Source organism: Pseudophryne corroboree, chromosome 8 (genome assembly GCF_028390025.1).
Source record: "Pseudophryne corroboree isolate aPseCor3 chromosome 8, aPseCor3.hap2, whole genome shotgun sequence".
NCBI classification, from domain to species: Eukaryota; Metazoa; Chordata; class Amphibia; order Anura; family Myobatrachidae; genus Pseudophryne; species Pseudophryne corroboree.
This window is the reverse complement of record NC_086451.1, coordinates 152,423,803-152,567,981: the sequence shown is the minus strand read 5'-3', so window position 1 is coordinate 152,567,981 and position 144,179 is coordinate 152,423,803.

Sequence of the window (144,179 nt, the reverse complement as noted above, 5' to 3'; positions counted from 1 at the left end):
GCAAACAATTTATCAGAAATTTAAGTGAATAAGCTACAGTGTCCAAGGTACTAAACATAATATATTCTATGAGGTGTCATAAGCAAGTCATTAGAATACTTTTCTACTGAATTTATAAGACATAAGCATTCAATATTTGAGTAAACAAAGAGAAAATAAAGCTATCTATTGGGTTTCACTAAAAAGTCCATTGGAAGACTTGACTATTGTTGTTAAAAGACATAGGCATTCATATTATAGAGCCACAAACCACACTAGTAAAATAAAAACAGGATAACATGGGATTCGAACCAATGACAGTCTTAATTTGATAGTGCAAAACCAACACCTTACTAACTGTGCTAACCAAATTGTGCATACCAGGCAAACAATTTATCAGAAATTTAAGTGAATAAGCTACAGTGTCCAAGGTACTAAACATAATATATTCTATGAGGTGTCATAAGCAAGTCATTAGAATGCTTTTCTACTGAATTTATAAGACATAAGCATTCAATATTTGAGTAAACAAAGAGAAAATAAAGCTATCTATTGGGTTTCACTAAAAAGTCCATTGGAAGACTTGACTATTGTTGTTAAAAGACATAGGCATTCATATTATAGAGCCACAAACCACACTAGTAAAATAAAAACATGATAACATGGGATTCAAAGCAATGACAGTCTTAATTTGATAGAGCAAACCCAACACCTTACTAACTGTGCTAACCAGACTGTGCATACCAGACGCACAATTTATCAGAGATTTAAGTGAATAAGCTACAGTGTCCAAGGTACTAAACATAATATATTCTATGGGGTGTCATAAGCAAGTCATTAGAATACTTTCCTACTAAATTTATAAGACATAAGCATTCAATATTTGAGTAAACAGAGAGAAAATAAAGCTATCTATTGGGTTTAACTAAAAAGTCCATTAGATTACTTGACTATTGTTGTTAAAAGACATAGGCATTCATACTATAGAGCCACAAACCACACTAGTAAAATAAAAACATGATAACATTGGATTTGAACCAATGACAGTCTTAATTTGATAGTGCAAACCAAACACCACACTAACAGTGCTAACCAGAGTGTGCATACCAGACACACAATTTATTAGAGATTTAAGTGAATAAGCTACAGTGTCCAAGGTACTAAACATAATATATTCTATGGGGTGTCATAAGCAAGTCATTAGAATGCTTTCCTACTAAATTTAAAAGACATAAGCATTCAATATTTGAGTAAACAAAGAGAAAATATAGCTATCTATTGGGTTTCACTAAAAAGTCCATTGGAATACTTGACTATTGTTGTTAAAAGACATAGGCATTCATATTATAGAGCCACAAACCACACTAGTAAAATAAAAACATTGGATTCAAACCAATGACAGTCTTAATTTGATAGAGCAAACCCAACACCTTACTAACTGTGCTAACCAGACTGTGCATACCAGACGCACAATTTATCAGAGATTTAAGTGAATAAGCTACAGTGTCCAAGGTACTAAACATAATATATTCTATGGGGTGTCATAAGCAAGTCATTAGAATACTTTCCTACTAAATTTATAAGACATAAGCATTCAATTTTTGAGTAAACAGAGAGAAAATAAAGCTATCTATTGGGTTTAACTAAAAAGTCCATTAGAATACTTGACTATTGTTGTTAAAAGACATAGGCATTCATACTATAGAGCCACAAACCACACTAGTAAAATAAAAACATGATAACATTGGATTTGAACCAATGACAGTCTTAATTTGATAGTGCAAACCAAACACCACACTAACAGTGCTAACCAGAGTGTGCATACCAGACACACAATTTATTAGAGATTTAAGTGAATAAGCTACAGTGTCCAAGGTACTAAACATAATATATTCTATGAGGTGTCATAAGCTAGTCATTAGAATACTTTCCTACTAAATTTATAAGACATAAGCATTCAGTATTTGAGTAAACAAAGAGAAAATAAAGCTATCTATTGGGTTTCACTAAAAAGTCCATTGGAAGACTTGACTATTGTTGTTAAAAGACATAGGCATTCATATTATAGAGCCACAAACCACACTAGTAAAATAAAAACATGATAACATGGGACTCGAACCAATGACAGTCTTAATTTGATAATGCAAACCCAACACCTTACTAACTGTGCTAACCAGACTGTGCATAGCAGGCATCCAATTTATCAGAGATTTAAGTGAATAAGCTACAGTGTCCAAGGTATTAATCATAATATATTATACGGGGTGTCATAAGCAAGTCATTAGAATACTTTCCTACTAAATTTATAAGACATAAGCATTCAGTATTTGAGTAAACAAAGAGAAAGTAAAGCTATCTATTGGGTTTCACTAAAAAGTCCATTGGAAGACTTGACTATTGTTGTTAAAAGACATAGGCATTCATATTATAGAGCCACAAACCACACTAGTAAAATAAAAACATGATAACATGGGATTCAAAGCAATGACAGTCTTAATTTGATAGAGCAAACCCAACACCTTACTAACTGTGCTAACCAGACTGTGCATACCAGACGCACAATTTATCAGAGATTTAAGTGAATAAGCTACAGTGTCCAAGGTACTAAACATAATATATTCTATGGGGTGTCATAAGCAAGTCATTAGAATGCTTTCCTACTAAATTTAAAAGACATAAGCATTCAATATTTGAGTAAACAAAGAGAAAATATAGCTATCTATTGGGTTTCACTAAAAAGTCCATTGGAATACTTGACTATTGTTGTTAAAAGACATAGGCATTCATATTATAGAGCCACAAACCACACTAGTAAAATAAAAACATTGGATTCAAACCAATGACAGTCTTAATTTGATAGTGCAAACCCAACACCACACTAACAGTGCTAACCAGAGTGTGCATACCAGACACACAATTTATTAGAGATTTAAGTGAATAAGCTACAGTGTCCAAGGTACTAAACATAATATATTCTATGAGGTGTCATAAGCTAGTCATTAGAATACTTTCCTACTAAATTTATAAGACATAAGCATTCAGTATTTGAGTAAACAAAGAGAAAATAAAGCTATCTATTGGGTTTCACTAAAAAGTCCATTGGAAGACTTGACTATTGTTGTTAAAAGACATAGGCATTCATATTATAGAGCCACAAACCACACTAGTAAAATAAAAACATGATAACATGGGACTCGAACCAATGACAGTCTTAATTTGATAATGCAAACCCAACACCTTACCAACTGTGCTAACCAGACTGTGCATAGCAGGCATCCAATTTATCAGAGATTTAAGTGAATAAGCTACAGTGTCCAAGGTATTAATCATAATATATTATATGGGGTGTCATAAGCAAGTCATTAGAATACTTTCCAACTGAATTTATTAGACATAAGCATTCAATATTTGAGTAAACAAAGAGAAAATAAAGCTATCTATTGGGTTTCACTAAAAAGTCCATTGGAAGACTTGACTATTGTTGTTAAAAGACATAGGCATTCATATTATAGAGCCACAAACCACACTAGTAAAATAAAAACATGATAACATGGGATTCAAACCAATGACAGTCTTAATTTGAGAGTGCAAACCCAACACCTTACTAACTGTGCTAACCAGACAGTGCATACCAGACACACAATTTATCAGAGATTTAAGTGAATAAGCTACAATGTCCAAGGTACTAAACATAATATATTTTATGGGGTGTCATAAGCAAAGTCATTAGAATACTTTCCTACTAAATTTATAAGACATAAGCATTCAATATTTGAGTAAACAAAGAGAAAATAAAGCTATCTATTTGGTTTCACTAAAAAGTCCATTGGAAGACTTGACTATTGTTGTTAAAAGACATAGGCATTCATATTATAGAGCCACAAACCACACTACTAAAATAAAAACAGGATAACATGGGATTCGAACCAATGACAGTCTTAATTTGATAGTGCAAAACCAACACCTTACTAACTGTGCTAACCAAATTGTGCATACCAGACAAACAATTTATCAGAAATTTAAGTGAATAAGCTACAGTGTCCAAGGTACTAAACATAATATATTCTACGAGGTGTCATAAGCAAGTCATTAGAATACTTTTCTACTGAATTTATAAGACATAAGCATTCAATATTTGAGTAAACAAAGAGAAAATAAAGCTATCTATTGGGTTTCACTAAAAAGTCCATTGGAAGACTTGACTATTGTTGTTAAAAGACATAGGCATTCATATTATAGAGCCACAAACCACACTAGTAAAATAAAAACATTGGATTCAAACCAATGACAGTCTTAATTTGATAGTGCAAACCCAACACCACACTAACAGTGCTAACCAGCGTGTGCATACCAGACACACCATTTATTAGAGATTTAAGTGAATAAGCTACAGTGTCCAAGGTACTAAACATAATATATTCTATGAGGTGTCATAAGCTAGTCATTAGAATACTTTCCTACTAAATTTATAAGACATAAGCATTCAGTATTTGAGTAAACAAAGAGAAAATAAAGCTATCTATTGGGTTTCACTAAAAAGTCCATTGGAAGACTTGACTATTGTTGTTAAAAGACATAGGCATTCATATTATAGAGCCACAAACCACACTAGTAAAATAAAAACATGATAACATGGGATTCGAACCAATGACAGTCTTAATTTGATAATGCAAACCCAACACCTTACTAACTGTGCTAACCAGACTGTGCATAGCAGGCATTCAATTTATCAGAGATTTAAGTGAATAAGCTACAGTGTCCAAGGTATTAATCATAATATATTATATGGGGTGTCATAAGCAAGTCATTAGAATACTTTCCTACTGAATTTATTAGACATAAGCATTCAATATTTGAGTAAACAAAGAGAAAATAAAGCTATCTATTGGGTTTCACTAAAAAGTCCATTGGAAGACTTGACTATTGTTGTTAAAAGACATAGGCATTCACATTATAGAGCCACAAACCACACTAGTAAAATAAAGACATGATAACATTGGATTCGAACCAATGACAGTCTTAATTTGATAGTGCAAACCCAACTCCACACTAACAGTGCTAACCAGAGTGTGCATACCAGACACACAATTTATTAGAGATTTAAGTGAATAAGCTACAGTGTCCAAGGTACTAAACATAATATATTCTATGGGGTGTCATAAGCAAGTCATTAGAATGCTTTCCTACTAAATTTAAAAGACATAAGCATTCAATATTTGAGTAAACAAAGAGAAAATATAGCTATCTATTAAGTTTCACTAAAAAGTCCATTGGAATACTTGACTATTGTTGTTAAAAGACATAGGCATTCATATTATAGAGCCACAAACCACACTAGTAAAATAAAGACATGATAACATTGGATTCGAACCAATGACAGTCTTAATTTGATAGTGCAAACCCAACTCCACACTAACAGTGCTAACCAGAGTGTGCATACCAGACACACAATTTATTAGAGATTTAAGTGAATAAGCTACAGTGTCCAAGGTACTAAACATAATATATTCTATGGGGTGTCATAAGCAAGTCATTAGAATACTTTCCTACTAAATTTATAAGACATAAGCATTCAATATTTGAGTAAACAGAGAGAAAATAAAGCTATCTATTGGGTTTCACTAAAAAGTCCTTTGGAATACTTGACTATTGTTGTTAAAAGACATAGGCATTCATACTATAGAGCCACAAACCACACTAGTAAAATAAAGACATGATAACATTGGATTTGAACCAATGACAGTCTTAATTTGATAGTGCAAACCCAACTCCACACTAACAGTGCTAACCAGAGTGTGCATACCAGACACACAATTTATTAGAGATTTAAGTGAATAAGCTACAGTGTCCAAGGTACTAAACATAAAATATTCTATGAGGTGTCATAAGCTAGTCATTAGAATACTTTCCTACTAAATTTATAAGACATAAGCATTCAGTATTTGAGTAAACAAAGAGAAAATAAAGCTATCTATTGGGTTTCACTAAAAAGTCCATTGGAAGACTTGACTATTGTTGTTAAAAGACATAGGCATTCATATTATAGAGCCACAAACCACACTAGTAAAATAAAAACATGATAACATGGGATTCGAACCAATGACAGTCTTAATTTGATAATGCAAACCCAACACCTTACTAACTGTGCTAACCAGACTGTGCATAGCAGGCATTCAATTTATCAGAGATTTAAGTGAATAAGCTACAGTGTCCAAGGTATTAATCATAATATATTATATGGGGTGTCATAAGCAAGTCATTAGAATACTTTCCTACTGAATTTATTAGACATAAGCATTCAATATTTGAGTAAACAAAGAGAAAATAAAGCTATCTATTGGGTTTCACTAAAAAGTCCATTGGAAGACTTGACTATTGTTGTTAAAAGACATAGGCATTCATATTATAGAGCCACAAACCACACTATTAAAATAAAAACATGATAACATGGGATTCAAACCAATGACAATCTTAATTTGAGAGTGCAAACCCAACACCTTACTAACTGTGCTAACCAGACAGTGCATACCAGACTCACAATTTATCAGAGATTTAAGTGAATAAGCTACAATGTCCAAGGTACTAAACATAATATATTCTATGGGGTGTCATAAGCAAGTCATTAGAATACTTTCCTACTAAATTTATAAGACATAAGCATTCAATATTTGAGTAAACAAAGAGAAAATAAAGCTATCTATTGGGTTTCACTAAAAAGTCCATTGGAAGACTTGACTATTGTTGTTAAAAGACATAGGCATTCATATTATAGAGCCACAAACCACACTACTAAAATAAAAACAGGATAACATGGGATTCGAACCAATGACAGTCTTAATTTGATAGTGCAAAACCAACACCTTACTAACTGTGCTAACCAAATTGTGCATACCAGGCAAACAATTTATCAGAAATTTAAGTGAATAAGCTACAGTGTCCAAGGTACTAAACATAATATATTCTATGAGGTGTCATAAGCAAGTCATTAGAATACTTTTCTACTGAATTTATAAGACATAAGCATTCAATATTTGAGTAAACAAAGAGAAAATAAAGCTATCTATTGGGTTTCACTAAAAAGTCCATTGGAAGACTTGACTATTGTTGTTAAAAGACATAGGCATTCATATTATAGAGCCACAAACCACACTAGTAAAATAAAAACAGGATAACATGGGATTCGAACCAATGACAGTCTTAATTTGATAGTGCAAAACCAACACCTTACTAACTGTGCTAACCAAATTGTGCATACCAGGCAAACAATTTATCAGAAATTTAAGTGAATAAGCTACAGTGTCCAAGGTACTAAACATAATATATTCTATGAGGTGTCATAAGCAAGTCATTAGAATACTTTTCTACTGAATTTATAAGACATAAGCATTCAATATTTGAGTAAACAAAGAGAAAATAAAGCTATCTATTGGGTTTCACTAAAAAGTCCATTGGAAGACTTGACTATTGTTGTTAAAAGACATAGGCATTCATATTATAGAGCCACAAACCACACTAGTAAAATAAAAACATGATAACATGGGATTCAAAGCAATGACAGTCTTAATTTGATAGAGCAAACCCAACACCTTACTAACTGTGCTAACCAGACTGTGCATACCAGACGCACAATTTATCAGAGATTTAAGTGAATAAGCTACAGTGTCCAAGGTACTAAACATAATATATTCTATGGGGTGTCATAAGCAAGTCATTAGAATACTTTCCTACTAAATTTATAAGACATAAGCATTCAACATTTGAGTAAACAGAGAGAAAATAAAGCTATCTATTGGGTTTAACTAAAAAGTCCATTAGAATACTTGACTATTGTTGTTAAAAGACATAGGCATTCATACTATAGAGCCACAAACCACACTAGTAAAATAAAAACATGATAACATTGGATTTGAACCAATGACAGTCTTAATTTGATAGTGCAAACCAAACACCACACTAACAGTGCTAACCAGAGTGTGCATACCAGACACACAATTTATTAGAGATTTAAGTGAATAAGCTACAGTGTCCAAGGTACTAAACATAATATATTCTATGGGGTGTCATAAGCAAGTCATTAGAATGCTTTCCTACTAAATTTAAAAGACATAAGCATTCAATATTTGAGTAAACAAAGAGAAAATATAGCTATCTATTGGGTTTCACTAAAAAGTCCATTGGAATACTTGACTATTGTTGTTAAAAGACATAGGCATTCATATTATAGAGCCACAAACCACACTAGTAAAATAAAAACATTGGATTCAAACCAATGACAGTCTTAATTTGATAGAGCAAACCCAACACCTTACTAACTGTGCTAACCAGACTGTGCATACCAGACGCACAATTTATCAGAGATTTAAGTGAATAAGCTACAGTGTCCAAGGTACTAAACATAATATATTCTATGGGGTGTCATAAGCAAGTCATTAGAATACTTTCCTACTAAATTTATAAGACATAAGCATTCAATATTTGAGTAAACAGAGAGAAAATAAAGCTATCTATTGGGTTTAACTAAAAAGTCCATTAGAATACTTGACTATTGTTGTTAAAAGACATAGGCATTCATACTATAGAGCCACAAACCACACTAGTAAAATAAAAACATGATAACATTGGATTTGAACCAATGACAGTCTTAATTTGATAGTGCAAACCAAACACCACACTAACAGTGCTAACCAGAGTGTGCATACCAGACACACAATTTATTAGAGATTTAAGTGAATAAGCTACAGTGTCCAAGGTACTAAACATAATATATTCTATGAGGTGTCATAAGCTAGTCATTAGAATACTTTCCTACTAAATTTATAAGACATAAGCATTCAGTATTTGAGTAAACAAAGAGAAAATAAAGCTATCTATTGGGTTTCACTAAAAAGTCCATTGGAAGACTTGACTATTGTTGTTAAAAGACATAGGCATTCATATTATAGAGCCACAAACCACACTAGTAAAATAAAAACATGATAACATGGGACTCGAACCAATGACAGTCTTAATTTGATAATGCAAACCCAACACCTTACTAACTGTGCTAACCAGACTGTGCATAGCAGGCATCCAATTTATCAGAGATTTAAGTGAATAAGCTACAGTGTCCAAGGTATTAATCATAATATATTATATGGGGTGTCATAAGCAAGTCATTAGAATACTTTCCTACTGAATTTATTAGACATAAGCATTCAATATTTGAGTAAACAAAGAGAAAATAAAGCTATCTATTTGGTTTCACTAAAAAGTCCATTGGAAGACTTGACTATTGTTGTTAAAAGACATAGGCATTCATATTATAGAGCCACAAACCACACTAGTAAAATAAAAACATGATAACATGGGATTCAAACCAATGACAGTCTTAATTTGAGAGTGCAAACCCAACACCTTACTAACTGTGCTAACCAGACAGTGCATACCAGACACACAATTTATCAGAGATTTAAGTGAATAAGCTACAATGTCCAAGGTACTAAACATAATATATTCTATGGGGTGTCATAAGCAAGTCATTAGAATACTTTCCTACTAAATTTATAAGACATAAGCATTCAATATTTGAGTAAACAAAGAGAAAATAAAGCTATCTATTTGGTTTCACTAAAAAGTCCATTGGAAGACTTGACTATTGTTGTTAAAAGACATAGGCATTCATATTATAGAGCCACAAACCACACTACTAAAATAAAAACAGGATAATATGGGATTCGAACCAATGACAGTCTTAATTTGATAGTGCAAAACCAACACCTTACTAACTGTGCTAACCAAATTGTGCATACCAGACAAACAATTTATCAGAAATTTAAGTGAATAAGCTACAGTGTCCAAGGTACTAAACATAATATATTCTACGAGGTGTCATAAGCAAGTCATTAGAATACTTTTCTACTGAATTTATAAGACATAAGCATTCAATATTTGAGTAAACAAAGAGAAAATAAAGCTATCTATTGGGTTTCACTAAAAAGTCCATTGGAAGACTTGACTATTGTTGTTAAAAGACATAGGCATTCATATTATAGAGCCACAAACCACACTAGTAAAATAAAAACAGGATAACATGGGATTCGAACCAATGACAGTCTTAATTTGATAGTGCAAAACCAACACCTTACTAACTGTGCTAACCAAATTGTGCATACCAGGCACATAATTTTTCAGAGATTTAAGTGAATAAGCTACAGTGTCCAAGGTACTAAACATAATATATTATATGGGGTGTCATAAGCAAGTCATTAGAATACTTTCCTACTAAATTTATAAGACATAAGCATTCAGTATTTGAGTAAACAAAGAGAAAATAAAGCTATCTATTGGGTTTCACTAAAAAGTCCATTGGAAGACTTAACTATTGTTGTTAAAAGACATAGGCATTCATATTATAGAGCCACAAACCACACTAGTAAAATAAAAACATGATAACATGGGATTCAAAGCAATGACAGTCTTAATTTGATAGAGCAAACCCAACACCTTACTAACTGTGCTAACCAGACTGTGCATACCAAACGCACAATTTATTAGAGATTTAAGTGAATAAGCTACAGTGTCCAAGGTACTAAACATAATATATTCTATGGGGTGTCATAAGCAAGTCATTAGAATACTTTCCTACTAAATTTATAAGACATAAGCATTCAATATTTGAGTAAACAGAGAGAAAATAAAGCTATCTATTGGGTTTCACTAAAAGTCCATTGGAATACTTGACTATTGTTGTTAAAAGACATAGGCATTCATACTATAGAGCCACAAACCACACTAGTAAAATAAAAACATGATAACATTGGATTTGAACCAATGACAGTCTTAATTTGATAGTGCAAACCAAACACCACACTAACAGTGCTAACCAGAGTGTGCATACCAGACACACAATTTATTAGAGATTTAAGTGAATAAGCTACAGTGTCCAAGGTACTAAACATAATATATTCTATGGGGTGTCATAAGCAAGTCATTAGAATGCTTTCCTACTAAATTGAAAAGACATAAGCATTCAATATTTGAGTAAACAAAGAGAAAATATAGCTATCTATTGGGTTTCACTAAAAAGTCCTTTGGAATACTTGACTATTGTTGTTAAAAGACATAGGCATTTATATTATAGAGCCACAAACCACACTAGTAAAATAAAAACATTGGATTCAAACCAATGACAGTCTTAATTTGATAGTGCAAACCCAACACCACACTAACAGTGCTAACCAGAGTGTGCATACCAGACACACAATTTATTAGAGATTTAAGTGAATAAGCTACAGTGTCCAAGGTACTAAACATAATATATTCTATGAGGTGTCATAAGCTAGTCATTAGAATACTTTCCTACTAAATTTATAAGACATAAGCATTCAGTATTTGAGTAAACAAAGAGAAAATAAAGCTATCTATTGGGTTTTAGTAAAAAGTCCTTTGGAAGACTTGACTATTGTTGTTAAAAGACATAGGCATTCATATTATAGAGCCACAAACCACACTAGTAAAATAAAAACAGGATAACATGGGATTCGAACCAATGACAGTCTTAATTTGATAGTGCAAAACAAACACCTTACTAGCTGTGCTAACCAAATTGTGCATACCAGGCACATAATTTTTCAGAGATTTAAGTGAATAAGCTACAGTGTCCAAGGTACTAAACATAATATATTATATGGGGTGTCATAAGCAAGTCATTAGAATACTTTCCTACTAAATTTATAAGACATAAGCATTCAATATTTGAGTAAACAAAGAGAAAATAAAGCTATCTATTGGGTTTCACTAAAAAGTCCATTGGAAGACTTGACTATTGTTGTTAAAAGACATAGGCATTCACATTATAGAGCCACAAACCACACTAGTAAAATAAAAACATGAAAACATCGGATTCGAACCAATGACAGTCTTAATTTGATAGTGCAATCCCAACACCACACTAACTGTGCTAACCAGACTGTGCATACCAGACTCACAATTTATTAGAGATTTAAGTGAATAAGCTATAGTGTCCAAGGTACTAAACATAATATATTCTATGGGGTGTCATAAGCAAGTCATTAGAATACTTTCCTACTAAATTTATAAGACATAAGCATTCAATATTTGAGTAAACAAAGAGAAAATAAAGCTATCTATTGGGTTTCACTAAAAAGTCCATTGGAATACTTGACTATTGTTGTTAAAAGACATAGGCATTCATATTATAGAGCCACAAACCACACTAGTAAAATAAAAACATGATAACATGGGATTCAAACCAATGACAGTCTTAATTTGAGAGTGCAAACCCAACACCTTACTAACTGTGCTAACCAGACAGTGCATACCAGACACACAATTTATCAGAGATTTAAGTGAATAAGCTACAATGTCCAAGGTACTAAACATAATATATTATATGGGGTGTCATAAGCAAGTCATTAGAATACTTTCCTACTAAATTTATAAGACATAAGCATTCAGTATTTGAGTAAACAAAGAGAAAATATAGCTATCTATTGGGTTTCACTAAAAAGTCCATTGGAATACTTGACTATTGTTGTTAAAAGACATAGGCATTCGTATTATAGAGCCACAAACCACACTAGTAAAATAAAAACATTGGATTCAAACCAATGACAGTCTTAATTTGATAGTGCAAACCCAACACCACACTAACAGTGCTAACCAGAGTGTGCATACCAGACACACCATTTATTAGAGATTTAAGTGAATAAGCTACAGTGTCCAAGGTACTAAACATAATATATTCTATGAGGTGTCATAAGCTAGTCATTAGAATACTTTCCTACTAAATTTATAAGACATAAGCATTCAGTATTTGAGTAAACAAAGAGAAAATAAAGCTATCTATTGGGTTTCACTAAAAAGTCCATTGGAAGACTTGACTATTGTTGTTAAAAGACATAGGCATTCATATTATAGAGCCACAAACCACACTTGTTAAATAAAAACATGATAACATGGGAATCGAACCAATGACAGTCTTAATTTGATAATGCAAACCCAACACCTTACTAACTGTGCTAACCAGACTGTGCATAGCAGGCATTCAATTTATCAGAGATTTAAGTGAATAAGCTACAGTGTCCAAGGTATTAATCATAATATATTATATGGGGTGTCATAAGCAAGTCATTAGAATACTTTCCTACTGAATTTATTAGACATAAGCATTCAATATTTGAGTAAACAAAGAGAAAATAAAGCTATCTATTGGGTTTCACTAAAAAGTCCATTGGAAGACTTGACTATTGTTGTTAAAAGACATAGGCATTCACATTATAGAGCCACAAACCACACTAGTAAAATAAAAACATGAAAACATCGGATTCGAACCAATGACAGTCTTAATTTGATAGTGCAATCCCAACACCACACTAACTGTGCTAACCAGACTGTGCATACCAGACACACAATTTATCAGAGATTAAAGTGAATAAGCTATAGTGTCCAAGGTACTAAACATAATATATTCTATGGGGTGTCATAAGCAAGTCATTAGAATACTTTCCTACTAAATTTATAAGACATAAGCATTCAGTATTTGAGTAAACAAAGAGAAAATAAAGCTATCTATTGGGTTTCACTAAAAAGTCCATTGGAAGACTTGACTATTGTTGTTAAAAGACATAGGCATTCATATTATAGAGCCACAAACCACACTAGTAAAATAAAAACATGATAACATGGGATTCAAAGCAATGACAGTCTTAATTTGATAGAGCAAACCCAACACCTTACTAACTGTGCTAACCAGACTGTGCATACCAGACGCACAATTTATCAGAGATTTAAGTGAATAAGCTACAGTGTCCAAGGTACTAAACATAATATATTCTATGGGGTGTCATAAGCAAGTCATTAGAATACTTTCCTACTAAATTTATAAGACATAAGCATTCAATATTTGAGTAAACAGAGAGAAAATAAAGCTATCTATTGGGTTTCACTAAAAAGTCCATTGGAAGACTTGACTATTGTTGTTAAAAGACATAGGCATTCATATTATAGAGCCACAAACCACACTAGTAAAATAAAAACAGGATAACATGGGATTCGAACCAATGACAGTCTTAATTTGATAGTGCAAAACCAACACCTTACTAACTGTGCTAACCAAATTGTGCATACCAGGCACATAATTTTTCAGAGATTTAAGTGAATAAGCTACAGTGTCCAAGGTACTAAACATAATATATTCTATGGGGTGTCATAAGCAAGTCATTAGAATGCTTTCCTACTAAATTTAAAAGACATAAGCATTCAATATTTGAGTAAACAAAGAGAAAATATAGCTATCTATTGGGTTTCACTAAAAAGTCCATTGGAATACTTGACTATTGTTGTTAAAAGACATAGGCATTCATATTATAGAGCCACAAACCACACTAGTAAAATAAAAACATTGGATTCAAACCAATGACAGTCTTAATTTGATAGTGCAAACCCAACACCACACTAACAGTGCTAACCAGAGTGTGCATACCAGACACACAATTTATTAGAGATTTAAGTGAATAAGCTACAGTGTCCAAGGTACTAAACATAATATATTCTATGAGGTGTCATAAGCTAGTCATTAGAATACTTTCCTACTAAATTTATAAGACATAAGCATTCAGTATTTGAGTAAACAAAGAGAAAATAAAGCTATCTATTGGGTTTCACTAAAAAGTCCATTGGAAGACTTGACTATTGTTGTTAAAAGACATAGGCATTCATATTATAGAGCCACAAACCACACTAGTAAAATAAAAACATGATAACATGGGACTCGAACCAATGACAGTCTTAATTTGATAATGCAAACCCAACACCTTACCAACTGTGCTAACCAGACTGTGCATAGCAGGCATCCAATTTATCAGAGATTTAAGTGAATAAGCTACAGTGTCCAAGGTATTAATCATAATATATTATATGGGGTGTCATAAGCAAGTCATTAGAATACTTTCCAACTGAATTTATTAGACATAAGCATTCAATATTTGAGTAAACAAAGAGAAAATAAAGCTATCTATTGGGTTTCACTAAAAAGTCCATTGGAAGACTTGACTATTGTTGTTAAAAGACATAGGCATTCATATTATAGAGCCACAAACCACACTAGTAAAATAAAAACATGATAACATGGGATTCAAACCAATGACAGTCTTAATTTGAGAGTGCAAACCCAACACCTTACTAACTGTGCTAACCAGACAGTGCATACCAGACACACAATTTATCAGAGATTTAAGTGAATAAGCTACAATGTCCAAGGTACTAAACATAATATATTTTATGGGGTGTCATAAGCAAGTCATTAGAATACTTTCCTACTAAATTTATAAGACATAAGCATTCAATATTTGAGTAAACAAAGAGAAAATAAAGCTATCTATTTGGTTTCACTAAAAAGTCCATTGGAAGACTTGACTATTGTTGTTAAAAGACATAGGCATTCATATTATAGAGCCACAAACCACACTACTAAAATAAAAACAGGATAACATGGGATTCGAACCAATGACAGTCTTAATTTGATAGTGCAAAACCAACACCTTACTAACTGTGCTAACCAAATTGTGCATACCAGACAAACAATTTATCAGAAATTTAAGTGAATAAGCTACAGTGTCCAAGGTACTAAACATAATATATTCTACGAGGTGTCATAAGCAAGTCATTAGAATACTTTTCTACTGAATTTATAAGACATAAGCATTCAATATTTGAGTAAACAAAGAGAAAATAAAGCTATCTATTGGGTTTCACTAAAAAGTCCATTGGAAGACTTGACTATTGTTGTTAAAAGACATAGGCATTCATATTATAGAGCCACAAACCACACTAGTAAAAAAAAAACAGGATAACATGGGATTGGAACCAATGACAGTCTTAATTTGATAGTGCAAAACCAACACCTTACTAACTGTGCTAACCAAATTGTGCATACCAGGCACATAATTTTTCAGAGATTTAAGTGAATAAGCTACAGTGTCCAAGGTACTAAACATAATATATTATATGGGGTGTCATAAGCAAGTCATTAGAATACTTTCCTACTAAATTTATAAGACATAAGCATTCAGTATTTGAGTAAACAAAGAGAAAATAAAGCTATCTATTGGGTTTCAGTAAAAAGTCCTTTGGAAGACTTGACTATTGTTGTTAAAAGACATAGGCATTCATATTATAGAGCCACAAACCACACTAGTAAAATAAAAACATGATAACCTGGGATCCGAACTAATGACAGTCTTAATTTGATAGTGCAAAGCAAACACCTTACTAACTGTGCTAACCAGACTGTGCATACCAGGCACACAATTTATCAGAGATTTAAGTGAATAAGCTACAGTGTCCAAGGTACTAAACATAATATATTCTATGGGGTGTCATAAGCAAGTCATTAGAATACTTTCCTACTGAATTTATAAGACATAAGCATTCAATATTTGAGTAAACAAATAGAAAATAAAACTATCTATTGGGTTTCACTAAAAAGTCCATTGGAATACTTGACTATTGTTGTTAAAAGACATAGGCATTCATATTATAGAGCCACAAACCACACTAGTAAAATAAAAACATTGGATTCAAACCAATGACAGTCTTAATTTGATAGTGCAAACCCAACACCACACTAACAGTGCTAACCAGAGTGTGCATACCAGACACACAATATATTAGAGATTTAAGTGAATAAGCTACAGTGTCCAAGGTACTAAACATAATATATTCTATGAGGTGTCATAAGCTAGTCATTAGAATACTTTCCTACTAAATTTATAAGACATAAGCATTCAGTATTTGAGTAAACAAAGAGAAAATAAAGCTATCTATTGGGTTTCACTAAAAAGTCCATTGGAAGACTTGACTATTGTTGTTAAAAGACATAGGCATTCATATTATAGAGCCACAAACCACACTAGTAAAATAAAAACATGATAACATGGGATTCAAAGCAATGACAGTCTTAATTTGATAGAGCAAACCCAACACCTTACTAACTGTGCTAACCAGACTGTGCATACCAGACGCACAATTTATCAGAGATTTAAGTGAATAAGCTACAGTGTCCAAGGTACTAAACATAATATATTCTATGGGGTGTCATAAGCAAGTCATTAGAATACTTTCCTACTAAATTTATAAGACATAAGCATTCAATATTTGAGTAAACAGAGAGAAAATAAAGCTATCTATTGGGGTTCACTAAAAGTCCATTGGAATACTTGACTATTGTTGTTAAAAGACATAGGCATTCATACTATAGAGCCACAAACCACACTAGTAAAATAAAAACATGATAACATTGGATTTGAACCAATGACAGTCTTAATTTGATAGTGCAAACCAAACACCACACTAACAGTGCTAACCAGAGTGTGCATACCAGACACACAATTAATTAGAGATTTAAGTGAATAAGCTACAGTGTCCAAGGTACTAAACATAATATATTCTATGGGGTGTCATAAGCAAGTCATTAGAATGCTTTCCTACTAAATTGAAAAGACATAAGCATTCAATATTTGAGTAAACAAAGAGAAAATATAGCTATCTATTGGGTTTCACTAAAAAGTCCATTGGAATACTTGACTATTGTTGTTAAAAGGCATAGGCATTTATATTATAGAGCCACAAACCACACTAGTAAAATAAAAACATTGGATTCAAACCAATGACAGTCTTAATTTGATAGTGCAAACCCAACACCACACTAACAGTGCTAACCAGAGTGTGCATACCAGACACACAATTTATTAGAGATTTAAGTGAATAAGCTACAGTGTCCAAGGTACTAAACATAATATATTCTATGAGGTGTCATAAGCTAGTCATTAGAATACTTTCCTACTAAATTTATAAGACATAAGCATTCAGTATTTGAGTAAACAAAGAGAAAATAAAGCTATCTATTGGGTTTCAGTAAAAAGTCCTTTGGAAGACTTGACTATTGTTGTTAAAAGACATAGGAATTCATATTATAGAGCCACAAACTACACTAGTAAAATAAAAACATGATAACCTGGGATCCAAACTAATGACAGTCTTAATTTGATAGTGCAAAGCAAACACCTTACTAACTGTGCTAACCAGACTGTGCATACCAGGCACACAATAAGTCAGAGATTTAAGTGAATAAGCTACAGTGTCCAAGGTACTAAACATAATATATTCTATGGGGTGTCATAAGCAAGTCATTAGAATACTTTCTTACTAAATTTATAAGACATAAGCATTCAATATTTGAGTAAACAGAGAGAAAATAAAGCTATCTATTGGGTTTCACTAAAAAGTCCATTGGAATACTTGACTATTGTTGTTAAAAGACATAGGCATTCATACTATAGAGCCACAAACCACACTAGTAAAATAAAAACATGATAACATTTGATTTGAACCAATGACAGTCTTAATTTGATAGTGCAAACCAAACACCACACTAACAGTGCTAACCAGAGTGTGCATACCAGACACACAATTTATTAGAGATTTAAGTGAATAAGCTACAGTGTCCAAGGTACTAAACATAATATATTCTATGGGGTGTCATAAGCAAGTCATTAGAATGCTTTCCTACTAAATTGAAAAGACATAAGCATTCAATATTTGAGTAAACAAAGAGAAAATATAGCTATCTATTGGGTTTCACTAAAAAGTCCATTGGAATACTTGACTATTGTTGTTAAAAGGCATAGGCATTTATATTATAGAGCCACAAACCACACTAGTAAAATAAAAACATTGGATTCAAACCAATGACAGTCTTAATTTGATAGTGCAAACCCAACACCACACTAACAGTGCTAACCAGAGTGTGCATACCAGACACACAATATATTAGAGATTTAAGTGAATAAGCTACAGTGTCCAAGGTACTAAACATAATATATTCTATGAGGTGTCATAAGCTAGTCATTAGAATACTTTCCTACTAAATTTATAAGACATAAGCATTCAGTATTTCAGTAAACAAAGAGAAAATAAAGCTATCTATTGGGTTTCAGTAAAAAGTCCTTTGGAAGACTTGACTATTGTTGTTAAAAGACATAGGAATTCATATTATAGAGCCACAAACCACACTAGTAAAATAAAAACATGATAACCTGGGATCCGAACTAATGACAGTCTTAATTTGATAGTGCAAAGCAAACACCTTACTAACTGTGCTAACCAGACTGTGCATACCAGGCACACAATTTATCAGAGATTTAAGTGAATAAGCTACAGTGTCCAAGGTACTAAACATAATATATTCTATGGGGTGTCATAAGCAAGTCATTAGAATACTTTCCTACTGAATTTATAAGACATAAGCATTCAATATTTGAGTAAACAAATAGAAAATAAAACTATCTATTGGGTTTCACTAAAAAGTCCATTGGAATACTTGACTATTGTTGTTAAAAGACATAGGCATTCATATTATAGAGCCACAAACCACACTAGTAAAATAAAAACATTGGATTCAAACCAATGACAGTCTTAATTTGATAGTGCAAACCCAACACCACACTAACAGTGCTAACCAGAGTGTGCATACCAGACACACAATTTATTAGAGATTTAAGTGAATAAGCTACAGTGTCCAAGGTACTAAACATAATATATTCTATGGGGTGTCATAAGCAAGTCATTAGAATGCTTTCCTACTAAATTGAAAAGACATAAGCATTCAATATTTGAGTAAACAAAGAGAAAATATAGCTATCTATTGGGTTTCACTAAAAAGTCCATTGGAATACTTGACTATTGTTGTTAAAAGGCATAGGCATTTATATTATAGAGCCACAAACCACACTAGTAAAATAAAAACATTGGATTCAAACCAATGACAGTCTTAATTTGATAGTGCAAACCCAACACCACACTAACAGTGCTAACCAGAGTGTGCATACCAGACACACAATTTATTAGAGATTTAAGTGAATAAGCTACAGTGTCCAAGGTACTAAACATAATATATTCTATGAGGTGTCATAAGCTAGTCATTAGAATACTTTCCTACTAAATTTATAAGACATAAGCATTCAGTATTTGAGTAAACAAAGAGAAAATAAAGCTATCTATTGGGTTTCAGTAAAAAGTCCTTTGGAAGACTTGACTATTGTTGTTAAAAGACATAGGAATTCATATTATAGAGCCACAAACCACACTAGTAAAATAAAAACATGATAACCTGGGATCCGAACTAATGACAGTCTTAATTTGATAGTGCAAAGCAAACACCTTACTAACTGTGCTAACCAGACTGTGCATACCAGGCACACAATTTATCAGAGATTTAAGTGAATAAGCTACAGTGTCCAAGGTACTAAACATAATATATTCTATGGGGTGTCATAAGCAAGTCATTAGAATACTTTCCTACTGAATTTATAAGACATAAGCATTCAATATTTGAGTAAACAAATAGAAAATAAAACTATCTATTGGGTTTCACTAAAAAGTCCATTGGAATACTTGACTATTGTTGTTAAAAGACATAGGCATTCATATTATAGAGCCACAAACCACACTAGTAAAATAAAAACATTGGATTCAAACCAATGACAGTCTTAATTTGATAGTGCAAACCCAACACCACACTAACAGTGCTAACCAGAGTGTGCATACCAGACACACAATTTATTAGAGATTTAAGTGAATAAGCTACAGTGTCCAAGGTACTAAACATAATATATTCTATGAGGTGTCATAAGCTAGTCATTAGAATACTTTCCTTCTAAATTTATAAGACATAAGCATTCAGTATTTGAGTAAACAAAGAGAAAATAAAGCTATCTATTGGGTTTCACTAAAAAGTCCATTGGAAGACTTGACTATTGTTGTTAAAAGACATAGGCATTCATATTATAGAGCCACAAACCACACTAGTAAAATAAAAACAGGATAACCTGGGATCCGAACTAATGACAGTCTCAATTTGATAGTGCAAAGCAAACACCTTACTAACTGTGCTAACCAGACTGTGCATACCAGGCACACAATTTATCAGAGATTTAAGTGAATAAGCTACAGTGTCCAAGGTACTAAACATAATATATTCTATGGGGTGTCATAAGCAAGTCATTAGAATACTTTCCTACTGAATTTATAAGACATAAGCATTCAATATTTGAGTAAACAAATAGAAAATAAAACTATCTATTGGGTTTCACTAAAAAGTCCATTGGAATACTTGACTATTGTTGTTAAAAGACATAGGCATTCATATTATAGAGCCACAAACCACACTAGTAAAATAAAAACATTGGATTCAAACCAATGACAGTCTTAATTTGATAGTGCAAACCCAACACCACACTAACAGTGCTAACCAGAGTGTGCATACCAGACACACAATTTATTAGAGATTTAAGTGAATAAGCTACAGTGTCCAAGGTACTAAACATAATATATTCTATGAGGTGTCATAAGCTAGTCATTAGAATACTTTCCTACTAAATTTATAAGACATAAGCATTCAGTATTTGAGTAAACAAAGAGAAAATAAAGCTATCTATTGGGTTTCACTAAAAAGTCCATTGGAAGACTTGACTATTGTTGTTAAAAGACATAGGCATTCATATTATAGAGCCACAAACCACACTAGTAAAATAAAAACATGATAACATGGGATTCAAAGCAATGACAGTCTTAATTTGATAGTGCAAACCCAACACCACACTAACAGTGCTAACCAGAGTGTGCATACCAGACACACAATTTATTAGAGATTTAAGTGAATAAGCTACAGTGTCCAAGGTACTAAACATAATATATTCTATGAGGTGTCATAAGCTAGTCATTAGAATACTTTCCTACTAAATTTATAAGACATAAGCATTCAGTATTTGAGTAAACAAAGAGAAAATAAAGCTATCTATTGGGTTTCACTAAAAAGTCCATTGGAAGACTTGACTATTGTTGTTAAAAGACATAGGCATTCATATTATAGAGCCACAAACCACACTAGTAAAATAAAAACAGGATAACATGGGATTCGAACCAATGACAGTCTTAATTTGATAGTGCAAAACAAACACCTTACTAGCTGTGCTAACCAAATTGTGCATACCAGGCACATAATTTTTCAGAGATTTAAGTGAATAAGCTACAGTGTCCAAGGTACTAAACATAATATATTATATGGGGTGTCATAAGCAAGTCATTAGAATACTTTCCTACTAAATTTATAAGACATAAGCATTCAGTATTTGAGTAAACAAAGAGAAAATAAAGCTATCTATTGGGTTTCACTAAAAAGTCCATTGGAAGACTTGACTATTGTTGTTAAAAGACATAGGCATTCATATTATAGAGCCACAAACCACACTAGTAAAATAAAAACATGATAACATGGGATTCAAAGCAATGACAGTCTTAATTTGATAGAGCAAACCCAACACCTTACTAACTGTGCTAACCAGACTGTGCATACCAGACGCACAATTTATCAGAGATTTAAGTGAATAAGCTACAGTGTCCAAGGTACTAAACATAATATATTCTATGGGGTGTCATAAGCAAGTCATTAGAATACTTTCCTACTAAATTTACAAGACATAAGCATTCAATATTTGAGTAAACAGAGAGAAAATAAAGCTATCTATTGGGTTTCACTAAAAAGTCCATTGGAATACTTGACTATTGTTGTTAAAAGACATAGGCATTCATACTATAGAGCCACAAACCACACTAGTAAAATAAAAACATGATAACATTGGATTCGAACCAATGACAGTCTTAATTTGATAGTGCAAACCAAACACGACACTAACAGTGCTAACCAGAGTGTGCATACCAGACACACAATTTATTAGAGATTTAAGTGAATAAGCTACAGTGTCCAAGGTACTAAACATAATATATTCTATGGGGTGTCATAAGCAAGTCATTAGAATGCTTTCCTACTAAATTGAAAAGACATAAGCATTCAATATTTGAGTAAACAAAGAGAAAATATAGCTATCTATTGGGTTTCACTAAAAAGTCCATTGGAAGACTTGACTATTGTTGTTAAAAGACATAGGCATTCATATTATAGAGCCACAAACCACACTAGTAAAATAAAAACATGATAACCGAACTAATGACAGTCTTAATTTGATAGTGCAAAGCAAACACCTTACTAACTGTGCTAACCAGACTGTGCATACCAGGCACACAATTTATCAGAGATTTAAGTGAATAAGCTACAGTGTCCAAGGTACTAAACATAATATATTCTATGGGGTGTCATAAGCAAGTCATTAGAATACTTTCCTACTGAATTTATAAGACATAAGCATTCAATATTTGAGTAAACAAAGAGAAAATAAAGCTATCTATTGGGTTTCACTAAAAAGTCCATTGGAAGACTTGACTATTGTTGTTAAAAGACATAGGCATTCATATTATAGAGCCACAAACCACACTAGTAAAATAAATACATGATAACATGGGATTCGAACCAATGACAGTCTTAATTTGATAGTGCAAACCCAACACCACACTAACAGTGCTAACCAGAGTGTGCATACCAGACACACAATTTATTAGAGATTTAAGTGAATAAGCTACAGTGTGCAAGGTACTAAACATAATATATTCTATGAGGTGTCATAAGCTAGTCATTAGAATACTTTCCTACTAAATTTATAAGACATAAGCATTCAGTATTTGAGTAAACAAAGAGAAAATAAAGCTATCTATTGGGTTTCACTAAAAAGTCCATTGGAAGACTTGACTATTGTTGTTAAAAGACATAGGCATTCATATTATAGAGCCACAAACCACACTAGTAAAATAAAAACATGATAACCTGGGATCCGAACCAATGACAGTCTTAATTTGATAGTGCAAAGCAAACACCTTACTAACTGTGCTAACCAGAATGTGCATACCAGACACACAATTTATCAGAGATTTAAGTGAATAAGCTACAGTGTCCAAGGTACTAAACATAATATATTCTATGGGGTGTCATAAGCAAGTCATTAGAATACTTTCCTACTGAATTTATAAGACATAAGCATTCAATATTTGAGTAAACAAATAGAAAATAAAGCTATCTATTGGGTTTCACTAAAAAGTCCATTGGAAGACTTGACTATTGTTGTTAAAAGACATAGGCATTCATATTATAGAGCCACAAACCACACTAGTAAAATGATAACATGAGATTCGAACCGATGACAGTCTTAATTTGATAGTGCAAACTCAACACCACACTAATTGTGCTAACCAGACTGTGCATACCAGGCACACCATTTATCAGAGATTTAAGTGAATAAGCTACAGTGTCCAAGGTACTAAACATAATATATTATATTTGGTGTCATAAGCAAGTCATTAGAATACTTTCCTACTGAATTTATAAGACATAAGCATTCAATATTTGAGTAAACAAAGAGAAAATAAAGCTATCTATTGGGTTTCACTAAAAAGTCCATTGGAAGACTTGACTATTGTTGTTAAAAGACATAGGCATTCATATTATAGAGCCACAAACCACACTAGTAAAATAAATACATGATAACATGGGATTCGAACCAATGACAGTCTTAATTTTATAGTGCAAACCCAACACTACACTAACAGTGCTAACCAGAGTGTGCATACCAGACACACAATTTATTAGAGATTTAAGTGAATAAGCTACAGTGTCCAAGGTACTAAACATAATATATTCTATGAGGTGTCATAAGCTAGTCATTAGAATACTTTCCTACTAAATTTATAAGACATAAGCATTCAGTATTTGAGTAAACAAAGAGAAAATAAAGCTATCTATTGGGTTTCACTAAAAAGTCCATTGGAAGACTTGACTATTGTTGTTAAAAGACATAGGCATTCATATTATAGAGCCACAAACCACACTAGTAAAATAAAAACATGATAACCTGGGATCCGAACCAATGACAGTCTTAATTTGATAGTGCAAAGCAAACACCTTACTAACTGTGCTAACCAGACTGTGCATACCAGACACACAATTTATCAGAGATTTAAGTGAATAAGCTTCAGTGTCCAAGGTACTAAACATAATATATTCTATGGGGTGTCATAAGCAAGTCATTAGAATACTTTCCTACTGAATTTATAAGACATAAGCATTCAATATTTGAGTAAACAAATAGAAAATAAAGCTATCTATTGGGTTTCACTAAAAAGTCCATTGGAAGACTTGACTATTGTTGTTAAAAGACATAGGCATTCATATTATAGAGCCACAAACCACACTAGTAAAATGATAACATGAGATTCGAACCGATGACAGTCTTAATTTGATAGTGCAAACTCAACACCACACTAATTGTGCTAACCAGACTGTGCATACCAGGCACACCATTTATCAGAGATTTAAGTGAATAAGCTACAGTGTCCAAGATACTAAACATAATATATTATATTTGGTGTCATAAGCAAGTCATTAGAATACTTTCCTACTGAATTTATAAGACATAAGCATTCAATGTTTGAGTAAACAAAGAGAAAATAAAGCTATCTATTGGGTTTCACTAAAAAGTCCATTGGAAGACTTGACTATTGTTGTTAAAAGACATAGGCATTCATATTATAGAGCCACAAACCACACTAGTAAAATAAATACATGATAACATGGGATTCGAACCAATGACAGTCTTAATTTGATAGTGCAAACCCAACACCACACTAACAGTGCTAACCAGAGTGTGCATACCAGACACACAATTTATTAGAGATTTAAGTGAATAAGCTACAGTGTCCAAGGTACTAAACATAATATATTCTATGGGGTGTCATAAGCAAGTCATTAGAATGCTTTCCTACTAAATTGAAAAGACATAAGCATTCAATATTTGAGTAAACAAAGAGAAAATATAGCTTTCTATTGGGTTTCACTAAAAAGTCCATTGGAATACTTGACTATTGTTGTTAAAAGACATAGGCATTTATATTATAGAGCCACAAACCACACTAGTAAAATAAAAACATTGGATTCAAACAATGACAGTCTTAATTTGATAGTGCAAACCCAACACCACACTAACAGTGCTAACCAGAGTGTGCATACCAGACACACAATTTATTAGAGATTTAAGTGAATAAGCTACAGTGTCCAAGGTACTAAACATAATATATTCTATGAGGTGTCATAAGCTAGTCATTAGAATACTTTCCTACTAAATTTATAAGACATAAGCATTCAGTATTTGAGTAAACAAAGAGAAAATAAAGCTATCTATTGGGTTTCACTAAAAAGTCCATTGGAAGACTTGACTATTGTTGTTAAAAGACATAGGCATTCATATTATAGAGCCACAAACTACACCAGTAAAATAATAACATGATATTCGAACCAATGACAGTCTTAATTTGATAGTGCAAACCCAACACCTTACTAACTGTGCTAACTAGACTGTGCATAGCAGACAAGCAATTTATCAGAGATTTAAGTGAATAAGCTACAGTGTCCAAGGTACTAAACATAATATATTCTATGGGGTGTCATAAGCAAGTCATTAGAATACGTTCCTACTAAATTTATAAGACATAAGCATTCAGTATTTGAGTAAACAAAGAGAAAATATAGCTATCTATTGGGTTTCACTAAAAAGTTCATTGGAATAATTGACTATTGTTGTTAAAAGACATAGGCATTCATATTATAGAGCCACAAACCACACTAGTAAAATAAAAACATTGGATTCAAACCAATGACAGTCTTAATTTGATAGTGCAAACCCAGCACCACACTAACAGTGCTAACCAGAGTGTGCATACCAAACACACAATTTATTAGAGATTTAAGTGAATAAGCTACAGTGTCCAAGGTACTAAACATAATATATTCTATGAGGTGTCATAAGCTAGTCATTAGAATACTTTCCTACTAAATTTATAAGACATAAGCATTCAGTATTTGAGTAAACAAAGAGAAAATAAAGCTATCTATTGGGTTTCACTAAAAAGTCCATTGGAAGACTTGACTATTGTTGTTAAAAGACATAGGCATTCATATTATAGAGCCACAAACCACACTAGTAAAATAAAAACATGATAACATGGGATTCAAAGCAATGACAGTCTTAATTTGATAGAGCAAACCCAACACCTTACTAACTGTGCTAACCAGACTGTGCATACCAGACGCACAATTTATCAGAGATTTAAGTGAATAAGCTACAGTGTCCAAGGTTCTAAACATAATATATTCTATGGGGTGTCATAAGCAAGTCATTAGAATACTTTCCTACTAAATTTATAAGACATAAGCATTCAATATTTGAGTAAACAGAGAGAAAATAAAGCTATCTATTGGGTTTCACTAAAAAGTCCATTGGAATACTTGACTATTGTTGTTAAAAGACATAGGCATTCATACTATAGAGCCACAAACCACACTAGTAAAATAAAAACATGATAACATTGGATTCGAACCAATGACAGTCTTAATTTGATAGTGCAAACCAAACACCACACTAACAGTGCTAACCAGAGTGTGCATACCAGACACACAATTTATTAGAGATTTAAGTGAATAAGCTACAGTGTCCAAGGTACTAAACATAATATATTCTATGGGGTGTCATAAGCAAGTCATTAGAATGCTTTCCTACTAAATTGAAAAGACATAAGCATTCAATATTTGAGTAAACAAAGAGAAAATATAGCTATCTATTGGGTTTCACTAAAAAGTCCATTGGAAGACTTGACTATTGTTGTTAAAAGACATAGGCATTCATATTATAGAGCCACAAACCACACTAGTAAAATAAAAACATGATAACCGAACTAATGACAGTCTTAATTTGATAGTGCAAAGCAAACACCTTACTAACTGTGCTAACCAGACTGTGCATACCAGGCACACAATGTATCAGAGATTTAAGTGAATAAGCTACAGTGTCCAAGGTACTAAACATAATATATTTTATGGGGTGTCATAAGCAAGTCATTAGAATACTTTCCTACTGAATTTATAAGACATAAGCATTCAATATTTGAGTAAACAAAGAGAAAATAAAGCTATCTATTGGGTTTCACTAAAAAGTCCATTGGAAGACTTGACTATTGTTGTTAAAAGACATAGGCATTCATATTATAGAGCCATAAACCACACTAGTAAAATAAATACATGATAACATGGGATTCGAACCAATGACAGTCTTAATTTGATAGTGCAAACCCAACACCACACTAACAGTGCTAACCAGAGTGTGCATACCAGACACACAATTTATTAGAGATTTAAGTGAATAAGCTACAGTGTCCAAGGTACTAAACATAATATATTCTATGGGGTGTCATAAGCAAGTCATTAGAATGCTTTCCTACTAAATTGAAAAGACATAAGCATTCAATATTTGAGTAAACAAAGAGAAAATATAGCTTTCTATTGGGTTTCACTAAAAAGTCCATTGGAATACTTGACTATTGTTGTTAAAAGACATAGGCATTTATATTATAGAGCCACAAACCACACTAGTAAAATAAAAACATTGGATTCAAACAATGACAGTCTTAATTTGATAGTGCAAACCCAACACCACACTAACAGTGCTAACCAGAGTGTGCAGACCAGACACACAATTTATTAGAGATTTAAGTGAATAAGCTACAGTGTCCAAGGTACTAAACATAATATATTCTATGAGGTGTCATAAGCTAGTCATTAGAATACTTTCCTACTAAATTTATAAGACATAAGCATTCAGTATTTGAGTAAACAAAGAGAAAATAAAGCTATCTATTGGGTTTCACTAAAAAGTCCATTGGAAGACTTGACTATTGTTGTTAAAAGACATAGGCATTCATATTATAGAGCCACAAACTACACTAGTAAAATAATAACATGATATTCGAACCAATGACAGTCTTAATTTGATAGTGCAAACCCAACACCTTACTAACTGTGCTAACCAGACTGTGCATAGCAGACAAGCAATTTATCAGAGATTTAAGTGAATAAGCTACAGTGTCCAAGGTACTAAACATAATATATTCTATGGGGTGTCATAAGCAAGTCATTAGAATACGTTCCTACTAAATTTATAAGACATAAGCATTCAGTATTTGAGTAAACAAAGAGAAAATATAGCTATCTATTGGGTTTCACTAAAAAGTTCATTGGAATAATTGACTATTGTTGTTAAAAGACATAGGCATTCATATTATAGAGCCACAAACCACACTAGTAAAATAAAAACATTGGATTCAAACCAATGACAGTCTTAATTTGATAGTGCAAACCCAACACCACACTAACAGTGCTAACCAGAGTGTGCATACCAAACACACAATTTATTAGAGATTTAAGTGAATAAGCTACAGTGTCCAAGGTACTAAACATAATATATTCTATGAGGTGTCATAAGCTAGTCATTAGAATACTTTCCTACTAAATTTATAAGACATAAGCATTCAGTATTTGAGTAAACAAAGAGAAAATAAAGGTATCTATTCGGTTTCACTAAAAAGTCCATTGGAAGACTTGACTATTGTTGTTAAAAGACATAGGCATTCATATTATAGAGCCACAAACCACACTAGTAAAATAAAAACATGATAACATGGGATTTGAACCAATGACAGTCTTAATTTGATAATGCAAACCCAACACCTTACTAACTGTGCTAACCAGACTGTGCATAGCAGGCATTCAATTTATCAGAGATTTAAGTGAATAAGCTACAGTGTCCAAGGTATTAAACATAATATATTATATGGGGTGTCATAAGCAAGTCATTAGAATACTTTCCTACTGAATTTATAAGACATAAGCATTCAATATTTAAGTAAACAAAGAGAAAATAAAGCTATCTATTGGGTTTCACTAAAAAGTCCATTGGAAGACTTGACTATTGTTGTTAAAAGACATAGGCATTCATATTATAGAGCCACAAACCACACTAGTAAAATAAAAATTTGATAACATGGGATTCAAACCAATGACAGTCTTAATTTGATAGTGCAAACCCAACACCTTACTAACTGTGCTAACCAGACAGTGCATGCCAGACATTCAATTTATCAGAGATTTAAGTGAATAAGCTACAATGTCCAAGGTACTAAACATAATATATTCTATGGGGTGTCATAAGCAAGTCATTAGAATACTTTCCTACTAAATTTATAAGACATAAGCATTCAATATTTGAGTAAACAAATAGAAAATAAAGCTATCTATTGGGTTTCACTAAAAAGTCCATTGGAAGACTTGACTATTGTTGTTAAAAGACAAAGGCATTCATATTATAGAGCCACAAACCACACTAGTAAAATAAAAACATGATAACCTGGGATCCGAACCAATGACAGTCTTAATTTGATAGTGCAAAGCAAACACCTTACTAACTGTGCTAACCAGACTGTGCATACCAGACACACAATTTATCAGAGATTTAAGTGAATAAGCTACAGTGTCCAAGGTACTAAACATAATATATTCTATGGGGTGTCATAAGCAAGTCATTAGAATACTTTCCTACTGATTTTATTAGACATAAGCATTCAATATTTGAGTAAACAAATAGAAAATAAAGCTATCTATTGGGTTTCACTAAAAAGTCCATTGGAAGACTTGACTATTGTTGTTAAAAGACATAGGCATTCATATTATAGAGCCACAAACCACACTAGTAAAATGATAACATGAGATTCAAACCGATGACAGTCTTAATTTGATAGTGCAAACTCAACACCACACTAATTGTGCTAACCAGACTGTGCATACCAGGCACACCATTTATCAGAGATTTAAGTGAATAAGCTACAGTGTCCAAGGTACTAAACAATATATTCTATGGGGTGTCATAAGCAAGTCATTAGAATACTTTCCTACTAAATTTATAAGACATATGCATTCAATATTTGAGTAAACAGAGAGAAAATAAAGCTATCTATTGGGTTTCACTAAAAAGTCCATTGGAATACTTGACTAATGTTGTTAAAAGACATAGGCATTCATATTATAGAGCCACAAACCACACTAGTAAAATAATGACATGATAACATGGGATTCGAACCAATGACAGTCTTAATTTGATAGTGCAAACCCAACACCTTAAAAACTGTGCTAACCAGACTGTGCATAGCAGACACGCAATTTATCAGAGATTTAAGTGAATAAGCTACAGTGTCCAAGGTACTAAACATAATATATTATATTTGGTGTCATAAGCAAGTCATTAGAATACTTTCCTACTGAATTTATAAGACATAAGCATTCAATATTTGAGTAAACAAAGAGAAAATATAGCTATCTATTGGGTTTCACTAAAAAGTCCATTGGAAGACTTGACTATTGTTGTTAAAAGACATAGGCATTCATATTATAGAGCCACAAACCACACTTGTAAAATAAATACATGATAACATGGGATTCGAACCAATGACAGTCTTAATTTGATAGTGCAAACCCAACACCACACTAACAGTGCTAACCAGAGTGTGCATACCAGACACACAATTTATTAGAGATTTAAGTGAATAAGCTACAGTGTCCAAGGTACTAAACATAATATATTCTATGGGGTGTCATAAGCAAGTCACTAGAATGCTTTCCTACTAAATTGAAAAGACATAAGCATTCAATATTTGAGTAAACAAAGAGAAAATATAGCTTTCTATTGGGTTTCACTAAAAAGTCCATTGGAATACTTGACTATTGTTGTTAAAAGACATAGGCATTTATATTATAGAGCCACAAACCACACTAGTAAAATAAAAACATTGGATTCAAACAATGACAGTCTTAATTTGATAGTGCAAACCCAACACCACACTAACAGTGCTAACCAGAGTGTGCATACCAGACAAGCAATTTATCAGAGATTTAAGTGAATAAGCTACAGTGTCCAAGGTACTAAACATAATATATTCTATGGGGTGTCATAAGCTAGTCATTAGAATACGTTCCTACTAAATTTATAAGACATAAGCATTCAGTATTTGAGTAAACAAAGAGAAAATATAGCTATCTATTGGGTTTCACTAAAAAGTTCATTGGAATAATTGACTATTGTTGTTAAAAGACATAGGCATTCATATTATAGAGCCACAAACCACACTAGTAAAATAAAAACATTGGATTCAAACCAATGACAGTCTTAATTTGATAGTGCAAACCCAGCACCACACTAACAGTGCTAACCAGACTGTGCATACCAGACACACAATTTATCAGAGATTTAAGTGAATAAGCTACAGTGTCCAAGGTACTAAACATAATATATTCTATGGGGTGTCATAAGCAAGTCATTAGAATACTTTCCTACTAAATTTATAAGACATAAGCATTCAATATTTGAGTAAACAGAGAGAAAATAAAGCTATCTATTGGGTTTCACTAAAAAGTCCATTGGAATACTTGACTATTGTTGTTAAAAGACATAGGCATTCATACTATAGAGCCACAAACCACACTAGTAAAATAAAAACATGATAACATTGGATTCGAACCAATGACAGTCTTAATTTGATAGTGCAAACCAAACACCACACTAACAGTGCTAACCAGAGTGTGCATACCAGGCACACAATTTATTAGAGATTTCAGTGAATAAGCTACAGTGTCCAAGGTACTAAACATAATATATTCTATGGGGTGTCATAAGCAAGTCATTAGAATGCTTTCCTACTAAATTGAAAAGACATAAGCATTCAATATTTGAGTAAACAAAGAGAAAATATAGCTATCTATTGGGTTTCACTAAAAAGTCCATTGGAAGACTTGACTATTGTTGTTAAAAGACATAGACATTCATATTATAGAGCCACAAACCACACTAGTAAAATAAAAACATTGGATTCAAACCAATGACAGTCTTAATTTGATAGTGCAAACCCAACACCACACTAACAGTGCTAACCAGAGTGTGCATACCAAACACACAATTTATTAGAGATTTAAGTGAATAAGCTACAGTGTCCAAGGTACTAAACATAATATATTCTATGAGGTGTCATAAGCTAGTCATTAGAATACTTTCCTACTAAATTTATAAGACATAAGCATTCAGTATTTGAGTAAACAAAGAGAAAATAAAGCTATCTATTGGGTTTCACTAAAAAGTCCATTGGAAGACTTGACTATTGTTGTTAAAAGACATAGGCATTCATATTATAGAGCCACAAACCACACTAGTAAAATAAAAACAGGATAACATGGGATTCGAACCAATGACAGTCTTAATTTGATAGTGCAAAACCAACACCTTACTAACTGTGCTAACCAAATTGTGCATACCAGACACACAATTTATCAGAGATTTAAGTGAATAAGCTACAGTGTCCAAGGTACTAAACATAATATATTCTATGAGGTGTCATAAGCAAGTCATTAGAATACTTTTCTACTGAATTTATAAGACATAAGCATTCAATATTTGAGTAAACAAAGAGAAAATAAAGCTATCTATTGGGTTTCACTAAAAAGTCCATTGGAAGACTTAACTATTGTTGTTAAAAGACATAGGCATTCATATTATAGAGCCACAAACCACACTAGTAAAATAAAAACATGATAACATGGGATTCAAAGCAATGACAGTATTAATTTGATAGAGCAAACCCAACACCTTACTAACTGTGCTAACCAGACTGTGCATACCAGACACACAATTTATCAGAGATTTAAGTGAATAAGCTACAGTGTCCAAGGTACTAAACATAATATATTCTATGGTGTGTCATAAGCAAGTCATTAGAATACTTTCCTACTAAATTTATAAGACATAAGCATTCAATATTTGAGTAAACAGAGAGAAAATAAAGCTATCTATTGGGTTTCACTAAAAAGTCCATTGGAATACTTGACTATTGTTGTTAAAAGACATAGGCATTCATACTATAGAGCCACAAACCACACTAGTAAAATAAAAACATGATAACATGGGATTTGAACCAATGACAGTCTTAATTTGATAGTACAAACCCAACACCTTACTAACTGTGCTAACCAGACTGTGCATACCAGACACACAATTTATCAGAGATTTAAGTGAATAAGCTACAGTGTCCAAGGTACTAAACATAATATATTCTATGGGGTGTCATAAGCAAGTCATTAGAATACTTTCCTACTGAATTTATAAGACTTAAGCATTCAATATTTGAGTAAACAAATAGAAAATAAAGCTATCTATTGGGTTTCACTAAAAAGTCCATTGGAAGACTTGACTATTGTTGTTAAAAGACATAGGCATTCATATTATAGAGCCACAAACCACACTAGTAAAAAAATAACATGATAACATGGGATGCGAACCAATTACGGTCTTAATTTGATAGTGCAAACCCAACACCTTACTAACTGTGCTAACCAGACTGAGTACAGCAGACAAGCAATTTATCAGGGATTTAAGTGAATAAGCTACTGTGTCCAAGGTACTAAACATAATATATTATATGGGGTGTCATAAGCAAGTCATTAGAATACTTTCCTACTGAATTTATAAGACATAAGCATTCAATATTTGAGTAAACAAAGAGAAAATAAAGCTATCTATTGGGTTTCACTAAAAAGTCCATTGGAAGACTTGACTATTGTTGTTAAAAGACATAGGCATTCATATTATAGAGCCACAAACCACACTAGTAAAATAAAAACAGGATAACATGGGATTCGAACCAATGACAGTCTTAATTTGATAGTGCAAAACCAACACCTTACTAACTGTGCTAACCAAATTGTGCATACCAGACACACAATTTATCAGAGATTTAAGTGAATAAGCTACAGTGTCCAAGGTACTAAACATAATATATTCTATGGGGTGTCATAAGCAAGTCATTAGAATGCTTTCCTACTAAATTGAAAAGACATAAGCATTCAATATTTGAGTAAACAAAGAGAAAATATAGCTTTCTATTGGGTTTCACTAAAAAGTCCATTGGAATACTTGACTATTGTTGTTAAAAGACATAGGCATTTATATTATAGAGCCACAAACCACACTAGTAAAATAAAAACATTGGATTCAAACAATGACAGTCTTAATTTGATAGTGCAAACCCAACACCACACTAACAGTGCTAACCAGAGTGTGCATACCAGACACACAATTTATTAGAGATTTAAGTGAATAAGCTACAGTGTCCAAGGTACTAAACATAATATATTCTATGAGGTGTCATAAGCTAGTCATTAGAATACTTTCCTACTAAATTTATAAGACATAAGCATTCAGTATTTGAGTAAACAAAGAGAAAATAAAGCTATCTATTGGGTTTCACTAAAAAGTCCATTGGAAGACTTGACTATTGTTGTTAAAAGACATAGGCATTCATATTATAGAGCCACAAACTACACTAGTAAAATAATAACATGATATTCGAACCAATGACAGTCTTAATTTGATAGTGCAAACCCAACACCTTACTAACTGTGCTAACCAGACTGTGCATAGCAGACAAGCAATTTATCAGAGATTTAAGTGAATAAGCTACAGTGTCCAAGGTACTAAACATAATATATTCTATGGGGTGTCATAAGCAAGTCATTAGAATACGTTCCTACTAAATTTATAAGACATAAGCATTCAGTATTTGAGTAAACAAAGAGAAAATATAGCTATCTATTGGGTTTCACTAAAAAGTTCATTGGAATAATTGACTATTGTTGTTAAAAGACATAGGCATTCATATTATAGAGCCACAAACCACACTAGTAAAATAAAAACATTGCATTCAAACCAATGACAGTCTTAATTTGATAGTGCAAACCCAACACCACACTAACAGTGCTAACCAGAGTGTGCATACCAAACACACAATTTATTAGAGATTTAAGTGAATAAGCTACAGTGTCCAAGGTACTAAACATAATATATTCTATGAGGTGTCATAAGCTAGTCATTAGAATACTTTCCTACTAAATTTATAAGACATAAGCATTCAGTATTTGAGTAAACAAAGAGAAAATAAAGGTATCTATTCGGTTTCACTAAAAAGTCCATTGGAAGACTTGACTATTGTTGTTAAAAGACATAGGCATTCATATTATAGAGCCACAAACCACACTAGTAAAATAAAAACATGATAACATGGGATTCGAACCAATGACAGTCTTAATTTGATAATGCAAACCCAACACCTTACTAACTGTGCTAACCAGACTGTGCATAGCAGGCATTCAATTTATCAGAGATTTAAGTGAATAAGCTACAGTGTCCAAGGTATTAAACATAATATATTATATGGGGTGTCATAAGCAAGTCATTAGAATACTTTCCTACTGAATTTATAAGACATAAGCATTCAATATTTAAGTAAACAAAGAGAAAATAAAGCTATCTATTGGGTTTCACTAAAAAGTCCATTGGAAGACTTGACTATTGTTGTTAAAAGACATAGGCATTCATATTATAGAGCCACAAACCACACTAGTAAAATAAAAATGTGATAACACGGGATTCAAACCAATGACAGTCTTAATTTGATAGTGCAAACCCAACACCTTACTAACTGTGCTAACCAGACAGTGCATGCCAGACATTCAATTTATCAGAGATTTAAGTGAATAAGCTACAATGTCCAAGGTACTAAACATAATATATTCTATGGGGTGTCATAAGCAAGTCATTAGAATACTTTCCTACTAAATTTATAAGACATAAGCATTCAATATTTAAGTAAACAAATAGAAAATAAAGCTATCTATTGGGTTTCACTAAAAAGTCCATTGGAAGACTTGACTATTGTTGTTAAAAGACATAGGCATTCATATTATAGAGCCACAAACCACACTAGTAAAATAAAAACATGATAACCTGGGATCCGAACCAATGACAGTCTTAATTTGATAGTGCAAAGCAAACACCTTACTAACTGTGCTAACCAGACTGTGCATACCAGACACACAATTTATCAGAGATTTAAGTGAATAAGCTACAGTGTCCAAGGTACTAAACATAATATATTCTATGGGGTGTCATAAGCAAGTCATTAGAATACTTTCCTACTGATTTTATAAGACATAAGCATTCAATATTTGAGTAAACAAATAGAAAATAAAGCTATCTATTGGGTTTCACTAAAAAGTCCATTGGAAGACTTGACTATTGTTGTTAAAAGACATAGGCATTCATATTATAGAGCCACAAACCACACTAGTAAAATGATAACATGAGATTCAAACCGATGACAGTCTTAATTTGATAGTGCAAACTCAACACCACACTAATTGTGCTAACCAGACTGTGCATACCAGGCACACCATTTATCAGAGATTTAAGTGAATAAGCTACAGTGTCCAAGGTACTAAACAATATATTCTATGGGGTGTCATAAGCAAGTCATTAGAATACTTTCCTACTAAATTTATAAGACATATGCATTCAATATTTGAGTAAACAGAGAGAAAATAAAGCTATCTATTGGGTTTCACTAAAAAGTCCATTGGAATACTTGACTAATGTTGTTAAAAGACATAGGCATTCATATTATAGAGCCACAAACCACACTAGTAAAATAATGACATGATAACATGGGATTCGAACCAATGACAGTCTTAATTTGATAGTGCAAACCCAACACCTTAAAAACTGTGCTAACCAGACTGTGCATAGCAGACACGCAATTTATCAGAGATTTAAGTGAATAAGCTACAGTGTCCAAGGTACTAAACATAATATATTATATTTGGTGTCATAAGCAAGTCATTAGAATACTTTCCTACTGAATTTATAAGACATAAGCATTCAATATTTGAGTAAACAAAGAGAAAATAAAGCTATCTATTGGGTTTCACTAAAAAGTCCATTGGAAGACTTGACTATTGTTGTTAAAAGACATAGGCATTCATATTATAGAGCCACAAACCACACTAGTAAAATAAAAACATGATAACATGGGATTCGAACCAATGACAGTCTTAATTTGATAATGCAAACCCAACACCTTACTAACTGTGCTAACCAGACAGTGCATGCCAGACATTCAATTTATCAGAGATTTAAGTGAATAAGCTACAATGTCCAAGGTACTAAACATAATATATTCTATGGGGTGTCATAAGCAAATCATTAGAATACTTTCCTACTAAATTTATAAGACATAAGCATTCAATATTTGAGTAAACAAAGAGAAAATAAAGCTATCTATTGGGTTTCACTAAAAAGTCCATTGGAAGACTTGACTATTGTTGTTAAAAGACATAGGCATTCATATTATAGAGCCACAAACCACACTAGTAAAATAAAAACAGGATAACATGGGATTCGAACCAATGACAGTCTTAATTTGATAGTGCAAAACCAACACCTTACTAACTGTGCTAACCAAATTGTGCATACCAGACACACAATTTATCAGAGATTTAAGTGAATAAGCTACAGTGTCCAAGGTACTAAACATAATATATTCTATGAGGTGTCATAAGCAAGTCATTAGAATACTTTTCTACTGAATTTATAAGACATAAGCATTCAATATTTGAGTAAACAAAGAGAAAATAAAGCTATCTATTGGGTTTCACTAAAAAGTCCATTGGAAGACTTGACTATTGTTGTTAAAAGACATAGGCATTCATATTATAGAGCCACAAACCACACTAGTAAAATAAAAACATGATAACATGGGATTCAAAGCAATGACAGTATTAATTTGATAGAGCAAACCCAACACCTTACTAACTGTGCTAACCAGACTGTGCATACCAGACACACAATTTATCAGAGATTTAAGTGAATAAGCTACAGTGTCCAAGGTACTAAACATAATATATTCTATGGTGTGTCATAAGCAAGTCATTAGAATACTTTCCTACTAAATTTATAAGACATAAGCATTCAATATTTGAGTAAACAGAGATAAAATAAAGCTATCTATTGGGTTTCACTAAAAAGTCCATTGGAATACTTGACTATTGTTGTTAAAAGACATAGGCATTCATACTATAGAGCCACAAACCACACTAGTAAAATAAAAACATGATAACATGGGATTTGAACCAATGACAATCTTAATTTGATAGTGCAAACCCAACACCTTACTAACTGTGCTAACCAGACTGTGCATACCAGACACACAATTTATCAGAGATTTAAGTGAATAAGCTACAGTGTCCAAGGTACTAAACATAATATATTCTATGGGGTGTCATAAGCAAGTCATTAGAATACTTTCCTACTGAATTTATAAGACATAAGCATTCAATATTTGAGTAAACAAATAGAAAATAAAGCTATCTATTGGGTTTCACTAAAAAGTCCATTGGAAGACTTGACTATTGTTGTTAAAAGACATAGGCATTCATATTATAGAGCCACAAACCACACTAGTAAAAAAATAACATGATAACATGGGATGCGAACCAATTACGGTCTTAATTTGATAGTGCAAACCCAACACCTTACTAACTGTGCTAACCAGACTGAGTACAGCAGACAAGCAATTTATCAGGGATTTAAGTGAATAAGCTACTGTGTCCAAGGTACTAAACATAATATATTATATGGGGTGTCATAAGCAAGTCATTAGAATACTTTCCTACTGAATTTATAAGACATAAGCATTCAATATTTGAGTAAACAAAGAGAAAATAAAGCTATCTATTGGGTTTCACTAAAAAGTCCATTGGAAGACTTGACTATTGTTGTTAAAAGACATAGGCATTCATATTATAGAGCCACAAACCACACTAGTAAAATAAATACATGATAACATGGGATTCGAACCAATGACAGTCTTAATTTGATAGTGCAAACCCAACACCACACTAACAGTGCTAACCAGAGTGTGCATACCAGACACACAATTTATTAGAGATTTAAGTGAATAAGCTACAGTGTCCAAGGTACTAAACATAATATATTCTATGGGGTGTCATAAGCAAGTCACTAGAATGCTTTCCTACTAAATTGAAAAGACATAAGCATTCAATATTTGAGTAAACAAAGAGAAAATATAGCTTTCTATTGGGTTTCACTAAAAAGTCCATTGGAATACTTGACTATTGTTGTTAAAAGACATAGGCATTTATATTATAGAGCCACAAACCACACTAGTAAAATAAAAACATTGGATTCAAACAATGACAGTCTTAATTTGATAGTGCAAACCCAACACCACACTAACAGTGCTAACCAGAGTGTGCATACCAGACAAGCAATTTATCAGAGATTTAAGTGAATAAGCTACAGTGTCCAAGGTACTAAACATAATATATTCTATGGGGTGTCATAAGCTAGTCATTAGAATACGTTCCTACTAAATTTATAAGACATAAGCATTCAGTATTTGAGTAAACAAAGAGAAAATATAGCTATCTATTGGGTTTCACTAAAAAGTTCATTGGAATAATTGACTATTGTTGTTAAAAGACATAGGCATTCATATTATAGAGCCACAAACCACACTAGTAAAATAAAAACATTGGATTCAAACCAATGACAGTCTTAATTTGATAGTGCAAACCCAGCACCACACTAACAGTGCTAACCAGACTGTGCATACCAGACACACAATTTATCAGAGATTTAAGTGAATAAGCTACAGTGTCCAAGGTACTAAACATAATATATTCTATGGGGTGTCATAAGCAAGTCATTAGAATACTTTCCTACTAAATTTATAAGACATAAGCATTCAATATTTGAGTAAACAGAGAGAAAATAAAGCTATCTATTGGGTTTCACTAAAAAGTCCATTGGAATACTTGACTATTGTTGTTAAAAGACATAGGCATTCATACTATAGAGCCACAAACCACACTAGTAAAATAAAAACATGATAACATTGGATTCGAACCAATGACAGTCTTAATTTGATAGTGCAAACCAAACACCACACTAACAGTGCTAACCAGAGTGTGCATACCAGACACACAATTTATTAGAGATTTAAGTGAATAAGCTACAGTGTCCAAGGTACTAAACATAATATATTCTATGAGGTGTCATAAGCTAGTCATTAGAATGCTTTCCTACTAAATTGAAAAGACATAAGCATTCAATATTTGAGTAAACAAAGAGAAAATATAGCTATCTATTGGGTTTCACTAAAAAGTCCATTGGAAGACTTGACTATTGTTGTTAAAAGACATAGGCATTCATATTATAGAGCCACAAACCACACTAGTAAAATAAAAAACATTGGATTCAAACCAATGACAGTCTTAATTTGATAGTGCAAACCCAACACCACACTAACAGTGCTAACCAGAGTGTGCATACCAAACACACAATTTATTAGAGATTTAAGTGAATAAGCTACAGTGTCCAAGGTACTAAACATAATATATTCTATGAGGTGTCATAAGCTAGTCATTAGAATACTTTCCTACTAAATTTATAAGACATAAGCATTCAGTATTTGAGTAAACAAAGAGAAAATAAAGCTATCTATTGGGTTTCACTAAAAAGTCCATTGGAAGACTTGACTATTGTTGTTAAAAGACATAGGCATTCATATTATAGAGCCACAAACCACACTAGTAAAATAAAAACATGATAACATGGGATTCGAACCAATGACAGTCTTAATTTGATAATGCAAACCCAACACCTTACTAACTGTGCTAACCAGACAGTGCATGCCAGACATTCAATTTATCAGAGATTTAAGTGAATAAGCTACAATGTCCAAGGTACTAAACATAATATATTCTATGGGGTGTCATAAGCAAATCATTAGAATACTTTCCTACTAAATTTATAAGACATAAGCATTCAATATTTGAGTAAACAAAGAGAAAATAAAGCTATCTATTGGGTTTCACTAAAAAGTCCATTGGAAGACTTGACTATTGTTGTTAAAAGACATAGGCATTCATATTATAGAGCCACAAACCACACTAGTAAAATAAAAACAGGATAACATGGGATTCGAACCAATGACAGTCTTAATTTGATAGTGCAAAACCAACACCTTACTAACTGTGCTAACCAAATTGTGCATACCAGACACACAATTTATCAGAGATTTAAGTGAATAAGCTACAGTGTCCAAGGTACTAAACATAATATATTCTATGAGGTGTCATAAGCAAGTCATTAGAATACTTTTCTACTGAATTTATAAGACATAAGCATTCAATATTTGAGTAAACAAAGAGAAAATAAAGCTATCTATTGGGTTTCACTAAAAAGTCCATTGGAAGACTTGACTATTGTTGTTAAAAGACATAGGCATTCATATTATAGAGCCACAAACCACACTAGTAAAATAAAAACATGATAACATGGGATTCAAAGCAATGACAGTATTAATTTGATAGAGCAAACCCAACACCTTACTAACTGTGCTAACCAGACTGTGCATACCAGACACACAATTTATCAGAGATTTAAGTGAATAAGCTACAGTGTCCAAGGTACTAAACATAATATATTCTATGGTGTGTCATAAGCAAGTCATTAGAATACTTTCCTACTAAATTTATAAGACATAAGCATTCAATATTTGAGTAAACAGAGAGAAAATAAAGCTATCTATTGGGTTTCACTAAAAAGTCCATTGGAATACTTGACTATTGTTGTTAAAAGACATAGGCATTCATACTATAGAGCCACAAACCACACTAGTAAAATAAAAACATGATAACATGGGATTTGAACCAATGACAGTCTTAATTTGATAGTGCAAACCCAACACCTTACTAACTGTGCTAACCAGACTGTGCATACCAGACACACAATTTATCAGAGATTTAAGTGAATAAGCTACAGTGTCCAAGGTACTAAACATAATATATTCTATGGGGTGTCATAAGCAAGTCATTAGAATACTTTCCTACTGAATTTATAAGACATAAGCATTCAATATTTGAGTAAACAAATAGAAAATAAAGCTATCTATTGGGTTTCACTAAAAAGTCCATTGGAAGACTTGACTATTGTTGTTAAAAGACATAGGCATTCATATTATAGAGCCACAAACCACACTAGTAAAAAAATAACATGATAACATGGGATGCGAACCAATTACGGTCTTAATTTGATAGTGCAAACCCAACACCTTACTAACTGTGCTAACCAGACTGAGTACAGCAGACAAGCAATTTATCAGGGATTTAAGTGAATAAGCTACTGTGTCCAAGGTACTAAACATAATATATTATATGGGGTGTCATAAGCAAGTCATTAGAATACTTTCCTACTGAATTTATAAGACATAAGCATTCAATATTTGAGTAAACAAAGAGAAAATAAAGCTATCTATTGGGTTTCACTAAAAAGTCCATTGGAAGACTTGACTATTGTTGTTAAAAGACATAGGCATTCATATTATAGAGCCACAAACCACACTAGTAAAATAAAAACAGGATAACATGGGATTCGAACCAATGACAGTCTTAATTTGATAGTGCAAAACCAACACCTTACTAACTGTGCTAACCAAATTGTGCATACCAGACACACAATTTATCAGAGATTTAAGTGAATAAGCTACAGTGTCCAAGGTACTAAACATAATATATTCTATGGGGTGTCATAAGCAAGTCATTAGAATGCTTTCCTACTAAATTGAAAAGACATAAGCATTCAATATTTCAGTAAACAAAGAGAAAATATAGCTTTCTATTGGGTTTCACTAAAAAGTCCATTGGAATACTTGACTATTGTTGTTAAAAGACATAGGCATTTATATTATAGAGCCACAAACCACACTAGTAAAATAAAAACATTGGATTCAAACAATGACAGTCTTAATTTGATAGTGCAAACCCAACACCACACTAACAGTGCTAACCAGAGTGTGCATACCAGACACACAATTTATTAGAGATTTAAGTGAATAAGCTACAGTGTCCAAGGTACTAAACATAATATATTCTATGAGGTGTCATAAGCTAGTCATTAGAATACTTTCCTACTAAATTTATAAGACATAAGCATTCAGTATTTGAGTAAACAAAGAGAAAATAAAGCTATCTATTGGGTTTCACTAAAAAGTCCATTGGAAGACTTGACTATTGTTGTTAAAAGACATAGGCATTCATATTATAGAGCCACAAACTACACTAGTAAAATAATAACATGATATTCAAACCAATGACAGTCTTAATTTGATAGTGCAAACCCAACACCTTACTAACTGTGCTAACCAGACTGTGCATAGCAGACAAGCAATTTATCAGAGATTTAAGTGAATAAGCTACAGTGTCCAAGGTACTAAACATAATATATTCTATGGGGTGTCATAAGCAAGTCATTAGAATACGTTCCTACTAAATTTATAAGACATAAGCATTCAGTATTTGAGTAAACAAAGAGAAAATATAGCTATCTATTGGGTTTCACTAAAAAGTTCATTGGAATAATTGACTATTGTTGTTAAAAGACATAGGCATTCATATTATAGAGCCACAAACCACACTAGTAAAATAAAAACATTGGATTCAAACCAATGACAGTCTTAATTTGATAGTGCAAACCCAACACCACACTAACAGTGCTAACCAGAGTGTGCATACCAAACACTCAATTTATTAGAGATTTAAGTGAATAAGCTACAGTGTCCAAGGTATTAAACATAATATATTATATGGGGTGTCATAAGCAAGTCATTAGAATACTTTCCTACTGAATTTATAAGACATAACTATTCAATATTTAAGTAAACAAAGAGAAAATAAAGCTATCTATTGGGTTTCACTAAAAAGTCCATTGGAAGACTTGACTATTGTTGTTAAAAGACATAGGCATTCATATTATAGAGCCACAAACCACACTAGTAAAATAAATACATGATAACATGGGATTCGAACCAATGACAGTCTTAATTTGATAGTGCAAACCCAACACCACACTAACAGTGCTAACCAGAGTGTGCATACCAGACCCACAATTTATTAGAGATTTAAGTGAATAAGCTACAGTGTCCAAGGTACTAAACATAATATATTCTATGGGGTTTCATAAGCAAGTCATTAGAATGCTTTCCTACTAAATTGAAAAGACATAAGCATTCAATATTTGAGTAAACAAAGAGAAAATATAGCTTTCTATTGGGTTTCACTAAAAAGTCCATTGGAATACTTGACTATTGTTGTTAAAAGACATAGGCATTTATATTATAGAGCCACAAACCACACTAGTAAAATAAAAACATTGGATTCAAACAATGACAGTCTTAATTTGATAGTGCAAACCCAACACCACACTAACAGTGCTAACCAGAGTGTGCATACCAGACAAGCAATTTATCAGAGATTTAAGTGAATAAGCTACAGTGTCCAAGGTACTAAACATAATATATTCTATGGGGTGTCATAAGCTAGTCATTAGAATACGTTCCTACTAAATTTATAAGACATAAGCATTCAGTATTTGAGTAAACAAAGAGAAAATATAGCTATCTATTGGGTTTCACTAAAAAGTTCATTGGAATAATTGACTATTGTTGTTAAAAGACATAGGCATTCATATTATAGAGCCACAAACCACACTAGTAAAATAAAAACATTGGATTCAAACCAATGACAGTCTTAATTTGATAGTGCAAACCCAGCACCACACTAACAGTGCTAACCAGAGTGTGCATACCAAACACACAATTTATTAGAGATTTAAGTGAATAAGCTACAGTGTCCAAGGTACTAAACATAATATATTCTATGAGGTGTCATAAGCTAGTCATTAGAATACTTTCCTACTAAATTTATAAGACATAAGCATTCAGTATTTGAGTAAACAAAGAGAAAATAAAGCTATCTATTGGGTTTCACTAAAAAGTCCATTGGAAGACTTGACTATTGTTGTTAAAAGACATAGGCATTCATATTATAGAGCCACAAACCACACTAGTAAAAAAATAACATGGGATTCGAACCAATTACGGTCTTAATTTGATAGTGCAAAACCAACACCTTACTAACTGTGCTAACCAAATTGTGCATACCAGACACACAATTTATCAGAGATTTAAGTGAATAAGCTACAGTGTCCAAGGTACTAAACATAATATATTCTATGAGGTGTCATAAGCAAGTCATTAGAATACTTTTCTACTGAATTTATAAGACATAAGCATTCAATATTTGAGTAAACAAAGAGAAAATAAAGCTATCTATTGGGTTTCACTAAAAAGTCCATTGGAAGACTTGACTATTGTTGTTAAAAGACATAGGCATTCATATTATAGAGCCACAAACCACACTAGTAAAATAAAAACATGATAACATGGGATTCAAAGCAATGACAGTATTAATTTGATAGAGCAAACCCAACACCTTACTAACTGTGCTAACCAGACTGTGCATACCAGACACACAATTTATCAGAGATTTAAGTGAATAAGCTACAGTGTCCAAGGTACTAAACATAATATATTATATTTGGTGTCATAAGCAAGTCATTAGAATACTTTCCTACTGAATTTATAAGACATAAGCATTCAATATTTGAGTAAACAAAGAGAAAATAAAGCTATCTATTGGGTTTCACTAAAAAGTCCATTGGAAGACTTGACTATTGTTGTTAAAAGACATAGGCATTCATATTATAGAGCCACAAACCACACTAGTAAAATAAAAACATGATAACATGGGATTCGAACCAATGACAGTCTTAATTTGATAATGCAAACCCAACACCTTACTAACTGTGCTAACCAGACAGTGCATGCCAGACATTCAATTTATCAGAGATTTAAGTGAATAAGCTACAATGTCCAAGGTACTAAACATAATATATTCTATGGGGTGTCATAAGCAAATCATTAGAATACTTTCCTACTAAATTTATAAGACATAAGCATTCAATATTTGAGTAAACAAAGAGAAAATAAAGCTATCTATTGGGTTTCACTAAAAAGTCCATTGGAAGACTTGACTATTGTTGTTAAAAGACATAGGCATTCATATTATAGAGCCACAAACCACACTAGTAAAATAAAAACAGGATAACATGGGATTCGAACCAATGACAGTCTTAATTTGATAGTGCAAAACCAACACCTTACTAACTGTGCTAACCAAATTGTGCATACCAGACACACAATTTATCAGAGATTTAAGTGAATAAGCTACAGTGTCCAAGGTACTAAACATAATATATTCTATGAGGTGTCATAAGCAAGTCATTAGAATACTTTTCTACTGAATTTATAAGACATAAGCATTCAATATTTGAGTAAACAAAGAGAAAATAAAGCTATCTATTGGGTTTCACTAAAAAGTCCATTGGAAGACTTGACTATTGTTGTTAAAAGACATAGGCATTCATATTATAGAGCCACAAACCACACTAGTAAAATAAAAACATGATAACATGGGATTCAAAGCAATGACAGTATTAATTTGATAGAGCAAACCCAACACCTTACTAACTGTGCTAACCAGACTGTGCATACCAGACACACAATTTATCAGAGATTTAAGTGAATAAGCTACAGTGTCCAAGGTACTAAACATAATATATTCTATGGTGTGTCATAAGCAAGTCATTAGAATACTTTCCTACTAAATTTATAAGACATAAGCATTCAATATTTGAGTAAACAGAGATAAAATAAAGCTATCTATTGGGTTTCACTAAAAAGTCCATTGGAATACTTGACTATTGTTGTTAAAAGACATAGGCATTCATACTATAGAGCCACAAACCACACTAGTAAAATAAAAACATGATAACATGGGATTTGAACCAATGACAATCTTAATTTGATAGTGCAAACCCAACACCTTACTAACTGTGCTAACCAGACTGTGCATACCAGACACACAATTTATCAGAGATTTAAGTGAATAAGCTACAGTGTCCAAGGTACTAAACATAATATATTCTATGGGGTGTCATAAGCAAGTCATTAGAATACTTTCCTACTGAATTTATAAGACATAAGCATTCAATATTTGAGTAAACAAAGAGAAAATAAAGCTATCTATTGGGTTTCACTAAAAAGTCCATTGGAAGACTTGACTATTGTTGTTAAAAGACATAGGCATTCATATTATAGAGCCACAAACCACACTAGTAAAATAAATACATGATAACATGGGATTCGAACCAATGACAGTCTTAATTTGATAGTGCAAACCCAACACCACACTAACAGTGCTAACCAGAGTGTGCATACCAGACACACAATTTATTAGAGATTTAAGTGAATAAGCTACAGTGTCCAAGGTACTAAACATAATATATTCTATGGGGTGTCATAAGCAAGTCACTAGAATGCTTTCCTACTAAATTGAAAAGACATAAGCATTCAATATTTGAGTAAACAAAGAGAAAATAAAGCTATCTATTGGGTTTCACTAAAAAGTCCATTGGAATACTTGACTATTGTTGTTAAAAGACATAGGCATTTATATTATAGAGCCACAAACCACACTAGTAAAATAAAAACATTGGATTCAAACAATGACAGTCTTAATTTGATAGTGCAAACCCAACACCACACTAACAGTGCTAACCAGAGTGTGCATACCAGACAAGCAATTTATCAGAGATTTAAGTGAATAAGCTACAGTGTCCAAGGTACTAAACATAATATATTCTATGGGGTGTCATAAGCTAGTCATTAGAATACGTTCCTACTAAATTTATAAGACATAAGCATTCAGTATTTGAGTAAACAAAGAGAAAATATAGCTATCTATTGGGTTTCACTAAAAAGTTCATTGGAATAATTGACTATTGTTGTTAAAAGACATAGGCATTCATATTATAGAGCCACAAACCACACTAGTAAAATAAAAACATTGGATTCAAACCAATGACAGTCTTAATTTGATAGTGCAAACCCAGCACCACACTAACAGTGCTAACCAGACTGTGCATACCAGACACACAATTTATCAGAGATTTAAGTGAATAAGCTACAGTGTCCAAGGTACTAAACATAATATATTCTATGGGGTGTCATAAGCAAGTCATTAGAATACTTTCCTACTAAATTTATAAGACATAAGCATTCAATATTTGAGTAAACAGAGAGAAAATAAAGCTATCTATTGGGTTTCACTAAAAAGTCCATTGGAATACTTGACTATTGTTGTTAAAAGACATAGGCATTCATACTATAGAGCCACAAACCACACTAGTAAAATAAAAACATGATAACATTGGATTCGAACCAATGACAGTCTTAATTTGATAGTGCAAACCAAACACCACACTAACAGTGCTAACCAGAGTGTGCATACCAGACACACAATTTATTAGAGATTTAAGTGAATAAGCTACAGTGTCCAAGGTACTAAACATAATATATTCTATGAGGTGTCATAAGCTAGTCATTAGAATGCTTTCCTACTAAATTGAAAAGACATAAGCATTCAATATTTGAGTAAACAAAGAGAAAATATAGCTATCTATTGGGTTTCACTAAAAAGTCCATTGGAAGACTTGACTATTGTTGTTAAAAGACATAGGCATTCATATTATAGAGCCACAAACCACACTAGTAAAATAAAAAACATTGGATTCAAACCAATGACAGTCTTAATTTGATAGTGCAAACCCAACACCACACTAACAGTGCTAACCAGAGTGTGCATACCAAACACACAATTTATTAGAGATTTAAGTGAATAAGCTACAGTGTCCAAGGTACTAAACATAATATATTCTATGAGGTGTCATAAGCTAGTCATTAGAATACTTTTCTACTGAATTTATAAGACATAAGCATTCAATATTTGAGTAAACAAAGAGAAAATAAAGCTATCTATTGGGTTTCACTAAAAAGTCCATTGGAAGACTTGACTATTGTTGTTAAAAGACATAGGCATTCATATTATAGAGCCACAAACCACACTAGTAAAATAAAAACATGATAACATGGGATTCGAACCAATGACAGTCTTAATTTGATAATGCAAACCCAACACCTTACTAACTGTGCTAACCAGACAGTGCATGCCAGACATTCAATTTATCAGAGATTTAAGTGAATAAGCTACAATGTCCAAGGTACTAAACATAATATATTCTATGGGGTGTCATAAGCAAATCATTAGAATACTTTCCTACTAAATTTATAAGACATAAGCATTCAATATTTGAGTAAACAAAGAGAAAATAAAGCTATCTATTGGGTTTCACTAAAAAGTCCATTGGAAGACTTGACTATTGTTGTTAAAAGACATAGGCATTCATATTATAGAGCCACAAACCACACTAGTAAAATAAAAACAGGATAACATGGGATTCGAACCAATGACAGTCTTAATTTGATAGTGCAAAACCAACACCTTACTAACTGTGCTAACCAAATTGTGCATACCAGACACACAATTTATCAGAGATTTAAGTGAATAAGCTACAGTGTCCAAGGTACTAAACATAATATATTCTATGAGGTGTCATAAGCAAGTCATTAGAATACTTTTCTACTGAATTTATAAGACATAAGCATTCAATATTTGAGTAAACAAAGAGAAAATAAAGCTATCTATTGGGTTTCACTAAAAAGTCCATTGGAAGACTTGACTATTGTTGTTAAAAGACATAGGCATTCATATTATAGAGCCACAAACCACACTAGTAAAATAAAAACATGATAACATGGGATTCAAAGCAATGACAGTATTAATTTGATAGAGCAAACCCAACACCTTACTAACTGTGCTAACCAGACTGTGCATACCAGACACACAATTTATCAGAGATTTAAGTGAATAAGCTACAGTGTCCAAGGTACTAAACATAATATATTCTATGGTGTGTCATAAGCAAGTCATTAGAATACTTTCCTACTAAATTTATAAGACATAAGCATTCAATATTTGAGTAAACAGAGAGAAAATAAAGCTATCTATTGGGTTTCACTAAAAAGTCCATTGGAATACTTGACTATTGTTGTTAAAAGACATAGGCATTCATACTATAGAGCCACAAACCACACTAGTAAAATAAAAACATGATAACATGGGATTTGAACCAATGACAGTCTTAATTTGATAGTGCAAACCCAACACCTTACTAACTGTGCTAACCAGACTGTGCATACCAGACACACAATTTATCAGAGATTTAAGTGAATAAGCTACAGTGTCCAAGGTACTAAACATAATATATTCTATGGGGTGTCATAAGCAAGTCATTAGAATACTTTCCTACTGAATTTATAAGACATAAGCATTCAATATTTGAGTAAACAAATAGAAAATAAAGCTATCTATTGGGTTTCACTAAAAAGTCCATTGGAAGACTTGACTATTGTTGTTAAAAGACATAGGCATTCATATTATAGAGCCACAAACCACACTAGTAAAAAAATAACATGATAACATGGGATGCGAACCAATTACGGTCTTAATTTGATAGTGCAAACCCAACACCTTACTAACTGTGCTAACCAGACTGAGTACAGCAGACAAGCAATTTATCAGGGATTTAAGTGAATAAGCTACTGTGTCCAAGGTACTAAACATAATATATTATATGGGGTGTCATAAGCAAGTCATTAGAATACTTTCCTACTGAATTTATAAGACATAAGCATTCAATATTTGAGTAAACAAAGAGAAAATAAAGCTATCTATTGGGTTTCACTAAAAAGTCCATTGGAAGACTTGACTATTGTTGTTAAAAGACATAGGCATTCATATTATAGAGCCACAAACCACACTAGTAAAATAAAAACAGGATAACATGGGATTCGAACCAATGACAGTCTTAATTTGATAGTGCAAAACCAACACCTTACTAACTGTGCTAACCAAATTGTGCATACCAGACACACAATTTATCAGAGATTTAAGTGAATAAGCTACAGTGTCCAAGGTACTAAACATAATATATTCTATGGGGTGTCATAAGCAAGTCATTAGAATGCTTTCCTACTAAATTGAAAAGACATAAGCATTCAATATTTCAGTAAACAAAGAGAAAATATAGCTTTCTATTGGGTTTCACTAAAAAGTCCATTGGAATACTTGACTATTGTTGTTAAAAGACATAGGCATTTATATTATAGAGCCACAAACCACACTAGTAAAATAAAAACATTGGATTCAAACAATGACAGTCTTAATTTGATAGTGCAAACCCAACACCACACTAACAGTGCTAACCAGAGTGTGCATACCAGACACACAATTTATTAGAGATTTAAGTGAATAAGCTACAGTGTCCAAGGTACTAAACATAATATATTCTATGAGGTGTCATAAGCTAGTCATTAGAATACTTTCCTACTAAATTTATAAGACATAAGCATTCAGTATTTGAGTAAACAAAGAGAAAATAAAGCTATCTATTGGGTTTCACTAAAAAGTCCATTGGAAGACTTGACTATTGTTGTTAAAAGACATAGGCATTCATATTATAGAGCCACAAACTACACTAGTAAAATAATAACATGATATTCAAACCAATGACAGTCTTAATTTGATAGTGCAAACCCAACACCTTACTAACTGTGCTAACCAGACTGTGCATAGCAGACAAGCAATTTATCAGAGATTTAAGTGAATAAGCTACAGTGTCCAAGGTACTAAACATAATATATTCTATGGGGTGTCATAAGCAAGTCATTAGAATACGTTCCTACTAAATTTATAAGACATAAGCATTCAGTATTTGAGTAAACAAAGAGAAAATATAGCTATCTATTGGGTTTCACTAAAAAGTTCATTGGAATAATTGACTATTGTTGTTAAAAGACATAGGCATTCATATTATAGAGCCACAAACCACACTAGTAAAATAAAAACATTGGATTCAAACCAATGACAGTCTTAATTTGATAGTGCAAACCCAACACCACACTAACAGTGCTAACCAGAGTGTGCATACCAAACACTCAATTTATTAGAGATTTAAGTGAATAAGCTACAGTGTCCAAGGTATTAAACATAATATATTATATGGGGTGTCATAAGCAAGTCATTAGAATACTTTCCTACTGAATTTATAAGACATAACTATTCAATATTTAAGTAAACAAAGAGAAAATAAAGCTATCTATTGGGTTTCACTAAAAAGTCCATTGGAAGACTTGACTATTGTTGTTAAAAGACATAGGCATTCATATTATAGAGCCACAAACCACACTAGTAAAATAAATACATGATAACATGGGATTCGAACCAATGACAGTCTTAATTTGATAGTGCAAACCCAACACCACACTAACAGTGCTAACCAGAGTGTGCATACCAGACCCACAATTTATTAGAGATTTAAGTGAATAAGCTACAGTGTCCAAGGTACTAAACATAATATATTCTATGGGGTTTCATAAGCAAGTCATTAGAATGCTTTCCTACTAAATTGAAAAGACATAAGCATTCAATATTTGAGTAAACAAAGAGAAAATATAGCTTTCTATTGGGTTTCACTAAAAAGTCCATTGGAATACTTGACTATTGTTGTTAAAAGACATAGGCATTTATATTATAGAGCCACAAACCACACTAGTAAAATAAAAACATTGGATTCAAACAATGACAGTCTTAATTTGATAGTGCAAACCCAACACCACACTAACAGTGCTAACCAGAGTGTGCATACCAGACAAGCAATTTATCAGAGATTTAAGTGAATAAGCTACAGTGTCCAAGGTACTAAACATAATATATTCTATGGGGTGTCATAAGCTAGTCATTAGAATACGTTCCTACTAAATTTATAAGACATAAGCATTCAGTATTTGAGTAAACAAAGAGAAAATATAGCTATCTATTGGGTTTCACTAAAAAGTTCATTGGAATAATTGACTATTGTTGTTAAAAGACATAGGCATTCATATTATAGAGCCACAAACCACACTAGTAAAATAAAAACATTGGATTCAAACCAATGACAGTCTTAATTTGATAGTGCAAACCCAGCACCACACTAACAGTGCTAACCAGAGTGTGCATACCAAACACACAATTTATTAGAGATTTAAGTGAATAAGCTACAGTGTCCAAGGTACTAAACATAATATATTCTATGAGGTGTCATAAGCTAGTCATTAGAATACTTTCCTACTAAATTTATAAGACATAAGCATTCAGTATTTGAGTAAACAAAGAGAAAATAAAGCTATCTATTGGGTTTCACTAAAAAGTCCATTGGAAGACTTGACTATTGTTGTTAAAAGACATAGGCATTCATATTATAGAGCCACAAACCACACTAGTAAAAAAATAACATGGGATTCGAACCAATTACGGTCTTAATTTGATAGTGCAAAACCAACACCTTACTAACTGTGCTAACCAAATTGTGCATACCAGACACACAATTTATCAGAGATTTAAGTGAATAAGCTACAGTGTCCAAGGTACTAAACATAATATATTCTATGAGGTGTCATAAGCAAGTCATTAGAATACTTTTCTACTGAATTTATAAGACATAAGCATTCAATATTTGAGTAAACAAAGAGAAAATAAAGCTATCTATTGGGTTTCACTAAAAAGTCCATTGGAAGACTTGACTATTGTTGTTAAAAGACATAGGCATTCATATTATAGAGCCACAAACCACACTAGTAAAATAAAAACATGATAACATGGGATTCAAAGCAATGACAGTATTAATTTGATAGAGCAAACCCAACACCTTACTAACTGTGCTAACCAGACTGTGCATACCAGACACACAATTTATCAGAGATTTAAGTGAATAAGCTACAGTGTCCAAGGTACTAAACATAATATATTCTATGGTGTGTCATAAGCAAGTCATTAGAATACTTTCCTACTAAATGTATAAGACATAAGCATTCAATATTTGAGTAAACAGAGAGAAAATAAAGCTATCTATTGGGTTTCACTAAAAAGTCCATTGGAATACTTGACTATTGTTGTTAAAAGACATAGGCATTCATACTATAGAGCCACAAACCACACTAGTAAAATAAAAACATGATAACATGGGATTTGAACCAATGACAGTCTTAATTTGATAGTGCAAACCCAACACCTTACTAACTGTGCTAACCAGACTGTGCATACCAGACACACAATTTATCAGAGATTTAAGTGAATAAGCTACAGTGTCCAAGGTACTAAACATAATATATTCTATGGGGTGTCATAAGCAAGTCATTAGAATACTTTCCTACTGAATTTATAAGACATAAGCATTCAATATTTGAGTAAACAAATAGAAAATAAAGCTATCTATTGGGTTTCACTAAAAAGTCCATTGGAAGACTTGACTATTGTTGTTAAAAGACATAGGCATTCATATTATAGAGCCACAAACCACACTAGTAAAAAAATAACATGATAACATGGGATGCGAACCAATTACGGTCTTAATTTGATAGTGCAAACCCAACACCTTACTAACTGTGCTAACCAGACTGAGTACAGCAGACAAGCAATTTATCAGGGATTTAAGTGAATAAGCTACTGTGTCCAAGGTACTAAACATAATATATTATATGGGGTGTCATAAGCAAGTCATTAGAATACTTTCCTACTGAATTTATAAGACATAAGCATTCAATATTTGAGTAAACAAAGAGAAAATAAAGCTATCTATTGGGTTTCACTAAAAAGTCCATTGGAAGACTTGACTATTGTTGTTAAAAGACATAGGCATTCATATTATAGAGCCACAAACCACACTAGTAAAATAAAAACAGGATAACATGGGATTCGAACCAATGACAGTCTTAATTTGATAGTGCAAAACCAACACCTTACTAACTGTGCTAACCAAATTGTGCATACCAGACACACAATTTATCAGAGATTTAAGTGAATAAGCTACAGTGTCCAAGGTACTAAACATAATATATTCTATGGGGTGTCATAAGCAAGTCATTAGAATGCTTTCCTACTAAATTGAAAAGACATAAGCATTCAATATTTGAGTAAACAACGAGAAAATATAGCTTTCTATTGGGTTTCACTAAAAAGTCCATTGGAATACTTGACTATTGTTGTTAAAAGACATAGGCATTTATATTATAGAGCCACAAACCACACTAGTAAAATAAAAACATTGGATTCAAACAATGACAGTCTTAATTTGATAGTGCAAACCCAACACCACACTAACAGTGCTAACCAGAGTGTGCATACCAGACACACAATTTATTAGAGATTTAAGTGAATAAGCTACAGTGTCCAAGGTACTAAACATAATATATTCTATGGGGTGTCATAAGCTAGTCATTAGAATGCTTTCCTACTAAATTGAAAAGACATAAGCATTCAATATTTGAGTAAACAAAGAGAAAATATAGCTATCTATTGGGTTTCACTAAAAAGTCCATTGGAAGACTTGACTATTGTTGTTAAAAGACATAGGCATTCATATTATAGAGCCACAAACCACACTAGTAAAATAAAAACATGATAACCGAACTAATGACAGTCTTAATTTGATAGTGCAAAGCAAACACCTTACTAACTGTGCTAACCAGACTGTGCATACCAGGCACACAATTTATCAGAGATTTAAGTGAATAAGCTACAGTGTCCAAGGTACTAAACATAATATATTCTATGGGGTGTCATAAGCAAGTCATTAGAATACTTTCCTACTGAATTTATAAGACATAAGCATTCAATATTTGAGTAAACAAATAGAAAATAAAGCTATCTATTGGGTTTCACTAAAAAGTCCATTGGAAGACTTGACTATTGTTGTTAAAAGACATAGGCATTCATATTATAGAGCCACAAACCACACTAGTAAAAAAATAACATGATAACATGGGATGCGAACCAATTACGGTCTTAATTTGATAGTGCAAACCCAACACCTTACTAACTGTGCTAACCAGACTGAGTACAGCAGACAAGCAATTTATCAGGGATTTAAGTGAATAAGCTACTGTGTCCAAGGTACTAAACATAATATATTATATGGGGTGTCATAAGCAAGTCATTAGAATACTTTCCTACTGAATTTATAAGACATAAGCATTCAATATTTGAGTAAACAAAGAGAAAATAAAGCTATCTATTGGGTTTCACTAAAAAGTCCATTGGAAGACTTGACTATTGTTGTTAAAAGACATAGGCATTCATATTATAGAGCCACAAACCACACTAGTAAAATAAAAACAGGATAACATGGGATTCGAACCAATGACAGTCTTAATTTGATAGTGCAAAACCAACACCTTACTAACTGTGCTAACCAAATTGTGCATACCAGACACACAATTTATCAGAGATTTAAGTGAATAAGCTACAGTGTCCAAGGTACTAAACATAATATATTCTATGGGGTGTCATAAGCAAGTCATTAGAATGCTTTCCTACTAAATTGAAAAGACATAAGCATTCAATATTTCAGTAAACAAAGAGAAAATATAGCTTTCTATTGGGTTTCACTAAAAAGTCCATTGGAATACTTGACTATTGTTGTTAAAAGACATAGGCATTTATATTATAGAGCCACAAACCACACTAGTAAAATAAAAACATTGGATTCAAACAATGACAGTCTTAATTTGATAGTGCAAACCCAACACCACACTAACAGTGCTAACCAGAGTGTGCATACCAGACACACAATTTATTAGAGATTTAAGTGAATAAGCTACAGTGTCCAAGGTACTAAACATAATATATTCTATGAGGTGTCATAAGCTAGTCATTAGAATACTTTCCTACTAAATTTATAAGACATAAGCATTCAGTATTTGAGTAAACAAAGAGAAAATAAAGCTATCTATTGGGTTTCACTAAAAAGTCCATTGGAAGACTTGACTATTGTTGTTAAAAGACATAGGCATTCATATTATAGAGCCACAAACTACACTAGTAAAATAATAACATGATATTCAAACCAATGACAGTCTTAATTTGATAGTGCAAACCCAACACCTTACTAACTGTGCTAACCAGACTGTGCATAGCAGACAAGCAATTTATCAGAGATTTAAGTGAATAAGCTACAGTGTCCAAGGTACTAAACATAATATATTCTATGGGGTGTCATAAGCAAGTCATTAGAATACGTTCCTACTAAATTTATAAGACATAAGCATTCAGTATTTGAGTAAACAAAGAGAAAATATAGCTATCTATTGGGTTTCACTAAAAAGTTCATTGGAATAATTGACTATTGTTGTTAAAAGACATAGGCATTCATATTATAGAGCCACAAACCACACTAGTAAAATAAAAACATTGGATTCAAACCAATGACAGTCTTAATTTGATAGTGCAAACCCAACACCACACTAACAGTGCTAACCAGAGTGTGCATACCAAACACTCAATTTATTAGAGATTTAAGTGAATAAGCTACAGTGTCCAAGGTATTAAACATAATATATTATATGGGGTGTCATAAGCAAGTCATTAGAATACTTTCCTACTGAATTTATAAGACATAACTATTCAATATTTAAGTAAACAAAGAGAAAATAAAGCTATCTATTGGGTTTCACTAAAAAGTCCATTGGAAGACTTGACTATTGTTGTTAAAAGACATAGGCATTCATATTATAGAGCCACAAACCACACTAGTAAAATAAATACATGATAACATGGGATTCGAACCAATGACAGTCTTAATTTGATAGTGCAAACCCAACACCACACTAACAGTGCTAACCAGAGTGTGCATACCAGACCCACAATTTATTAGAGATTTAAGTGAATAAGCTACAGTGTCCAAGGTACTAAACATAATATATTCTATGGGGTTTCATAAGCAAGTCATTAGAATGCTTTCCTACTAAATTGAAAAGACATAAGCATTCAATATTTGAGTAAACAAAGAGAAAATATAGCTTTCTATTGGGTTTCACTAAAAAGTCTATTGGAATACTTGACTATTGTTGTTAAAAGACATAGGCATTTATATTATAGAGCCACAAACCACACTAGTAAAATAAAAACATTGGATTCAAACAATGACAGTCTTAATTTGATAGTGCAAACCCAACACCACACTAACAGTGCTAACCAGAGTGTGCATACCAGACAAGCAATTTATCAGAGATTTAAGTGAATAAGCTACAGTGTCCAAGGTACTAAACATAATATATTCTATGGGGTGTCATAAGCTAGTCATTAGAATACGTTCCTACTAAATTTATAAGACATAAGCATTCAGTATTTGAGTAAACAAAGAGAAAATATAGCTATCTATTGGGTTTCACTAAAAAGTTCATTGGAATAATTGACTATTGTTGTTAAAAGACATAGGCATTCATATTATAGAGCCACAAACCACACTAGTAAAATAAAAACATTGGATTCAAACCAATGACAGTCTTAATTTGATAGTGCAAAACCAGCACCACACTAACAGTGCTAACCAGAGTGTGCATACCAAACACACAATTTATTAGAGATTTAAGTGAATAAGCTACAGTGTCCAAGGTACTAAACATAATATATTCTATGAGGTGTCATAAGCTAGTCATTAGAATACTTTCCTACTAAATTTATAAGACATAAGCATTCAGTATTTGAGTAAACAAAGAGAAAATAAAGCTATCTATTGGGTTTCACTAAAAAGTCCATTGGAAGACTTGACTATTGTTGTTAAAAGACATAGGCATTCATATTATAGAGCCACAAACCACACTAGTAAAAAAATAACATGGGATTCGAACCAATTACGGTCTTAATTTGATAGTGCAAAACCAACACCTTACTAACTGTGCTAACCAAATTGTGCATACCAGACACACAATTTATCAGAGATTTAAGTGAATAAGCTACAGTGTCCAAGGTACTAAACATAATATATTCTATGAGGTGTCATAAGCAAGTCATTAGAATACTTTTCTACTGAATTTATAAGACATAAGCATTCAATATTTGAGTAAACAAAGAGAAAATAAAGCTATCTATTGGGTTTCACTAAAAAGTCCATTGGAAGACTTGACTATTGTTGTTAAAAGACATAGGCATTCATATTATAGAGCCACAAACCACACTAGTAAAATAAAAACATGATAACATGGGATTCAAAGCAATGACAGTATTAATTTGATAGAGCAAACCCAACACCTTACTAACTGTGCTAACCAGACTGTGCATACCAGACACACAATTTATCAGAGATTTAAGTGAATAAGCTACAGTGTCCAAGGTACTAAACATAATATATTCTTTGGTGTGTCATAAGCAAGTCATTAGAATACTTTCCTACTAAATGTATAAGACATAAGCATTCAATATTTGAGTAAACAGAGAGAAAATAAAGCTATCTATTGGGTTTCACTAAAAAGTCCATTGGAATACTTGACTATTGTTGTTAAAAGACATAGGCATTCATACTATAGAGCCACAAACCACACTAGTAAAATAAAAACATGATAACATGGGATTTGAACCAATGACAGTCTTAATTTGATAGTGCAAACCCAACACCTTACTAACTGTGCTAACCAGACTGTGCATACCAGACACACAATTTATCAGAGATTTAAGTGAATAAGCTACAGAGTCCAAGGTACTAAACATAATATATTCTATGGGGTGTCATAAGCAAGTCATTAGAATACTTTCCTACTGAATTTATAAGACATAAGCATTCAATATTTGAGTAAACAAATAGAAAATAAAGCTATCTATTGGGTTTCACTAAAAAGTCCATTGGAAGACTTGACTATTGTTGTTAAAAGACATAGGCATTCATATTATAGAGCCACAAACCACACTAGTAAAAAAATAACATGATAACATGGGATGCGAACCAATTACGGTCTTAATTTGATAGTACAAACCCAACACCTTACTAACTGTGCTAACCAGACTGAGTACAGCAGACAAGCAATTTATCAGGGATTTAAGTGAATAAGCTACTGTGTCCAAGGTACTAAACATAATATATTATATGGGGTGTCATAAGCAAGTCATTAGAATACTTTCCTACTGAATTTATAAGACATAAGCATTCAATATTTGAGTAAACAAAGAGAAAATAAAGCTATCTATTGGGTTTCACTAAAAAGTCCATTGGAAGACTTGACTATTGTTGTTAAAAGACATAGGCATTCATATTATAGAGCCACAAACCACACTAGTAAAATAAAAACAGGATAACATGGGATTCGAACCAATGACAGTCTTAATTTGATAGTGCAAAACCAACACCTTACTAACTGTGCTAACCAAATTGTGAATACCAGACACACAATTTATCAGAGATTTAAGTGAATAAGCTACAGTGTCCAAGGTACTAAACATAATATATTCTATGGGGTGTCATAAGCAAGTCATTAGAATGCTTTCCTACTAAATTGAAAAGACATAAGCATTCAATATTTGAGTAAACAACGAGAAAATATAGCTTTCTATTGGGTTTCACTAAAAAGTCCATTGGAATACTTGACTATTGTTGTTAAAAGACATAGGCATTTATATTATAGAGCCACAAACCACACTAGTAAAATAAAAACATTGGATTCAAACAATGACAGTCTTAATTTGATAGTGCAAACCCAACACCACACTAACAGTGCTAACCAGAGTGTGCATACCAGACACACAATTTATTAGAGATTTAAGTGAATAAGCTACAGTGTCCAAGGTACTAAACATAATATATTCTATGGGGTGTCATAAGCTAGTCATTAGAATGCTTTCCTACTAAATTGAAAAGACATAAGCATTCAATATTTGAGTAAACAAAGAGAAAATATAGCTATCTATTGGGTTTCACTAAAAAGTCCATTGGAAGACTTGACTATTGTTGTTAAAAGACATAGGCATTCATATTATAGAGCCACAAACCACACTAGTAAAATAAAAACATGATAACCGAACTAATGACAGTCTTAATTTGATAGTGCAAAGCAAACACCTTACTAACTGTGCTAACCAGACTGTGCATACCAGGCACACAATTTATCAGAGATTTAAGTGAATAAGCTACAGTGTCCAAGGTACTAAACATAATATATTCTATGGGGTGTCATAAGCAAGTCATTAGAATACTTTCCTACTGAATTTATAAGACATAAGCATTCAATATTTGAGTAAACAAATAGAAAATAAAACTATCTATTGGGTTTCACTAAAAAGTCCATTGGAAGACTTGACTATTGTTGTTAAAAGACATAGGCATTCATATTATAGAGCCACAAACCACACTAGTAAAATAAAAACATTGGATTCAAACCAATGGCAGTCTTAATTTGATAGTGCAAACCCAACACCACACTAACAGTGCTAACCAGAGTGTGCATACCAGACACACAATTTATTAGAGATTTAAGTGAATAAGCTACAGTGTCCAAGGTATTAAACATAATATATTCTATGAGGTGTCATAAGCTAGTCATTAGAATACTTTCCTACTAAATTTATAAGACATAAGCATTCAGTATTTGAGTAAACAAAGAGAAAATAAAGCTATCTATTGGGTTTCACTAAAAAGTCCATTGGAAGACTTGACTATTGTTGTTAAAAGACATAGGCATTCATATTATAGAGCCACAAACCACACTAGTAAAATAAAAACATGATAACCTGGGATCCGAACCAATGACAGTCTTAATTTGATAGTGCAAAGCAAACACCTTACTAACTGTGCTAACCAGACTGTGCATACCAGACACACAATTTATCAGAGATTTAAGTGAATAAGCTACAGTGTCCAAGGTACTAAACATAATATATTCTATGGGGTGTCATAAGCAAGTCATTAGAATACTTTCCTACTGAATTTATAAGACATAAGCATTCAATATTTGAGTAAACAAATAGAAAATAAAGCTATCTATTGGGTTTCACTAAAAAGTCCATTGGAAGACTTGACTATTGTTGTTAAAAGACATAGGCATTCATATTATAGAGCCACAAACCACACTAGTAAAATGATAACATGAGATTCGAACCGATGACAGTCTTAATTTGATAGTGCAAACTCAACACCACACTAATTGTGCTAACCAGACTGTGCATACCAGGTACACCATTTATCAGAGATTTAAGTGAATAAGCTACAGTGTCCAAGGTACTAAACATAATATATTATATTTGGTGTCATAAGCAAGTCATTAGAATACTTTCCTACTGAATTTATAAGACATAAGCATTCAATATTTGAGTAAACAAAGAGAAAATAAAGCTATCTATTGGGTTTCACTAAAAAGTCCATTGGAAGACTTGACTATTGTTGTTAAAAGACATAGGCATTCATATTATAGAGCCATAAACCACACTAGTAAAATAAATACATGATAACATGGGATTCGAACCAACGACAGTCTTAATTTGATAGTGCAAACCCAACACCACACTAACAGTGCTAACCAGAGTGTGCATACCAGACACACAATTTATTAGAGATTTAAGTGAATAAGCTACAGTGTCCAAGGTACTAAACATAATATATTCTATGGGGTGTCATAAGCAAGTCATTAGAATGCTTTCCTACTAAATTGAAAAGACATAAGCATTCAATATTTGAGTAAACAAAGAGAAAATATAGCTTTCTATTGGGTTTCACTAAAAAGTCCATTGTAATACTTGACTATTGTTGTTAAAAGACATAGGCATTTATATTATAGAGCCACAAACCACACTAGTAAAATAAAAACATTGGATTCAAACAATGACAGTCTTAATTTGATAGTGCAAACCCAACACCACACTAACAGTGCTAACCAGAGTGTGCATACCAGACACACAATTTATTAGAGATTTTAGTGAATAAGCTACAGTGTCCAAGGTACTAAACATAATATATTCTATGAGGTGTCATAAGCTAGTCATTAGAATACTTTCCTACTAAATTTATAAGACATAAGCATTCAGTATTTGAGTAAACAAAGAGAAAATAAAGCTATCTATTGGGTTTCACTAAAAAGTCCATTGGAAGACTTGACTATTGTTGTTAAAAGACATAGGCATTCATATTATAGAGCCACAAACTACACTAGTAAAATAATAACGTGATATTCGAACCAATGACAGTCTTAATTTGATAGTGCAAACCCAACACCTTACTAACTGTGCTAACCAGACTGTGCATAGCAGACAAGCAATTTATCAGAGATTTAAGTGAATAAGCTACAGTGTCCAAGGTACTAAACATAATATATTCTATGGGGTGTCATAAGCAAGTCATTAGAATACGTTCCTACTAAATTTATAAGACATAAGCATTCAGTATTTGAGTAAACAAAGAGAAAATAAAGCTATCTATTGGGTTTCACTAAAAAGTTCATTGGAATAATTGACTATTGTTGTTAAAAGACATAGGCATTCATATTATAGAGCCACAAACCACACTAGTAAAATAAAAACATTGGATTCAAACCAATGACAGTCTTAATTTGATAGTGCAAACCCAACACCACACTAACAGTGCTAACCAGAGTGTGCATACCAAACACACAATTTATTAGAGATTTAAGTGAATAAGCTACAGTGTGAAAGGTACTAAACATAATATATTCTATGAGGTGTCATAAGCTAGTCATTAGAATACTTTCCTACTAAATTTATAAGACATAAGCATTCAGTATTTGAGTAAACATAGAGAAAATAAAGCTATCTATTGGGTTTCACTAAAAAGTCCATTGGAAGACTTGACTATTGTTGTTAAAAGACATAGGCATTCATAGTATAGAGCCACAAACCACACTAGTAAAATAAAAACATGATAACATGTGATTCGAACCAATGACAATCTTAATTTGATAATGCAAACCCAACACCTTACTAACTGTGCTAACCAGACTGTGCATAGCAGGCATTCAATTTATCAGAGATTTAAGTGAATAAGCTACAGTGTCCAAGGTATTAAACATAATATATTATATGGGGTGTCATAAGCAAGTCATTAGAATACTTTCCTACTGAATTTATAAGACATAAGCATTCAATATTTAAGTAAACAAAGAGAAAATAAAGCTATCTATTGGGTTTCACTAAAAAGTCCATTGGAAGACTTGACTATTGTTGTTAAAAGACATAGGCATTCATATTATAGAGCCACAAACTACACTAGTAAAATAATAACGTGATATTCGAACCAATGACAGTCTTAATTTGATAGTGCAAACCCAACACCTTACTAACTGTGCTAACCAGACTGTGCATAGCAGACAAGCAATTTATCAGAGATTTAAGTGAATAAGCTACAGTGTCCAAGGTACTAAACATAATATATTCTATGGGGTGTCATAAGCAAGTCATTAGAATACGTTCCTACTAAATTTATAAGACATAAGCATTCAGTATTTGAGTAAACAAAGAGAAAATAAAGCTATCTATTGGGTTTCACTAAAAAGTTCATTGGAATAATTGACTATTGTTGTTAAAAGACATAGGCATTCATATTATAGAGCCACAAACCACACTAGTAAAATAAAAACATTGGATTCAAACCAATGACAGTCTTAATTTGATAGTGCAAACCCAACACCACACTAACAGTGCTAACCAGAGTGTGCATACCAAACACACAATTTATTAGAGATTTAAGTGAATAAGCTACAGTGTGAAAGGTACTAAACATAATATATTCTATGAGGTGTCATAAGCTAGTCATTAGAATACTTTCCTACTAAATTTATAAGACATAAGCATTCAGTATTTGAGTAAACATAGAGAAAATAAAGCTATCTATTGGGTTTCACTAAAAAGTCCATTGGAAGACTTGACTATTGTTGTTAAAAGACATAGGCATTCATAGTATAGAGCCACAAACCACACTAGTAAAATAAAAACATGATAACATGTGATTCGAACCAATGACAATCTTAATTTGATAATGCAAACCCAACACCTTACTAACTGTGCTAACCAGACTGTGCATAGCAGGCATTCAATTTATCAGAGATTTAAGTGAATAAGCTACAGTGTCCAAGGTATTAAACATAATATATTATATGGGGTGTCATAAGCAAGTCATTAGAATACTTTCCTACTGAATTTATAAGACATAAGCATTCAATATTTAAGTAAACAAAGAGAAAATAAAGCTATCTATTGGGTTTCACTAAAAAGTCCATTGGAAGACTTGACTATTGTTGTTAAAAGACATAGGCATTCATATTATAGAGCCACAAACCACACTAGTAAAATAAAAACGTGATAACATGGGATTCAAACCAATGACAGTCTTAATTTGATAGTGCAAACCCAACACCTTACTAACTGTGCTAACCAGACAGTGCATGCCAGACATTCAATTTATCAGAGATTTAAGTGAATAAGCTACAATGTCCAAGGTACTAAACATAATATATTCTATGGGGTGTCATAAGCAAGTCATTAGAATACTTTCCTACTAAATTTATAAGACATAAGCATTCAATATTTGAGTAAACAAAGAGAAAATAAAGCTATCTATTGGGTTTCACTAAAAAGTCCATTGGAAGACTTGACTATTGTTGTTAAAAGACATAGGCATTCATATTATAGAGCCACAAACCACACTAGTAAAATAATGACATGATAACATGGGATTCGAACCAATGACAGTCTTAATTTGATAGTGCAAACACAACACCTTAAAAACTGTGCTAACCAGACTGTGCATAGCAGACACGCAATTTATCAGAGATTTAAGTGAATAAGCTACAGTGTCCAAGGTACTAAACATAATATATTATATTTGGTGTCATAAGCAAGTCATTAGAATACTTTCCTACTGAATTTATAAGACATAAGCATTCAATATTTGAGTAAACAAAGAGAAATTAAAGCTATCTATTGGGTTTCACTAAAAAGTCCATTGGAAGACTTGACTATTGTTGTTAAAAGACATAGGCATTCATATTATAGAGCCACAAACCACACTAGTAAAATAAATACATGATAACATGGGATTCGAACCAATGACAGTCTTAATTTGATAGTGCAAACCCAACACCACACTAACAGTGCTAACCAGAGTGTGCATACCAGACACACAATTTATTAGAGATTTAAGTGAATAAGCTACAGTGTCCAAGGTACTAAACATAATATATTCTATGGGGTGTCATAAGCAAGTCATTAGAATGCTTTCCTACTAAATTGAAAAGACATAAGCATTCAATATTTGAGTAAACAAAGAGAAAATATAGCTTTCTATTGGGTTTCACTAAAAATTCCATTGGAATACTTAACTTTTGTTGTTAAAAGACATAGGCATTTATATTATAGAGCCACAAACCACACTAGTAAAATAAAAACATTGGATTCAAACAATGACAGTCTTAATTTGATAGTGCAAACCCAACACCACACTAACAGTGCTAACCAGAGTGTGCATACCAGACACACAATTTATTAGAGATTTAAGTGAATAAGCTACAGTGTCCAAGGTACTAATCATAATATATTCTATGAGGTGTCATAAGCTAGTCATTAGAATACTTTCCTACTAAATTTATAAGACATAAGCATTCAGTATTTGAGTAAACAAAGAGAAAATAAAGCTATCTATTGGGTTTCACTAAAAAGTCCATTGGAAGACTTGACTATTGTTGTTAAAAGACATAGGCATTCATATTATAGAGCCACAAACTACACTAGTAAAATAATAACATGATATTCGAACCAATGACAGTCTTAATTTGATAGTGCAAACCCAACACCTTACTAACTGTGCTAACCAGACTGTGCATAGCAGACAAGCAATTTATCAGAGATTTAAGTGAATAAGCTACAGTGTCCAAGGTACTAAACATAATATATTCTATGGGGTATCATAAGCAAGTCATTAGAATACGTTCCTACTAAATTTATAAGACATAAGCATTCAGTATTTGAGTAAACAAAGAGAAAATATAGCTATCTATTGGGTTTCACTAAAAAGTTCATTGGAATAATTGACTATTGTTGTTAAAAGACATAGGCATTCATATTATAGAGCCACAAACCACACTAGTAAAATAAAAACATTGGATTCAAACCAATGACAGTCTTAATTTGATAGTGCAAACCCAACACCACACTAACAGTGCTAACCAGAGTGTGCATACCAAACACACAATTTATTAGAGATTTAAGTGAATAAGCTACAGTGTCCAAGGTACTAAACATAATATATTCTATGAGGTGTCATAAGCTAGTCATTAGAATCATTTCCTACTAAATTTATAAGACATAAGCATTCAGTATTTGAGTAAACAAAGAGAAAATAAAGCTATCTATTGGGTTTCACTAAAAAGTCCATTGGAAGACTTGACTATTGTTGTTAAAAGACATAGGCATTCATATTATAGAGCCACAAACCACACTAGTAAAATAAAAACATGATACCATGGGATTCGAACCAATGACAGTCTTAATTTGATAATGCAAACCCAACACCTTACTAACTGTGCTAACCAGACAGTGCATGCCAGACATTCAATTTATCAGAGATTTAAGTGAATAAGCTACAATGTCCAAGGTACTAAACATAATATATTCTATGGGGTGTCATAAGCAAATCATTAGAATACTTTCCTACTAAATTTATAAGACATAAGCATTCAATATTTGAGTAAACAAAGAGAAAATAAAGCTATCTATTGGGTTTCACTAAAAAGTCCATTGGAAGACTTGACTATTGTTGTTAAAAGACATATGCATTCATATTATAGAGCAACAAACCACACTAGTAAAATAAAAACAGGATAACATGGGATTCGAACCAATGACAGTCTTAATTTGATAGTGCAAAACCAACACCTTACTAACTGTGCTAACCAAATTGTGCATACCAGACACACAATTTATCAAAGATTTAAGTGAATAAGCTACAGTGTCCAAGGTACTAAACATAATATATTCTATGAGGTGTCATAAGCAAGTCATTAGAATACTTTTCTACTGAATTTATAAGACATAAGCATTCAATATTTGAGTAAACAAAGAGAAAATAAAGCTATCTATTGGGTTTCACTAAAAAGTCCATTGGAAGACTTGACTATTGTTGTTAAAAGACATAGGCATTCATATTATAGAGCCACAAACCACACTAGTAAAATAAAAACATGATAACATGGGATTCAAAGCAATGACAGTATTAATTTGATAGAGCAAACCCAACACCTTACTAACTGTGCTAACCAGACTGTGCATACCAGACACACAATTTATCAGAGATTTAAGTGAATAAGCTACAGTGTCCAAGGTACTAAACATAATATATTCTATGGTGTGTCATAAGCAAGTCATTAGAATACTTTCCTACTAAATTTATAAGACATAAGCATTCAATATTTGAGTAAACAGAGAGAAAATAAAGCTATCTATTGGGTTTCACTAAAAAGTCCATTGGAATACTTGACTATTGTTGTTAAAAGACATAGGCATTCATACTATAGAGCCACAAACCACACTAGTAAAATAAAAACATGATAACATGGGATTTGAACCAATGACAGTCTTAATTTGATAGTGCAAACCCAACACCTTACTAACTGTGCTAACCAGACTGTGCATACCAGACACACAATTTATCAGAGATTTAAGTGAATAAGCTACAGTGTCCAAGGTACTAAACATAATATATTCTATGGGGTGTCATAAGCAAGTCATTAGAATACTTTCCTACTGAATTTATAAGACATAAGCATTCAATATTTGAGTAAACAAATAGAAAATAAAGCTATCTATTGAGTTTCACTAAAAAGTCCATTGGAAGACTTGACTATTGTTGTTAAAAGACATAGGCATTCATATTATAGAGCCACAAACCACACTAGTAAAAAAATAACATGATAACATGGGATTCGAACCAATTACGGTCTTAATTTGATAGTGCAAACCCAACACCTTACTAACTGTGCTAACCAGACTGAGTACAGCAGACAAGCAATTTATCAGGGATTTAAGTGAATAAGCTACTGTGTCCAAGGTACTAAACATAATATATTATATGGGGTGTCATAAGCAAGTCATTAGAATACTTTCCTACTGAATTTATAAGACATAAGCATTCAATATTTGAGTAAACAAAGAGAAAATAAAGCTATCTATTGGGTTTCACTAAAAAGTCCATTGGAAGACTTGACTATTGTTGTTAAAAGACATAGGCATTCATATTATAGAGCCACAAACCACACTAGTAAAATAAAAACAGGATAACATGGGATTCGAACCAATGACAGTCTTAATTTGATAGTGCAAAATTAACACCTTACTAACTGTGCTAACCAAATTGTGCATACCAGACACACAATTTATCAGAGATTTAAGTGAATAAGCTACAGTGTCCAAGGTACTAAACATAATATATTCTATGGGGTGTCATAAGCAAGTCATTAGAATGCTTTCCTACTAAATTTATAAGACATAAGCATTCAATATTTGAGTAAACAAAGAGAAAATATAGCTTTCTATTGGGTTTCACTAAAAATTCCATTGGAATACTTAACTTTTGTTGTTAAAAGACATAGGCATTTATATTATAGAGCCACAAACCACACTAGTAAAATAAAAACATTGGATTCAAACAATGACAGTCTTAATTTGATAGTGCAAACCCAACACCACACTAACAGTGCTAACCAGAGTGTGCATACCAGACACACAATTTATTAGAGATTTAAGTGAATAAGCTACAGTGTCCAAGGTACTAATCATAATATATTCTATGAGGTGTCATAAGCTAGTCATTAGAATACTTTCCTACTAAATTTATAAGACATAAGCATTCAGTATTTGAGTAAACAAAGAGAAAATAAAGCTATCTATTGGGTTTCACTAAAAAGTCCATTGGAAGACTTGACTATTGTTGTTAAAAGACATAGGCATTCATATTATAGAGCCACAAACTACACTAGTAAAATAATAACATGATATTCGAACCAATGACAGTCTTAATTTGATAGTGCAAACCCAACACCACACTAACAGTGCTAACCAGAGTGTGCATAGCAGACAAGCAATTTATCAGAGATTTAAGTGAATAAGCTACAGTGTCCAAGGTACTAAACATAATATATTCTATGGGGTATCATAAGCAAGTCATTAGAATACGTTCCTACTAAATTTATAAGACATAAGCATTCAGTATTTGAGTAAACAAAGAGAAAATATAGCTATCTATTGGGTTTCACTAAAAAGTTCATTGGAATAATTGACTATTGTTGTTAAAAGACATAGGCATTCATATTATAGAGCCACAAACCACACTAGTAAAATAAAAACATTGGATTCAAACCAATGACAGTCTTAATTTGATAGTGCAAACCCAACACCACACTAACAGTGCTAACCAGAGTGTGCATACCAAACACACAATTTATTAGAGATTTAAGTGAATAAGCTACAGTGTCCAAGGTACTAAACATAATATATTCTATGAGGTGTCATAAGCTAGTCATTAGAATCATTTCCTACTAAATTTATAAGACATAAGCATTCAGTATTTGAGTAAACAAAGAGAAAATAAAGCTATCTATTGGGTTTCACTAAAAAGTCCATTGGAAGACTTGACTATTGTTGTTAAAAGACATAGGCATTCATATTATAGAGCCACAAACCACACTAGTAAAATAAAAACATGATACCATGGGATTCGAACCAATGACAGTCTTAATTTGATAATGCAAACCCAACACCTTACTAACTGTGCTAACCAGACAGTGCATGCCAGACATTCAATTTATCAGAGATTTAAGTGAATAAGCTACAATGTCCAAGGTACTAAACATAATATATTCTATGGGGTGTCATAAGCAAATCATTAGAGTACTTTCCTACTAAATTTATAAGACATAAGCATTCAATATTTGAGTAAACAAAGAGAAAATAAAGCTATCTATTGGGTTTCACTAAAAAGTCCATTGGAAGACTTGACTATTGTTGTTAAAAGACATAGGCATTCATATTATAGAGCAACAAACCACACTAGTAAAATAAAAACAGGATAACATGGGATTCGAACCAATGACAGTCTTAATTTGATAGTGCAAAACCAACACCTTACTAACTGTGCTAACCAAATTGTGCATACCAGACACACAATTTATCAAAGATTTAAGTGAATAAGCTACAGTGTCCAAGGTACTAAACATAATATATTCTATGAGGTGTCATAAGCAAGTCATTAGAATACTTTTCTACTGAATTTATAAGACATAAGCATTCAATATTTGAGTAAACAAAGAGAAAATAAAGCTATCTATTGGGTTTCACTAAAAAGTCCATTGGAAGACTTGACTATTGTTGTTAAAAGACATAGGCATTCATATTATAGAGCCACAAACCACACTAGTAAAATAAAAACATGATAACATGGGATTCAAAGCAATGACAGTATTAATTTGATAGAGCAAACCCAACACCTTACTAACTGTGCTAACCAGACTGTGCATACCAGACACACAATTTATCAGAGATTTAAGTGAATAAGCTACAGTGTCCAAGGTACTAAACATAATATATTCTATGGTGTGTCATAAGCAAGTCATTAGAATACTTTCCTACTAAATTTATAAGACATAAGCATTCAATATTTGAGTAAACAGAGAGAAAATAAAGCTATCTATTGGGTTTCACTAAAAAGTCCATTGGAATACTTGACTATTGTTGTTAAAAGACATAGGCATTCATACTATAGAGCCACAAACCACACTAGTAAAATAAAAACATGATAACATGGGATTTGAACCAATGACAGTCTTAATTTGATAGTGCAAACCCAACACCTTACTAACTGTGCTAACCAGACTGTGCATACCAGACACACAATTTATCAGAGATTTAAGTGAATAAGCTACAGTGTCCAAGGTACTAAACATAATATATTCTATGGGGTGTCATAAGCAAGTCATTAGAATACTTTCCTACTGAATTTATAAGACATAAGCATTCAATATTTGAGTAAACAAATAGAAAATAAAGCTATCTATTGAGTTTCACTAAAAAGTCCATTGGAAGACTTGACTATTGTTGTTAAAAGACATAGGCATTCATATTATAGAGCCACAAACCACACTAGTAAAAAAATAACATGATAACATGGGATTCGAACCAATTACGGTCTTAATTTGATAGTGCAAACCCAACACCTTACTAACTGTGCTAACCAGACTGAGTACAGCAGACAAGCAATTTATCAGGGATTTAAGTGAATAAGCTACTGTGTCCAAGGTACTAAACATAATATATTATATGGGGTGTCATAAGCAAGTCATTAGAATACTTTCCTACTGAATTTATAAGACATAAGCATTCAATATTTGAGTAAACAAAGAGAAAATAAAGCTATCTATTGGGTTTCACTAAAAAGTCCATTGGAAGACTTGACTATTGTTGTTAAAAGACATAGGCATTCATATTATAGAGCCACAAACCACACTAGTAAAATAAAAACAGGATAACATGGGATTCGAACCAATGACAGTCTTAATTTGATAGTGCAAAACCAACACCTTACTAACTGTGCTAACCAAATTGTGCATACCAGACACACAATTTATCAGAGATTTAAGTGAATAAGCTACAGTGTCCAAGGTACTAAACATAATATATTCTATGGGGTGTCATAAGCAAGTCATTAGAATGCTTTCCTACTAAATTTATAAGACATAAGCATTCAATATTTGAGTAAACAAAGAGAAAATATGGCTTTCTATTGGGTTTCACTAAAAAGTCCATTGGAATACTTGACTATTGTTGTTAAAAGACATAGGCATTTATATTATAGAGCCACAAACCACACTAGTAAAATAAAAACATTGGATTCAAACAATGACAGTCTTAATTTGATAGTGCAAACCCAACACCACACTAACAGTGCTAACCAGAGTGTGCATACCAGGCACACAATTTATTAGAGATTTAAGTGAATAAGCTACAGTGTCCAAGGTACTAAACATAATATATTCTATGAGGTGTCATAAGCTAGTCATTAGAATACTTTCCTACTAATTTTATAAGACATAAGCATTCAGTATTTGAGTAAACAAAGAGAAAATAAAGCTATCTATTGGGTTTCACTAAAAAGTCCATTGGAAGACTTGACTATTGTTGTTAAAAGACATAGGCATTCATATTATAGAGCCACAAACTACACTAGTAAAATAATAACATGATATTCGAACCAATGACAGTCTTAATTTGATAGTACAAACCCAACACCTTACTAACTGTGCTAACCAGACTGTGCATAGCAGACAAGCAATTTATCAGAGATTTAAGTGAATAAGCTACAGTGTCCAAGGTACTAAACATAATATATTCTATGGGGTGTCATAAGCAAATCATTAGAATACTTTCCTACTAAATTTATAAGACATAAGCATTCAATATTTGAGTAAACAAAGAGAAAATAAAGCTATCTATTGGGTTTCACTAAAAAGTCTATTGGAAGACTTGACTATTGTTGTTAAAAGACATAGGCATTCATATTATAGAGCAACAAACCACACTACTAAATAAAAACAGGATAACATGGGATTCGAACCAATGACAGTCTTAATTTGATAGTGCAAAACCAACACCTTACTAACTGTGCTAACCAAATTGTGCATACCAGACACACAATTTATCAGAGATTTAAGTGAATAAGCTACAGTGTCCAAGGTACTAAAAATAATATATTCTATGAGGTGTCATAAGCAAGTCATTAGAATACTTTTCTACTGAATTTATAAGACATAAGCATTCAATATTTGAGTAAACAAAGAGAAAATAAAGCTATCTATTGGGTTTCACTAAAAAGTCCATTGGAAGACTTGACTATTGTTGTTAAAAGACATAGGCATTCATATTATAGAGCCACAAACCACACTAGTAAAATGATAACATGAGATTCAAACCGATGACAGTCTTAATTTGATAGTGCAAACTCAACACCACACTAATTGTGCTAACCAGACTGTGCATACCAGGCACACCATTTATCAGAGATTTAAGTGAATAAGCTACAGTGTCCAAGGTACTAAACATAATATATTCTATGGGGTGTCATAAGCAAGTCATTAGAATACTTTCCTACTAAATTTATAAGACATATGCATTCAATATTTGAGTAAACAGAGAGAAAATAAAGCTATCTATTGGGTTTCACTAAAAAGTCCATTGGAATACTTGACTAATGTTGTTAAAAGACATAGGCATTCATATTATAGAGCCACAAACCACACTAGTAAAATAATGACATGATAACATGGGATTCGAACCAATGACAGTCTTAATTTGATAGTGCAAACCCAACACCACACTAACAGTGCTAACCAGAGTGTGCATACCAGACACACAATTTATTAGAGATTTAAGTGAATAAGCTACAGTGTCCAAGGTACTAAACATAATATATTCTATGGGGTGTCATAAGCAAGTCATTAGAATGCTTTCCTACTAAATTGAAAAGACATAAGCATTCAATATTTGAGTAAACAAAGAGAAAATATAGCTTTCTATTGGGTTTCACTAAAAAGTCCATTGGAATACTTGACTATTGTTGTTAAAAGACATAGGCATTTATATTATAGAGCCACAAACCACACTAGTAAAATAAAAACATTGGATTCAAACAATGACAGTCTTAATTTGATAGTGCAAACCCAACACCACACTAACAGTGTTAACCAGAGTGTGCATACCAGACACACAATTTATTAGAGATTTAAGTGAATAAGCTACAGTGTCCAAGGTACTAAACATAATATATCCTATGAGGTGTCATAAGCTAGTCATTAGAATACTTTCCTACTAAATTTATAAGACATAAGCATTCAGTATTTGAGTAAACAAAGAGAAAATAAAGCTATCTATTGGGTTTCACTAAAAAGTCCATTGGAAGACTTGACTATTGTTGTTAAAAGACATAGGCATTCATATTATAGAGCCACAAACTACACTAGTAAAACAATAACATGATATTCGAACCAATGACAGTCTTAATTTGATAGTGCAAACCCAACACCTTACTAACTGTGCTAACCAGACTGTGCATAGCAGACAAGCAATTTATCAGAGATTTAAGTGAATAAGCTACAGTGTCCAAGGTACTAAACATAATATATTCTATGGGGTGTCATAAGCAAGTCATTAGAATACGTTCCTACTAAATTTATAAGACATAAGCATTCAGTATTTGAGTAAACAAAGAGAAAATATAGCTATCTATTGGGTTTCACTAAAAAGTTCATTGGAATAATTGACTATTGTTGTTAAAAGACATAGGCATTCATATTATAGAGCCACAAACCACACTAGTAAAATAAAAACATTGGATTCAAACCAATGACAGTCTTAATTTGATAGTGCAAACCCAACACCACACTAACAGTGCTATCCAGAGTGTGCATACCAAACACACAATTTATTAGAGATTTAAGTGAAAAAGCTACAGTGTCCAAGGTACTAAACATAATATATTCTATGGGGTGTCATAAGCAAGTCATTAGAATACTTTCCTACTAAATTTATAAGACATATGCATTCAATATTTGAGTTAGCAGAGAGAAAATAAAGCTATCTATTGGGTTTCACTAAAAAGTCCATTGGAATACTTGACTAATGTTGTTAAAAGACATAGGCATTCATATTATAGAGCCAAAAACCACACTAGTAAAATAATGACATGATAACATGGGATTCGAACCAATGACAGTCTTAATTTGATAGTGCAAACCCAACACCTTACTAACTGTGCTAACCAGACTGTGCATACCAGACACACAATTTATCAGAGATTTAAGTGAATAAGCTACAGTGTCCAAGGTACTTAACATAATATATTCTATGGGGTGTCATAAGCAAGTCAGAATACTTTCCTACTGAATTTATAAGACATAAGCATTCAATATTTGAGTAAACAAAGAGAAAATAAAGCTATCTATTGGGTTTCACTAAAAAGTCCATTGGAAGACTTGACTATTGTTGTTAAAAGACATAGGCATTCATATTATAGAGCCACAAACTACACTAGTAAAATAATAACATGATATTCGAACCAATGACAGTCTTAATTTGATAGTGCAAACCCAACACCTTACTAACTGTGCTAACCAGACTGTGCATAGCAGACAAGCAATTTATCAGAGATTTAAGTGAATAAGCTACAGTGTCCAAGGTACTAAACATAATATATTCTATGGGGTGTCAAAAGCAAGTCATTAGAATACGTTCCTACTAAATTTATAAGACATAAGCATTCAGTATTTGAGTAAACAAAGAGAAAATATAGCTATCTATTGGGTTTCACTAAAAAGTTCATTGGAATAATTGACTATTGTTGTTAAAAGACATAGGCATTCATATTATAGAGCCACAAACCACACTAGTAAAATAAAAACATTGGATTCAAACCAATGACAGTCTTAATTTGATAGTGCAAACCCAACACCACACTAACAGTGCTAACCAGAGTGTGCATACCAAACACACAATTTATTAGAGATTTAAGTGAATAAGCTACAGTGTCCAAGGTACTAAACATAATATATTCTATGGGGTGTCATAAGCAAGTCATTAGAATACTTTCCTACTAAATTTATAAGACATATGCATTCAATATTTGAGTAAACAAAGAGAAAATAAAGCTTTCTATTGGGTTTCACTAAAAAGTCCATTGGAAGACTTGACTATTGTTGTTAAAAGACATAGGCATTCATATTATAGAGCCACAAACCACACTAGTAAAATAAAAACATGATAACATGGGATAAGAACCAATGACAGTCTTAATTTGATAATGCAAACCCAACACCTTACTAACTGTGCTAACCAGACAGTGCATGCCAGACATTCAAATTATCAGAGATTTAAGTGAATAAGCTACAATGTCCAAGGTACTAAACATAATATATTCTATGGGGTGTCATAAGAAAATCATTAGAATACTTTCCTACTAAATTTATAAGACAAAAGCATTCAATATTTGAGTAAACAAAGAGAAAATAAAGCTATCTATTGGGTTTTACTAAAAAGTCCATTGGAAGACTTGACTATTTTTGTTAAAAGACATAGGCATTCATATTATAGAGCAACAAACCACACTAGTAAAATAAAAACAGGATAACATGGGATTCTAACCAATGACAGTCTTAATTTGATAGTGCAAAACCAACACCTTACTAACTGTGCTAACCAAATTGTGCATACCAGACACACAATTTATCAGAGATTTAAGTGAATAAGCTACAGTGTCCAAGGTACTAAACATAATATATTCTATGAGGTGTCATAAGCAAGTCATTAGAATACTTTTCTACTGAATTTATAAGACATAAGCATTCAATATTTGAGTAAACAAAGAGAAAATAAAGCTATCTATTGGGTTTCACTAAAAAGTCCATTGGAAGACTTGACTATTGTTGTTAAAAGACATAGGCATTCATATTATAGAGCCACAAACCACACTAGTAAAATAAAAACATGATAACATGGGATTCAAAGCAATGACAGTATTAATTTGATAGAGCAAACCCAACACCTTACTAACTGTGCTAACCAGACTGTGCATACCAGACACACAATTTATTAGAGATTTAAGTGAATAAGCTACAGTGTCCAAGGTACTAAACATAATATATTCTATGGTGTGTCATAAGCAAGTCATTAGAATACTTTCCTACTAAATTTATAAGACATAAGCATTCAATATTTGAGTAAACAGAGAGAAAATAAAGCTATCTATTGGGTTTCACTAAAAAGTCCATTGGAATACTTGACTATTGTTGTTAAAAGACATAGGCATTCATATTATAGAGCCACAAACCACACTAGTAAAATAAAAACATGATAACATGGGATTCAAAGCAATGACAGTATTAATTTGATAGAGCAAACCCAACACTTTACTAACTGTGCTAACCAGACTGTGCATACCAGACACACAATTTATCAGAGATTTAAGTGAATAAGCTACAGTGTCCAAGGTACTAAACATAATATATTCTATGGTGTGTCATAAGCAAGTAATTAGAATACTTTCCTACTAAATTTATAAGACATAAGCATTCAATATTTGATTAAACAGAGAGAAAATAAAGCTATCTATTGGGTTTCACTAAAAAGTCCATTGGAATACTTGACTATTGTTGTTAAAAGACATAGGCATTCATACTATAGAGCCACAAACCACACTAATAAAATAAAAACATGATAACATGGGATTTGAACCAATGACAGTCTTAATTTGATAGTGCAAACCCAACACCTTACTAACTGTGCTAACCAGACTGAGTACAGCAGACAAGCAATTTATCAGGGATTTAAGTGAATAAGCTACTGTGTCCAAGGTACTAAACATAATATATTATATGGGGTGTCATAAGCAAGTCATTAGAATACTTTCCTACTGAATTTATAAGACATAAGCATTCAATATTTGAGTAAACAAAGAGAAAATAAAGCTATCTATTGGGTTTCACTAAAAAGTCCATTGGAAGACTTGACTATTGTTGTTAAAAGACATAGGCATTCATATTATAGAGCCACAAACCACACTAGTAAAATAAAAACAGGATAACATGGGATTCGAACCAATGACAGTCTTAATTTGATAGTGCAAAACCAGCACCTTACTAACTGTGCTAACCAAATTGTGCATACCAGACACATAATTTATCAGAGATTTAAGTGAATAAGCTACAGTGTCCAAGGTACTAAACATAATATATTCTATGAGGTGTCATAAGCAAGTCATTAGAATGCTTTCCTACTAAATTGAAAAGACATAAGCATTCAATATTTGAGTAAACAAAGAGAAAATATAGCTTTCTATTGGGTTTCACTAAAAAGTCCATTGGAATACTTGACTATTGTTGTTAAAAGACATAGGCATTTATATTATAGAGCCACAAACCACACTAGTAAAATAAAAACATTGGATTCAAACCAATGACAGTCTTAATTTGATAGTGCAAACCCAACACCACACTAACAGTGCTAACCAGAGTGTGCATACCAGACACACAATTTATTAGAGATTTAAGTGAATAAGCTACAGTGTCCAAGGTACTAAACATAATATATTCTATGAGGTGTCATAAGCTAGTCATTAGAATACTTTCCTACTAAATTTATAAGACATAAGCATTCAGTATTTGAGTAAACAAAGAGAAAATAAAGCTATCTATTGGGTTTCACTAAAAAGTCCATTGGAAGACTTGACTATTGTTGTTAAAAGACATAGGCATTCATATTATAGAGCCACAAACTACACTAGTAAAATAATAACATGATATTCGAACCAATGACAGTCTTAATTTGATAGTGCAAACCCAACACCTTACTAACTGTGCTAACCAGACTGTGCATAGCAGGCAAGCAATTTATCAGAGATTTAAGTGAATAAGCTACAGTGTCCAAGGTACTAAACATAATATATTCTATGGGGTGTCATAAGCAAGTCATTAGAATACGTTCCTACTAAATTTATAAGACATAAGCATTCAGTATTTGAGTAAACAAAGAGAAAATATAGCTATCTATTGGGTTTCACTAAAAAGTTCATTGGAATAATTGACTATTGTTGTTAAAAGACATAGGCATTCATATTATAGAGCCACAAACCACACTAGTAAAATAAAAACATTGGATTCAAACCAATGACAGTCTTAATTTGATAGTGCAAACCCAACACCACACTAACAGTGCTAACCAGAGTGTGCATACCAGACACACAATTTATTAGAGATTTAAGTGAATAAGCTACAGTGTCCAAGGTACTAAACATAATATATTCTATGAGGTGTCATAAGCTAGTCATTAGAATACTTTCCTACTAAATTTATAAGACATAAGCATTCAGTATTTGAGTAAACAAAGAGAAAATAAAGCTATCTATTGGGTTTCACTAAAAAGTCCATTGGAAGACTTGACTATTGTTGTTAAAAGACATAGGCATTCATATTATAGAGCCACAAACTACACTAGTAAAATAATAACATGATATTCAAACCAATGACAGTCTTAATTTGATAGTGCAAACCCAACACCTTACTAACTGTGCTAACCAGACTGTGCATAGCAGACAAGCAATTTATCAGAGATTTAAGTGAATAAGCTACAGTGTCCAAGGTACTAAACATAATATATTCTATGGGGTGTCATAAGCAAGTCATTAGAATACGTTCCTACTAAATTTATAAGACATAAGCATTCAGTATTTGAGTAAACAAAGAGAAAATATAGCTATCTATTGGGTTTCACTAAAAAGTTCATTGGAATAATTGACTATTGTTGTTAAAAGACATAGGCATTCATATTATAGAGCCACAAACCACACTAGTAAAATAAAAATATTGGATTCAAACCAATGACAGTTTTAATTTGATAGTGCAAACCCAACACCACACTAACAGTGCTAACCAGAGTGTGCATACCAAACACACAATTTATTAGAGATTTAAGTGAATAAGCTACAGTGTCCAAGGTACTAAACATAATATATTCTATGAGGTGTCATAAGCTAGTCATTAGAATACTTTCCTACTAAATTTATAAGACATAAGCATTCAGTATTTGAGTAAACAAAGAGAAAATAAAGCTATCTATTGGGTTTCACTAAAAAGTCCATTGGAAGACTTGACTATTGTTGTTAAAAGACATAGGCATTCATATTATAGAGCCACAAACCACACTAGTAAAATAAAAACATGATAACATGGGATTCGAACCAATGACAGTCTTAATTTGATAATGCAAACCCAACACCTTACTAACTGTGCTAACCAGACTGTGCATAGCAGGTATTCAATTTATCAGAGATTTAAGTGAATAAGCTACAGTGTCCAAGGTATTAAACATAATATATTATATGGGGTGTCATAAGCAAGTCATTAGAATACTTTCCTACTGAATTTATAAGACATAAGCATTCAATATTTAAGTAAACAAAGAGAAAATAAAAGCTATCTATTGGGTTTCACTAAAAAGTCCATTGGAAGACTTGACTATTGTTGTTAAAAGACATAGGCATTCATACTATAGAGCCACAAACCACACTAGTAAAATAAAAACATGATAACATGGGATTTGAACCAATGACAGTCTTAATTTGATAGTGCAAACCCAATACCTTACTAACTGTGCTAACCAGACTGTGCTTACCAGACACACAATTTATCAGAGATTTAAGTGAATAAGCTACAGTGTCCAAGGTACTAAACATAATATATTCTATGGGGTGTCATAAGCAAGTCATTAGAATACTTTCCTACTGAATTTATAAGACATAAGCATTCAATATTCGAGTAAACAAATAGAAAATAAAGCTATCTATTGGGTTTCACTAAAAAGTCCATTGGAAGACTTGACTATTGTTGTTAAAAGACATAGGCATTCATATTATAGAGCCACAAACCACACTAGTAAAAAAATAACATGATAACATGGGATTCGAACCAATTACGGTCTTAATTTGATAGTGCAAACCCAACACCTTACTAACTGTGCTAACCAGACTGAGTATAGCAGACAAGCAATTTATCAGAGATTTAAGTGAATAAGCTACTGTGTCCAAGGTACTAAACATAATATATTATATGGGGTGTCATAAGCAAGTCATTAGAATACTTTCCTACTGAATTTATAAGACATAAGCATTCAATATTTGAGTAAACAAAGAGAAAATAAAGCTATCTATTGGGTTTCACTAAAAAGTCCATTGGAAGACTTGACTATTGTTGTTAAAAGACATAGGCATCCATATTATAGAGCCACAAACCACACTAGTAAAATAAAAACAGGATAACATGGGATTCGAACCAATGACAGTCTTAATTTGATAGTGCAAAACCAACACCTTATTAACTGTGCTAACCAAATTGTGCATACCAGACACACAATTTATCAGAGATTTAAGTGAATAAGCTACAGTGTCCAAGGTAGTAAACATAATATATTCTATGAGGTGTCATAAGCAAGTCATTAGAATACTTTTCTACTGAATTTATAAGACATAAGCATTCAATATTTGAGTAAACAAAGAGAAAATAAAGCTATCTATTGGGTTTCACTAAATAGTCCATTGGAAGACTTGACTATTGTTGTTAAAAGACATAGGCATTCATATTATAGAGCCACAAACCACACTAGTAAAATAAATACATGATAACATGGGATTCGAACCAATGACAGTCTTAATTTGATAGTGAAAACCCAACACCACACTAACAGTGCTAACCAGAGTGTGCATACCAGACACACAATTTATTAGAGATTTAAGTGAATAAGCTACAGTGTCCAAGGTACTATACATAATATATTCTATGGGGTGTCATAAGCAAGTCATTAGAATGCTTTCCTACTAAATTGAAAAGACATAAGCATTCAATATTTGAGTAAACAAAGAGAAAATATAGCTTTCTATTGGGTTTCACTAAAAAGTCCATTGGAATACTTGACTATTGTTGTTAAAAGACATAGGCATTTATATTATAGAGCCACAAACCACACTAGTAAAATAAAAACATTGGATTCAAACCAATGACAGTCTTAATTTGATAGTGCAAACCCAACACCACACTAACAGTGCTAACCAGAGTGTGCATACCAGACACACAATTTATTAGAGATTTAAGTGAATAAACTACAGTGTCCAAGGTACTAAACATAATATATTCTATGAGGTGTCATAAGCTAGTCATTAGAATACTTTCCTACTAAATTTATAAGACATAAGCATTCAGTATTTGAGTAAACAAAGAGAAAATAAAGCTATCTATTGGGTTTCACTAAAAAGTCCATTGGAAGACTTGACTATTGTTGTTAAAAGACATAGGCATTCATATTATAGAGCCACAAACCACGCTAGTAAAATAAAAACATGATAACATGGGATTCGAACCAATGACAGTCTTAATTTGATAATGCAAACCCAACACCTTACTAACTGTGCTAACCAGACTGTGCATAGCAGGTATTCAATTTATCAGAGATTTAAGTGAATAAGCTACAGTGTCCAAGGTATTAAACATAAGATATTATATGGGGTGTCATAAGCAAGTCATTAGAATACTTTCCTACTGAATTTATAAGACATAAGCATTCAATATTTAAGTAAACAAAGAGAAAATAAAGCTATCTATTGGGTTTCACTAAAAAGTCCATTGGAAGACTTGACTATTGTTGTTAAAAGACATAGGCATTCATATTATAGAGCCACAAACCACACTAGTAAAATAAAAACGTGATAACATGGGATTCAATTAATGACAGTCTTAATTTGATAGTGCAAACCCAACACCTTACTAACTGTGCTAACCAGACAGTGCATGCCAGATATTCAATTTATCAGAGATTTAAGTGAATAAGCTACAATGTCCAAGGTACTAAACATAATATATTCTATGGGGTGTCATAAGCAAGTCATTAGAATACTTTCCTACTAAATTTATAAGACATAAGCATTCAATATTTGAGTAAACAAAGAGAAAATAAAGCTATCTATTGGGTTTCACTAAAAAGTCCATTGGAAGACTTGACTATTGTTGTTAAAAGACATAGGCATTCATATTATAGAGCCACAAACCACACTAGTAAAATAAAAACAGGATAACATGGGATTCGAACCAATGACAGTCTTAATTTGATAGTGCAAAACCAACACCTTACTAACTGTGCTAACCAAATTGTGCATACCAGACACACAATTTATCAGAGATTTAAGTGAATAAGCTACAGTGTCCAAGGTACTAAACATAATATATTCTATGGTGTGTCATAAGCAAGTCATTAGAATACTTTCCTACTAAATTTATAAGACATAAGCATTCAATATTTGAGTAAACAAAGAGAAAATAAAGCTATCTATTGGGTTTCACTAAAAAGTCCATTGGAAGACTTGACTATTGTTGTTAAAAGACATAGGCATTCATATTATAGAGCCACAAACCACACTAGTAAAATAAATACATGATAACATGGGATTTGAACCAATGACAGACTTAATTTGATAGTGCAAACCCAACACCACACTAACAGTGCTAACCAGAGTGTGCATACCAGACACACAATTTATTAGAGATTTAAGTGAATAAGCTACAGTGTCCAAGGTACTAAACATAATATATTCTATGGGGTGTCATAAGCAAGTCATTAGAATGCTTTCCTACTAAATTGAAAAGACATAAGCATTCAATATTTGAGTAAACAAAGAGAAAATATAGCTTTCTATTGGGTTTCACTAAAAAGTCCATTGGAATACTTGACTATTGTTGTTAAAAGACATAGGCATTTATATTATAGAGCCACAAACCACACTAGTAAAATAAAAACATTGGATTCAAACCAATGACAGTCTTAATTTGATAGTGCAAACCCAACACCACACTAACAGTGCTAACCAGAGTGTGCATACCAGACACACAATTTATTAGAGATTTAAGTGAATAAGCTACAGTGTCCAAGGTACTAAACATAATATATTCTATGAGGTGTCATAAGCTAGTCATTAGAATACTTTCCTACTAAATTTATAAGACATAAGCATTCAGTATTTGAGTAAACAAAGAGAAAATAAAGCTATCTATTGGGTTTCACTAAAAAGTCCATTGGAAGACTTGACTATTGTTGTTAAAAGACATAGGCATTCATATTATAGAGCCACAAACTACACTAGTAAAATAATAACATGATATTCGAACCAATGACAGTCTTAATTTGATAGTGCAAACCCAACACCTTACTAACTGTGCTAACCAGACTGTGCATAGCAGACAAGCAATTTATCAGAGATTTAAGTGAATAAGCTACAGTGTCCAAGGTACTAAACATAATATATTTTATGGGGTGTCAAAAGCAAGTCATTAGAATACGTTCCTACTAAATTTATAAGACATAAGCATTCAGTATTTGAGTAAACAAAGAGAAAATATAGCTATCTATTGGGTTTCACTAAAAAGTTCATTGGAATAATTGACTATTGTTGTTAAAAGACATAGGCATTCATATTATAGAGCCACAAACCACACTAGTAAAATAAAAACATTGGATTCAAACCAATGACAGTCTTAATTTGATAGTGCAAACCCAACACCACACTAACAGTGCTAACCAGAGTGTGCATACCAAACACACAATTTATTAGAGATTTAAGTGAATAAGCTACAGTGTCCAAGGTACTAAACATAATATATTCTATGGGGTGTCATAAGCAAGTCATTAGAATACTTTCCTACTAAATTTATAAGACATATGCATTCAATATTTGAGTAAACAAAGAGAAAATAAAGCTTTCTATTGGGTTTCACTAAAAAGTCCATTGGAAGACTTGACTATTGTTGTTAAAAGACATAGGCATTCATATTATAGAGCCACAAACCACACTAGTAAAATAAAAACATGATAACATGGGATTCGAACCAATGACAGTCTTAATTTGATAATGCAAACCCAACACCTTACTAACTGTGCTAACCAGACAGTGCATGCCAGACATTCAAATTATCAGAGATTTAAGTGAATAAGCTACAATGTCCAAGGTACTAAACATAATATATTCTATGGGGTGTCATAAGCAAATCATTAGAATACTTTCCTACTAAATTTATAAGACAAAAGCATTCAATATTTGAGTAAACAAAGAGAAAATAAAGCTATCTATTGGGTTTTACTAAAAAGTCCATTGGAAGACTTGACTATTTTTGTTAAAAGACATAGGCATTCATATTATAGAGCAACAAACCACACTAGTAAAATAAAAACAGGATAACATGGGATTCGAACCAATGACAGTCTTAATTTGATAGTGCAAAACCAACACCTTACTAACTGTGCTAACCAAATTGTGCATACCAGACACACAATTTATCAGAGATTTAAGTGAATAAGCTACAGTGTCCAAGGTACTAAACATAATATATTCTATGAGGTGTCATAAGCAAGTCATTAGAATACTTTTCTACTGAATTTATAAGACATAAGCATTCAATATTTGAGTAAACAAAGAGAAAATAAAGCTATCTATTGGGTTTCACTAAAAAGTCCATTGGAAGACTTGACTATTGTTGTTAAAAGACATAGGCATTCATATTATAGAGCCACAAACCACACTAGTAAAATAAAAACATGATAACATGGGATTCAAAGCAATGACAGTATTAATTTGATAGAGCAAACCCAACACCTTACTAACTGTGCTAACCAGACTGTGCATACCAGACACACAATTTATCAGAGATTTAAGTGAATAAGCTACAGTGTCCAAGGTACTAAACATAATATATTCTATGGTGTGTCATAAGCAAGTCATTAGAATACTTTCCTACTAAATTTATAAGACATAAGCATTCAATATTTGAGTAAACAGAGAGAAAATAAAGCTATCTATTGGGTTTCACTAAAAAGTCCATTGGAATACTTGACTATTGTTGTTAAAAGACATAGGCATTCATATTATAGAGCCACAAACCACACTAGTAAAATAAAAACATGATAACATGGGATTCAAAGCAATGACAGTATTAATTTGATAGAGCAAACCCAACACTTTACTAACTGTGCTAACCAGACTGTGCATACCAGACACACAATTTATCAGAGATTTAAGTGAATAAGCTACAGTGTCCAAGGTACTAAACATAATATATTCTATGGTGTGTCATAAGCAAGTAATTAGAATACTTTCCTACTAAATTTATAAGACATAAGCATTCAATATTTGATTAAACAGAGAGAAAATAAAGCTATCTATTGGGTTTCACTAAAAAGTCCATTGGAATACTTGACTATTGTTGTTAAAAGACATAGGCATTCATACTATAGAGCCACAAACCACACTAGTAAAATAAAAACATGATAACATGGGATTTGAACCAATGACAGTCTTAATTTGATAGTGCAAACCCAACACCTTACTAACTGTGCTAACCAGACTGAGTACAGCAGACAAGCAATTTATCAGGGATTTAAGTGAATAAGCTACTGTGTCCAAGGTACTAAACATAATATATTATATGGGGTGTCATAAGCAAGTCATTAGAATACTTTCCTACTGAATTTATAAGACATAAGCATTCAATATTTGAGTAAACAAAGAGAAAATAAAGCTATCTATTGGGTTTCACTAAAAAGTCCATTGGAAGACTTGACTATTGTTGTTAAAAGACATAGGCATTCATATTATAGAGCCACAAACCACACTAGTAAAATAAAAACAGGATAACATGGGATTCGAACCAATGACAGTCTTAATTTGATAGTGCAAAACCAGCACCTTACTAACTGTGCTAACCAAATTGTGCATACCAGACACATAATTTATCAGAGATTTAAGTGAATAAGCTACAGTGTCCAAGGTACTAAACATAATATATTCTATGAGGTGTCATAAGCAAGTCATTAGAATACTTTTCTACTGAATTTATAAGACATAAGCATTCAATATTTGAGTAAACAAAGAGAAAATAAAGCTATCTATTGGGTTTCACTAAAAAGTCCATTGGAAGACTTGACTATTGTTGTTAAAAGACATAGGCATTCATATTATAGAGCCACAAACCACACTAGTAAAATAAAAACATGATAACATGGGATTCAAAGCAATGACAGTCTTAATTTGATAGAGCAAACCCAACACCTTACTAACTGTGCTAACCAGACTGTGCATACCAGACACACAATTTATCAGAGATTTAAGTGAATAAGCTACAGTGTCCAAGGTACTAAACATAATATATTCTATGGTGTGTCATAAGCAAGTCATTAGAATACTTTCCTACTAAATTTATAAGACATAAGCATTCAATATTTGAGTAAACAGAGAGAAAATAAAGCTATCTATTGGGTTTCACTAAAAAGTCCATTGGAATACTTGACTATTGTTGTTAAAAGACATAGGCATTCATACTATAGAGCCACAAACCACACTAGTAAAATAAAAACATGATAACATGGGATTTGAACCAATGACAGTCTCAATTTGATACTGCAAACCCAACACCTTACTAACTGTGCTAACCAGACTGTGCATACTAGACACACAATTTATCAGAGATTTAAGTGAATAAGCTACAGTGTCCAAGGTACTAAACATAATATATTCTATGGGGTGTCATAAGCAAGTCATTAGAATACTTTCCTACTGAATTTATAAGACATAAGCATTCAATATTTGAGTAAACAAATAGAAAATAAAGCTATCTATTGGGTTTCACTAAAAAGTCCATTGGAAGACTTGACTATTGTTGTTAAAAGACATAGGCATTCATATTATAGAGCCACAAACCACACTAGTAAAAAAATAACATGATAACATGGGATTCGAACCAATTACGGTCTTAATTTGATAGTGCAAACCCAACACCTTACTAACTGTGCTAACCAGACTGAGTACAGCAGACAAGCAATTTATCAGGGATTTAAGTGAATAAGCTACTGTGTCCAAGGTACTAAACATAATATATTATATGGGGTGTCATAAGCAAGTCATTAGAATACTTTCCTACTGAATTTATAAGACATAAGCATTCAATATTTGAGTAAACAAAGAGAAAATAAAGCTATCTATTGGGTTTCACTAAAAAGTCCATTGGAAGACATGACTATTGTTGTTAAAAGACATAGGCATTCATATTATAGGGCCACAAACCACACTAGTAAAATAAAAACAGGATAACATGGGATTCAAAGCAATGACAGTCTTAATTTGATAGAGCAAACCCAACACCTTACTAACCGTGCTAACCAGACTGTGCATACCAGACACACAATTTATCAGAGATTTAAGTGAATAAGCTACAGTGTCCAAGGTACTAAACATAATATATTCTATGGTGTGTCATAAGCAAGTCATTAGAATACTATCCTACTAAATTTATAAGACATAAGCATTCAATATTTGAGTAAACAGAGAGAAAATAAAGCTATCTATTGGGTTTCACTAAAAAGTCCATTGGAATACTTGACTATTGTTGTTAAAAGACATAGGCATTCATACTATAGAGCCACAAACCACACTAGTAAAATAAAAACATGATAACATGGGATTTGAACCAATGACAGTCTTAATTTGATAGTGCAAACCCAACACCTTACTAACTGTGCTAACCAGACTGTGCATACCAGACACACAATTTATCAGAGATTTAAGTGAATAAGCTACAGTGTCCAAGGTACTAAACATAATATATTCTATGGGGTGTCATAAGCAAGTCATTAGAATACTTTCCTACTGAATTTATAAGACATAAGCATTCAATATTTGAGTAAACAAAGAGAAAATAAAGCTATATATTGGGTTTCACTAAAAAGTCCATTGGAAGACTTGACTATTGTTGTTAAAAGACATAGGCATTCATATTATAGAGCCACAAACCACACTAGTAAAATAAAAACATGATAACATGGGATTCAAAGCAATGACAGTATTAATTTGATAGAGCAAACCCAACACCTTACTAACTGTGCTAACCAGACTTTGCATACCAGACACACAATTTATCAGAGATTTAAGTGAATAAGCTACAGTGTCCAAGGTACTAAACATAATATATTCTATAGTGTGTCATAAGCAAGTCATTAGAATACTTTCCTACTAAATTTATAAGACATAAGCATTCAATATTTGAGTAAACAAAGAGAAAATAAAGCTATCTATTGGGTTTCACTAAAAAGTCCATTGGAAGACTTGACTATTGTTGTTAAAAGACATAGGCATTCATATTATAGAGCCACAAACCACACTAGTAAAATAAATACATGATAACATGGGATTTGAACCAATGACAGACTTAATTTGATAGTGCAAACCCAACACCACACTAACAGTGCTAACCAGAGTGTGCATACCAGACACACAATTTATTAGAGATTTAAGTGAATAAGCTACAGTGTCCAAGGTACTAAACATAATATATTCTATGGGGTGTCATAAGCAAGTCATTAGAATGCTTTCCTACTAAATTGAAAAGACATAAGCATTCAATATTTGAGTAAACAAAGAGAAAATATAGCTTTCTATTGGGTTTCACTAAAAAGTCCATTGGAATACTTGACTATTGTTGTTAAAAGACATAGGCATTTATATTATAGAGCCACAAACCACACTAGTAAAATAAAAACATTGGATTCAAACCAATGACAGTCTTAATTTGATAGTGCAAACCCAACACCACACTAACAGTGCTAACCAGAGTGTGCATACCAGACACACAATTTATTAGAGATTTAAGTGAATAAGCTACAGTGTCCAAGGTACTAAACATAATATATTCTATGAGGTGTCATAAGCTAGTCATTAGAATACTTTCCTACTAAATTTATAAGACATAAGCATTCAGTATTTGAGTAAACAAAGAGAAAATAAAGCTATCTATTGGGTTTCACTAAAAAGTCCATTGGAAGACTTGACTATTGTTGTTAAAAGACATAGGCATTCATATTATAGAGCCACAAACTACACTAGTAAAATAATAACATGATATTCGAACCAATGACAGTCTTAATTTGATAGTGCAAACCCAACACCTTACTAACTGTGCTAACCAGACTGTGCATAGCAGGCAAGCAATTTATCAGAGATTTAAGTGAATAAGCTACAGTGTCCAAGGTACTAAACATAATATATTCTATGGGGTGTCATAAGCAAGTCATTAGAATACGTTCCTACTAAATTTATAAGACATAAGCATTCAGTATTTGAGTAAACAAAGAGAAAATATAGCTATCTATTGGGTTTCACTAAAAAGTTCATTGGAATAATTGACTATTGTTGTTAAAAGACATAGGCATTCATATTATAGAGCCACAAACCACACTAGTAAAATAAAAACATTGGATTCAAACCAATGACAGTCTTAATTTGATAGTGCAAACCCAACACCACACTAACAGTGCTAACCAGAGTGTGCATACCAGACACACAATTTATTAGAGATTTAAGTGAATAAGCTACAGTGTCCAAGGTACTAAACATAATATATTCTATGAGGTGTCATAAGCTAGTCATTAGAATACTTTCCTACTAAATTTATAAGACATAAGCATTCAGTATTTGAGTAAACAAAGAGAAAATAAAGCTATCTATTGGGTTTCACTAAAAAGTCCATTGGAAGACTTGACTATTGTTGTTAAAAGACATAGGCATTCATATTATAGAGCCACAAACTACACTAGTAAAATAATAACATGATATTCGAACCAATGACAGTCTTAATTTGATAGTGCAAACCCAACACCTTACTAACTGTGCTAACCAGACTGTGCATAGCAGACAAGCAATTTATCAGAGATTTAAGTGAATAAGCTACAGTGTCCAAGGTACTAAACATAATATATTCTATGGGGTGTCATAAGCAAGTCATTAGAATACGTTCCTACTAAATTTATAAGACATAAGCATTCAGTATTTGAGTAAACAAAGAGAAAATATAGCTATCTATTGGGTTTCACTAAAAAGTTCATTGGAATAATTGACTATTGTTGTTAAAAGACATAGGCATTCATATTATAGAGCCACAAACCACACTAGTAAAATAAAAACATTGGATTCAAACCAATGACAGTTTTAATTTGATAGTGCAAACCCAACACCACACTAACAGTGCTAACCAGAGTGTGCATACCAAACACACAATTTATTAGAGATTTAAGTGAATAAGCTACAGTGTCCAAGGTACTAAACATAATATATTCTATGAGGTGTCATAAGCTAGTCATTAGAATACTTTCCTACTAAATTTATAAGACATAAGCATTCAGTATTTGAGTAAACAAAGAGAAAATAAAGCTATCTATTGGGTTTCACTAAAAAGTCCATTGGAAGACTTGACTATTGTTGTTAAAAGACATAGGCATTCATATTATAGAGCCACAAACCACACTAGTAAAATAAAAACATGATAACATGGGATTCGAACCAATGACAGTCTTAATTTGATAATGCAAACCCAACACCTTACTAACTGTGCTAACCAGACTGTGCATAGCAGGTATTCAATTTATCAGAGATTTAAGTGAATAAGCTACAGTGTCCAAGGTATTAAACATAATATATTATATGGGGTGTCATAAGCAAGTCATTAGAATACTTTCCTACTGAATTTATAAGACATAAGCATTCAATATTTAAGTAAACAAAGAGAAAATAAAAGCTATCTATTGGGTTTCACTAAAAAGTCCATTGGAAGACTTGACTATTGTTGTTAAAAGACATAGGCATTCATACTATAGAGCCACAAACCACACTAGTAAAATAAAAACATGATAACATGGGATTTGAACCAATGACAGTCTTAATTTGATAGTGCAAACCCAATACCTTACTAACTGTGCTAACCAGACTGTGCTTACCAGACACACAATTTATCAGAGATTTAAGTGAATAAGCTACAGTGTCCAAGGTACTAAACATAATATATTCTATGGGGTGTCATAAGCAAGTCATTAGAATACTTTCCTACTGAATTTATAAGACATAAGCATTCAATATTCGAGTAAACAAATAGAAAATAAAGCTATCTATTGGGTTTCACTAAAAAGTCCATTGGAAGACTTGACTATTGTTGTTAAAAGACATAGGCATTCATATTATAGAGCCACAAACCACACTAGTAAAAAAATAACATGATAACATGGGATTCGAACCAATTACGGTCTTAATTTGATAGTGCAAACCCAACACCTTACTAACTGTGCTAACCAGACTGAGTATAGCAGACAAGCAATTTATCAGAGATTTAAGTGAATAAGCTACTGTGTCCAAGGTACTAAACATAATATATTATATGGGGTGTCATAAGCAAGTCATTAGAATACTTTCCTACTGAATTTATAAGACATAAGCATTCAATATTTGAGTAAACAAAGAGAAAATAAAGCTATCTATTGGGTTTCACTAAAAAGTCCATTGGAAGACTTGACTATTGTTGTTAAAAGACATAGGCATCCATATTATAGAGCCACAAACCACACTAGTAAAATAAAAACAGGATAACATGGGATTCGAACCAATGACAGTCTTAATTTGATAGTGCAAAACCAACACCTTATTAACTGTGCTAACCAAATTGTGCATACCAGACACACAATTTATCAGAGATTTAAGTGAATAAGCTACAGTGTCCAAGGTAGTAAACATAATATATTCTATGAGGTGTCATAAGCAAGTCATTAGAATACTTTTCTACTGAATTTATAAGACATAAGCATTCAATATTTGAGTAAACAAAGAGAAAATAAAGCTATCTATTGGGTTTCACTAAATAGTCCATTGGAAGACTTGACTATTGTTGTTAAAAGACATAGGCATTCATATTATAGAGCCACAAACCACACTAGTAAAATAAAAACATGATAACATGGGATTCAAAGCAATGACAGTCTTAATTTGATAGAGCAAACCCAACACCTTACTAACTGTGCTAACCAGACTGTGCATACCAGACACACAATTTATCAGAGATTTAAGTGCATAAGCTACAGTGTCCAAGGTACTAAACATAATATATTCTATGGGGTGTCATAAGCAAGTCATTAGAATACTTTCCTACTAAATTTATAAGACATAAGCATTCAATATTTGAGTAAACAAAGAGAAAATAAAGCTATCTATTGGGTTTCACTAAAAAGTCCATTGGAAGACTTGACTATTGTTGTTAAAAGACATAGGCATTCATATTATAGAGCCACAAACCACACTAGTAAAATAAATACATGATAACATGGGATTCGAACCAATGACAGTCTTAATTTGATAGTGAAAACCCAACACCACACTAACAGTGCTAACCAGAGTGTGCATACCAGACACACAATTTATTAGAGATTTAAGTGAATAAGCTACAGTGTCCAAGGTACTATACATAATATATTCTATGGGGTGTCATAAGCAAGTCATTAGAATGCTTTCCTACTAAATTGAAAAGACATAAGCATTCAATATTTGAGTAAACAAAGAGAAAATATAGCTTTCTATTGGGTTTCACTAAAAAGTCCATTGGAATACTTGACTATTGTTGTTAAAAGACATAGGCATTTATATTATAGAGCCACAAACCACACTAGTAAAATAAAAACATTGGATTCAAACCAATGACAGTCTTAATTTGATAGTGCAAACCCAACACCACACTAACAGTGCTAACCAGAGTGTGCATACCAGACACACAATTTATTAGAGATTTAAGTGAATAAGCTACAGTGTCCAAGGTACTAAACATAATATATTCTATGAGGTGTCATAAGCTAGTCATTAGAATACTTTCCTACTAAATTTATAAGACATAAGCATTCAGTATTTGAGTAAACAAAGAGAAAATAAAGCTATCTATTGGGTTTCACTAAAAAGTCCATTGGAAGACTTGACTATTGTTGTTAAAAGACATAGGCATTCATATTATAGAGCCACAAACCACGCTAGTAAAATAAAAACATGATAACATGGGATTCGAACCAATGACAGTCTTAATTTGATAATGCAAACCCAACACCTTACTAACTGTGCTAACCAGACTGTGCATAGCAGGTATTCAATTTATCAGAGATTTAAGTGAATAAGCTACAGTGTCCAAGGTATTAAACATAAGATATTATATGGGGTGTCATAAGCAAGTCATTAGAATACTTTCCTACTGAATTTATAAGACATAAGCATTCAATATTTAAGTAAACAAAGAGAAAATAAAGCTATCTATTGGGTTTCACTAAAAAGTCCATTGGAAGACTTGACTATTGTTGTTAAAAGACATAGGCATTCATATTATAGAGCCACAAACCACACTAGTAAAATAAAAACGTGATAACATGGGATTCAATTAATGACAGTCTTAATTTGATAGTGCAAACCTAACACCTTACTAACTGTGCTAACCAGACAGTGCATGCCAGATATTCAATTTATCAGAGATTTAAGTGAATAAGCTACAATGTCCAAGGTACTAAACATAATATATTCTATGGGGTGTCATAAGCAAGTCATTAGAATACTTTCCTACTAAATTTATAAGACATAAGCATTCAATATTTGAGTAAACAAAGAGAAAATAAAGCTATCTATTGGGTTTCACTAAAAAGTCCATTGGAAGACTTGACTATTGTTGTTAAAAGACATAGGCATTCATATTATAGAGCCACAAACCACACTAGTAAAATAAAAACAGGATAACATGGGATTCGAACCAATGACAGTCTTAATTTGATAGTGCAAAACCAACACCTTACTAACTGTGCTAACCAAATTGTGCATACCAGACACACAATTTATCAGAGATTTAAGTGAATAAGCTACAGTGTCCAAGGTACTAAACATAATATATTCTATGGTGTGTCATAAGCAAGTCATTAGAATACTTTCCTACTAAATTTATAAGACATAAGCATTCAATATTTGAGTAAACAAAGAGAAAATAAAGCTATCTATTGGGTTTCACTAAAAAGTCCATTGGAAGACTTGACTATTGTTGTTAAAAGACATAGGCATTCATATTATAGAGCCACAAACCACACTAGTAAAATAAATACATGATAACATGGGATTTGAACCAATGACAGACTTAATTTGATAGTGCAAACCCAACACCACACTAACAGTGCTAACCAGAGTGTGCATACCAGACACACAATTTATTAGAGATTTAAGTGAATAAGCTACAGTGTCCAAGGTACTAAACATAATATATTCTATGGGGTGTCATAAGCAAGTCATTAGAATGCTTTCCTACTAAATTGAAAAGACATAAGCATTCAATATTTGAGTAAACAAAGAGAAAATATAGCTTTCTATTGGGTTTCACTAAAAAGTCCATTGGAATACTTGACTATTGTTGTTAAAAGACATAGGCATTTATATTATAGAGCCACAAACCACACTAGTAAAATAAAAACATTGGATTCAAACCAATGACAGTCTTAATTTGATAGTGCAAACCCAACACCACACTAACAGTGCTAACCAGAGTGTGCATACCAGACACACAATTTATTAGAGATTTAAGTGAATAAGCTACAGTGTCCAAGGTACTAAACATAATATATTCTATGAGGTGTCATAAGCTAGTCATTAGAATACTTTCCTACTGAATTTATAAGACATAAGCATTCAATATTTGAGTAAACAAAGAGAAAATAAAGCTATCTATTGGGTTTCACTAAAAAGTCCATTGGAAGACTTGACTATTGTTGTTAAAAGACATAGGCATTCATATTATAGAGCCACAAACTACACTAGTAAAATAATAACATGATATTCGAACCAATGACAGTCTTAATTTGATAGTGCAAACCCAACACCTTACTAACTGTGCTAACCAGACTGTGCATAGCAGACAAGCAATTTATCAGAGATTTAAGTGAATAAGCTACAGTGTCCAAGGTACTAAACATAATATATTCTATGGGGTGTCATAAGCAAGTCATTAGAATACGTTCCTACTAAATTTATAAGACATAAGCATTCAGTATTTGAGTAAACAAAGAGAAAATATAGCTATCTATTGGGTTTCACTAAAAAGTTCATTGGAATAATTGACTATTGTTGTTAAAAGACATAGGCATTCATATTATAGAGCCACAAACCACACTAGTAAAATAAAAACATTGGATTCAAACCAATGACAGTCTTAATTTGATAGTGCAAACCCAACACCACACTAACAGTGCTAACCAGAGTGTGCATACCAGACACACAATTTATTAGAGATTTAAGTGAATAAGCTACAGTGTCCAAGGTACTAAACATAATATATTCTATGAGGTGTCATAAGCTAGTCATTAGAATACTTTCCTACTAAATTTATAAGACATAAGCATTCAGTATTTGAGTAAACAAAGAGAAAATAAAGCTATCTATTGGGTTTCACTAAAAAGTCCATTGGAAGACTTGACTATTGTTGTTAAAAGACATAGGCATTCATATTAAAGAGCCACAAACTACACTAGTAAAATAATAACATGATATTCGAACCAATGACAGTCTTAATTTGATAGTGCAAACCCAACACCTTACTAACTGTGCTAACCAGACTGTGCATAGCAGACATGCAATTTATCAGAGATTTAAGTGAATAAGCTACAGTGTCCAAGGTACTAAACATAATATATTCTATGGGGTGTCATAAGCAAGTCATTAGAATACGTTCCTACTAAATTTATAAGACATAAGCATTCAGTATTTGAGTAAACAAAGAGAAAATATAGCTATCTATTGGGTTTCACTAAAAAGTTCATTGGAATAATTGACTATTGTTGTTAAAAGACATAGGCATTCATATTATAGAGCCACAAACCACACTAGTAAAATAAAAACATTGGATTCAAACCAATGACAGTTTTAATTTGATAGTGCAAACCCAACACCACACTAACAGTGCTAACCAGAGTGTGCATACCAAACACACAATTTATTAGAGATTTAAGTGAATAAGCTACAGTGTCCAAGGTACTAAACATAATATATTCTATGAGGTGTCATAAGCTAGTCATTAGAATACTTTCCTACTAAATTTATAAGACATAAGCATTCAGTATTTGAGTAAACAAAGAGAAAATAAAGCTATCTATTGGGTTTCACTAAAAAGTCCATTGGAAGACTTGACTATTGTTGTTAAAAAACATAGGCATTCATATTATAGAGCCACAAACCACACTAGTAAAATAAAAACATGATAACATGGGATTCGAACCAATGACAGTCTTAATTTGATAATGCAAACCCAACACCTTACTAACTGTGCTAACCAGACTGTGCATAGCAGGTATTCAATTTATCAGAGATTTAAGTGAATAAGCTACAGTGTCCAAGGTACTAAACATAATATATTCTATGGGGTGTCATAAGCAAGTCATTAGAATACTTTCCTACTGAATTTATAAGACATAAGCATTCAATATTCGAGTAAACAAATAGAAAATAAAGCTATCTATTGGGTTTCACTAAAAAGTCCATTGGAAGACTTGACTATTGTTGTTAAAAGACATAGGCATTCATATTATAGAGCCACAAACCACACTAGTAAAAAAATAACATGATAACATGGGATTCGAACCAATTACGGTCTTAATTTGATAGTGCAAACCCAACACCTTACTAACTGTGCTAACCAGACTGAGTATAGCAGACAAGCAATTTATCAGAGATTTAAGTGAATAAGCTACTGTGTCCAAGGTACTAAACATAATATATTATATGGGGTGTCATAAGCAAGTCATTAGAATACTTTCCTACTGAATTTATAAGACATAAGCATTCAATATTTGAGTAAACAAAGAGAAAATAAAGCTATCTATTGGGTTTCACTAAAAAGTCCATTGGAAGACTTGACTATTGTTGTTAAAAGACATAGGCATCCATATTATAGAGCCACAAACCACACTAGTAAAATAAAAACAGGATAACATGGGATTCGAACCAATGACAGTCTTAATTTGATAGTGCAAAACCAACACCTTATTAACTGTGCTAACCAAATTGTGCATACCAGACACACAATTTATCAGAGATTTAAGTGAATAAGCTACAGTGTCCAAGGTAGTAAACATAATATATTCTATGAGGTGTCATAAGCAAGTCATTAGAATACTTTTCTACTGAATTTATAAGACATAAGCATTCAATATTTGAGTAAACAAAGAGAAAATAAAGCTATCTATTGGGTTTCACTAAATAGTCCATTGGAAGACTTGACTATTGTTGTTAAAAGACATAGGCATTCATATTATAGAGCCACAAACCACACTAGTAAAATAAAAACATGATAACATGGGATTCAAAGCAATGACAGTCTTAATTTGATAGAGCAAACCCAACACCTTACTAACTGTGCTAACCAGACTGTGCATACCAGACACACAATTTATCAGAGATTTAAGTGCATAAGCTACAGTGTCCAAGGTACTAAACATAATATATTCTATGGTGTGTCATAAGCAAGTCATTAGAATACTTTCCTACTAAATTTATAAGACATAAGCATTCAATATTTGAGTAAACAAAGAGAAAATAAAGCTATCTATTGGGTTTCACTAAAAAGTCCATTGGAAGACTTGACTATTGTTGTTAAAAGACATAGGCATTCATATTATAGAGCCACAAACCACACTAGTAAAATAAATACATGATAACATGGGATTCGAACCAATGACAGTCTTAATTTGATAGTGAAAACCCAACACCACACTAACAGTGCTAACCAGAGTGTGCATACCAGACACACAATTTATTAGAGATTTAAGTGAATAAGCTACAGTGTCCAAGGTACTATACATAATATATTCTATGGGGTGTCATAAGCAAGTCATTAGAATGCTTTCCTACTAAATTGAAAAGACATAAGCATTCAATATTTGAGTAAACAAAGAGAAAATATAGCTTTCTATTGGGTTTCACTAAAAAGTCCATTGGAATACTTGACTATTGTTGTTAAAAGACATAGGCATTTATATTATAGAGCCACAAACCACACTAGTAAAATAAAAACATTGGATTCAAACCAATGACAGTCTTAATTTGATAGTGCAAACCCAACACCACACTAACAGTGCTAACCAGAGTGTGCATACCAGACACACAATTTATTAGAGATTTATGTGAATAAGCTACAGTGTCCAAGGTACTAAACATAATATATTCTATGAGGTGTCATAAGCTAGTCATTAGAATACTTTCCTACTAAATTTATAAGACATAAGCATTCAGTATTTGAGTAAACAAAGAGAAAATAAAGCTATCTATTGGGTTTCACTAAAAAGTCCATTGGAAGACTTGACTATTGTTGTTAAAAGACATAGGCATTCATATTATAGAGCCACAAACCACGCTAGTAAAATAAAAACATGATAACATGGGATTCGAACCAATGACAGTCTTAATTTGATAATGCAAACCCAACACCTTACTAACTGTGCTAACCAGACTGTGCATAGCAGGTATTCAATTTATCAGAGATTTAAGTGAATAAGCTACAGTGTCCAAGGTATTAAACATAATATATTATATGGGGTGTCATAAGCAAGTCATTAGAATACTTTCCTACTGAATTTATAAGACATAAGCATTCAATATTTAAGTAAACAAAGAGAAAATAAAGCTATCTATTGGGTTTCACTAAAAAGTCCATTGGAAGACTTGACTATTGTTGTTAAAAGACATAGGCATTCATATTATAGAGCCACAAACCACACTAGTAAAATAAAAACGTGATAACATGGGATTCAATTAATGACAGTCTTAATTTGATAGTGCAAACCCAACACCTTACTAACTGTGCTAACCAGACAGTGCATGCCAGATATTCAATTTATCAGAGATTTAAGTGAATAAGCTACAATGTCCAAGGTACTAAACATAATATATTCTATGGGGTGTCATAAGCAAGTCATTAGAATACTTTCCTACTAAATTTATAAGACATAAGCATTCAATATTTGAGTAAACAAAGAGAAAATAAAGCTATCTATTGGGTTTCACTAAAAAGTCCATTGGAAGACTTGACTATTGTTGTTAAAAGACATAGGCATTCATATTATAGAGCCACAAACCACACTAGTAAAATAAAAACAGGATAACATGGGATTCGAACCAATGACAGTCTTAATTTGATAGTGCAAAACCAACACCTTACTAACTGTGCTAACCAAATTGTGCATACCAGACACACAATTTATCAGAGATTTAAGTGAATAAGCTACAGTGTCCAAGGTACTAAACATAATATATTCTATGAGGTGTCATAAGCAAGTCATTAGAATACTTTTCTACTGAATTTATAAGACATAAGCATTCAATATTTGAGTAAACAAAGAGAAAATAAAGCTATCTATTGGGTTTCACTAAAAAGTCCATTGGAAGACTTGACTATTGTTGTTAAAAGACATAGGCATTCATATTATAGAGCCACAAACCACACTAGTAAAATAAAAACATGATAACAAGGGATTCAAAGCAATGACAGTCTTAATTTGATAGAGCAAACCCAACACCTTACTAACTGTGCTAACCAGACTGTGCATACCAGACACACAATTTATCAGAGATTTAAGTGAATAAGCTACAGTGTCCAAGGTACTAAACATAATATATTCTATGGTGTGTCATAAGCAAGTCATTAGAATACTTTCCTACTAAATTTATAAGACATAAGCATTCAATATTTGAGTAAACAAATAGAAAATAAAGCTATCTATTGGGTTTCACTAAAAAGTCCATTGGAAGACTTGACTATTGTTGTTAAAAGACATAGGCATTCATATTATAGAGCCACAAACCACACTAGTAAAAAAATAACATGATAACATGGGATTCGAACCAATTACGGTCTTAAATTGATAGTGCAAACCCAACACCTTACTAACTGTGCTAACCAGACTGTGCATACCAGACACACAATTTATCAGAGATTTAAGTGAATAAGCTACAGTGTCCAAGGTACTAAACATAATATATTCTATGGTGTGTCATAAGCAAGTCATTAGAATACTTTCCTACTAAATTTATAAGACATAAGCATTCAATATTTGAGTAAACAAAGAGAAAATAAAGCTATCTATTGGGTTTCACTAAAAAGTCCATTGGAAGACTTGACTATTGTTGTTAAAAGACATAGGCATTCATATTATAGAGCCACAAACCACACTAGTAAAATAAATACATGATAACATGGGATTCGAACCAATGACAGTCTTAATTTGATAGTGCAAACCCAACACCACACTAACAGTGCTAACCAGAGTGTGCATACCAGACACACAATTTATTAGAGATTTAAGTGAATAAGCTACAGTGTCCAAGGTACTAAACATAATATATTCTATGGGGTGTCATAAGCAAGTCATTAGAATGCTTTCCTACTAAATTGAAAAGACATAAGCATTCAATATTTTAGTAAACAAAGAGAAAATATAGCTTTCTATTGGGTTTCACTAAAAAGTCCATTGGAATACTTGACTATTGTTGTTAAAAGACATAGGCATTTATATTATAGAGCCACAAACCACACTAGTAAAATAAAAACATTGGATTCAAACCAATGACAGTCTTAATTTGATAGTGCAAACCCAACACCACACTAACAGTGCTAACCAGAGTGTGCATACCAGACACACAATTTATTAGAGATTTAAGTGAATAAGCTACAGTGTCCAAGGTACTAAACATAATATATTCTATGAGGTGTCATAAGCTAGTCATTAGAATACTTTCCTACTAAATTTATAAGACATAAGCATTCAGTATTTGAGTAAACAAAGAGAAAATAAAGCTATCTATTGGGTTTCACTAAAAAGTCCATTGGAAGACTTGACTATTGTTGTTAAAAGACATAGGCATTCATATTATAGAGCCACAAACTACACTAGTAAAATAATAACATGATATTCGAAATAATGACAGTCTTAATTTGATAGTGCAAACCCAACACCTTACTAACTGTGCTAACCAGACTGTGCATAGCAGACAAGCAATTTATCAGAGATTTAAGTGAATAAGCTACAGTGTCCAAGGTACTAAACATAATATATTCTATGGGGTGTCATAAGCAAGTCATTAGAATACGTTCCTACTAAATTTATAAGACATAAGCATTCAGTATTTGAGTAAACAAAGAGAAAATATAGCTATCTATTGGGTTTCACTAAAAAGTTCATTGGAATAATTAACTATTGTTGTTAAAAGACATAGGCATTCATATTATAGAGCCACAAACCACACTAGTAAAATAAAAACATTGGATTCAAACCAATGACAGTCTTAATTTGATAGTGCAAACCCAACACCACACTAACAGTGCTAACCAGAGTGTGCATACCAAACACACAATTTATTAGATATTTAAGTGAATAAGCTACAGTGTCCAAGGTACTAAACATAATATATTCTATGAGGTGTCATAAGCTAGTCATTAGAATACTTTCCTACTGAATTTATAAGACATAAGCATTCAATATTTAAGTAAACAAAGAGAAAATAAAGCTATCTATTGGGTTTCACTAAAAAGTCCATTGGAAGACTTGACTATTGTTGTTAAAAGACATAGGCATTCATATTATAGAGCCACAAACCACACTAGTAAACTAAAAACGTGATAACATGGGATTCAAACCAATGACAGTCTTAATTTGATAGTGCAAACCCAACACCTTACTAACTGTGCTAACCAGACAGTGCATGCCAGACATTCAATTTATCAGAGATTTAAGTGAATAAGCTACAATGTCCAAGGTACTAAACATAATATATTCTATGGGGTGTCATAAGCAAGTCATTAGAATTCTTTCCTACTAAATTTATAAGACATAAGCATTCAATATTTGAGTAAACAAAGAGAAAATAAAGCTATCTATTGGGTTTCACTAAAAAGTCCATTGGAAGACTCGACTATTGTTGTTAAAAGACATAGGCATTCATATTATAGAGCCACAAACCACACTAGTAAAATAAAAACAGGATAACATGGGATTCGAACCAATGACAGTCTTAATTTGATAGTGCAAAACCAACACCTTACTAACTGTGCTAACCAAATTGTGCATACCAGACACACAATTTATCAGAGATTTAAGTGAATAAGCTACAGTGTCCAAGGTACTAAACATAATATATTCTATGAGGTGTCATAAGCAAGTCATTAGAATACTTTTCTACTGAATTTATAAGACATAAGCATTCAATATTTGAGTAAACAAAGAGAAAATAAAGCTATCTATTGGGTTTCACTAAAAAGTCCATTGGAAGACTTGACTATTGTTGTTAAAAGACATAGGCATTCATATTATAGAGCCACAAACCACACTAGTAAAATAAAAACATGATAACAAGGGATTCAAAGCAATGACAGTCTTAATTTGATAGAGCAAACCCAACACCTTACTAACTGTGCTAACCAGACTGTGCATACCAGACACACAATTTATCAGAGATTTAAGTGAATAAGCTACAGTGTCCAAGGTACTAAACATAATATATTCTATGGTGTGTCATAAGCAAGTCATTAGAATACTTTCCTACTAAATTTATAAGACATAAGCATTCAATATTTGAGTAAACAGAGAGAAAATAAAGCTATCTATTGGGTTTCACTAAAAAGTCCATTGGAATACTTGACTATTGTTGTTAAAAGACATAGGCATTCATACTATAGAGCCACAAACCACACTAGTAAAATAAAAACATGATAACATGGGATTTGAACCAATGACAGTCTTAATTTGATAGTGCAAACCCAACACCTTACTAACTGTGCTAACCAGACTGAGTATAGCAGACAAGCAATTTATCAGAGATTTAAGTGAATAAGCTACTGTGTCCAAGGTACTAAACATAATATATTATATGGGGTGTCATAAGCAAGTCATTAGAATACGTTCCTACTGAATTTATAAGACATAAGCATTCAATATTTGAGTAAACAAAGAGAAAATAAAGCTATCTATTGGGTTTCACTAAAAAGTCCATTGGAAGACTTGACTATTGTTGTTAAAAGACATAGGCATTCATATTATAGAGCCACAAACCACACTAGTAAAATAAAAACAGGATAACATGGGATTCGAACCAATGACAGTCTTAATTTGATAGTGCAAAACCAACACCTTACTAACTGTGCTAACCAAATTGTGCATACCAGACACACAATTTATCAGAGATTTAAGTGAATAAGCTACAGTGTCCAAGGTACTAAACATAATATATTCTATGAGGTGTCATAAGCAAGTCATTAGAATACTTTTCTACTGAATTTATAAGACATAAGCATTCAATATTTGAGTAAACAAAGAGAAAATAAAGCTATCTATTGGGTTTCACTAAAAAGTCCATTGGAAGACTTGACTATTGTTGTTAAAAGACATAGGCATTCATATTATAGAGCCACAAACCACACTAGTAAAATAAAAACATGATAACATGGGATTCAAAGCAATGACAGTCTTAATTTGATAGAGCAAACCCAACACCTTACTAACTGTGCTAACCAGACTGTGCATACCAGACACACAATTTATCAGAGATTTAAGTGAATAAGCTACAGTGTCCAAGGTACTAAACATAATATATTCTATGGTGTGTCATAAGCAAGTCATTAGAATACTTTCCTACTAAATTTATAAGACATAAGCATTCAATATTTGAGTAAACAGAGAGAAAATAAAGCTATCTATTGGGTTTCACTAAAAAGTCCATTGGAATACTTGACTATTGTTGTTAAAAGACATAGGCATTCATACTATAGAGCCACAAACCACACTAGTAAAATAAAAACATGATAACATGGGATTTGAACCAATGACAGTCTTATTTTGATAGTGCAAACCCAACACCTTACTAACTGTGCTAACCAGACTGTGCATACCAAACACACAATTTATCAGAGATTTTAATGAATAAGCTACAGTGTCCAAGGTACTAAACATAATATATTCTATGGGGTGTCATAAGCAAGTCATTAGAATAATATTCCTACTGAATTTATAAGACATAAGCATTCAATATTTGAGTAAACAAATAGAAAATAAAGCTATCTATTGGGTTTCACTAAAAAGTCCATTGGAAGACTTGACTATTGTTGTTAAAAGACATAGGCATTCATATTATAGAGCCACAAACCACACTAGTAAAAAAATAACATGATAACATGGGATTCGAACCAATTACAGTCTTAATTTGATAGTGCAAATCCAACACCTTACTAACTGTGCTAACCAGACTGAGTATAGCATACAAGCAATTTATCAGAGATTTAAGTGAATAAGCTACTGTGTCCAAGGTACTAAACATAATATATTATATGGGGTGTCATAAGGAAGTCATTAGAATACTTTCCTACTGAATTTATAAGACATAAGCATTCAATATTTGAGTAAACAAAGAGAAAATAAAGCTTTCTATTGGGTTTCACTAAAAAGTCCATTGGAAGACTTGACTATTGTTGTTAAAAGACATAGGCATTCATATTATAGAGCCACAAACCACATTAGTAAAATAAAAACATGATAACATTGGATTCGAACCAATGACAGTCTTCTTTTGATAGTGCAAACCCAACACCACACTAACTGTGCTAACCAGACTGTGCATACCAGGCACACAATTTATCAGAGATTTAAGTGAATAAGCTACAGTGTCCAAGGTACTAAACATAATATATTCTATGGGGTGTCATAAGCAAGTCATTAGAATACGTTCCTACTAAATTTATAAGACATATGCATTCAATATTTAAGTAAACAGAGAGAAAATAAAGCTATCTATTGGGTTTCACTAAAAAGTCCATTGGAATACTTGACTATTGTTGTTAAAAGACATAGGCATTCATATTATAGAGCCACAAACCACACTAGTAAAATAAAAACATGATAACATTGGATTCGAACCAATGACAGTCTTAATTTGAGAGTGCAAACCCAACACCACACTAACTGTGCTAACCAGACTGTGCATACCAGACACACAATTTATCAGAGATTTAAGTGAATAAGCTACAGTGTCCAAGGTACTAAACATAATATATTATATGGGGTGTCATAAGCAAGTCATTAGAATACGTTCCTACTGAATTTATAAGACATAAGCATTCAATATTTGAGTAAACAAAGAGAAAATAAAGCTATCTATTGGGTTTCACTAAAAAGTCCATTGGAAGACTTGACTATTGTTGTTAAAAGACATAGGCATTCATATTATAGAGCCACAAACCACACTAGTAAAATAAAAACAGGATAACATGGGATTCGAACCAATGACAGTCTTAATTTGATAGTGCAAAACCAACACCTTACTAACTGTGCTAACCAAATTGTGCATACCAGACACACAATTTATCAGAGATTTAAGTGAATAAGCTACAGTGTCCAAGGTACTAAACATAATATATTCTATGAGGTGTCATAAGCAAGTCATTAGAATACTTTTCTACTGAATTTATAAGACATAAGCATTCAATATTTGAGTAAACAAAGAGAAAATAAAGCTATCTATTGGGTTTCACTAAAAAGTCCATTGGAAGACTTGACTATTGTTGTTAAAAGACATAGGCATTCATATTATAGAGCCACAAACCACACTAGTAAAATAAAAACATGATAACATGGGATTCAAAGCAATGACAGTCTTAATTTGATAGAGCAAACCCAACACCTTACTAACTGTGCTAACCAGACTGTGCATACCAGACACAAAATTTATCAGAGATTTAAGTGAATAAGCTACAGTGTCCAAGGTACTAAACATAATATATTCTATGGTGTGTCATAAGCAAGTCATTAGAATACTTTCCTACTAAATTTATAAGACATAAGCATTCAATATTTGAGTAAACAGAGAGAAAATAAAGCTATCTATTGGGTTTCACTAAAAAGTCCATTGGAATACTTGACTATTGTTGTTAAAAGACATAGGCATTCATACTATAGAGCCACAAACCACACTAGTAAAAAAATAACATGGGATTCGAACCAATTACGGTCTTAATTTGATAGTGCAAATCCAACACCTTACTAACTGTGCTAACCAGACTGAGTATAGCATACAAGCAATTTATCAGAGATTTAAGTGAATAAGCTACTGCGTCCAAGGTACTAAACATAATATATTATATGGGGTGTCATAAGGAAGTCATTAGAATACTTTCCTACTGAATTTATAAGACATAAGCATTCAATATTTGAGTAAACAAAGAGAAAATAAAGCTATCTATTGGGTTTCACTAAAAAGTCCATTGGAAGACTTGACTATTGTTGTTAAAAGACATAGGCATTCATATTATAGAGCCACAAACCACATTAGTAAAATAAAAACATGATAACATTGGATTTGAACCAATGACAGTCTTATTTTGATAGTGCAAACCCAACACCACACTAACTGTGCTAACCAGACTGTGCATACCAGGCACACAATTTATCAGAGATTTAAGTGAATAAGCTACAGTGTCCAAGGTACTAAACATAATATATTCTATGGGGTGTCATAAGCAAGTCATTAGAATACGTTCCTACTAAATTTATAAGACATATGCATTCAATATTTAAGTAAACAGAGAGAAAATAAAGCTATCTATTGGGTTTCACTAAAAAGTCCATTGGAATACTTGACTATTGTTGTTAAAAGACATAGGCATTCATATTATAGAGCCACAAACCACACTAGTAAAATAAAAACATGATAACATTGGATTCGAACCAATGACAGACTTAATTTGAGAGTGCAAACCCAACACCACACTAACTGTGCTAACCAGACTGTGCATACCAGACACACAATTTATCATAGATTTAAGTGAATAAGCTACAGTGTCCAAGGTACTAAACATAATATATTCTATGAGGTGTCATAAGCAAGTCATTAGAATACTTTCCTACTGAATTTATAAGACATAAGCATTCAATATTTGAGTAAACAAAGAGAAAATAAAGCTATCTATTAAGTTTCACTAAAATGTCCATTGGAAGACTTGACTATTGTTGTTAAAAGACATAGGCATTCATGTTATAGAGCCACAAACCACACTAGTAAAATAATAACATGGAATTCGAACCATTGACAGTCTTAATTTGATAGTGCAAACCCAACACCTTACTAACCAGCCTGTGCATAGCAGATAAGCAATTTATCAGATATTTAAGTGAATAAGCTACAGTGTCCAAGGTACTAAACATAATATATTATATGGGGTGTCATAAGCAAGTCATTAGAATACTTTCCTACTGAATTTATAAGACATAAGCATTCAATATTTGAGTAAACAAAGAGAAAATAAAGCTATCTATTGGGTTTCACTAAAAAGTCCATTGGAAGACTTGACTATTGTTGTTAAAATACATAGGCATTCATATTATAGAGCCACAACACACACTAGTAAAATAAAAATGTGATAACATTGTATTCAAACCAATGACAGTCTTAATTTGATAGTGCAAACCCAACACCTTACTAACTGTGCTAACCAGACTGTGCATACCAGATCCACAATTTATCAGAGATTTAAGTGAATAAGCTACAGTGTCCAAGGTACTAAACATAATATATTCTATGGGGTGTCATAAGCAAGTCATTAGAATACTTTCCTACTAAATTTATAAGACATAAGCATTCAATATTTGAGTAAACAAAGATAAAATAAAGCTATCTATTGGGTTTCACTAAAAAGTCCATTGGAAGACTTGACTATTGTTGTTAAAAGACAAAGGCATTCATAGTATAGAGCCACAAACCACACTAGTAAAATAAAAACATGGTAACACGGGATTCGAACCAATGACAGTCTTAATTTGATAGTGCAAACCGTATACCTTACTAACAGTGCTAACCAAATTGTGCATACCAGATGCACAATTTATCAGAGATTTAAGTGAATAAGCTACAGTGTCCAAGGTACTAAACATAATATATTATATGGGGTGTCATAAGCAAGTCATTAGAATACTTTCCTACTAAATTTATAAGACATAAGCATTCAGTATTTGAGTAAACAAAGAGAAAATAAAGCTATCTATTGGGTTTCACTAAAAAGTCCATTGGAAGACTTGACTATTGTTGTTAAAAGACATAGGCATTCATAATATAGAGCCACAAACCACACTAGTAAAATAAAAACATGATAACATGGGATTCGAAGCAATGACAGTCTTAATTTGATAGAGCAAACCCAACACCTTACTAACTGTGCTAACCAGACTGTGCATAACAGACACACAATTTAACAGAGATTTAAGTGAATAAGCTACAGTGTCCAAGGTACTAAACATAATATATTCTATGGGGTGTCATAAGCAAGTCATTAGAATACTTTCCTACTAAATTTATAAGACATAAGCATTCAATATTTGAGTAAACAAAGAGAAAATAAAGCTATCTATTGGGTTTCACTAAAAAGTCCATTGGAAGACTTGACTATTGTTGTTAAAAGTCAAAGGCATTCATAGTATAGAGCCACAAACCACACTAGTAAAATAAAAACATGATAACATGGGATTCAAACCAATGACATTCTTAATTTGATAGTGCAAACCCAATACCTCACTAACTGTGCTAACCAAATTGTGCATACCAGGCACGCAATTTATCAGAGATTTAAGTGAATAAGCTACAGTGTCCAAGGTACTAAACATAATATATTCTATGGGGTGTCATAAGCAAGTCATTAGAATACTTTTCTACTGAATTTATAAGACATAAGCATTCAATATTTGAGTAAACTAAGAGAAAATAAAGCTATCTATTGGGTTTCACTAAAAAGTCCATTGGAAGACTTGACTATTGTTGTTAAAAGACGTAGGCATTCATATTATAGAGCCACAAACCACACTAGTAAAATAAAAACGTGATAACATGGGATTCAAACCAATGACAGTCTTAATTTGATAGTGAAAACCCAACACCTTACTAACTGTGCTAACCAGACTGTACATATCAGACACACAATTTATCAGAGATTTAAGTGAATAAGCTACAGTGTCCAAGGTACTAAACATAATATATTATATGGGGTGTCATAAGCAAGTCATTAGAATACTTTCCTATTAAATTTATAAGACATAAGCATTCAGTATTTGAGTAAACAAAGAGAAAATAAAGCTATCTATTGGGTTTCACTAAAAAGTCCATTGGAAGACTTGACTATTGTTGTTAAAAGACATAGGCATTCATAATATAGAGCCACAAACCACACTAGTAAAATAAAAACATGATAACATGGGATTCGAAGCAATGACAGTCTTAATTTGATAGAGCAAACCCAACACCTTACTAACTGTGCTAACCAGACTGTGCATACCAGAGGCACAATTTATCAGAGATTTAAGTGAATAAGCTACAGTGTCCAAGGTACTAAACATAATATATTCTATGGGGTGTCATAAGCAAGTCATTAGAATACTTTTCAACTGAATTTATAAGACATAAGCATTCAGTATTTGAGTAAACAAAGAGAAAATAAAGCTATCTATTGGGTTTCACTAAAAAGTCCATTGGAAGACTTGACTATTGTTGTTAAAAGACATAGGCATTCATATTATAGAGCCACAAACCACACTAGTAAAATAAAAACATGATAACATGGCGTTCGAACCAATGACAGTCTTAATTTGATAGTGCAAACCTAACACCTTACTAACTGTGCTAACCAATTTATTAGAGATTTAAGTGAATAAGCAACAGTGTCCAAGGTACTAAACATAATATATTCTATGAGGTGTCATAAGCAAGTCATTAGAATACTTTCCTACTGAATTTATAAGACATAAGCATTCAATATTTGAATAAACAAAGAGAAAATAAAGCTATCTATTGGGTTTCACTAAAAAGTCCATTGGAAGACTTGACTATTGTTGTTAAAAGACATATGCATTCATATTATAGAGCCACAAACCACACTAGTAAAATAAAAACATGATAACATGGGATTCGAACCAATGACAGTCTTAATTTGATAGTACAAACCCAACACCTTACTAACTGTGCTAACCAGACTTTGGATAGCAGACTAGCAATTTATCAAAGATTTAAGTGAATAAGCTACAGTGTCCAAGGTACTAAACATAATATATTCTATGGGGTGTCATAAGCAAGTCATTAGAATACGTTCCTACTAAATTTATAAGACATAAGCATTCAATATTTGAGTAAACAGAGAGAAAATAAAGCTATCTATTGGGTTTCACTAAAAAGTTCATTAGAATACTTGACTATTGTTGTTAAAAGACATAGGCATTCATATTATAGAGCCACAAACCACACTAGTAAAATAAAAACATTAGATTCAAACCAATGACAGTCTTAATTTGATAGTGCAAACCCAACACCACAATAACAGTGCTAACCAGAGTGTGCATACCAGACACACAATTTATTAGAGATTTAAGTGAATAAGCTACAGTGTCCAAGGTACTAAACATAATATATTCTATGGTGTGTCATAAGCAAGTCATTAGAATACTTTCCTACTAAATTTATAAGACATAATCATTCAATATTTGAGTAAACAAAGATAAAATAAAGCTATCTATTGGGTTTCACTAAAAAGTCCATTGGAAGACTTGACTATTGTTGTTAAAAGACAAAGGCATTCATAGTATAGAGCCACAAACCACACTAGTAAAATAAAAACATGGTAACACGGGATTCGAACCAATGACAGTCTTAATTTGATAGTGCAAACCCAATAACTTACTAACAGTGCTAACCAAATTGTGCATACCAGACGCACAATTTATCAGAGATTTAAGTGAATAAGCTACAGTGTCCAAGGTACTAAACATAATAAACTCTATGGGATGTCATAAGCAAGTCATTAGAATACTTTCCTACTAAATTTATAAGACATAAGCATTCAATATTTTAGTAAACAAAGAGAAAATAAAGCTTTCTATTGGGTTTCACTAAAAAGTCCATTGGAAGACTTGACTATTGTTGTTAAAAGACATAGGCATTCATATTATAGAGCCACAAACCACACTAGTAAAAAAAAAAACATGATAACATGGGATTTGAACCTATGACAGTCTTAATTTGATAGTGCAAACCCAACACCTTACGGACCGTGCTAACCAAACTGTGCATACGAGACACCCAATTTATCAGTGATTTAAGTGAATAAGCTACAGTGTCCAAGGTACTAAACATAATATATTCTATGGGGTGTCATAAGCAAGTCATTAGAATACTTTCCTACTAAATTTATAAGACATAAGCATTCAATATTTTAGTAAACAAAGAGAAAATAAAGCTATCTATTGGGTTTCACTAAAAAGTCCATTGGAAGACTTGACTATTGTTGTTAAAAGACATAGGCATTCATATTATAGAGCCACAAACCACACTAGTAAAATAAAAACATGATAATATGGGATTTGAACCAATCACAGTCTTAATTTGATAGTGCAAACCCAACACCTTACTAACTGCGCTAACCAGACTGTGCATACCATGCACACAATTTATCAGAGATTTAAGTGAATAAGTTACAGTGTCCAAGGTACTAAACATAATAAACTCTATGGGATGTCATAAGCAAGTCATTAGAATACTTTCCTACTAAATTTATAAGACATAAGCATTCAATATTTTAGTAAACAAAGAGAAAATAAAGCTATCTATCAGGTTTCACTAAAAAGTCCATTGGAAGACTTGACTATTGTTGTTAAAAGACATAGGCATTCATATTATAGAGCCACAAACCACACTAGTAAAATAAAAACATAATAACATGGGATATGAACCAATGACAGTCTTAATTTGATAGTGCAAACCCTACACCTTACTAACTGTGCTAACCAGACTGTGCATACCAGGTGCACAATTTATCAGAGATTTAAGTGAATAAGCTACAGTGTCCAAGGTGCTAAACATAATATATTCTATGGGGTGTCATATGCAAGTCATTAGAATACTTTCCTACTAAATTAATAAGACATAAGCATTCAATATTTGAGTAAACAAAGAGAAAATAAAGCTTTCTATTGGGTTTCACTAAAAAGTCAATTGGAAGACTTGACTATTGTTGTTAAAAGACATAGGCATTCATATTATAGAACCACAAACCACACTAGTAAAATAAAAACATGATAACATGGGATTCAAACCAATGACAGTCTTAATTTGATAGTGCAAACCCAACACCTTACAAACTGTGCTAACCAGACTGTGCATACCAGACACACAATTTATCAGAGATTTAAGTGAATAAGCTACAGTGTCCAAGGTACTAAACATAATAAACTCTATGGGATGTCATAAGCAAGTCATTAGAATACTTTCCTACTAAATTTATAAGACATAAGCATTCAATATTTTAGTAAACAAAGAGAAAATAAAGCTATCTATTGGGTTTCACTAAAAAGTCCATTGGAAGACTTGACTATTGTTGTTAAAAGACATAGGCATCTATATTATAGAGCCACAAACCACACTAGTAAAATAAAAACATGATAATATGGGATTTGAACCAATTACAGTCTTAATTTGATAGTGCAAACACAACACCTTACAAACTGTGCTAACCAGACTGTGCATACCAGACACACAATTTATCAGAGATTTAAGTGAATAAGCTACAGTGTCCAAGGTACTAAACATAATATATTCTATGGGGTGTCATAAGCAAGTCATTAGAATACTTTCCTACTAAATTTATAAAACATAAGCATTCAATATTTGAGTAAACAAAGAGAAAATAAAGCTTTCTATTGGGTTTCACTAAAAAGTCCATTGGAAGACTTGACTATTGTTGTTAAAAGACATAGGCATTCATATTATAGAGCCACAAACCACACTAGTAAAATAAAAACATGATAACAAGGGATTTGAACCAATGACAGTCTTAATTTGATAGTGCAAACCCAACACCTTACAAACTGTGCTAACCAGACTATGCATACCAGACACCCAATTTATCAGAGATTTAAGTGAATAAGCTACAGTGTCCAAGGTACTAAACATAATATATTCTATGGGGTGTCATAAGCAAGTCATTAGAATACTTTCCTACTAAATGTATAAGACATAAGCATTCAATATTTTAGTAAACAAAGAGAAAATAAAGCTTTCTATTGGGTTTCACTAAAAAGTCCATTGGAAGACTTGACTATTGTTGTTAAAAGACATAGGCATTCATATTATAGAGCCACAAACCACACTAGTAAAATAAAAACATGATAACATGGGATTTGAACCTATGACAGTCTTAATTTGATAGTGCAAACCCAACACCTTACTGACCGTGCTAACCAGACTGTGCATACCAGACATCCAATTTATCAGTGATTTAAGTGAATAAGCTACAGTGTCCAAGGTACTAAACATAATATATTCTATGGGGTGTCATAAGCAAGTCATTAGAATACTTTCCTACTAAATTTATAAAACATTAGCATTCAATATTTGAGTAAACAAAGAGAAAATAAAGCTATCTATTGGGTTTCACTAAAAAGTCCATTGGAAGACTTGACTATTGTTGTTAAAAGACATAGGCATTCATATTATAGAGCCACAGACCACACTAGTAAAATAAAAACATGATAACATGGGATTCGAACCAATGACAGTCAAAATTTGATAGGGCAAACCCAACACCTTACTAACTGTGCTAACCAGACTGTGCATACCATGCACACAATTTATCTGAGATTTAAGTGAATAAGTTACAGTGTCCAAGGTACTAAACATAATAAACTCTATGGGATGTCATAAGCAAGTCAGAATACTTTCCTACTAAATTTCTAAGACATAAGCATTCAATATTTTAGTAAACAAAGAGAAAATAAAGCTATCTATTGGGTTTCACTAAAAAGTCCATTGGAAGACTTGACTATTGTTGTTAAAAGACATAGGCATTCATATTATAGAGCCACAAACCACACTAGTAAAATAAAAACATGATAATATGGGATTTGAACCAATTACAGTCTTAATTTGATAGTGCAAACCCAACACCTTACAAACTGTGCTAACCAGACTGTGCATACCAGACACACAATTTATCAGAGATTTAAGTGAATAAGCTACAGTGTCCAAGGTGCTAAACATAATATATTCTATGGGGTGTCATAAGCAAGTCATTAGAATACTTTCCTACTAAATTAATAAGACATAAGCATTCAATATTTGAGTAAACAAACAGAAAATAAAGCTATCTATTGGGTTTCACTAAAAAGTCCATTGGAAGACTTGACTATTGTTGTAAAAAGACATAGGCATTCATATTATAGAGCCACAAACCACACTAGTAAAATAAAAACATGATAACATGAGATTTCAACCAATGACAGTCTTAATTTGATAGTGCAAACCCAACACCTTACTGACCGTGCTAACCAGACTGTGCATACCAGACACACAATTTATCAGAGATTTAAGTGAATAAGCTACAGTGTCCAAGGTACTAAACATAATATATTCTATGGGGTGTCATTAGCAAGTCATTAGAATACTTTCCTACTAAATTTATAAGACATAAGCATTCAATATTTGAGTAAACAAAGAGAAAATAAAGCTATCTATTGGGTTTCACTAAAAAGTCCATTGGAAGACTTGACTATTGTTGTTAAAAGACATAGGCATTCATATTATAGAGCCACAAACCACACTAGTAAAATAAAAACATGATAACATAGGATTCGAAGCAATGACAGTCTTGATTTGATAGTACAAACCCAACACCTTACAAACTGTGCTAACCAGACTGTGCATAGCAGACGCAGAATTTATCAGTGATTTAAGTGAATAAGCTACAGTGTCCAAGGTACTAAACATAATATATTCTATGGGGTGTCATAAGCAAGTAATTAGAATACTTTCCTACTCAATTTATAAGACATAAGCATTCAATATTTGAGTAAACAAAGAGAAAATAAAGCTATCTATTGGGTTTCACTAAAAAGTCCATTGGAAGACTTGACTATTGTTGTTAAAAGACATAGGCATTTATATTATAGAGCCACAAATCACACTAGTAAAATAATAACATGGGAATTGAACCTATGACAGTCTTAATTTGATAGTGCAAACCCAACACCTTACTGACCGTGCTAACCAGACTGTGTATACCAGACACACAATTTATCAGTGATTTAAGTGAATAAGCTACAGTGTCCAAGGTACTAAACATAATATATTCTATGGGGTGTCATAAGCAAGTCTTTAGAATACTTTCCTACTAAATTTATAAGACATAAGCATTCAATATTTGAGTAAACAAAGAGAAAATAAAGCTATCTATTGGGTTTCACTAAAAAGTCCATTGGAAGACTTGACTATTGTTGTTAAAAGACATAGGCATTCATATTATAGAGCCACAAACCACACTAGTAAAATAAAAACATGATAACATGGGATTTGAACCAATGACAGTCTTAATTTGATAGTGCAAACCCAACACCTTACTAACTGTGCTAACCAGACTGTGCATACCAGGTGCACAATTTATCAGAGATTTAAGTGAATAAGCTACAGTGTCCAAGGTGCTAAACATAATATATTCTATGGGGTGTCATATGCAAGTCATTAGAATACTTTCCTACTAAATTAATAAGACATAAGCATTCAATATTTGAGTAAACAAAGAGAAAATAAAGCTTTCTATTGGGTTTCACTAAAAAGTCAATTGGAAGACTTGACTATTGTTGTTAAAAGACATAGGCATTCATATTATAGAGCCACAGACCACACTAGTAAAATAAAAACATGATAACATGGGATTCAAACCAATGACAGTCTTAATTTGATAGTGCAAACCCAACACCTTGCAAACTGTGCTAACCAGACTGTGCATACCAGACACACAATTTATCAGAGATTTAAGTGAATAAGCTACAGTGTCCAAGGTACTAAACATAATAAACTCTATGGGATGTCATAAGCAAGTCATTAGAATACTTTCCTACTAAATTTATAAGACATAAGCATTCAATATTTTAGTAAACAAAGAGAAAATAAAGCTATCTATTGGGTTTCACTAAAAAGTCCATTGGAAGACATGACTATTGTTGTTAAAAGACATAGGCATCTATATTATAGAGCCACAAACCACACTAGTAAAATAAAAACATGATAATATGGGATTTGAACCAATTACAGTCTTAATTTGATAGTGCAAACACAACACCTTACAAACTGTGCTAACCAGACTGTGCATACCAGACACACAATTTATCACAGATTTAAGTGAATAAGCTACAGTGTCCAAGGTACTAAACATAATATATTCTATGGGGTGTCATAAGCAAGTCATTAGAATACTTTCCTACTAAATTTATAAGACATAAGCATTCAATATTTGAGTAAACAAAGAGAAAATAAAGCTATCTATTGGGTTTCACTAAAAAGTCAATTGGAAGACTTGACTATTGTTGTTAAAAGACATAGGCATTCATATTATAGAACCACAAACCACACTAGTAAAATAAAAACATGATAACATGGGATTTGAATCAATGACAGTCTTAATTTGATAGTGCAAACTCAACACCTTACTAACTGTGCTAACCAGACCGTGCATACCAAGCGCCCAATTTATCAGAGATTTAAGTGAATAAGCTACAGTGTCCAAGGTGCTAAACATAATATATTCTATGGGGTGTCATAAGCAAGTCATTAGAATACTTTCCTACTAAATTAATAAGACATAAGCATTCAATATTTGAGTAAACAAAGAGAAAATAAAGCTATCTATTGGGTTTCACTAAAAAGTCCATTGGAAGACTTGACTATTGTTGTTAAAAGACATAGGCATTCATATTATAGAGCCACAAACCACACTAGTAAAATAAAAACATGATAACATGGGATTTGAACCTATGAGTCTTAATTTGATAGTGCAAACCCAACACCTTACTGACCGTGCTAACCAGACTGTGCATACCAGACACCCAATTTATCAGAGATTTAAGTGAATAAGCTACAGTGTCCAAGGTACTAAACATAATATATTCTATGGGGTGTAATAAGCAAGTCATTAGAATACTTTCCTACTAAATTTATAAGACATAAGCATTCAATATTTTAGTAAACAAAGAGAAAATAAAGCTATCTATTGGGTTTCACTAAAAAGTCCATTGGAAGACTTGACTATTGTTGTTAAAAGACATAGGCATTTATATTATAGAGCCACAAATCACACTAGTAAAATAATAACATGATAACATGGGAATTGAACCTATGACAGTCTTAATTTGATAGTGCAAACCCAACACCTTACTGACCGTGCTAACCAGACTGTGTATACCAGACACACAATTTATCAGTGATTTAAGTGAATAAGCTAGAGTGTCCAAGGTACTAAACATAATATATTCTATGGGGTGTCATAAGCAAGTCTTTAGAATACTTTCCTACTAAATTTATAAGACATAAGCATTCAATATTTGAGTAAACAAAGAGAAAATAAAGCTATCTATTGGGTTTCACTAAAAAGTCCATTGGAAGACTTGACTATTGTTGTTAAAAGACATAGGCATTCATATTATAGAGCCACAAACCACACTAGTAAAATAAAAACATTGGATTCAAACCAGTGACAGTCTTAATTTGATAGTGCAAACCCAACACCACACTAACAGTGCTAACCAGAGTGTGCATACCAGACACACAATTTATTAGAGATTTAAGTGAATAAGCTACAGTGTCCAAGGTACTAAACATAATATATTCTATGGGGTGTCATAAGCAAGTCATTAGAATACTTTCCTACTAAATTTATAAGACATAAGCATTCAGTATTTGAGTAAACAAAGAGGAAATAAAGCTATCTATTGGGTTTCACTAAAAAGTCCATTGGAAGACTTGACTATTGTTGTTAAAAGACATAGGCATTCATATTATAGAGCCACAAACCACACTAGTAAAATAAAAACATGATAACATGGGATTCGAACCAATGACAGTCTTAATTTGATAGTACAAACCCAACACCTTACTAACTGTGCTAACCAGAATTTGGATAGCAGGCTAGCAATTTATCAGAGATTTAAGTGAATAAGCTACAGTGTCCAAGGTACTAAACATAATATATTCTATGGGGTGTCATAAGCAAGTCATTAGAATACGTTCCTACTAAATTTATAAGACATAAGCATTCAATATTTGAGTAAACAGAGAGAAAATAAAGCTATCTCTTGGGTTTCACTAAAAAGTTCATTAGAATACTTGACTATTGTTGTTAAAAGACAAAGGCATTCATATTATAGAGCCACAAACCACACTAGTAAAATAAAAACATTGGATTCAAACCAATGACAGTCTTAATTTGATAGTGCAAACCCAACACCACAATAACAGTGCTAACCAGAGTGTGCATACCAGACACACAATTTATTAGAGATTTAAGTGAATAAGCTACAGTGTCCAAGGTACTAAACATAATATATTCTATGGTGTGTCATAAGCAAGTCATTAGAATACTTTCCTACTAAATTTATAAGACATAAGCATTCAATATTTGAGTAAACAAAGATAAAATAAAGCTATCTATTGGGTTTCACTAAAAAGTCCATTGGAAGACTTGACTATTGTTGTTAAAAGACAAAGGCATTCATAGTATAGAGCCACAAACCACACTAGTAAAATAAAAACATGGTAACACGGGATTCGAACCAATGACAGTCTTAATTTGATAGTGCAAACCCAATACCTTACTAACAGTGCTAACCAAATTGTGCATACCAGACGCACAATTTATCAGAGATTTAAGTGAATAAGCTACAGTGTCCAAGGTACTAAACATAATATATTATATGGGGTGTCATAAGCAAGTCATTAGAATACTTTCCTACTAAATTTATAAGACATAAGCATTCAGTATTTGAGTAAACAAAGAGAAAATAAAGCTATCTATTGGGTTTCACTAAAAAGTCCATTGGAAGACTTGACTATTGTTGTTAAAAGTCAAAGGCATTCATAGTATAGAGCCACAAACCACACTAGTAAAATAAAAATATGATAACATGGGATTCAAACCAATGACATTCTTAATGTGATAGTGCAAACCCAATACCTTACTAACTGTGCTAACCAAATTGTGCATAACAGACACGCAATTTATCAGAGATTTAAGTGAATGAGCTACAGTGTCCAAGGTACTAAACATAATATATTCTATGGGGTGTCATAAGCAAGTCATTAGAATACTTTCCTACTGAATTTATAAGACATAAGCATTCAATATTTGAGTAAACAAAGAGAAAATAAAGCTATCTATTAAGTTTCACTAAAATGTCCATTGGAAGACTTGACTATTGTTGTTAAAAGACATTAGAATACTACATTAGAATACTACTGAATTTATAAGACATAAGCATTCAATATTTGAGTAAACTAAGAGAAAATAAAGCTATCTATTGGGTTTCACTAAAAAGTCCATTGGAAGACTTGACTATTGTTGTTAAAAGACATAGGCATTCATATTATAGAGCCACAAACCACACTAGTAAAATAAAAACATGATAACATTGGATTCGAACCAATGACAGTCTTAATTTGAGAGTGCAAACCCAACACCACACAAACTGTGCTAACCAGACTGTGCATACCAGACACACAATTTATCAGAGATTTAAGTGAATAAGCTACAGTGTCCAAGGTACTAAACATAATATATTCTATGAGGTGTCATAAGCAAGTCATTAGAATACTTTCCTACTGAATTTATAAGACATAAGCATTCAATATTTGAGTAAACAAAGAGAAAATAAAGCTATCTATTAAGTTTCACTAAAATGTCCATTGGAAGACTTGACTATTGTTGTTAAAAGACATAGGCATTCATGTTATAGAGCCACAAACCACACTAGTAAAATAATAACATGGAATTCGAACCATTGACAGTCTTAATTTGATAGTGCAAACCCAACACCTTACTAACCAGCCTGTGCATAGCAGATAAGCAACTTATCAGATATTTAAGTGAATAAGCTACAGTGTCCAAGGTACTAAACATAATATATTATATGGGGTGTCATAAGCAAGTCATTAGAATACTTTCCTACTGAATTTATAAGACATAAGCATTCAATATTTGAGTAAACAAAGAGAAAATAAAGCTATCTATTGGGTTTCACTAAAAAGTCCATTGGAAGACTTGACTATTGTTGTTAAAATACATAGGCATTCATATTATAGAGCCACAACACACACTAGTAAAATAAAAATGTGATAACATTGTATTCAAACCAATGACAGTCTTAATTTGATAGTGCAAACCCAACACCTTACTAACTGTGCTAACCAGACTGTGCATACCAGATCCACAATTTATCAGAGATTTAAGTGAATAAGCTACAGTGTCCAAGGTACTAAACATAATATATTCTATGGGGTGTCATAAGCAAGTCATTAGAATACTTTCCTACTAAATTTATAAGACATAAGCATTCAATATTTGAGTAAACAAAGATAAAATAAAGCTATCTATTGGGTTTCACTAAAAAGTCCATTGGAAGACTTGACTATTGTTGTTAAAAGACAAAGGCATTCATAGTATAGAGCCACAAACCACACTAGTAAAATAAAAACATGGTAACACGGGATTCGACCCAATGACAGTCTTAATTTGATAGTGCAAACCCTATACCTTACTAACAGTGCTAACCAAATTGTGCATACCAGACGCACAATTTATCAGAGATTTAAGTGAATAAGCTACAGTGTCCAAGGTACTAAACATAATATATTATATGGGGTGTCATAAGCAAGTCATTAGAATACTTTCCTACTAAATTTATAAGACATAAGCATTCAGTATTTGAGTAAACAAAGAGAAAATAAAGCTATCTATTGGGTTTCACTAAAAAGTCCATTGGAAGACTTGACTATTGTTGTTAAAAGACATAGGCATTCATAATATAGAGCCACAAACCACACTAGTAAAATAAAAACATGATAACATGGGATTCGAAGCAATGACAGTCTTAATTTGATAGAGCAAACCCAACACCTTACTAACTGTGCTAACCAGACTGTGCATAACAGACACACAATTTATCAGAGATTTAAGTGAATAAGCTACAGTGTCCAAGGTACTAAACATAATATATTCTATGGGGTGTCATAAGCAAGTCATTAGAATACTTTCCTACTAAATTTATAAGACATAAGCATTCAATATTTGAGTAAACAAAGAGAAAATTAAGCTATCTATTGGGTTTCACTAAAAAGTCCATTGGAAGACTTGACTATTGTTGTTAAAAGTCAAAGGCATTCATAGTATAGAGCCACAAACCACACTAGTAAAATAAAAACATGATAACATGGGATTCAAACCAATGACATTCTTAATTTGATAGTGCAAACCCAATACCTTACTAACTGTGCTAACCAAATTGTGCATACCAGGCACGCAATTTATCAGAGATTTAAGTGAATAAGCTACAGTGTCCAAGGTACTAAACATAATATATTCTATGGGGTGTCATAAGCAAGTCATTAGAATACTTTTCTACTGAATTTATAAGACATAAGCATTCAATATTTGAGTAAACTAAGAGAAAATAAAGCTATCTATTGGGTTTCACTAAAAAGTCCATTGGAAGACTTAACTATTGTTGTTAAAAGACATAGGCATTCATATTATAGAGCCACAAACCACACTAGTAAAATAAAAACGTGATAACATGGGATTCAAACCAATGACAGTCTTAATTTGATAGTGAAAACCCAACACCTTACTAACTGTGCTAACCAGACTGTACATATCAGACACACAATTTATCAGAGATTTAAGTGAATAAGCTACAGTGTCCAAGGTACTAAACATAATATATTATATGGGGTGTCATAAGCAAGTCATTAGAATACTTTCCTATTAAATTTATAAGACATAAGCATTCAGTATTTGAGTAAACAAAGAGAAAATAAAGCTATCTATTGGGTTTCACTAAAAAGTCCATTGGAAGACTTGACTATTGTTGTTAAAAGACATAGGCATTCATAATATAGAGCCACAAACCACACTAGTAAAATAAAAACATGATAACATGGGATTCGAAGCAATGACAGTCTTAATTTGATAGAGCAAACCCAACACCTTACTAACTGTGCTAACCAGACTGTGCATAACAGACACACAATTTATCAGAGATTTAAGTGAATAAGCTACAGTGTCCAAGGTACTAAACATAATATATTCTATGGGGTGTCATAAGCAAGTCATTAGAATACTTTCCTACTAAATTTATAAGACATAAGCATTCAATATTTGTGTAAACTAAGAGAAAATAAAGCTATCTATTGGGTTTCACTAAAAAGTCCACTGGAAGACTTGACTATTGTTGTTAAAAGACATAGGCATTCATATTATAGAGCCACAAACCACACTAGTAAAATAAAAACATGATAACATGGGATTCGAAGCAATGACAGTCTTAATTTGATAGAGCAAACCCAACACCTTACTAACTGTGCTAACCAGACTGTGCATACCAGAGGCACAATTTATCAGAGATTTAAGTGAATAAGCTACAGTGTCCAAGGTACTAAACATAATATATTCTATGGGGTGTCATAAGCAAGTCATTAGAATACTTTTCAACTGAATTTATAAGACATAAGCATTCAGTATTTGAGTAAACAAAGAGAAAATAAAGCTATCTATTGGGTTTCACTAAAAAGTCCATTGGAAGACTTGACTATTGTTGTTAAAAGACATAGGCATTCATATTATAGAGCCACAAACCACACTAGTAAAATAAAAACATGATAACATGGCGTTCGAACCAATGACAGTCTTAATTTGATAGTGCAAACCTAACACCTTACTAACTGTGCTAACCAATTTATTAGAGATTTAAGTGAATAAGCAACAGTGTCCAAGGTACTAAACATAATATATTCTATGAGGTGTCATAAGCAAGTCATTAGAATACTTTCCTACTGAATTTACAAGACATAAGCATTCAATATTTGAATAAACAAAGAGAAAATAAAGCTATCTATTGGGTTTCACTAAAAAGTCAATTGGAAGACTTGACTATTGTTGTTAAAAGACATAGGCAATCATATTATAGAGCCACAAACCACACTAGTAAAATAAAAACATTGGATTCAAACCAATGACAGTCTTAATTTGATAGTGCAAACCCAACACCACACTAACAGTGCTAACCAGAGTGTGCATACCAGACACACAATTTATTAGAGATTTAAGTGAATAAGCTACAGTGTCCAAGGTACTAAACATAATATATTCTATGGGGTGTCATAAGCAAGTCATTAGAATACTTTCCTACTAAATTTATAAGACATAAGCATTCAATATTTGAGTAAACAGAGAGAAAATAAAGCTATCTATTGGGTTTCACTAAAAAGTTCATTAGAATACTTGACTATTGTTGTTAAAAGACATAGGCATTCATATTATAGAGCCACAAACCACACTAGTAAAATAAAAACATGATAACATGGGATTCGAACCAATGACAGTCTTAATTTGATAGTACAAACCCAACACCTTACTAACTGTGCTAACCAGACTTTGGATAGCAGACTAGCAATTTATCAAAGATTTAAGTGAATAAGCTACAGTGTCCAAGGTACTAAACATAATATATTCTATGGGGTGTCATAAGCAAGTCATTAGAATACGTTCCTACTAAATTTATAAGACATAATCATTCAATATTTGAGTAAACAGAGAGAAAATAAAGCTATCGATTGGGTTTCACTAAAAAGTTCATTAGAATACTTGACTATTGTTGTTAAAAGACATAGGCATTCATATTATAGAGCCACAAACCACACTAGTAAAATAAAAACATTGGATTCAAACCAATGACAGTCTTAATTTGATAGTGCAAACCCAACACCACAATAACAGTGCTAACCAGAGTGTGCATACCAGACACACAATTTATTAGAGATTTAAGTGAATAAGCTACAGTGTCCAAGGTACTAAACATAATATATTCTATGGTGTGTCATAAGCAAGTCATTAGAATACTTTCCTACTAAATTTATAAGACATAAGCATTCAATATTTGAGTAAACAAAGATAAAATAAAGCTATCTATTGGGTTTCACTAAAAAGTCCATTGGAAGACTTGACTATTGTTGTTAAAAGACAAAGGCATTCATAGTATAGAGCCACAAACCACACTAGTAAAATAAAAACATGGTAACACGGGATTCGAACCAATGACAGTCTTAATTTGATAGTGCAAACCCAATAACTTACTAACAGTGCTAACCAAATTGTGCATACCAGACGCTCAATTTATCAGAGATTTAAGTGAATAAGCTACAGTGTCCAAGGTACTAAACATAATAAACTCTATGGGATGTCATAAGCAAGTCATTAGAATACTTTCCTACTAAATTTATAAGACATAAGCATTCAATATTTTAGTAAACAAAGAGAAAATAAAGCTTTCTATTGGGTTTCACTAAAAAGTCCATTGGAAGACTTGACTATTGTTGTTAAAAGACATAGGCATTCATATTATAGAGCCACAAACCACACTAGTAAAAAAAAAAACATGATAACATGGGATTTGAACCTATGACAGTCTTAATTTGATAGTGCAAACCCAACACCTTACGGACCGTGCTAACCAAACTGTGCATACGAGACACCCAATTTATCAGTGATTTAAGTGAATAAGCTACAGTGTCCAAGGTACTAAACATAATATATTCTATGGGGTGTCATAAGCAAGTCATTAGAATACTTTCCTACTAAATTTATAAGACATAAGCATTCAATATTTTAGTAAACAAAGAGAAAATAAAGCTATCTATTGGGTTTCACTAAAAAGTCCATTGGAAGACTTGACTATTGTTGTTAAAAGACATAGGCATTCATATTATAGAGCCACAAACCACACTAGTAAAATAAAAACATGATAATATGGGATTTGAACCAATCACAGTCTTAATTTGATAGTGCAAACCCAACACCTTACTAACTGTGCTAACCAGACTGTGCATACCATGCACACAATTTATCAGAGATTTAAGTGAATAAGTTACAGTGTCCAAGGTACTAAACATAATAAACTCTATGGGATGTCATAAGCAAGTCATTAGAATACTTTCCTACTAAATTTATAAGACATAAGCATTCAATATTTTAGTAAACAAAGAGAAAATAAAGCTATCTATTAGGTTTCACTAAAAAGTCCATTGGAAGACTTGACTATTGTTGTTAAAAGACATAGGCATTCATATTATAGAGCCACAAACCACACTAGTAAAATAAAAACATGATAACATGGGATTTGAACCAATGACAGTCTTAATTTGATAGTGCAAACCCTACACCTTACTAACTGTGCTAACCAGACTGTGCATACCAGGTGCACAATTTATCAGAGATTTAAGTGAATAAGCTACAGTGTCCAAGGTGCTAAACATAATATATTCTATGGGGTGTCATATGCAAGTCATTAGAATACTTTCCTACTAAATTAATAAGACATAAGCATTCAATATTTGAGTAAACAAAGAGAAAATAAAGCTTTCTATTGGGTTTCACTAAAAAGTCAATTGGAAGACTTGACTATTGTTGTTAAAAGACATAGGCATTCATATTATAGAGCCACAAACCACACTAGTAAAATAAAAACATGATAACATGGGATTCAAACCAATGACAGTCTTAATTTGATAGTGCAAACCCAACACCTTACAAACTGTGCTAACCAGACTGTGCATACCAGACACACAATTTATCAGAGATTTAAGTGAATAAGCTACAGTGTCCAAGGTACTAAACATAATAAACTCTATGGGATGTCATAAGCAAGTCATTAGAATACTTTCCTACTAAATTTATAAGACATAAGCATTCAATATTTTAGTAAACAAAGAGAAAATAAAGCTATCTATTGGGTTTCACTAAAAAGTCCATTGGAAGACTTGACTATTGTTGTTAAAAGACATAGGCATCTATATTATAGAGCCACAAACCACACTAGTAAAAGAAAAACATGATAATATGGGATTTGAACCAATTACAGTCTTAATTTGATAGTGCAAACACAACACCTTACAAACTGTGCTAACCAGACTGTGCATACCAGACACACAATTTATCAGAGATTTAAGTGAATAAGCTACAGTGTCCAAGGTACTAAACATAATATATTCTATGGGGTGTCATAAGCAAGTCATTAGAATACTTTCCTACTAAATTTATAAGACATAAGCATTCAATATTTGAGTAAACAAAGAGAAAATAAAGCTATCTATTGGGTTTCACTAAAAAGTCCATTGGAAGACTTGACTATTGTTGTTAAAAGACATAGGCATTCATATTATAGAGCCACAAACCACACTAGTAAAATAAAAACATGATAACATTGGATTCGAACCAATGACAGTCTTAATTTGAGAGTGCAAACCCAACACCACACTAACTGTGCTAACCAGACTGTGCATACCAGACACACAATTTATCAGAGATTTAAGTGAATAAGCTACAGTGTCCAAGGTACTAAACATAATATATTCTATGAGGTGTCATAAGCAAGTCATTAGAATACTTTCCTACTGAATTTATAAGACATAAGCATTCAATATTTGAGTAAACAAAGAGAAAATAAAGCTATCTATTAAGTTTCACTAAAATGTCCATTGGAAGACTTGACTATTGTTGTTAAAAGACATAGGCATTCATGTTATAGAGCCACAAACCACACTAGTAAAATAATAACATGGAATTCGAACCATTGACAGTCTTAATTTGATAGTGCAAACCCAACACCTTACTAACCAGCCTGTGCATAGCAGATAAGCAATTTATCAGATATTTAAGTGAATAAGCTACAGTGTCCAAGGTACTAAACATAATATATTATATGGGGTGTCATAAGCAAGTCATTAGAATACTTTCCTACTGAATTTATAAGACATAAGCATTCAATATTTGAGTAAACAAAGAGAAAATAAAGCTATCTATTGGGTTTCACTAAAAAGTCTATTGGAAGACTTGACTATTGTTGTTAAAATACATAGGCATTCATATTATAGAGCCACAACACACACTAGTAAAATAAAAATGTGATAACATTGTATTCAAACCAATGACAGTCTTAATTTGATAGTGCAAACCCAACACCTTACTAACTGTGCTAACCAGACTGTGCATACCAGATCCACAATTTATCAGAGATTTAAGTGAATAAGCTACAGTGTCCAAGGTACTAAACATAATATATTCTATGGGGTGTCATAAGCAAGTCATTAGAATACTTTCCTACTAAATTTATAAGACATAAGCATTCAATATTTGAATAAACAAAGATAAAATAAAGCTATCTATTGGGTTTCACTAAAAAGTCCATTGGAAGACTTGACTATTGTTGTTAAAAGACAAAGGCATTCATAGTATAGAGCCACAAACCACACTAGTAAAATAAAAACATGGTAACATGGGATTCGAACCAATGACAGTCTTAATTTGATAGTGCAAACCCTATACCTTACTAACAGTGCTAACCAAATTGTGCATACCAGACGCCCAATTTATCAGAGATTTAAGTGAATAAGCTACAGTGTCCAAGGTACTAAACATAATATATTATATGGGGTGTCATAAGCAAGTCATTAGAATACTTTCCTACTAAATTTATAAGACATAAGCATTCAGTATTTGAGTAAACAAAGAGAAAATAAAGCTATCTATTGGGTTTCACTAAAAAGTCCATTGGAAGACTTGACTATTGTTGTTAAAAGACATAGGCATTCATAATATAGAGCCACAAACCACACTAGTAAAATAAAAACATGATAACATGGGATTCGAAGCAATGACAGTCTTAATTTGATAGAGCAAACCCAACACCTTACTAACTGTGCTAACCAGACTGTGCATAACAGACACACAATTTATCAGAGATTTAAGTGAATAAGCTACAGTGTCCAAGGTAATAAACATAATATATTCTATGGGGTGTCATAAGCAAGTCATTAGAATACTTTCCTACTAAATTTATAAGACATAAGCATTCAATATTTGAGTAAACAAAGAGAAAATAAAGCTATCTATTGGGTTTCACTAAAAAGTCCATTGGAAGACTTGACTATTGTTGTTAAAAGTCAAAGGCATTCATAGTATAGAGCCACAAACCACACTAGTAAAATAAAAACATGATAACATGGGATTCAAACCAATGACATTCTTAATTTGATAGTGCAAACCCAATACCTTACTAACTGTGCTAACCAAATTGTGCATACCAGGCACGCAATTTATCAGAGATTTAAGTGAATAAGCTACAGTGTCCAAGGTACTAAACATAATATATTCTATGGGGTGTCATAAGCAAGTCATTAGAATACTTTTCTACTGAATTTATAAGACATAAGCATTCAATATTTGAGTAAACTAAGAGAAAATAAAGCTATCTATTGGGTTTCACTAAAAAGTCCATTGGAAGACTTGACTATTGTTGTTAAAAGACATAGGCATTCATATTATAGAGCCACAAACCACACTAGTAAAATAAAAACATGATAACATGGGATTCGAAGCAATGACAGTCTTAATTTGATAGAGCAAACCCAACACCTTACTAACTGTGCTAACCAGACTGTGCATAACAGACACACAATTTATCAGAGATTTAAGTGAATAAGCTACAGTGTCCAAGGTACTAAACATAATATATTCTATGGGGTGTCATAAGCAAGTCATTAGAATACTTTCCTACTAAATTTATAAGACATAAGCATTCAATATTTGTGTAAACTAAGAGAAAATAAAGCTATCTATTGGGTTTCACTAAAAAGTACACTGGAAGACTTGACTATTGTTGTTAAAAGACATAGGCATTCATATTATAGAGCCACAAACCACACTAGTAAAATAAAAACATGATAACATGGGATTCGAAGCAATGACAGTCTTAATTTGATAGAGCAAACCCAACACCTTACTAACTGTGCTAACCAGACTGTGCATACCAGAGGCACAATTTATCAGAGATTTAAGTGAATAAGCTACAGTGTCCAAGGTGCTAAACATAATATATTCTATGGGGTGTCATATGCAAGTCATTAGAATACTTTCCTACTAAATTAATAAGACATAAGCATTCAATATTTGAGTAAACAAAGAGAAAATAAAGCTATCTATTGGGTTTCACTAAAAAGTCCATTGGAAGACTTGACTATTGTTGTTAAAAGACATAGGCATTCATATTATAGAGCCACAAACCACACTAGTAAAATAAAAACATGATAACATGGCGTTCGAACCAATGACAGTCTTAATTTGATAATGCAAACCTAACACCTTACTAACTGTGCTAACCAGACTGTGCATACCAGACACACAATTTATCAGAGATTTAAGTGAATAAGCTACAGTGTCCAAGGTACTAAACATAATAAACTCTATGGGATGTCATAAGCAAGTCATTAGAATACTTTCCTACTAAATTTATAAGACATAAGCATTCAATATTTTAGTAAACAAAGAGAAAATAAAGCTATCTATTGGGTTTCACTAAAAAGTCCATTGGAAGACTTGACTATTGTTGTTAAAAGACATAGGCATCTATATTATAGAGCCACAAACCACACTAGTAAAATAAAAACATGATAATATGGGATTTGAACCAATTACAGTCTTAATTTGATAGTGCAAACACAACACCTTACAAACTGTGCTAACCAGACTGTGCATACCAGACACACAATTTATCAGAGATTTAAGTGAATAAGCTACAGTGTCCAAGGTACTAAACATAATATATTCTATGGGGTGTCATAAGCAAGTCATTAGAATACTTTCCTACTAAATTTATAAGACATAATCATTCAATATTTAAGTAAACAAAGAGAAAATAAAGCTATCTATTGGGTTTCACTAAAAAGTCCATTTGAAGACTTGACTATTGTTGTTAAAAGACATAGGCATTCATATTATAGAACCACAAACCACACTAGTAAAATAAAAACATGATAACATGGGATTTGAACCAATGACTGTCTTAATTTGATAGTGCAAACCCAACACCTTACTAACTTTGCTAACCAGACCGTGCATACCAAGTGCCCAATTTATCAGAGATTTAAGTGAATAAGCTACAGTGTCCAAGGTGCTAAACATAATATATTCTATGGGGTGTCATAAGCAAGTCATTAGATTACTTTCCTACTAAATTAATAAGACATAAGCATTCAATATTTGAGTAAACAAAGAGAAAATAAAGCTATCTATTGGGTTTCACTAAAAAGTCCATTGGAAGACTTGACTATTGTTGTTAAAAGACATAGGCATTTATATTATAGAGCCACAAATCACACTAGTAAAATAAAAACATGATAACATGGGAATTGAACCTATGACAGTCTTAATTTGATAGTGCAAACCCAACACCTTACTGACCGTGCTAACCAGACTGTGTATACCAGACACACAATTTATCAGTGATTTAAGTGAATAAGCTACAGTGTCCAAGGTACTAAACATAATATATTCTATGGGGTGTCATAAGCAAGTCTTTAGAATACTTTCCTACTAAATTTATAAGACATAAGCATTCAATATTTGAGTAAACAAAGAGAAAATAAAGCTATCTATTGGGTTTCACTAAAAAGTCCATTGGAAGACTTGACTATTGTTGTTAAAAGACATAGGCATTCATATTATAGAGCCACAAACCACACTAGTAAAATAAAAACATGATAACATGGGATTTGAACCAATGACAGTCTTAATTTGATAGTGCAAACCCAACACCTTACTAACTGTGCTAATCAGACTGTGCATACCAGGTGCACAATTTATCAGAGATTTAAGTGAATAAGCTACAGTGTCCAAGGTGCTAAACATAATATATTCTATGGGGTGTCATATGCAAGTCATTAGAATACTTTCCTACTAAATTAATAAGACATAAGCATTCAATATTTGAGTAAACAAAGAGAAAATAAAGCTTTCTATTGGGTTTCACTAAAAAGTCAATTGGAAGACTTGACTATTGTTGTTAAAAGACATAGGCATTCATATTATAGAGCCACAGACCACACTAGTAAAATAAAAACATGATAACATGGGATTCAAACCAATGACAGTCTTAATTTGATAGTGCAAACCCAACACCTTACAAACTGTGCTAACCAGACTGTGCATACCAGGCACACAATTTATCAGAGATTTAAGTGAATAAGCTACAGTGTCCAAGGTACTAAACATAATAAACTCTATGGGATGTCATAAGCAAGTCATTAGAATACTTTCCTACTAAATTTATAAGACATAAGCATTCAATATTTTAGTAAACAAAGAGAAAATAAAGCTATCTATTGGGTTTCACTAAAAAGTCCATTGGAAGACTTGACTATTGTTGTTAAAAGACATAGGCATCTATATTATAGAGCCACAAACCACACTAGTAAAATAAAAACATGATAATATGGGATTTGAACCAATTACAGTCTTAATTTGATAGTGCAAACACAACACCTTTCAAACTGTGCTAACCAGACTGTGCATACCAGACACACAATTTATCACAGATTTAAGTGAATAAGCTACAGTGTCCAAGGTACTAAACATAATATATTCTATGGGGTGTCATAAGCAAGTCATTAGAATACTTTCCTACTAAATTTATAAGACATAAGCATTCAATATTTGAGTAAACAAAGAGAAAATAAAGCTATCTATTGGGTTTCACTAAAAAGTCAATTGGAAGACTTGACTATTGTTGTTAAAAGACATAGGCATTCATATTATAGAACCACAAACCACACTAGTAAAATAAAAACATGATAACATGGGATTTGAACCAATGACAGTCTTAATTTGATAGTGCAAACTCAACACCTTACTAACTGTGCTAACCAGACCGTGCATACCAAGCGCCCAATTTATCAGAGATTTAAGTGAATAAGCTACAGTGTCCAAGGTGCTAAACATAATATATTCTATGGGGTGTCATAAGCAAGTCATTAGAATACTTTCCTACTAAATTAATAAGACATAAGCATTCAATATTTGAGTAAACAAAGAGAAAATAAAGCTTTCTATTGGGTTTCACTAAAAAGTCCATTGGAAGACTTGACTATTGTTGTTAAAAGACATAGGCATTCATATTATAGAGCCACAAACCACACTAGTAAAATAAAAACATGATAACATGGGATTTGAACCTATGAGTCTTAATTTGATAGTGCAAACCCAACACCTTACTGACCGTGCTAACCAGACTGTGCATACCAGACACCCAATTTATCAGAGATTTAAGTGAATAAGTTACAGTGTCCAAGGTACTAAACATAATAAACTCTATGGGATGTCATAAGCAAGTCAGAATACTTTCCTACTAAATTTATAAGACATAAGCATTCAATATTTGAGTAAACAAAGAGAAAATAAAGCTATCTATTGGGTTTCACTAAAAAGTCCATTGGAAGACTTGACTATTGTTGTTAAAAGACATAGGCATTCATATTATAGAGCCACAAACCACACTAGTAAAATAAAAACATGATAATATGGGATTTGAACCAATTACAGTCTTAATTTGATAGTGCAAACCCAACACCTTACAAACTGTGCTAACCAGACTGTGCATACCAGACACACAATTTATCAGAGATTTAAGTGAATAAGCTACAGTGTCCAAGGTGCTAAACATAATATATTCTATGGGGTGTCATAAGCAAGTCATTAGAATACTTTCCTACTAAATTAATAAGACATAAGCATTCAATATTTGAGTAAACAAAGAGAAAATAAAGCTATCTATTGGGTTTCACTAAAAAGTCCATTGGAAGACTTGACTATTGTTGTAAAAAGACATAGGCATTCATATTATAGAGCCACAAACCACACTAGTAAAATAAAAATATGATAACATGAGATTTCAACCAATGACAGTCTTAATTTGATAGTGCAAACCCAACACCTTACTGACCGTGCTAACCAGACTGTGCATACCAGACACACAATTTATCAGAGATTTAAGTGAATAAGCTACAGTGTCCAAGGTACTAAACATAATATATTCTATGGGGTGTCATAAGCAAGTCATTAGAATACTTTCCTACTAAATTTATAAGACATAAGCATTCAATATTTTAGTAAACAAAGAGAAAATAAAGCTATCTATTGGGTTTCACTAAAAAGTCCATTGGAAGACTTGACTATTGTTGTTAAAAGACATAGGCATTCATATTATAGAGCCACAAACCACACTAGTAAAATAAAAACATGATAACATGGGATTCGAACCAATGACAGTCTTGATTTGATAGTACAAACCCAACACCTTACAAACTGTGCTAACCAGACTGTGCATAGCAGACACAGAATTTATCAGTGATTTAAGAGAATAAGCTACAGTGTCCAAGGTACTAAACATAATATATTCTATGGGGTGTCATAAGCAAGTAATTAGAATACTTTCCTACTCAATTTATAAGACATAAGCATTCAATATTTGAGTAAACAAAGAGAAAATAAAGCTATCTATTGGGTTTCACTAAAAAGTCCATTGGAAGACTTGACTATTGTTGTTAAAAGACATAGGCATTAATATTATAGAGCCACAAATCACACTAGTAAAATAAAAACATGATAACATGGGAAGTGAACCTATGACAGTCTTAATTTGATAGTGCAAACCCAACACCTTACTGACCGTGCTAACCAGACTGTGTATACCAGACACACAATTTATCAGTGATTTAAGTGAATAAGCTACAGTGTCCAAGGTACTAAACATAATATATTCTATGGGGTGTCATAAGCAAGTCATTAGAATACTTTCCTACTAAATTTATAAGACATAAGCATTCAATATTTGAGTAAACAAAGAGAAAATAAAGCTATCTATTGGGTTTCACTAAAAAGTCCATTGGAAGACTTGACTATTTTTGTTAAAAGACATAGGCATTCATATTATAGAGCCACAAACCACACTAGTAAAATAAAAACATGATAACATGGGATTTGAACCAATGACAGTCTTAATTTGATAGTGCAAACCCAACACCTTACTAACTGTGCTAACCAGACAGTGCATACCAGGTGCACAATTTATCAGAGATTTAAGTGAATAAGCTACAGTGTCCAAGGTGCTAAACATAATATATTCTATGGGGTGTCATATGCAAGTCATTAGAATACTTTCCTACTAAATTAATAAGACATAAGCATTCAATATTTGAGTAAACAAAGAGAAAATAAAGCTATCTATTGGGTTTCACTAAAAAGTCCATTGGAAGACTTGACTATTGTTGTTAAAAGACATAGGCATCTATATTATAGAGCCACAAACCACACTAGTAAAATAAAAACATGATAATATGGGATTTGAACCAATTACAGTCTTAATTTGATAGTGCAAACACAACACCTTACAAACTGTGCTAACCAGACTGTGCATACCAGACACACAATTTATCAGAGATTTAAGTGAATAAGCTACAGTGTCCAAGTTACTAAACATAATATATTCTATGGGGTGTCATAAGCAAGTCATTAGAATACTTTCCTACTAAATTTATAAGACATAAGTATTCAATATTTTAGTAAACAAAGAGAAAATAAAGCTTTCTATTGGGTTTCACTAAAAAGTCAATTGGAAGACTTGACTATTGTTGTTAAAAGACATAGGCATTCATATTATAGAGCCACAAACCACACTAGTAAAATAAAAACATGATAACATTGGATTTGAACCAATTACAGTCTTAATTTGATAGTGCAAACACAACACCTTACAAACTGTGCTAACCAGACTGTGCATACCAGACACACAATTTATCAGAGATTTAAGTGAATAAGCTACAGTGTCCAAGGTACTAAACATAATAAACTCTATGGGATGTCATAAGCAAGTCATTAGAATACTTTCCTACTAAATTTATAAGACATAAGCATTCAATATTTGAGTAAACAAAGAGAAAATAAAGCTATCTATTGGGTTTCACTAAAAAGTCCATTGGAAGACTTGACTATTGTTGTTAAAAGACATAGGCATTCATATTATAGAGCCACAAACCACACTAGTAAAATAAAAACATGATAACAAGGGATTTGAACCAATGACAGTCTTAATTTGATAGTGCAAACCCAACACCTTACAAACTGTGCTAACCAGACTATGCACACCAGACACTTGATTTATCAGAGATTTAAGTGAATAAGCTACAGTGTCCAAGGTACTAAACATAATAAACTCTATGGGATGTCATAAACAAGTCATTAGAATACTTTCCTACTAAATTTATAAGACATAAGCATTCAATATTTGAGTAAACAAAGAGAAAATAAAGCTTTCTATTGGGTTTCACTAAAAAGTCCATTGGAAGACTTGACTATTGTTGTTAAAAGACATAGGCATTCATATTATAGAGCCACAAACCACACTAGTAAAATAAAAACATGATAACATGGGATTTGAACCTATTACAGTCTTAATTTGATAGTGCAAACCCAACACCTTACTGACCGTGCTAACCAGACTGTGCATACCAGACACACAATTTATCAGAGATTTAAGTGAATAAGCTACAGTGTCCAAGGTACTAAACATAATATATTCTATGGGGTGTCATAAGCAAGTCATTAGAATACTTTCCTACTAAATTTATAAGACATAAGCATTCAATATTTGAGTAAACAAAGAGAAAATAAAGCTATCTATTGGGTTTCACTAAAAAGTCCATTGGAAGACTTGACTATTGTTGTAAAAAGACATAGGCATTCATATTATAGAGCCACAAACCACACTAGTAAAATAAAAATATGATAACATGAGATTTCAACCAATGACAGTCTTAATTTGATAGTGCAAACCCAACACCTTACTGACCGTGCTAACCAGACTGTGCATACCAGACACACAATTTATCAGAGATTTAAGTGAATAAGCTACAGTGTCCAAGGTACTAAACATAATATATTCTATGGGGTGTCATAAGCAAGTCATTAGAATACTTTCCTACTAAATTTATAAGACATAAGCATTCAATATTTTAGTAAACAAAGAGAAAATAAAGCTATCTATTGGGTTTCACTAAAAAGTCCATTGGAAGACTTGACTATTGTTGTTAAAAGACATAGGCATTCATATTATAGAGCCACAAACCACACTAGTAAAATAAAAACATGATAACATGGGATTCGAACCAATGACAGTCTTGATTTGATAGTACAAACCCAACACCTTACAAACTGTGCTAACCAGACTGTGCATAGCAGACACCGAATTTATCAGTGATTTAAGAGAATAAGCTACAGTGTCCAAGGTACTAAACATAATATATTCTATGGGGTGTCATAAGCAAGTAATTAGAATACTTTCCTACTCAATTTATAAGACATAAGCATTCAATATTTGAGTAAACAAAGAGAAAATAAAGCTATCTATTGGGTTTCACTAAAAAGTCCATTGGAAGACTTGACTATTGTTGTTAAAAGACATAGGCATTCATATTATAGAGCCACAAATCACACTAGTAAAATAAAAACATGATAACATGGGAATTGAACCTATGACAGTCTTAATTTGATAGTGCAAACCCAACACCTTACTGACCGTGCTAACCAGACTGTGTATACCAGACACACAATTTATCAGTGATTTAAGTGAATAAGCTACAGTGTCCAAGGTACTAAACATAATATATTCTATGGGGTGTCATAAGCAAGTCATTAGAATACTTTCCTACTAAATTTATAAGACATAAGCATTCAATATTTGAGTAAACAAAGAGAAAATAAAGCTATCTATTGGGTTTCACTAAAAAGTCCATTGGAAGACTTGACTATTTTTGTTAAAAGACATAGGCATTCATATTATAGAGCCACAAACCACACTAGTAAAATAAAAACATGATAACATGGGATTTGAACCAATGACAGTCTTAATTTGATAGTGCAAACCCAACACCTTACTAACTGTGCTAACCAGACAGTGCATACCAGGTGCACAATTTATCAGAGATTTAAGTGAATAAGCTACAGTGTCCAAGGTGCTAAACATAATATATTCTATGGGGTGTCATATGCAAGTCATTAGAATACTTTCCTACTAAATTAATAAGACATAAGCATTCAATATTTGAGTAAACAAAGAGAAAATAAAGCTATCTATTGGGTTTCACTAAAAAGTCCATTGGAAGACTTGACTATTGTTGTTAAAAGACATAGGCATCTATATTATAGAGCCACAAACCACACTAGTAAAATAAAAACATGATAATATGGGATTTGAACCAATTACAGTCTTAATTTGATAGTGCAAACACAACACCTTACAAACTGTGCTAACCAGACTGTGCATACCAGACACACAATTTATCAGAGATTTAAGTGAATAATCTACAGTGTCCAAGTTACTAAACATAATATATTCTATGGGGTGTCATAAGCAAGTCATTAGAATACTTTCCTACTAAATTTATAAGACATAAGTATTCAATATTTTAGTAAACAAAGAGAAAATAAAGCTTTCTATTGGGTTTCACTAAAAAGTCAATTGGAAGACTTGACTATTGTTGTTAAAAGACATAGGCATTCATATTATAGAGCCACAAACCACACTAGTAAAATAAAAACATGATAACATGGGATTTGAACCAATGACAGTCTTAATTTGATAGTGCAAACCCAACACCTTACTAACTGTGCTAACCAGACTGTACATACCAGGTGCCCAATTTATCAGAGATTTAAGTGAATAAGCTACAGTGTCCAAGGTGCTAAACATAATATATTCTATGGGGTGTCATATGCAAGTCATTAGAATACTTTCCTACTAAATTATTAAGACATAAGCATTCAATATTTGAGTAAACAAAGAGAAAATAAAGCTTTCTATTGGGTTTCACTAAAAAGTCAATTGGAAGACTTGACTATTGTTGTTAAAAGACATAGGCATTCATATTATAGAGCCACAAACCACACTAGTAAAATAAAAACATGATAACATTGGATTTGAACCAATTACAGTCTTAATTTGATAGTGCAAACACAACACCTTACAAACTGTGCTAACCAGACTGTGCATACCAGACACACAATTTATCAGAGATTTAAGTGAATAAGCTACAGTGTCCAAGGTACTAAACATAATAAACTCTATGGGATGTCATAAGCAAGTCATTAGAATACTTTCCTACTAAATTTATAAGACATAAGCATTCAATATTTGAGTAAACAAAGAGAAAATAAAGCTATCTATTGGGTTTCACTAAAAAGTCCATTGGAAGACTTGACTATTGTTGTTAAAAGACATAGGCATTCATATTATAGAGCCACAAAAAACCACACTAGTAAAATAAAAACATGATAACAAGGGATTTGAACCAATGACAGTCTTAATTTGATAGTGCAAACCCAACACCTTACAAACTGTGCTAACCAGACTATGCACACCAGACACTTGATTTATCAGAGATTTAAGTGAATAAGCTACAGTGTCCAAGGTACTAAACATAATAAACTCTATGGGATGTCATAAACAAGTCATTAGAATACTTTCCTACTAAATTTATAAGACATAAGCATTCAATATTTGAGTAAACAAAGAGAAAATAAAGCTTTCTATTGGGTTTCACTAAAAAGTCCATTGGAAGACTTGACTATTGTTGTTAAAAGACATAGGCATTCATATTATAGAGCCACAAACCACACTAGTAAAATAAAAACATGATAACATGGGATTTGAACCTATTACAGTCTTAATTTGATAGTGCAAACCCAACACCTTACTGACCGTGCTAACCAGACTGTGCATACCAGACACACAATTTATCAGAGATTTAAGTGAATAAGCTACAGTGTCCAAGGTACTAAACATAATATATTCTATGGGGTGTCATAAGCAAGTCATTAGAATACTTTCCTACTAAATTTATAAGACATAAGCATTCAATATTTGAGTAAACAAAGAGAAAATAAAGCTATCTATTGGGTTTCACTAAAAAGTCCATTGGAAGACTTGACTATTGTTGTAAAAAGACATAGGCATTCATATTATAGAGCCACAAACCACACTAGTAAAATAAAAATATGATAACATGAGATTTCAACCAATGACAGTCTTAATTTGATAGTGCAAACCCAACACCTTACTGACCGTGCTAACCAGACTGTGCATACCAGACACACAATTTATCAGAGATTTAAGTGAATAAGCTACAGTGTCCAAGGTACTAAACATAATATATTCTATGGGGTGTCATAAGCAAGTCATTAGAATACTTTCCTACTAAATTTATAAGACATAAGCATTCAATATTTTAGTAAACAAAGAGAAAATAAAGCTATCTATTGGGTTTCACTAAAAAGTCCATTGGAAGACTTGACTATTGTTGTTAAAAGACATAGGCATTCATATTATAGAGCCACAAACCACACTAGTAAAATAAAAACATGATAACATGGGATTCGAACCAATGACAGTCTTGATTTGATAGTACAAACCCAACACCTTACAAACTGTGCTAACCAGACTGTGCATAGCAGACACCGAATTTATCAGTGATTTAAGAGAATAAGCTACAGTGTCCAAGGTACTAAACATAATATATTCTATGGGGTGTCATAAGCAAGTAATTAGAATACTTTCCTACTCAATTTATAAGACATAAGCATTCAATATTTGAGTAAACAAAGAGAAAATAAAGCTATCTATTGGGTTTCACTAAAAAGTCCATTGGAAGACTTGACTATTGTTGTTAAAAGACATAGGCATTCATATTATAGAGCCACAAATCACACTAGTAAAATAAAAACATGATAACATGGGAAGTGAACCTATGACAGTCTTAATTTGATAGTGCAAACCCAACACCTTACTGACCGTGCTAACCAGACTGTGTATACCAGACACACAATTTATCAGTGATTTAAGTGAATAAGCTACAGTGTCCAAGGTACTAAACATAATATATTCTATGGGGTGTCATAAGCAAGTCATTAGAATACTTTCCTACTAAATTTATAAGACATAAGCATTCAATATTTGAGTAAACAAAGAGAAAATAAAGCTATCTATTGGGTTTCACTAAAAAGTCCATTGGAAGACTTGACTATTTTTGTTAAAAGACATAGGCATTCATATTATAGAGCCACAAACCACACTAGTAAAATAAAAACATGATAACATGGGATTTGAACCAATGACAGTCTTAATTTGATAGTGCAAACCCAACACCTTACTAACTGTGCTAACCAGACAGTGCATACCAGGTGCACAATTTATCAGAGATTTAAGTGAATAAGCTACAGTGTCCAAGGTGCTAAACATAATATATTCTATGGGGTGTCATATGCAAGTCATTAGAATACTTTCCTACTAAATTAATAAGACATAAGCATTCAATATTTGAGTAAACAAAGAGAAAATAAAGCTATCTATTGGGTTTCACTAAAAAGTCCATTGGAAGACTTGACTATTGTTGTTAAAAGACATAGGCATCTATATTATAGAGCCACAAACCACACTAGTAAAATAAAAACATGATAATATGGGATTTGAACCAATTACAGTCTTAATTTGATAGTGCAAACACAACACCTTACAAACTGTGCTAACCAGACTGTGCATACCAGACACACAATTTATCAGAGATTTAAGTGAATAATCTACAGTGTCCAAGTTACTAAACATAATATATTCTATGGGGTGTCATAAGCAAGTCATTAGAATACTTTCCTACTAAATTTATAAGACATAAGTATTCAATATTTTAGTAAACAAAGAGAAAATAAAGCTTTCTATTGGGTTTCACTAAAAAGTCAATTGGAAGACTTGACTATTGTTGTTAAAAGACATAGGCATTCATATTATAGAGCCACAAACCACACTAGTAAAATAAAAACATGATAACATGGGATTTGAACCAATGACAGTCTTAATTTGATAGTGCAAACCCAACACCTTACTAACTGTGCTAACCAGACTGTACATACCAGGTGCCCAATTTATCAGAGATTTAAGTGAATAAGCTACAGTGTCCAAGGTGCTAAACATAATATATTCTATGGGGTGTCATATGCAAGTCATTAGAATACTTTCCTACTAAATTATTAAGACATAAGCATTCAATATTTGAGTAAACAAAGAGAAAATAAAGCTTTCTATTGGGTTTCACTAAAAAGTCAATTGGAAGACTTGACTATTGTTGTTAAAAGACATAGGCATTCATATTATAGAGCCACAAACCACACTAGTAAAATAAAAACATGATAACATGGGATTCAAACCAATGACAGTCTTAATTTGATAGTGCAAACCCAACACCTTACAAACTGTGCTAACCAGACTGTGCATACCAGACACACAATTTATCAGAGATTTAAGTGAATAAGCTACAGTGTCCAAGGTACTAAACATAATAAACTCTATGGGATGTCATAAGCAAGTCATTAGAATACTTTCCTACTAAATTTATAAGACATAAGCATTCAATATTTGAGTAAACAAAGAGAAAATAAAGCTATCTATTGGGTTTCACTAAAAAGTCCATTGGAAGACTTGACTATTGTTGTTAAAAGACATAGGCATTCATATTATAGAGCCACAAACCACACTAGTAAAATAAAAACATGATAACAAGGGATTTGAACCAATGACAGTCTTAATTTGATAGTGCAAACCCAACACCTTACAAACTGTGCTAACCAGACTATGCACACCAGACACTTGATTTATCAGAGATTTAAGTGAATAAGCTACAGTGTCCAAGGTACTAAACATAATAAACTCTATGGGATGTCATAAACAAGTCATTAGAATACTTTCCTACTAAATTTATAAGACATAAGCATTCAATATTTGAGTAAACAAAGAGAAAATAAAGCTTTCTATTGGGTTTCACTAAAAAGTCCATTGGAAGACTTGACTATTGTTGTTAAAAGACATAGGCATTCATATTATAGAGCCACAAACCACACTAGTAAAATAAAAACATGATAACATGGGATTTGAACCTATTATAGTCTTAATTTGATAGTGCAAACCCAACACCTTACTGACCGTGCTAACCAGACTGTGCATACCAGACACCCAATTTATCAGTGATTTAAGTGAATAAGCTACAGTGTCCAAGGTACTAAACATAATATATTCTATGGGGTGTCATAAGCAAGTCATTAGAATACTTTCCTACTAAATTTATAAAACATTAGCATTCAATATTTGAGTAAACAAAGAGAAAATAAAGCTATCTATTGGGTTTCACTAAAAAGTCCATTGGAAGACTTGACTATTGTTGTTAAAAGACATA